This window comes from Podarcis muralis, chromosome 8, assembly GCF_964188315.1.
Source record: "Podarcis muralis chromosome 8, rPodMur119.hap1.1, whole genome shotgun sequence".
In the NCBI taxonomy this organism is placed as follows: Eukaryota; Metazoa; Chordata; class Lepidosauria; order Squamata; family Lacertidae; genus Podarcis; species Podarcis muralis.
Window position 1 is genome coordinate 86,147,026 of NC_135662.1, and position 117,453 is coordinate 86,264,478.

The 117,453-nt window shown below is 47.4% G+C and overlaps 3 protein-coding genes across 11 annotated transcripts; 2 read left to right on the forward strand and 1 right to left on the reverse strand.

Moving 5' to 3' along the window:
* Window positions 1–47,341: 47,341 nt before the first annotated feature.
* On the forward strand, window positions 47,342–60,269 carry LOC114601097 (START domain-containing protein 10-like). The gene is made up of 6 exons (XM_028738158.2): window positions 47,342–48,142; window positions 54,094–54,241; window positions 55,406–55,509; window positions 56,299–56,416; window positions 57,049–57,101; window positions 59,048–60,269. Exons 1-6 carry the CDS (start codon window positions 47,978–47,980, stop codon window positions 59,258–59,260), a joined length of 801 nt encoding a protein of 266 aa, XP_028593991.1. The 5' UTR covers window positions 47,342–47,977; the 3' UTR covers window positions 59,261–60,269.
* A 3,646-nt stretch (window positions 60,270–63,915) lies between these two features.
* ARAP3 (ArfGAP with RhoGAP domain, ankyrin repeat and PH domain 3) lies at window positions 63,916–103,182 on the forward strand. 6 transcript variants are annotated; one of them, XM_028738162.2, is made up of 34 exons: window positions 63,916–64,236; window positions 69,810–70,883; window positions 73,359–73,414; window positions 74,126–74,196; window positions 75,170–75,246; window positions 76,028–76,279; window positions 77,144–77,213; window positions 77,579–77,699; window positions 79,094–79,281; window positions 79,780–79,886; window positions 80,969–81,168; window positions 81,634–81,719; window positions 82,323–82,505; window positions 82,745–82,898; window positions 83,716–83,847; window positions 83,935–84,088; window positions 86,416–86,518; window positions 87,047–87,245; window positions 87,475–87,538; window positions 89,208–89,371; window positions 89,784–89,996; window positions 91,092–91,197; window positions 92,164–92,311; window positions 92,415–92,483; window positions 93,043–93,117; window positions 93,491–93,605; window positions 93,920–94,048; window positions 94,627–94,760; window positions 95,368–95,450; window positions 95,721–95,756; window positions 96,585–96,648; window positions 99,718–99,855; window positions 100,629–100,667; window positions 101,966–103,182. In XM_028738162.2, the coding sequence occupies exons 2-34, from the start codon at window positions 69,853–69,855 to the stop codon at window positions 102,578–102,580; spliced, it is 5,376 nt and encodes a 1,791-aa protein (XP_028593995.2). In that variant the 5' UTR covers window positions 63,916–64,236; window positions 69,810–69,852; the 3' UTR covers window positions 102,581–103,182. The 6 variants fall into 6 exon arrangements, with proteins under 6 accessions (XP_028593995.2, XP_028593994.2, XP_028593997.2 ...); XM_028738161.2 differs by lacking the exon at window positions 63,916–64,236 and adding an exon at window positions 66,722–66,871; XM_028738163.2 differs by lacking the exon at window positions 63,916–64,236 and adding an exon at window positions 69,288–69,633.
* Window positions 93,695–112,070, reverse strand: LOC114601104 (protein diaphanous homolog 1-like). 4 transcript variants are annotated; one of them, XM_077933464.1, is made up of 6 exons: window positions 111,513–112,070; window positions 109,029–109,168; window positions 108,427–108,535; window positions 107,940–108,050; window positions 105,312–107,450; window positions 93,695–94,745 (listed from the first exon to the last, which is right to left on the reverse strand). In XM_077933464.1, the coding sequence occupies exons 1-5, from the start codon at window positions 111,549–111,551 to the stop codon at window positions 107,313–107,315; spliced, it is 537 nt and encodes a 178-aa protein (XP_077789590.1). In that variant the 5' UTR covers window positions 111,552–112,070; the 3' UTR covers window positions 93,695–94,745; window positions 105,312–107,312. The 4 variants fall into 4 exon arrangements, with proteins under 4 accessions (XP_077789590.1, XP_077789592.1, XP_077789593.1 ...); XM_077933466.1 differs by lacking the exon at window positions 111,513–112,070 and adding an exon at window positions 110,929–111,455; XM_077933467.1 differs by lacking the exon at window positions 111,513–112,070 and adding an exon at window positions 111,226–111,454.
* Between the last annotated feature and the right edge of the window lie 5,383 nt (window positions 112,071–117,453).

Sequence of the window (117,453 nt, forward strand, 5' to 3'; positions counted from 1 at the left end):
CCCGTTCATTCTGAATATGGGAAATCCAGCAAAACCAACTTTTCCGAAATACAGACAGGGCTGGGAAAGAAGGATACCGATAGTATGGGAGAGAGAATGAATTCCTTTACATCCTCCTCAGTATTGCTACTGCACTCCTCCCATGGCTGGAAGCTCCAGGGTCAGCCTTTATCAGGGTCATTTCCCTTGTGAGGAGACAGCACCAGAGACATATGCTTATTTATAAAGGTACAAGTTGAGCCTGGGGGAAGGAGGAGGCAAGCACAGAGCGCTGATCTTTAATTCAGCAACAACTTCCTCAAGAGCAAACAGCATTTCTTGGGAGATCCAGGCCCGGCCTCTTCTGCCTTGCTGCTGCAGTCCATCTACTGAGTTGTCTTCATTTTTATTTTACTGTTACCCAAGCTGTCCCACCAATCACCACAAGCTAAATCATTTTAGGTAAAGGTAAAGGTACCCCTGCCCGTACGGGCCAGTCTTGACAGACTCTAGGGTTGTGCGCTCATCTCACTCTAGAGGCCGGGGGCCAGCGCTGTCCGGAGACACTTCCGGGTCACGTGGCCAGCGTGACATCGCTGCTCTGGCGAGCCAGAGCCGCACACGGAAACACTGTTTACCTTCCCGCTAGTAAGCGGTTCCTATTTATCTACTTGCACCCGGGGGTGCTTTCGAACTGCTAGGTTGGCAGGCGCTGGGACCGAGCAACGGGAGCGCACCCCGCTGCGGGGATTCGAACCACCGACCTTTCGATCGGCAAGCCCTAGGCGCTGAGGCTTTTACCCACAGCGCCACCCGCGTCCAAAAACCTACATCACCTTAACCCTGGTGGTACCTTCCTGATCTGTGGTATACATAGGAATCATAGAATCATGGAGTTCAAAGGAACCCCAGGGGTTATCTGGTCCAACCCCCTGCAATGTAACAATCTCAACTAAAGCATCCTTGACAGATGGCCATCCAATCTCTGCTTAAAAACCACCAAGGAAGGTGAGTGCACCACCTTCCAAGGAAGTCCATTCCACGGTTGAACAGCTCTTACTGTCAGAAAGTTCTTCCTGATGTTTACTTGGAATTTGAAGCCATTGGTTCGAGTCCTGCCCTCCAGAGCAGGAGAAAACAATCTTGCTCCATCTTCCATGGGACAGCTCTTGAGATATTTGAAGATGGCTATCCTATTTCCTCTCAGTCTCCTTTTTTCCAGACTAAACACACCCAGTTCCTTCACCGTTCTTTGTAAGGCTTGGTTTCCAGACCCTTGATCATTTTGGTTGCCAGATTTCCATACCACCCAACAATCTCACTTGGAGTGGGACATCATGGAATCACTTGACTCTGCTGCCACTACTGTACTCTGGGAAGTGTTATTTTTATAAACTGCTTCGTTCTAATCTCAAGCACTATATAAATATGTGAAATAGAATTTCTTACTTGCTCTGGCATTTTGTCACACTGACCTTGGCACAGAAAGCTCCTGCCCAGTGCTCTTTTCTTTAAAAAATGTTTAGGGATACTCTCATTTTCCTACTCATATTGAAATACTGCCCCTCAATGAGGCCAAACTTAGATTCACAAAATGTTTAGGGGTATGCATACCCCTGCGTACCCCCAGAAAAAGCACTGCCCACATTTCCTTTGCTACCCATTTCAGATGAAAGTGAAGATTTTCTCTTTTTGCAGAGGGACCCTCCCGCGTACAGTCACGTTTCGGCACTGCATCACCGGGAAACTGCTATGCAGACGCTTCCTTAGATAACACTGGGGCGCAAATAGGACACAATCTCTCTGAGTGACCCATAATGGCAGGACATGGCAGAGTTCAATCTCTTCTCTTTCTTTTGAAAATTTTTGAAAAATAGGATTAGTGAAATTTGAGAAACATGATTAGTGAAACTTTAGCTTTCTACCTCCCGCACTCCAACTTTTAAGCATTTCCTTGAAAGTTGCAGGAAACTAGGAGTTGAACATGTTAAATACCAATAAAGTGAATCTATGAATAATACTGCTTAATCTACACATGACAGCCTAGCAGTAGGCAACTTTGCCTGATGGCAAGATCACATACGTTCCGGAGCCCCGTTCGCAACCTGAGCAGAATGCAACCCACATCTGTGCATGCGCGGGTCCTGAACTGCCACTTCTGCACATGCGTGTGACTTCATTTTCAGCATCTGCGCATGTGCGAGCGGCAAAACCCAGAAGTAACCCGTTCCGTTACTTCCGGGTCGCCACGGTACGTATCCTGAAAGAACATAACCTGAACCTAACATAACAAGAGGTATGACCGTATACCATCTAGTCTCTTCCAACAGATTTGCCTCTGGCGACAGTTCGGAAACTTCAGCTGGAGCGGAATTCAGCGGGCAGGTTGCTCAGGGGGCAAGGCAGTTTGAGCATATTACACCAATCCTGGTCCAATTGCACCGGCTAACAATTTCTGGGCCCAATTCAAAGTGCTGGTTTTGACCTATAAAGCAACACCTCAAGGACCGCCTCTCCCCATATAAACTGACCCGGATCCTGAGCTCATCTTCGTTTGCTTCCTCCAGGAGAGATCCGGAGGCTGGCAACACAAGAACAGACCTTGTCTGCGATGGCTCCCCATTTGTGGAATGCTCTCCCCAGGGAGGCTCGCCTGACACCTTTGTGAAATATCTTTAGGTTCCAGGCAAAAGCATTCCTCTTATCCAGGGCTCAGCAAACTTTCTCAACAGGGGGCTGGTCCACTGCCCCTCAGACCTTGTGGGGGGGCGGACTATATTTTTTGGGGGGTGAACGAATTCCTATGCCCCACAAATAACCCAGAGATGCATTTGAAATAAAAGGACACATTCTACTCATGTAAAAACACGCTGATTCCCGGACTGTCCGCGGGCCGGATTGAGAAGGCGATTGGGCCGGATCCGGCCCCTGGGCCTTAGTTTGCCTACCCATGCGTATAAGACCTTTGACTGATTAAACAATCTGTGGCCCTTTAAATGTGTCAGGGAATGTTTTTGTTGCTGCTGTTGTTATGTCCTGTATGTTATGCTTTTATTTTGTAAGCCACCCTGTGGGCAGTTGGTTGGTAGGTAGGTAGGTACATACATACAGTGGTACCTCGGGATGCGAACAGGATCCGTTGCGGAGCCCCGTTCGCATCCTGAACAGAACGTAAGACTCGACTGTGCATCTGCGTGTGTCGCATTTCACCGCTTCCGCGCATGCGCGTGACATCATTTTGACCATCTGCACATGCCCGAGCAGTGAAACCCAGAAGTAACACGCTCTGTTACTTCCTGGTCACCACGGAGCGCAACCCGAAAATACTTATCCTGAAGCGTATTTATCCCAAGGTATGACTGTACATACATACATACATACATACTAAAGTGGAAATTGATATTCATTTCTTCACAGACTCTGCGTTGGATTGCACCGACAACACTGGTGCGGATGCCGTTGTTAGGAAGAGGGGACTAGCTAAGTCTCTGGCCACGAAGCCAGGGGTAGCTCACACTGGCAGGTGGTGGGACTCTAGAAAGTGAGCCATTTTGCTTCTCCTCAGCTGGCTGGCACAGGCCACGGGCAGCAGCTCAGTGTTTAATTACTGGTACTGACTGCGAGTGATTTGAGATGGAAAATGTCAGGTGCCGCAGACCGTTTCCCTTCTTCATGGCCATATAAACAAGCTTTGTAGGAGGCAGTCCAGAGTGAGGACAGCACATGAATGGTGATAGCGCAGAATGCCAGCAACAAGTTTGATGCGCAGATGCCCCCGGGCTTGCAAAGATCATATCACGTGTCGCGAAGATACGGGCACAATTCTACAGTTGCTCATTTGTAACACAGAGTACAACAGCTCTCTTCTGGAGTCTTCTTTAGAAGACAAGAATCCGGACCACATTCCTGGAGTTTGTCTCTTGCCTTACTGAAACTGCATCTCTCTGCACTTCCTAGCTCTGTCAACAGCTTGAAAAAGATGAGAATCAGCCACAATGAGTGAGGAAGTTAAATATAACTCAGTGTGCTGGGAGTGTGTGTGTGTTTGTGCAGTGGCACACTGCTCAGCCCACGCAACTGCAAATTTTGCACCTCGGTGCTCAGCTATGTGGACACTGCATGGTCACACATCTCAGTGAGGGATGAAATTCAGCACCGCTGGTGCTGCTTAAAAGAGGACCTACCAGGGATCAGCCTTGGGACTTGTTAAAAAAAAATACCAATGTATTTGGACAGAGATCTCTCCCGAATGATATTCCAGCCCCAGACACTAACACATCAATTCATTCCAATCTACAGGAATGTAAAAGAATACAAATTTGAATCTGTACTATGATCCCAGATCCAAGTGGCTGTAACAGGCCCTCCTGTTATACCCCAATGTGGCTGGATCACTTTCAATACTAGAAGCAGCAAACCAGCCCCACTGTTCAGTGTGAAGCTTGAAGGCAGAAGCTTCTGTTTGGCCCTGAACGTTTGATGGCCCTGAATATTTCGTGCATTGCTGAAGAGTGCTGTTGAGCATGTGCAGAGTGCCCTTTGCTCCCCAGAGCCACAGTCAGGGACAGGATTGCTGTTTGTTTTGGGGCCTCTGTGGTTTCTGCTTACAATTTATCATTAACCTGCATCTTCTCTCCATGTAAGGTATTGAGAGATGCACAATAAAGAGCAGGCATCTCCCCACCCCCCAAAAAAATATTTTAAAAAAGAAAGAGAGGCTGGAAGCAAGAGGGGTACGAAAGGGATGCTCAGCCCCAGAGCCAATGTGCTGCTTCTTATGGGGCTGCTGACATGTGTGTACAAAACCTATCCCACATATGTGGATCTCTGCACCCACACACTACAAATCCTCGCCCACAGCGCCTCCTTGCCCTGGGAGCAAGCAGATCAATGGATGCGTTTCATTTCTTCTTTCATGGGGAATGGCAATAGGGACCAGGCTGCTCTTCTCCTGATCACCTCCTCCACCTTCAGACTTGATTTCTGCCTCCTGGGATTCAGCCTCCCAGGTCTTGGCTCCTTGGCACCTTCTCCTGCACCACGCAGGAAGGAAGCCTCCCTCCCTCAAGGGCTGGCCTCCTACCACACACCTGCACCTTTCCCTTTGGGAAGGCCTCTCCTTCTCCCAGAGGGGAGGGGTTGTGAGCGGAAGCTGACCAATAGGGCTGGCTGGTGGGTGGGGCTAGCTGCATTTAAACAGCATTGGCAGCGCTCAATTCCCAGTCTGTTCTTGCTTGCTTCAGATCTCCCGCCCTCCCTCTCTCTTAGGTCAGCTTCTTTAGCATATTGACCTTGCTATGGACTTCGGTTGGTTGCCTTGGTTGCCCAAGGGGCCTGGTAGGCCTTTTTTTATCCATTTGGCAAATTGGCACCAGCCTCTTGGTTTTTTCGCCTACCTCGTAGCAATTCGTCACAACTTTCTGGTATTGGAGGTTAGGCATTGGAATATGTGTGCTGTGTTGGAGGATTGGGTACAGGCCATCATCTACCCCTCCTCTTTTGGGTATTCCATTAAAGAAATCCGGCGGTTGTGGATCCTGTCCGATGCCCTGCTGGTGGCTAGGGCCATGGCACGACCCTGGTGACATCATGGGGGAGCTTCCAGTTGTATTTGCATCAACAAGCTCCTCCCATTGGTTGTTAACCCTGATATGACTCCTGTGGAGTCTTGTATTGCTGTTTTATCCAATGCCTAAGCCAATACAGCGATACCTCGGGTTAAGTACTTAATTCGTTCTGGAGGTCCGTACTTAACCTGAAACTGTTCTTAACCTGAAGCACCACTTTAGCTAATGGGGCCTCCTGCTGCTGCTGCACCGCCGGAGCACGATTCCTGTTCTCATCCTGAAGCAAAGTTCTTAACCCGAGGTACTATTTCTGGGTTAGCGGAGTCTGTAACCTGAAGTGTATGTAACCTGAAGTGTATGTAACCAGAGGCATCACTGTACTACTCACATGTTGTAACCAATAAAAGTTGTGGCCTATTTTGCCCATTAACCTAAAATAATGTGTCTTTGTGTCTTACTATAATCCTATATGGGTGGCGGGTCCTCAACTCACAACTGCCGCAGAAACTGTCTCTCCAATGGGACTTTTGGGTGGCAGCCACTCACCACAGATGGCCAGTGGGAAATGCTATGTTAATACGCATTGTGTAGGAAACTTAGTGGAGGTTTGCATTTGCACAGTGTCTCTTTTGCAGAGAACTGCAGCAAGTGTGAAAAGAGGTGCTTTTGCAGCTAAAGCTGCAACAAGGGGGTTCAAGCCTTTGCTTCCATGTTTCTGTGAATTGGTGACTCATCCCTGAGAACCTGGGTCTCTTGCAGAAGCTGCCAGCATGTTGGGGAAGCAAATTGCTTATCTGAGTCTCTCTCTGGAACCAAAAAAGAAAACTGGATGGCATTGCTAGCTGTTCAAGAGCGAAGTGTTGATTTGTATTTACATTTGAATTTGGGTTTTGTGCGTGTATGTGGTAAGTTTAAAGACAGTTTGCAGCAAAATTTTGGAACTCCTTTCTTGGTGTGAGAGTTTATTGATTCATATCCTGCATATGGTCCAGATCAGGAGATACCACTCACATATAACTAACAGCAGGCTCTTCTTCAGTCACTTTCCCTTGTTGCTTTTGTTTTAACTTTGAAAATCACAATTTCTCCAAAATACTGAGCTGTAGTTACCATATGGTTGAGCCTAGCAACTGCCTTCCTTGACTTTTTTTTATCTGTAGCAGTTTCTATCTTTTGCTAAGCATTTATTATTATTATTTTAGAATATCCATTTTTAAAATGGATTTAAAAATAATAAAGAAACGTTCTAAACAAAAAAAGGCATCCAGTTGACCTGTTAGAGATTTATTTTATTTATATAGTGCTTATAGTATTTCAAGTGCTAAATGTTTGGTAACATTGCCTCAAAGGAAAGCTGTGTTGCACTCCTATTTACCCACCACAAATGACATCAAAGTGAAAACTGAGGGGGAAAACAAGTACTTTAAAGCTAACTGAAGGAGGATCATTTTTTGTAGCCAGAAACAACTTGGGGGGAAACGGTTGCAGACATTTTATTTTTCCAATGCTACCACACTGCAGACGGTACATTCAAAAGAAAAGGGGAGCGAGGGGGAGCCCCACAGACTCTGAGTTCAGACCAGTGGCGTAGCGTGGGGGTGCAGGGGGGGCAGCCGCACCGGGCGCAACATCTGGGGGGGCGCGCTCCACAGGTTAGGGGGCGCAAAATCCACGGGTTAGGGGGTGCAAATTGTGGGAATGTTCTGGGGTGCAGGAGAGGATATATTGACTAATTATATCCTTATCCAACTTGTGCTAACAAGTTCCCAAAATATCAGCAGAGTTTATAAACATTCCCCTTTAAGTGCGCAACGGTAACGTGTGCACAGGTTCGCTAGAACCTCTATAATAATTACCCTGGTAATTTCCCCTTTTGTTCCCTCTTAAAATACAAGACACGACACAGTCTTTATAAAAGTATAAAAGAGTTTACTCACGTTCTGTTCACAATGTGATCCCAGAAGGCACAGCTTAAAAAGGTTACATACATTTAGGATCTATCTTATAGCAAGATAGGCCTTATCTCCTCTCTTGGCTGGGAGCCAAGAGAGCATCCTTAGATGTTTCCTCATCGAAGTAAAATGGCAGAGAGAGAGAGAGTGTCTGCCTGCCCTGTGCTTTTGTTATTACCTGCACAGGTGAGGCCACACCCACCTCTGGTCACATGCGGAGGAAGTCCGTCCCCAGGAAGTTCACCTGCTTGCTGGACAGACATCCCCCCCATGTTCTAGCATGTACACTCTAGGAATGTTGTCATTGACTGCTCCTGTGTTTACATCCCACACAAATTACTTGCCTTGCCCCGGGTGCTGACAACCCACGCTACGGCACTGGTTCAGACACTGCCCAGCTCTCTCGCCCCGAAGGCTGGCCCAGCTTAACACTCACTTCCTGCCATTTGTCTGCTTCAGATTATACCCAAAGGTGCTTTTCTGGCACATAAACCCTGTATTCCTTTGCACTGTTGGGGGAAAAGCAGGTTGGGAGTGAGCTTGAGTAGACCAAACAATAGGAAAGAACAAGGTTTTTCTAGCACCTCGCTTTCTCAGCTGCTTTTCATCACACACACACACACACAGAGTTGAGAGGCAGAATCACAGATAAGGGCATTGTTCCCAGGGTGGTGATAAAGGAATGGCAACAGAACCATTGTGTTCCATAATGGCCACAATCATTTTGTTTGTCCTAGTATTTCACAGGACTACAAAACCCCGGCAAGATCTGTTTGATCAGACGCAGAAGTGGAATGATGAATGTCTACTGCACAGCATGGACAATAATGCCTCTATCAAACTATCTCCAGCATGACTCAACAGTTAAATTTCGGAGGACATCACTGTGGCTCCTGCTCAGAGCATTATTGGGCGGTGCATATTATTTGGTCCAGAAAAGCTACCCTGGGGGCTCATCCAGACTTCCTGTTGTGCTGTGCTTCTAGGCACAGCTTCACACTTGAAAGCTGCGTGTCTGAGCACTTTCCCTTTTTTGCCCTGGTGCTTTCCTTGCAAAGACCTGCTTCTCACCCCTGAATTGGAGCAAACGACAATCCACAGAAAACCCAAATTGCCATTTGTTCCGATTAAGGGCTTATCCACACTTACCTTTCCTCCATGCTTTCAAGGCACAGTCCGCACTTTAATGTTCCATGTCCAAGCGCTCTTTTTTCTGCTCCAGAGCTTTCCCTGTGAAAACCCACCCTTTAAAGCTGAATCGGAGCAAACAGCAATCCATGAAAAGGTGAATTGCCATTCTTGTGCTTCAGCTTTAAAGAGCAGACTTTCGCGGGGAAAGCTCCAGGGCAAAAAAAGGGGGGGGGGAGAAAGAGGGTTCAGACATAGAGCTTTAAAGTGCAGACCTGTTCCTGGAAAGTACAGAGTAAAAGAATTTAAGGCATGAGCCCTAAATTCCACAAGTCCACCTAGACCAATGTGTGACTACCCAGGTTAAATAATTCTAAATGCATCATTAGAAATGATATCAGTTTTTTCAAAAATTTAAAAAATAATAAACTTGGGCACCCTCCATTTTCAAAGAGCATGATGTAGTTTCTAATGATGCATTTAACATCACATCTAAAGGTAAAGGTAAAGGTACCCCTGCCCATACGGGCCAATCTTGACGGAGTCTAGGGTTGTGTGCTCATCTCACTCAAGAGGCCGGGGGCCAGTGCTGTCCGGAGACACTTCCGGGTCACATGGAGAGCGTGACATCGCTGCTCTGGCGAGCCAGAGCCACACACGGAAACGCCGTTTACCTTCCCGCTAGTAAGTGGTCCCTATTTATCTACTTGCACTCGGAGGTGCTTTCGAACTGCTAGGTTGGCAGGCGCTGGGACCGAGCAACGGGAGCGCACCCTGCCATGGGGATTCGAACCGCCGACCTTTCGATCGGCAAGCCCTAGGCACTGAGGCTTTTACCCACAGCGCCACCCGCGTCAACATCACATCTAGTTTGACCCTAATTTTAATATCATCCAGTGGCGTAGCATGGGTTGCCAGTGCCCGGGGCCACATGGAGGGGTGGGGATGGGTAGGAGGGAAACAGACGGAGTACACATGTGCATTCAAGTGCCTCACGGCACCTGTGTCACCCAGGAGATCATAAAAGAAGAATCATTCCTTTGTCTGGAGAAGTCGCTTCCTGGTTCACATGGAAAAGCCATTTTCAATGGAGGCCAGTGATGGAAGTGCACAGCTGTATTGAGGGTGTTGAAAACCTGTGGCAACTGCCCTTGTACCCTGCCACGCTATGCCACTGATCCCATCCACCAGCTACGTGCATGAAATTTTGGTACAATATCCTAAAGTGCCATATTCCTGAAAGGATCGTTCAACAAGAAGAAGAGTGCAAAAGTCTCAGACTTGCTGAGCATTGATGGATGGATGTTGCCACTTCCTACTCACTTCTCTCACACACTAATAGCTGTTCTTGGACAGTTTGAGCTACACAGCAATAACCAGGGGGAGAGACACTGAGCTGTCCACTGCAGTCGAAAATATTTTTAAGAATACATATTAGAATGCTCACTCATTTCACTGTGCGAAGACAGTGGGCCTTACTCTTGAATAAACAAGCTTAGGACCATGGTGCACTGTAGATGCTCTGTTGAGTGGGCTGCAGGGGGGAGCACATGCTTGTGATGGGGGGGAGTGTATATTCAGCCCTGTTGCAGGTGCTGATTTTTCACCCACACCTCTATGTGGCTCAGGGCAAAACCTAGCATGGCATTAGTGCTCTGACCTCACACATTGTTCAGTGGGAAAGGGCTCAAGCAGCAAAAGGAAAGCCAAATGCAAAAACAGACCAAGCGTGTCATTGCAGAGGACCTTTCCCCATTTCCAGCTAAACCAACAGGAGTCCGGAAATGCCCCCTTCTTAATCTCTATGCAAACCACAGCACAACGCCCCCTCGAAGCTCCTGCATCCAAAATAATTGCTTTCTCAATACATCCACTCTAATCACCTAAGAATCTTCAGGCCCTAAAACAGCCAAGTGGTTCTGTGAAGAGATTTAGCCCAGATTGCATCCAATTTGTCAGAATTTTTTATTTAAAAAAATAGATATATGCATATAAAGATGATTTGAAAAATACTAAATGAAATCCTTACAAACCCTGCCGCCTCCCAGCCCCATGCAGCCCTGTCGGGTGAGCTTCCCCCTGGCCGGCCAGCTCCTGCATTGTTCGGTTTGGGGTCGTTCCATCTGCGCCTTTTACCTGATTCTCTCCGCCTTCAGATCTGCCTGTAATTATATAGCAAGAAGGCAGCCAGCTGCACACCCAGCCAAAGCCGCTTGCCTAAGCCGCTTCCAGATCCCCATTGTTCTGCCGGCTTTATCCATGAATGTGTTTCACAATGCATGTGGCACGAGCCACTGCCATTAATCCGAAGCAGCGCGCAGCCGAGGGATTGAAAGCGCCCCCCCCCGTCCTCGTCCCCACCGCCGCTCCCTTCAGAGGGAGGGGGCGGCCAAGCCAGGGGCTGGAAATTCTCACGAAGGCTTTTTACGATTTGGCCAGAAAGGGGTGGATGGAGGTGGGAGGCTGCTGTGCGCTCCCATATTCCTACAGTGGGTGATGTGACAACTGTCTCCCGTTTCCCCCGTCTCCTTTTGCTTCCTATTCTCATGTGATTTTAATATGTCCCTCTTCTATCCTCCGCGGGAGTGTGGTTAGCAGCCAAAGTGCATGCAATCAGTCAGAGCCAGCAATTAAGCGGCAGCTGCAGAAGCAGGGCCCCTGGTACTGCCGCGTCAATATCCCATTAGCCAGGAGACCCATCCATTATTTGCAATTGGACAGAGCCCAGAAAGTGGGGTGGCACCCTCCCCCCCACTCCATGAGTCAACTGGAAATTCAATTGCAGAGCTGAGGCCCCCATCCGTCTTCTCCTGCACAGGAGGCAGAGTGTGCTGGTCCCATTCAGCCTCATTAGCACAGCTCCCTCCGCGGGCTCTCTCTGCCCTACACATGCAGCCCACACTATGAACTGCGGGAGCACCACATAGGCACACTCGGCGCATGGCTCAGTGCCGAGGACAAGCAAAACCGTCAGTTGGTAACTGTTGCAGGAAAAATCCGAGGGCTCTCTTGGACAAAAACAAAGACACCAACCAGGATAACTTGGAGCAAAACAGCAGCCTGTAGGCTTGGCCTTTATTGAACTGATGCATCAGGGTGTTCCCCTCACTTCCAGGAGAGAGGAAAGACCCAGAAAAATAGTGTGCAAGGTCTTAAAAAAACTTTTGAAATTCCCCTCCTCTAGGTCAAGCCCACCCCCAGAAACATCATGCATACATTACAGAAAGGAGGGGTTGAGGGAGGAGTTGGTGGTAACCTGAGTATCTTGTCACCTGGCTGGTTCCTCCTCTCCCCCCTCCCCATGAGTCACTTCCAGGAGACAAAGGGGAGTTTGCAGTTTCCTGCCCCCTGAGGGAAGATCTGATCATTGTCCTTTGTTTAATCCACTCCCATATGCAAGTTCTTTGTGGTCTTGATTGTCTTCTGTCTGGGATCATCTGGGCAGGGCTCCTGCAGATGTGCTGAGACAGTGAAGGGATTTTGGCTGACCAGGGTCAAACCCCCCCTCCCCTTTTGTTAGTTCTTGTCATATGGAGTAAAATAAAAATGGAACAATGCAAATCCAATGTATGGTTGATTTTCTATGAATTTATAACAGAAATGTGGCGTATGTAGTGTGTGAGTGTGTGTGTGTGTGAAGTTTGTACAAGCAGAATGATTGGGGTGGGGGGGTTCCTGCTACAGTAACAGGGTGGGTTTTTCACAGTTGCCTACTGATCAGGCCACAAAGGTGTAGCTTGTCCCTCCTGCTATCTCGGCAGACGTCAGCTGGTAAAGTTCGTGCAGTCAGAGAATAAGCCTTCCCACTTGGGTATACTCTTCCCATACTTAAGCCCTCCTCTGCTTCTATTTTCCCAAACAGGCTTTCTGGGGAGGGCAAGTAAACAAACGACTTCCCCAAATACTGAGAAAAGAACTGAGGAAGCTATGCTAATGGGTCATGGGTCCCTTGGGCTTGGCCATTAACAAGCAGAAAAATGACCACAGAAACAGAAACCTCGTTTTCATAAAGTTGTAAACAATGCCCTCTTAACTGTCCCTGTTTATGAGTGTCCCCCGCCCTATTTTTAAAGCCCCGGTACCTGATTTTGGGGGGCACCTGGTTAAAATGATGTGGTGTTAGCTGTTAGATTTGTTGCTCTTTTGGGTTCAGCTTTCTCCCCAGGAACGCTGCAAGTTAAATTGCTAACACCTTGTGTTTAAATTGTCTGCGCCTTGTGTTTACTGCATCTTGTCTTTAGTGCACTTCCATGTAAATGATGATAGCGTTATCATCCAAGGCACACGAATGAGCAGTTCCTCCAGTGTAGCATCCGTGAAGCTGAGTTAGGACCCTGTGCACTCCCAGGGATCCGAAAGAGGAAGGGCGTCAGGGAAGCGGCACAAATTACAGAGAGCCTAGCAACTCTGACAACCACGGTGACCATGGCAACACCATCTGCACACACCAATCAGAGCACAGCCAGCTGATGGCCCGCCCATTGTTGCCATGTAGGGATTAAGCGAATCCACACATGGTGACAGGGAGATGCCTCGGTAGCATCACTTTGCATGCACTTAAGGCACAACCCGCCAGGCATGGGGACACCTCGGCACGTTCCTCTGCATGTGCTACTGCTGCAAAGGCGCCCAAAACGCTGCAAGCAAATGCTCCTAACCAGAGGTTTAAATCACCTCAGGCCACTCACACAAGGGCTGTGCACATACTGTACATTTAAAGCACACCCCTTCCCAAGAATCCTGGGAACTGTGGTTTACCCCTCAAAGAACTATAGCTCCCAGAGCCCTTAACTAAGTACAGTTTGCAGAATTTAAGAAGGGCGGTGTGCTTTAAATATATGGTGTGCATGCAGCCACCACAGTCTGCTACTAGCCACCCAGGGAAGGAGGAAGGGACAGGAAGTCCAAATAGCAATTTGGGGAGGAAGCCTGCAGAACAACCGCTAAGGTGTCTCACTGGGACAAGCTTTCAAGATGCGCACGCACACACACACACGCAGAGAGAGAGAGAGAGAGAGAGAGAGAGAGAGAGAGAGAGAGAGAGAGAATTGGGAGCAAAACCCATTTGGGGGAATGAAGGACCCTTTTGTCAGGCAGGGAAACGATGGCACTCCGTCAAGCAACAAGAGAGCTCAAGATTTGTTGAGTGCTGTTGAGCAACAGGATGGGAAACAAAAACAGCAGGTTTGAGCCCCACCAGGGGAATGGTAGAATTAAGGCCCAACTCACCTTCTGCATGCCTGTTCAGTTATGTCAGAGACTAAAGAGAAGGAGTAGGAAGGCTCTCCAGCTATGCTGCCTCCACAAGAGACAGAAGGAGAGCACATGATAGGACATTTCTCACCCACCAGCCTACAGAGCCAGCTCTATGTGCCTGGACCAAGGAAGCATACCCTCCAACATTTATCTGATGAAAAATAGGGATGTCCCATTCTATGCCGGTAATTTTACTATTTATACACCACACATCTTATTGGATTACCCCAGCACTCTGGGTAGCTTCCAACATATATAAAAAATAAGAAAACATTAAACATTTTTTTTTTAAAAAGGAAACTTCCCTATACTGTACAGGGTTGCCTTCAACGGTTTAGGGGGTCAGATAACTCCACCCCCTTCAACATTTCTCCAATGAAAATAGGGACATCCTAAGGAAAAGTGGGACTTTCCAGGATCAAATCAGAAAATGGAATGATTCTCTAAATCAGGGACATCCCTGGAAAATAGGGACACCTAGAGGGTCTGAGAAGGTCATATGAGGAACCCTAGGCCTGTGGAACAGCACATGTTTCACAAGCAGAAGATCCAGGGTTCAAACCTTGGATGTGATCTCTCACTAGCAGAGGTTGGGTGGAGTTAGGCAAGCCTGAGAGGATCCTATGCCAAGAGTCCAGTGGAAAGAGTACAACATAAGCCAATGGTCTGGCTCCTGGGCATCAGGTACCCCTCTAGGCTAGCTGCTTAGCTGCTCCTTGCTTGATTGCCAATTGCCCCAGAAGAACTTGTTCTCCGTGCACATGGGTCAGTTGCAGGTGGTTGTTAGTTCAGCACGCAAGCAATAAGCAGGAGACTGTGCACCGGCTAGAGCAGAGTTTCCCAAACTTAGGTCTCCAGCTGTGGTTGGACTACAACTCCTATCATCCCTAGCTAGCAAGACCAGTCATAGGTGCTAACTCCCTGAGGCCCTGGGTGCCTGAGCACCCACAAAATTCTCCATGGAGGGGCCAGGCACCCACAAATTTCAGTGCCAGGGCCATGCACATTGCATGGCACCCATGGCCCTGGGCACCCACAGTCGTGGGGCCAGGCTTGCTCTCCAGTGGTCAGGGATGATGGGAGCTGTAGCTCAAGAGCTGCTGGAACCTGAAGTTTGGGGAACCCTGGGTTAGAGGACAGTCCCCCTTACCCCTGCTGCCCCTCATATATCCAGAGGAGAAGCTGCAGGTCCTGAGCCCTGGTATCAGAGAAGTACCTGACCCCCCCCCCCCAGTCACAATCCCATCTTAGCACCAGCTTCCGTGAGTCAAAACCTGTGGGGAAAGACAGGGATCCTTATATGATAGGCCCTATCAGCAAAGAAGCAACAGCACTTGCAAAGTGAAAACTTGCACTGAGTAGCATCAGATGGAGTGGCTTCTGGAAGGCGGAGGTGGATGAAGAGTGTGCAACATGTCCCATCAGGTCTCATGTGCCTTTCCTGCAGGACACACAGCAGAGGGGCAGGTGCACTCCCTCCCCAGTCTCAGGGTGGCTTCACCAGGCAGTACATAACTATCTGCCCAGCACTTGCAAGGGTATAACAACATTGGCAAGGGAAGGCTGGCAGCCCCGCAGGGGAACAGCAGGGATCGCACTCATCACAGCTGCTAATCTTGTGGTTTGTGCTGCACTGGGACTGGGGTTCCCCTGCTGAGAAGCTAGTGGAGTTGTGCAGGGGGTGGGGGGGGGAGAACACCAGGGGTAGGCAACCTAAGGCCCGGGGGCCAGATGCTGCCCAATCACCTTCTTAATCCAGCCTGCAGATGGTCTGGGAATCAGCATGTTTTTACATGAGTAGAATGTGTCCTTTTCTTTCAAATGCATCTCTGGGTTATTTGTGGGGCATAGGAATTCGTTCATCCCCCCCCCCCAAAAAAAAAAGTCTGGCCCACCACATGGTCTGAGGGATGGTGGACTGGCCCACGGCTGAAAAAGGTTGCTGACCCCTGGAATAAGCAATGGTCAGCAGCTGCAAGAGACAAGCCCCGAATGTTGGTGCTGGATAGGTATGTGAGCACAAGTGACTATGAGAGTGCATGTGAGAGAAGGGCTCTCCTAGTGTCCTCCCCTCAGACTCCTTTCCCCTGTTGGGGGAGAACATAGAGCAACGGAGAAAACTGTGTGGGAGGTTGCTATGGCACTCCCTGTGCAGTGGTGGTTTGTGCTGCTCAGACTGTCTTCCTGCAATACCAAAAGCACCATGACTGTGTCCTCCGTGCCAGGCCACTTGCTCTGCTGGTCTCCTGTACCTTTTTTAAGCTGCAGGGTGCAAATCAACTAACATTTTGCTTGCTTTCCGATTCACTCTCTCTGTAGCTCATCTCAGCCATCTTCCAGGTAGGCTTCTCCATGAATGACTTGTCCACTACCTCATCCCAGCAGGGCTCAGGGTCTGCTCTCAGCCCCTCTGAGCTTCCGCAAGGGCAGATGCCAGCCTCCCTCACACTGCAGGCATAATGGACACACACCATCCCAACCTCCAAGCAGGGCAAGATTCCAGGAGTTCCAGGGACATAACCAGGGTTTGCGTTCCCCTTGGAATTGGGGACAGTGGAGACTGTGGCGTATTTATGATATATGGCTTATCTACAACCTGAGCCTACTATGGAGGGGTTTACAGCATTAACTTATCCACCCCAAGAGGGCTTTGCTTCCCTCATAGATGAAGTCTTGAATTCAAACAGAAATCGAACATCGCTCTGACTCTCCAGCTTCCCCACTTCTAGCTTTTAGCTCTCCTCACTCAACACTGTCTGCTCTCAACTCTGCCTTGTTGTTGTTTAGTCGTTTAGTCGTGTCCGACTCTTCGTGACTCCATGGACCAGAGCACGCCAGGCACTCCTGCCTTCCACCGCCTCCCGCAGTTTGGTCAGGCTCATGTTTGTAGCTTCGAGAACACTATCCAACCATCTCATCCTCTGTCGTCCCCTTCTCCTTGTGCCCTCCATCTTTCCCAACATCAGGGTCTTTTCCAGGGAGTCTTCTCTTCTCATGAGGTGGCCAAAGTATTGGAGCCTCAACTTCACGATCTGTCCTTCCAGTGAGCACTCAGGGCTCATTTCCTTAAGAATGGATGCGTTTGATCTTCTTGCAGTCCATGGGACTCTCAAGAGTCTTCTCCAGCACCATAATTCAAAAGCATCAATTCTTCAGTGATCAGCCTTCTTTATGGTCCAGCTCTCACTTCCATACATCACTACTGGGAAAACCATGGCTTTAACTATACGGACCTTTGTTGGTAAGGTGATGTCTCTACTTTTTAAGATGTTGTCTAGATTTGCCATCGCCTTTCTCCCAAGGAGCAGGCGTCTTTTAATTTCGTGACTGCTGTCACCATCTGCAGTGATCATGGAGCCCAAGAACATAAAACCTCTCACTGCCTCCATTTCTTCCCCTTCTATTTGCCAGGAGGTGATGAGACCAGTGGCCATGATCTTCGTTTTTTTGACGTTGAGCTTCAGACCATATCAACTCTGCCTTAGTCCTCTGAATTACCTGTGAGTTAAGGGAGGGCCCCCCACCCATTTGCCCCTTCTTTTGTTCCCTGAATGGCCTATCACCCAAGTAATCACCTCACCAGAAAAGCAGCCTGCCTTATATTCCAACAAGATGGATCCAGGAGCTCAAAGAGTCTTGATACAGCCTTCTTCCCTCCCCCATCAACTCATAACACTATATAGCTGGAAGGGGAGGGTGATGGTGCATGGATAGAGAAATGGCTTCTGGAAGAATAGCAAGCAGGTAGTGATAACCTGGTAAATCACATGTTGGGGGATGCTGAAATTGGCAAAGATTGGGTAATCCAAAAGGCAACCTCAGAGAGCCAGGCAATTGGCTTATGCAGCACTCCTTCTGATTGGTTCTGGAGTCACACTCTCTCACATGTGCCTCCCAGCCAATTCTAGTGAGAGATCATACCCAGAGACTGAACTAGAGGTGTTATTTGCCTAAAGATAAATCAAGACTTTTGGGTGTCCCAACTGATCACTACCAAAGCCTTGAGAGGCGTTTTTGAGTGTTTGATATGAGCACTCAAAAATCCCAGGTTAATTGCCAGAGTGCTAGAAATCCAAATTCCTCTCTGGACCCCAGTTGGGAATCTTTAGACATCAATGGAAGAAAGATTTTGACAAGCAAAACTCAAGTTCAAACATGGATACTTTATTGTCCTTATCACACACACAGCAGATGTTGTAGCAGTTGCTTTTGGCTTGCAAATCTCCTTGTCTTCAGCAACAGCTAGCACACAGCAGTGTGAAACCCACTGCAGCAAATTATGTAAAGCCTATTCCAAAATCACCACTCTAAAGTTCAAGCAGATCAAGCCATGAGCCTCACCTGGGGAAGCTGCAGAGACCAGGGAGAGGGAGGGAGGAGTGCTTCGTTATCCATATTAGGGGCTACTTACTTCCACCCAATTTTCTGGAACTGCAACTATGTTTTCCTGTACCTTGAGAATCCTCTTTCCCCACATGTGCCTGTCTGTACACTAAGATCTTCTCAGAGTTTCCTGTGCCATTCAAGGTCCAGGAAGCTACCAGAGAAAGGGCCTTCTCAGTGTTGGTGCTCCAGCAATGGGAGAATGGTAGAAGGCTCCCCCAGCATAAAGGACCTTTCCTTGGTCTAGGGTGCAGTAGGCAGCAGAGGAAAATCACCAATAGAGGAGAGATCCCTGGGACATCCTTCCCTGGAGCATAGAGCATCGTTTCCCCCTGGGGATCCCTTGGAGAGAAGCACACAACACACCTCTGTGTTAATGGGAGTCCTCTGCCCTCTGCCCTCTCCAAAGCTGGACTGTTTACTGCTGAATCAGTACAAACGCCAGTCGGGTTTTCTGCAGACTGGTATTGGTTCAGATTCAGCAGTAAACAGTAGTTTTCCCAGGCAAACGGCAGGACCAAACCGCCCCCCCCCCAAAAAAAAAACTAAACCCCTCTCAGACCAATGACTTAAAATCACTTGAAATCACAGGACAAATAAACTTGTGGCTGGGCCTGGGTGTCGGTGGAGCTGCCCTTTTAAAAAAGATATCCAACTTCAGGCTTCTCTTGCTCTGTGAGTGCTGCCAAAAGGGGCCTCTGGAGCTCTGCCAGAAACTGATGAGTGGTGGGTTGTTTGTTTTTTGCCATAGTGGACAGACATGGAGGAGAAGAAAGCAAATAGCTTTGCTTGCAGGCACTGGCACCTTTCCCTTCTACTTGCTGAGCGCCCAGGAAGGTTCCTCGTGAGAGATGCACATAGTCATCAGAGCCATCTCCTCTCTCCGTGCCAGGTGACTCCACTCCCCCAAGCCCAGCCTGTAAACTGCTGACCTCTCTCTAGCCCATGCTTCCAGCAACTCCATTTATTCCCTGATTTATCTGCTCCTCAGGAGAGACAATCTCTCCTCCACATACACCCACCCACACCCCCTTAAGGAGCGGGTGGTCCAATGTATTGTGGGCAGGCAGAACTGTGGGGTCTGAGAAAGCCCAGTTGTTTCTAATTTATGGTGCTGCCACACACTGCAGCAGCCAATAGCTTTGCAATGATGTATACAGATTTGCAGTCAAGGCCTCTCATAAAGAGATTTAGGAGGGCCAGAGACATAATTAAAGCTCCCTTCCTTGAGTATTGACTTCCAGATGAACACAGAGAAATAACTACATTTCTCACAGTCCAGCTGAATAACTGCAGTGCCTCACCTTTCGGCGGACAAAACCCGCGCATGTCCTCTCTTGCCATGGCATGGTTAGGGTGCTGCTGATCAAGAAGGACTTCCCAAGTTAGTGTGCGGAGTTGTGGCTCCTCCTGGATTTGTCCTCACATACTTGGGCAGGGTCAACCTGATGAGGATCTGTGAGCCTCACAAATTAAAGGTAAATGCCCCACCAATGATGAACCTGTTTGTATTTAACAGGGTGATTCCACAAGTCAGTTCCACACTCAGCCAGGAAGCTCACTGGGTGACCTTGGGACAGTCACTGCTTTCTATTCTAGGCAGAGATATATCTGTTAGATACATTCTAGCAGATATCAGGATAGTTGAAGTCTCCCATGACTACTATATCTCTCCTTTTTGAATATTTCGTAGGGTTGCCATACATCCAGAATTTCCCGGACATATCCGGAATACTGCAACCGCAAGCAGTGTCTGGATGGAAACGTCCAGGAATATCCGAATGTATGGCAGCCCATGGCAGCAGTGTTATTTTTGCTGATTAATTTTTTTTTAATATGGCAACCCTAATATTTGATAATCGGCTGTAGAAAAGCATCACCCAAGTCTTCAGTCTGGCTTGGCAGTCTATAGCAGACACCCACAGTAAAGTCATGGTTATTTCCTTTCTCCTACAATTTTTACCCATATACTTTCATTTTTTTTAAATATAATTTTTATTAACAAACCAATCAAATCACATTAATTCCAAATTACACAGCCAAATTTTTGCTGGGGGTACCCATACTTCGAGCTCAGAAAGGGATCCAAACATCTCTCTTGCTGCTGCTTTAATATTCACGGTTCTGTCCAAATAGTATTCACAGTTCTGTCCAATCTTCTCTTTATTATTTTCCTCATCTTCTTCTTGTTGTTATCATATATTCCTTTCTTTGTGACCTCTGGTAGTCTCCACAAGTGGGTTAAAAACAAATGTTGTTATATCCTGTGTGGATTTTCCATTCCTCCAAGAGCAATATTCAAACAGACAGACGTCATTTCAACACTTCCGTACAAAACATTCTTAAAGTCTGCCCATTAATTTACCCATATACTTTCAATCTGCTTTCCATGCTCCAGGTTATGGATTTCTTCACAAGCATACACTGCCTTTACATATAATGCTACTCTTCCCCCTTCCTGTTTTGTCTATTCCTTTTGAACATGTTATAACCCTCAGTTTCTACAGTCCAGTCATGAGTCTTATCCTACCAGGTTCTGGCAATGCCCTTTAGGGGATATTTGCCATCCTGTATTAACAGCTCAAATTCATCCAGCTTGTTTCCCATACTCTGTCCATTAGTATAGAGACAACTAAATCAACAAGGCTCTCAGCATAACCTACCTCACAGGGTTGTTGTGGAGCTTACATAAGGAGGGAGAGAGCTATTTTTATGCAGTATAAAAAAGGAATAAAAGGGGGGGGGTGAATGAATATGAGCAGCACATTTTACAGTCACCGCAGCAGAATGGCCTACTGTGATTCCATGGAGCACATAATATAGAGCTATGTTCTCCACATCAGTCCCATCATACTCATGCTTGCAGGAAATATCACAAGTATGTTTACCCAGGAGTAAGTCCCATTTGGTTGTAGAAAGTCTTCACAGAACCATAGCCTTCAGTCAGGAAAGAGCTCCATGTTTGGTGTGTTCTTCCTTCTCTCGGTCACCAGCATGACTGAAATAGACCCTTTAATTATTCATTTCTTGTTCCCTCCTGCCCAGAACTGGCCCTCTTAATTAGTCCCTTCCACTGTGCAATCACAGCAATCCCATCGTTTGCTCATTAATATGTTGAAAAAATTATCTGTGCACTTGTACTGTAGAACAAAAATGAGCCCAGCACATAGCAGGACATGGTAATACCTGATTAACCCTGAAATGCATGGCAAAAAGGTTACCAGTCATAGAATCATATAATTGCAGAGTTGGAAGGGACTCTGAGGGTGACCTAATCCAACCCCTTGCAATGCAGAAATCTCAACTAAAGCAGCCATGACAGATGGCCATCCAACCTCTGTTAAAAAACCTCCAGTGCAGAGGAGTCCACCACCTTCTGAAGCAGATCATTCACCAACTCTTACCATCAGAAGGTTCTTCCATATGTTTAGTCAGAAACATTTTTCTTTTAACTCAAATCATCATAAGAATATAAGAGCCCTGCTGGATAGTCCAGCATCGCTTCTTCACATGGTCAACTAGATGAAGGAGAAGCAGGATGAGGAGGAGAGTTTGGATTTGATATCACTACCCTAAGGAGTCTCAAAGTGGCTAACAATCTCATATCCCTTCCTCCCCAACAACAAACACTCTGTGAGGTGAGTGAGGCTGAGAGACTTCAGAGAAGTGTGACTGGCCCAAGGTCACCCAGCAGCTGCATGTGGAGGAGCGGGGAAGTGAACCCGGTTCACCAGATTACGAGTCCACCGCTCTTAACCACTACACCACACTGGCTCTGGAAAGTCCATAAACCGCATTCCCACTACTCCTGTTCCCTGTATTGTCTCTGATAATTGAGGTGGCATACAGAGCAATCCTAGCTGTATCGTCCTTCTATTTCTCCAACCCCCTTTAAAGCCATGCAAGTTGGCAGCCATCACTACATTTTGCAGTCGCAAATTCCACTATGTGATGTTTAAAAAGATACTTCCTTTTGTTTAGCCTTTATCTTCCAGCCTTCGGATTCATTGGGTGGCCCTGGTGCTTAGGGGTATACTGCCTCTGACCATGGAGTCTCCTTTTAGTAATAATGGTTACTGATGGACCTATCCTCCGCAACTCTTTCAAGTAGCCAAGGAACTGTGCACAAGGGCAGAATCACCCATCTCGTTCAGTATTGCACAGTTGTAGCTGCACAGAGAAGTCAAATCAGCCTGGAGAGGGTGGCAAGGGGTGAATACAGCAGTGCTTGCCAGGTCCACCCACAATCACGTTGGGTTTGAGGGCTGGCTCTGGTTGCTTTTGAAGCTCTCCTTATTGCTGTCTCTCAAGATGACATAGCAAGGCGGCCTTTAGCAATGTCACTTTCCTTGGGAGTGAGAGGCCATGGGAGACTGAGCTCCTATAGCATACTGTTTATTCACCTGCACACAGGGGCGTGTGAATCTGTCAGTTACACCATTCAGTTTCTCAAGTTTCCAGTCTTCAGTTCCATTCATAACATTTCTATATCAGTTTGCAAAAAAAAAAATAAAAAAAGCCCTTTGGAAAATTCATCAGCATTTCGGCTTGAACTTCTCCTAACACGCACATGTTGTATGCAATTTTGCCCGATACAGACATTTTTGCAAAGTAATTTCCCCTAACACCATATGTTTTGTTTTTATGTTGTTTTCGCTGCTATATGCATTTGTGCACATTACCTGGCTGCAGAACTGCATTGCAAAATTCAGAGAAATGTCAGCTTCAAAGGATGACTGTGTTTGGGGTCACATATTGTTTTTGAAAGTGTGAATTGTGTAGGTTCACTTTTGAATGAATGAATTAGATCTAATTGATACCTTATAGGCTATAATTAATTAATTAATTAATCCCCTTCCACACACTTCTCAAGGCAATGCCAAAAAAAAAATCAAGAAAAACAGCTGAAGAACAGTTAAAAACAGCACAGAAAATAACATCAGATAAAATAAAAAACCATACAAAGTGGACACCTGTGGCAGAGACACCGTATCCATCCACCTGAGAAAGCTTGTCAGAACAGAAATATCTTCAGATGTTTCCAGAAAGTGCAGCTAGTGGGTGACTGCAATATCTCAGCAGGAACACTGCTCCTCAAAACAGGGGCCACCACACTAAAAGCCCTGCTCTAAGTTACTTCCGAGCAGGCTTCTGATATCTTTGCGGCTTGACGGAGAAGCTCTCCTTACTCCCACTGGGTAAGGCTGTCTCTCAAGTGAGTTGGTCATTGGGATGTGAGCCCCAGCCCAGTAGGAGTGTCACTTTCCCTTATGAAACTTGTCCTGGTAGCAGATTAGAAGCCAGTGTGAATTCAGAAAATACAGTGTTGCATGCTGTCGGCCACTGGATCCTACAAGCAACCCAGCTGCCATGTTCTGCACTAGCTGCAGCCTCTGGGCTAACCTCAAAGTTGTTGTTGTTTAGTCGTTTAGTCGTGTCCGACTCTTCGTGACCCCATGGACCAGAGCACGCCAGGCACTCCTGTCTTCCACCGCCTCCCGCAGTTTGGTCAAACTCATGTTTGTAGCTTCGAGAACACTATCCAGCCATCTCATCCTCTGTCGTCCCCTTCTCCTTGTGCCCTCCATCTTTCCCAACATCAGGGTCTTTTCCAGGGAGTCTTCTCTTCTCATGAGGTGGCCAAAGTATTGGAGCCTCAGCTTCACGATCTGTCCTTCCAGTGAGCACTCAGGTCTGATTTCCTTAAGAATGGATGCGTTTGATCTTCTTGCAGTCCATGGGACTCTCAAGAGTCTCCTCCAGCACCATAATTCAAAAGCATCAATTCTTCGGCAATCAGCCTTCTTTATGGTCCAGCTCTCACTTCCATACATCACTACTGGGAAAACCATGGCTTTAACTATACGGACCTTTGTTGGTAAGGTGATGTCTCTACTTTTTAAGATGTTGTCTAGATTTGCCATCGCCTTTCTCCCAAGGAGCAGGCGTCTTTTAATTTCGTGGCTGCTGTCACCATCTGCAGTGATCATGGAGCCCAAGAAAATAAAATCTCTCACTGCCTCCATTTCTTCCCCTTCTATTTGCCAGGAGGTGATGGGACCAGTGGCCATGATCTTCGTTTTTTTGATGTTGAGCTTCAGACCATATTTTGCGCTCTCCTCTTTCACCCTCATTAAAAGGTTCTTTAATTCCTCCTCACTTTCTGCCATCAAGGTTGTGTCATCTGCATATCTGAGGTTGTTGATATTTCTTCCGGCGATCTTAATTCCGGCTTGGGATTCATCCAGCCCAGCCTTTCGCATGATGAATTCTGCATATAAGTTAAATAAGCAGGGGGACAATATACAGCCTTGTCGTACTCCTTTCCCAATTTTGAACCAATCAGTTGTTCCATATCCAGTTCTAACTGTAGCTTCTTGTCCCACATAGAGATTTCTCAGGAGACAGATGAGGTGATCAGGCACTCCCATTTCTTTAAGAACTTGCCATAGTTTGCTGTGGTCAACACAGTCAAAGGCTTTTGCATAGTCAATGAAGCAGAAGTAGATGTCTTTCTGGAACTCTCTAGCTTTCTCCATAATCCAGTGCATGTTTGCAATTTGGTCTCTGGTTCCTCTGCCTCTTCTAAATCCAGCTTGCACTTCTGGGAGTTCTCGGTCCACATACTGCTTAAGCCTGCCTTGTAGAATTTTAAGCATAACCTTGCTAGCGTGTGAAATAAGTGCAATTGTGCGGTAGTTGGAGCATTCTTTGGCACTGCCCTTCTTTGGGATTGGGACGTAGACTGATCTTCTCCAATCTTCTGGCCACTGCTGAGTTTTCCAAATTTGCTGGCATATTGAGTGTAGCACCTTAACAGCATCATCTTTTAAAATTTTAAATAATTCAGCTGGAATATCATCACTTCCACTGGCCTTGTTATTAGCGATGCTTTCTAAGGCCCATTTGACTTCACTTTCCAGGATGTCTGGCTCAAGGTCAGCAACCACACTACCTGGGGTATACGAGACATCAATTTCTTTCTGGTACAGTTCCTCTGTGTATTCTTGCCACCTCTTCTTGATGTCTTCTGCTTCTGTTAGGTCCTTTCCACTTTTGTCTTTTATTATGGAAATCTTTGTACAAAATGTTCCTTTCATATCTCCAATTTTCTTGAACAGATCTCTGGTTCTTCCCATTCTATTGTTTTCCTCTATTTCTTTGCATTGCTCGTTTAAGAAGGCCTTCTTGTCTCTCCTTGCTATTTTTTGGAAATCTGCATTCAATTTCCTGTATCTTTCACTATCTCCCTCGCATTTTGCTTGCCTTCTCTCCCCGCTATTTGTAAGGCCTCGTTGGACAGCCACTTTGCTTTCTTGCATTTCCTTTTCATTGGGATGGTTTTAGTTGCTGCCTCTTGTATAATGTTATGAGCCTCCATCCAAAGTTCTTCAGGCACTCTGTCCACCAAATCTAAATCCTTAAACCTGTTCCTCACTTCCACTGTGTATTCATAAGGGATTTGACTTAGATTGTATCTTACCGGCCCAGTGGTTTTTCCTACTTTCTTCAGTTTAAGCTTGAATTTTGCTATAAGAAGCTGTTGATCTGAGCCACAGTCAGCTCCAGGTCTTGTTTTTGCTGACTGTATAGAGCTTCTCCATCTTTGGCTGCAGAGAATATAATCAATCTGATTTCGATGCTGCCCATCTGGTGATGTCCATGTGTAGAGTCGTCTCTTGTGTTGTTGGAAAAGCGTGTTTGTGATGACCAGCTTGTTCTCTTGACAGAACTCTATTAGCCTTTGCCCTGCTTCGTTTTGAACTCCAAGGCCAAACTTGCCAGTTGTTCCTTTTATCTCTTGATTCCCTACTTTAGCATTCCAATCCCCTATTATGAGCAGAACATCCTTCTTTGGTGTCATTTCTATAAGGTCTTGTAAGTCTTCATAGAATTGGTCAATTTCAGTTTCTTCAGCACCAGTAGTTGGTGCATAAACTTGGATTACTGTGATGTTAAAAGGTCTGCCTTGGATTCGTATCAAGATCATTCTATCATTTTTGAGATTGCATCCCAGTACAGCTTTCACCACTCTTTTGTTGACTATGAGGGCCACTCCATTTCTTTTACGGGTTTCTTGTCCACAGTAGTAGATATGATAGTCATCCGAACTGAATTCGCCCATTCCCGTCCATTTTAGTTCACTGATGCCCAAGATGTCAATATTTATTCTTGCCATCTCATTTTTGACCACATCCAACTTACCCAGATTCATGGTTCTTACATTCCAGGTTCCTATGCAATATTTTTCTTTACAGCATTGGACTTTCCTTTCGCTTCCATGCATATCCGCAACTGAGCGTCCTTTCGGCTTTGGCCCAGCCGCTTCATCAGCTCTGGATCTACTTGTACTTGTCCTCCGCTCTTCCCCAGTAGCATGTTGGACACCTTCCGACCTGAGGGGCTCATCTTCCAGCGTCATAACTTTTATATGCCTGTTGTCTTTGTCCATGGAGTTTTCTTGGCAGGGATACTGGAGTGGCTTGCCAGTTCCTGCTCCAGGTGGATCACGTTTGGTCAAAACTCTCCACTATGACCTGTCCATCTTGGGTGGCCCTGCACGGCATAGCTCATAGCTTCTCTGAGTTATTCAAGCCCCTTCGCCACGGCAAGGCAGTGATCCATGAAGGAGAACCTCAAAGTAACCCCACATAAAGCACCTTGCAGTAATCTCCCCCTTGAGCTTGACAATGCATGGATGACTGTAGGCACACAGTAATACTTTGTGTGTGTGTGTGTGTACGAAAGCACTGGCTTTGCTGGTCCTCAGGCTTTAGTAAGCCTCCTGGTGCTCCTGTAAGCAGGGCCGACCCAAGATATTTTGGCCCCTGAGGTAAACCACAAAATGGTGGCCCCGCTCCCCATGAAGGAAGAACGGGTGAATGAAGATGTACATCTGGAACAGGGGGTGGGGAGAGAGACCAGTAGTGTCTCCTTTTCACTAAGAGGTTGCTGTAGAGGCAGCACGGGGGCAAGCTGCTGGGGAGACAGCAGGTGTGGCCTCCAAGGAGTGTGCCACAGCAGACACTGTCACCATGCTGGCAGCTGCAGGTGATGCTTCCCTTGGTGGCCGAATCTGCTGCCCCTGTGGAGGCTGCCACCTGTGGCCACGGCCTCACCTTGCCTCATGGGAGGGCCGGCCCTGCCCGCAAGCCAGCTCAAAATTGCCAGTTTCAAACTGAAATATACTCAGGGTCAAGAAAGAAGAAGAAGAGGAGGAGGAGGAGGAGGAGGAGGAGGAGGAGGAGGAGGAGGAGGAGGAGGAGTTTGGATTTGATATCCCGCTTTATCACTACCCTAGGGAGTGTCAAAGCGGCTAACATTCTCCTTTCCCTTCCTCCCCCACAACAAACACTCTGAGAAGTGTGACTAGCCCAAGGTCACCCAGCAGCTGCATGTGGAGGAGCAGGGAAGCGAACCCGGTTCCCCAGATTACGAGTCTATCGCTCTTAACCACTACACCACACTGGCTCTCAAGAGTGGATTTCATGCTCTTTATTCAGCTCATAGTGGTGAGGAGAAATGGAAGTTCCCCCAGAATGTCTGCCTTATATACATTATTTACACAATGGGCCCCACGTGATTGGCTAATTCCGGGATTCTCCTGTAGGCCAATCAGGTTGCGGATTCCCTTCCATCTGGAGCTGGATTGGGTGGCTCCTGTGGACCAATCAGACTGCTGCCTTTTGGATCCTATTCAACTCAGTACATAACACAAACCGTCTCCTTTTCAGGCTCTTGGCTCGCACCCCGCCTTCCAGCTAGGCAAACCAATTTCTTCCTGCTTTATAGGAGATGCCAGAGCTGTGTTGTGGGAGCAGCAGCCACACCTTCCTTCTTGCAGTCAGTAACATGGGTGGGTGAGACCTTGGGGCCGTTGCTCACTTAGGGTGCAGGGGGGGAGGGAGGGGCAGAGCAGAGCAAGAGGAGGAGTAGGGAGGCAAAGAAAGGCCAGGTGTGGGTTGCAGAGAGGAGAGGGGAGCAAGGCCTGAGCTCCCCACGCAGCACAATGAGGTGGCAGAATGCTAAAGCGGAAGAGTGGGCTGTACCACTAAAAGCTGCAGGTGGGGAGAGGGAAATGTCCTTTCCAAAGCCTTCTCAGAAAAGAAATAATAATCCTGCAAAGAGGAAACTAGCACACCACTAGGAAGGATTCTCATTTTCCTGTGCACTGCAGGGGAGCAACCAAATATGTGGTATCCCACCTGCCGTCTGCATAGTCCAGTCCGTTATATTAGTTCAGGGCTCCCCACCATCTCATTTTGCTGCATTTGCCTGCTTTTGACAAAGGACCAAACTAGATGTGGCGCTGGAGACCCATGATTAGGATCTCCCACCGGTGAGGGTGTTTTGTTTTGTTTTTAACTAATTAGCAGCACCATATGGCTGCTTTGAAGATATTGCTGTGGGAGAGAGTGCTTAATTCTTTCCTCCTGTGCCCTTCCTATGATCTGTATCCTGCCTACGCCCCCCGCCCCCCAAAAAACCCTGCTACGAGCTGGGTGGGGCCAAAAGTGGCTTCAGGGGAGAGGGATCTCTGTGGGGGGAGAGAAAGGGAAAGTGATGGTGGGAGCTAAGCTGCTTCTCCCGGGGCTGCACTTTTCTGAACTTCAAAGCAGCTATGTGGGGTTCCTAATTAACCCCCACAGGGCTAAGCAGACAGACACCCCCAGGCACGGGAGAGCCTGACTGCATGGATGTCTCAAGCATCATGCATGACCTTTGTGGCTCCTAGGGTGTTTTTCTCCAGAATCTCTCTGGGCACACCTCCTTCCAATGCCATTCTGTGGAACAGGAGCGAGGCCAGAGGACAAGAGGGACATAGAGGGGGTCCAGAGAGAGGGAAATGGGGGTGGGGGACACAGAAAGAAAAGGAAAACCAGAGGGAAAGGGGGGAACTGAGCTCTATCAGCAGGAGGCATTGGCTAGGGGTAAGGCTGGAGAAAGGAGAAGATCTGAGGAGTTAAATGGCAATTTAGTCAGAGGGCTTGAAAAGCAGAAATGCCATTTGTTTGTTCCTAGGCCATGTAGCACCCATTTAGCTGACTGCGTGCCGCTCTCCAAGGCCAGATGGGTGATTAACGGGGGACCATTAGATGGGACTTCTGTCATCTCTGTCAGGCTTCAGTGGGCACAGGTCAGAACAATATTACTGACTTAACATTTCAAAAGCACTTTGTGGCGATTCATATTCTGTATTTCATATGCTCGGCTTCCGAGACGTTTACAACAGGGGTAGATGAACTGTAGCCCCCTCAAATGTTGTTGGAGCCCAGTCTGGGCGGTGGTTTCCAATTCCAGTTGGCCTGGTTCAGATGCCACAGCAATCTGTGGTTACTGCAGACAAAGTGAGAGAGGAAAATGAAACGGGCATGTAGGTGAGAGGGAGGGGGAACATGCAAACCAAAGGCCTGAGCACAAATGGCGAGCGAGCCACCATTTGCCATGATGTGTGAACCAAACGATGGTCTGTTCTGACCAAGAGAGACGTCAGTCCAGCTCAACCCGCCTTCCTTGCTACGTGTTGTGGAGAGGAGAGGGTTGGGTGGGTCTATCTAGGGCACCTGCTTGCCACAAGCCTGGAGCCTGTATGCCTTCCCAGGCAGCAAAGCTCAAGATAGCGTATTCTCTCTGAGCAGTAGGATATTTGCAAGTGCTTCCTTGCAAAATCACAGCTAGCTCCCAGCAAGAGATGCTGCGTGCTGCACAGAGATGGCTCTGGACCAGGAACCAGCAAGCTGCAGATCACACAGAGGGGGGAGGGAGTGCTGTGGAGCAGTGGGGGGGGGCATGGAGGGAGGTTTCTCAGTTCGGACAAGCACAGCTGCACTGTAGAAAGGAGTGCATCCCCTGCCCTATTTGTCTTGTACTTGTGTGCAAGTGGTAGAAAATGCAATGGGGAAAGGATGGAGCCAGTGTCTGCATATGATCAGGTCAGGCTGTCTGTGGGGTTGTGAAGCAAGTCACTCGTCTGCCCTTTAACTACAGTGTTACCTCAGGTTAAGAACTTAATTTGTTCTGGAGGTCTGTTCTTAACCTGAAACTGCTCTTAACCTGAGGTACCGCTTTAGCTAATGGGGCCTCCTGCTGCCGCTGTGCCGCCGGAGCACGATTTCTGTTCTCATCCTGAAGCAAAGTTCTTAACCTGAGGTAATATTTCTGGGTTAGCGGAGTCTGTAACCTGAAGCGTCTGTAACCTGAAGCGTATGTAACCCGAGGTGCCACTGTACTTTGTTCTTCCTCCTTCGGTCTTTTTGTCCACAAGCTCGACTCCATGACCTCCCTCATCCCTATTTTGGGATCTCAGCCCACTGCCAGGAACCCTCAGTGTCTGGGGGCTAGAAACATCCTATGAATCCATGTTTTCCAGCGCAATCCTTCATTTTAAAAATCTTTATACTTAACTGTCACTATTGATTTACACACTCTGACAGAAATTCAGTAGTAGTCCAGCTCTGTTACACTTGCAGTCAGACCTTTTTCTGGCCCAATTATGCCAGGGTGCAAGGCTGCAAGCACCCCTAGATAATTTGAAAAGAATCATTTCAGCTCTGCATGGTGTTACTGTGTGTCCTTGTTTCCACGTGTACATGCATTCACATGTACCAGTGTACCCAACTGACATTTGCAATTTGCAGACTTAAGTTCAGAAATGCAGCAAACCAGACTCTGTTCCTATGTTCTTATGAGCAGATGAGAGAAAACAAAAGCCAAACAAAACCCAGAAGTAAACTCCAAGCTCCTAAAAATTATTCTTAATGTGGAAAAATATGGGGAGGGGAACCCACTCCAAATAATTTTCCTTAATGCATTCTGACTGAAAACAGTCTTCAATAAGAAGCACTGATAAAGGCCTCTCTGGATACATTTTCTGATTTTTCCTTTTCCCTCCTTGACTAAAGATCTGCTCTCTGATACGAACATTTGCTCCCCAAGGAGACACGAATCCTTGTTCCTCAGAAGCCCACATTTTCCTATAAGTACTTTCTGCTAAGTCAGTCACAGAACTTGTTGGATGGCCTGCTTTGCCTGTGAGCTCTGTGGCTGGAGTGATTTTGTGAAGCCTGTGTATGAGGGGTCTCAGGGGGATTCAAATGGGGAGCCCTGGGACTCTTCAGTTCCCCTGCTCTGACTGCCTCCATCACAAAGGCTGCCACACCTGAGCCCCTGAGGCATTCTCCTTGTGTACCTTAGGGATGGAAGGATCTGTCATTTGGGGTATGCTCACTTTCTCATTTTTCCTGTCTTACTTTCAGTTCTCCATGTTGTTGTTGTTGTTGTTGTTGTTGTTGTTGTTGTTGTTACTATTACTATTATTAAGTGAATTTATATACCGCCCTATACCCGGGGGTCTCAGGGCGGTTCACATAATGCAGTTTTGCCTGATACAATATTGAAATTAGCCATTCACTACACACTTCCATTTTCATTCTATAGTTTCTCTGACAGCAGCAGATTCTTATTTAAAAAAACAAAAACCTTATGAAAATTCATCAGCATTTCAGTGCAAACGCCTTCTAACAAACATTTTTTTTTTGCCTTTTTGACAAATGTGCAAGCAACTTCCCCCAATATAATGCACTTTTCTTTGTTATTTTCGCTATTATCTTTACTTTTATGCACACCTCCTAACACACATGTTTTTGTAAACATTACTTTGTTGAAAAACTGCATCGCAAAATTCAGATACGTGTGGCTTTTGAAGGATGGCAGTGTTTCAGTTCACATATAGTTTTGCAAAGTGCGAATTTGGCATTAAATGTGTACTGAAACAATTTTCTCCCCCTATTCCTACCTGGAGTTACACCTTGTGTGTGTATAGAGGAAGGGCAATACCATGGTGCCATTTAGCCAGGGCCACGACTGGGTTGGCTCCTTCCATTCCTAGATGCTTTTTTGCAGGGGAGAGGTTGTGAATTTAACCCCTTTGTGATGGTGTGTGCCAGCTCGGTTGCCATGGACCCCAGGGGACTGGTTGTTGCTGTTGCTCTCTGCCTTGCTGTTTCTTGCCCTCTGCTCCTCCGCTGGGAGTACACGGGATCTGATAAACCTTTATGGAAGCCACACTAGCATTAGTAGCGGGGTCCCTGGTGGATGGTGGAGCACTGGCTTGCTCTGTGATCTTTCTTGCATTGGGTGACAGTCCTGCTTCAAAGAATCCTTTCGGATGGAATAGCTTCTCAACTGGTACAGAAGGCAACAGTTTCCCAGAGCCAGCAAACATACTTCGTTCCTAGCTCCGCATAAACTCTTGGGCGAGGCCAGAAACCACTCTAAGCTCACCATTGCGCCATAATGAAATCTCTTGCAAATCAGAGCAGCCACGGCCAAGATTCACCAGAAGCAAAAATGGGAGCTGGCACCGAGGCCTCTCTCTCGGTCTCACAGTGCCACCTAGCAGCACTTCCTCAGCCCAGTCAGAGGTTTCGCAGATTCTGTTTCATAAGAGCAGAGCTGGCTGGGTGAAAATGTGTATCATGTGTCTGTCTGCATCTCTCAACATGAGGATATAAGGTTGTGTGCACATATATTTGTGTGCGAATATACTTTGGAAGTGTCTGCTTCCAAAGGTAATGGATTGCATCTCATGTTGTTGTTGTTGTTTAGTCGTTTAGTCGTGTCCAACTCCTCGTGACCCCATGGACCAGAGCACGCCAGGCACTCCTGTCTTCCACTGCCTCCCGCAGTTTGGTCAGACTCATGTTTGTAGCTTGGAGAACACTGTCCAACCATCTCGTCCTCTGTCGTCCCCTTCTTCTTGTGCCCCCAGTCTTTCCCAACATCAGGGTCTTTTCCAGGGAGTCTTCTCTTCTCATGAAGTGGCCAAAGTATTGGAGCCTCAGCTTCTCTATTGCATCTCATAGAATCATAAAATTGTATGTTGGAAGGGACCACGAGTGTCATCTAATCTAACCCCCTGCAATGCAGGAATCTTTTTGCCTAACGTGGGGCTCGAACCCACAACCTTGAGAGTAACAGTCTCATGCTCTACTGACTGAGCTTTCCCGGGTTTGTGTGTTTGCTGTACAGGCTCTTGCTGGCACTTACAAGTATATGAAAAGGGGTCTGTGCAAGTGTGTTGTATCAATAGCCGGCGCCACTGAAGCATGCATTAGTGCAGAGGCCTACCGTCTCCTTTTAAGAAAAAAAACCCCACAGTGCTTCCTTAGAAATCTGCCTTCTTTAAGTGAACAAACAGAAAGATGCAGTGACAGACTTGCCTTCTTTTATGTATCTATATTTCTACCTATGCCCTACGCCAGGGGTAGGCAACCTAAGGCCCGTGGGCTGGATGTGGCCCAATCGCCTTCTCAATCCGGCCCACAGACAGTCCGGGAATCAGCGTGTTTTTACATGAGTAGAATGTGTCCTTTTATTTAAAATGGAGCTCTGGGTTATGTGTAGGGCATAGGAATTCGTTCACCCCCCCCCCAAAAAAAAAAAATATAGTCCAGCCTACCAGATGGTCTGAGGGACGGTGGACCGCCCCCTGCTGAAAAAGGTTGCTGACCCCTGCCCTACAACATAGTAAGGAAATATGTTGTTGTAAATAAGACACCTTGATGCTTGAAATTATAAAATTATTTATTAAAACCCATGGGGTGGACCAGAGTGAAGCCTGCCGGCTCAGTGTGATCTGCCCCAGGGGTGGGGCTGGCACCGCAGCCTGCCGCCCTTTGGCCAAATAGGCAGGCAAGCTGTGATCCATTTTCCTGGCCTGGGTGAAGCCAAAAAGGGTTCACCCAATCCCAGGGAAAACCCTCGCCTCCAGCACTACCACCAGATCCAGGGGAAGCGTTTTTGCAGTAAGCATCATTACGCAACAGATGAAACATGTACAAACTGTGTTTTAATTTTTTCTTCTTGTTTTTCTTTATGCTTCTACCTCCCCCTTGGTTTTATTCAATGCCCCTCACAGCTGCACCCAAGGCTACTACCGCCCCCCATCATTCCAGTGCCCCCCAGGGAGTGGTATTGCCTACTTTGGGAAACACTGAATTAGTTCCTATGAGCTGCTGCAGTTGGGCTGGTATGTTTTGCCCTCTGTGGCTTATAGTTTCAGAGTGGGGAGGTGTTAAATTGAGGGATGGTCATGGAAGCAAAGAGTTAACCCTCGCTCCTAATCCAAAGGCCTGTCAGGGGAAAAGGCAGGTTATTAAAAAAAGAAAAAAAGAAAGAATACTATAGTAATAAGTAACAAGATGCCGCTTGCTGCATTTTGAAGAGGAAAATTAAATTGGGAGTTTCTAAAAATGAATTCCAACATAACCACCCGAGTAGTGCTAGACTACTGGTTTTGAAATTTCTGTACAGTATTAGTCTTCAAGTAGATATTGCAGATGTTAATATTGCACAGTTTGAAGTGACTAGATGCATAAAAACTGACTCATTTTGGAAATAGAACATGGTCGAGGCCCATAAGTTTAATTTAAACTTTACTTGCAGAACTTTCTTCAAAACAAAACAAAAACACCCAAGATACATCTCTAGACACTTTCATAAGACAAGGCGTAGGCTCAACATCTTAGAAAATATGGAATACTCCAAACAGACCTAGAAGCAGAAGAAGAGAAGAGTTTGGATTTGATATCCCGCCTTTCACTCTCCTTCAGGAGTCTCAAAGCGGCTAACATTCTCCTTTCCCTTCCTCCCCCACAACAAACACTCTGTGAGGTGAGTGGGGCTGAGAGACTTCAGAGAAGTGTGACTGGCCCAAGGTCACCCAGCAGCTGCATGTGGAGGAGCGGAGACGCGAACCCGGTTCCCCAGATTACGAGACTACCGCTCTTAACCACTACACCACACTGGCAGAGGAATGTCTCTTCCCACAGCCTGCATTCGAGCCTGAAGCTGTGGTTTCCTGGAGAGCTTCATTTACATACATACTCTCACAGTGTCTGAGAAGAACTAAGGGCAACTCCCTTCAAAGTGCTGATTTGCAATCCAATACCTTAATCACCTGATCTAAGGTTAAACACTCGTGTTAGCTAGCAGCAAACAGCAACAGTTAATTATCAACTCAGTTAAAGCTCAGAGTTGCTCAGAATACTGCAGTGGAATTTCCCCAACATTAGCAATAAACATTTATGTATTTTTTATTTCAGTGTCAATTAACCAATTATACTTAATCGTAAGGAGTCCTGCTCCAAATCCACAACAGATTGTGATTTGATTATGCCACCTACCCCCACCCCCCCGGGCATGGGGGAAAGGATGGGAGAGAAAAGGTAAGAGTAGGGGAGAGTAGGAAAAAATCGGCAAAGGAGAAGCAGGGAAAATGGCAAGAGAGTATGACATGTAGGCCCAATTCAGATGTGGAAAATCCTCTCTTCGGATGTCAAGGAAACAAACAACTATCTGGCTTTTAGAAGACACCTGAAAACAGCCCTGTGTAGGGAAGTTTTTAATGTTTGATGTTTTATCGCGTTTTTATTATTCTGCTGGGAGCCGCCCGGAGTGGCTGGGGAAACCCAGCCAGCTGAGCAGGGTATAAACAACAACAACAACAATGATGTAGCCATAAACCATGGGCCTGGTTTGATATCCTGATTTCTTCACAAGCTATGGTGTGCTGCAAATTGTAAGTAGAAAGTTGAGGTCTCCTCCCCTCATCTTCGGAGGTGGGAAGAAAAAGAGTGAGGGTATCACAACAAAAGCCAAAGATTATTGTTGTGTTTGAAGTAAGCCATAGAATCACAAGTGAAAACCTAGGATGGCTTTCCTGCAGCTCTCTGGATGTGGCAGGACTCCAGCTCCCATCATTCCAGAGCACTGGCCATAGCGGCTGGGGCTTATGGGAGCTGGAATGCAATGACATCTGGAAGGCCACTCCTAATACACAGCCGACTTCATGAGGCCATGGGCATAGAAAGAGCCCAGTGTTGTTCCTACTGAAGCAGAAAGGTTTCCCCATTCCCTTTTCTCAGCTGAGCAAGCACACATTTACCGACTCTACATTTACACCAAGATGTTTTCATACGAACACATTTCTCTTAATGGCATGTTAATATTATGGGAGAAATAATTTTGCATAAATATGTAGAGTGTCTCGCAAGGCAGTTATCCAAGGTAATTATTAGTTGTCGCCATGCTAATTGCTCAAAGAAAATGTTTAATTGTATGTTAAATGGATCCAGTATGGTTTTCATTTCATGTAATGTCTGCACCTTTTCAATATGCTACTCCCCCAATTTCAAGTAGATGGATGAGTAGGAGCTCTCCACAACTCGCCCAGACCGGGGAAGAAACTGGATGCTTGAGACCAATTTTCTTAACGTTTGCAGAGTAGGGCTCTACAGAAGGTTGTCGCAGTGAGGAAATTTATTGTAGACACAACGCTGGCCTTAATGGAAATCTGACCCCGCTCTGGGCTTCCTTTGATGGTAGGGCGAGGGCTAGGCCTCGGGAAGCCAACATTCAAATGACCACTTAGCCATACAGCTCCCTGGGTGTCTTTGGGCAAGAAGTCAACATTTTCCCACCTAATGTACCTCACAGAGTTGTTGCGAGGATAAAATGGCAGGGCAGTGGGGAGGGCATATTTGCTGCTTCTTAGAGGAAGAATAAAATACGAACATCTTAAAATAATGTGTATGCAACTACCTCAGCCCCCTCCACGTACCAGTCCCTAATATAGCAGGGTGTATGGATGCTGCCATGATATGGTTTAGTCATTAAAGGTAAGGTAAAGGTACCCCTGCCCGTACGGGCCAGTCTTGACAGACTCTGGGGTTGTGCGCCCATCTCACTTAAGAGGCCAGGGGCCAGCGCTGTCCGGAGACACTTCCGGGTCACGTGGCCAGCGTGACATCGCTGCTCTGGCTAGCCAGAGCCGCACACGGAAACGCCGTTTACCTTCCCGCTAGTAAGCGGTCCCTATTTATCTACTTGCACCTGGGGGTGCTTTCGAACTGCTAGGTTGGCAGGCGCTGGGACCGAGCAACGGGAGCGCACCCCGCCGCGGGGATTCGAACCGCCGACCTTTCGATCGGCAAGCCCTAGGTGCTGAGGCTTTTACCCACAGCGCCACCCGCATCCCCCGGTTTAGTCATTAGATGGCACTAAACCTGGTTATATCTGCATACCCTCAAACATTTCTCACATGAAAATAGGGATGTCCTATTCAATACTACTACTACTAATAATAATAATAATAAATTTATTATTTATACCCCACCCATCTGACTGGTTTTCCCCAGCCACTCTGGGTGGCTTCCAACATATATAAAAGCATTACAAAACATTTAACATAAAAAAAATTCTAAAGGTTGTGTAGTTACTTATCTCCTTGGCATAACTCCATACCCTCCGACATTTCTCCAATAAAAACATGGACATCCTAAGGCAGCCTTTCTCAACCTGTGGGTCCCCAGATGTTGTTGAACTACAACTCCCATCACCCCTAGGTAGCAAGGCCAGAGCTCAGGGATGATGGGAGTTGTAGTCCAACAACATCTGGGGACCCAAAGGTTGAGAACCGCTGTCCTAAGATAAAGTGGTACATTCCGGGATCAAATCAGAAACCAAGATGGCTTCTGTAAATCTGGAACTGTCCCTGGAAAATAGGGAGTGGAGGCAGGAGTTTCCGGTCATTGCTCTGCTCCTGTTTAACAAAGACAACAAAGTTCTTGCCTAGCTTCCTGACTAGCTTCCATGACACAGACCAGAGAGAAAGGGCAAATTGCAGTAAAGAGTGGGATTTCCCTGGGAAGAGAGCAGGGCGCCACAATTTAAGAAGGATGTTGACAAGGTGGAACGTGTACAGAGGAGGGCAACCAAGATGATCCAGGGTCTGGAAAGCAAGCCTTATGAGTAATGGTTGAGGGACTTGAGTTTGTTTAGCCAGAAGGGAAGAGATATGATAGCCATCTTCAAATATATAAAGGGCTGTCACATGGAAGATGGACCAAGCTTGTACTCTCCCATTATGGAGGGTAGGACTCAGACCGGTGGATTCCCGTTGCAAGAAAGGAGACTTTGACTAAACACCAGGAATAATTTTCTGATGGTAAGTGCTGTTTGACAGTGGAATGGTCTCCCTTGGGAGGTTGTCAACTCTCATTCCTTGGAGGTTTTTAAGCAGAGCTTGGAAGACCATCTGCCATGGATGCTTTAGCTGAGATTCCTGCATTGCGGGGGTTGAGCTAGACGACCCCTGGGGTCCCTTCCAATTCTACAATTCTGTGATTCCATGATTGCATGGCAGTGACTCATCAACAGGCGTGAAATAATGCATTATTTATAAAATGTAAGAATAGCATTTATTTTTAGATGTCTTGCCACTTAGAAATTTCACAGTTGCACGAAATAAAGCCGTCTGACAATGTATGTAATAAAAACAACAGCTAATTGATATTTAAAGTTTTGGGGGCTGTTGAGTCATTTTTGAAAAAGGCAACTGAGAACTGTAATTAATAAGTAAAAGGAAGTAACTGATTAGTTATTAAATGATAAGTAATATGCCATAATCCTTAAATGAGCAGCTTTTCCAATCCAGTTTTTGCAGTGTGGTGAGTAAGTCCACCGCAATGACCTGTCTGAAGTTCAGTTCCCTCCTTTGAATGGCCTTTTGCCGCCAGTCAGTGCTTAGCTGATGAAACTCACAAATGGGTCCCTGGTTTCAGTCTGCCACCCTCTCTGGCGAAAGAAGGCAGCGGCATCTATGGGGGAAGCAAAGCTCTGCTTGCTTGGCGTGAAAGCCTTGACCAGGGGAGAAACCGTTGAATATGAGGAGCCTGAAAGCTTGGAGGATGGCAGAGATGGCAGGGCTGCTGAGAGGATGTGGTAACAGACAAGAGCTGAGGGAAAGAAGGAAGAAAGGTGGCAGGAAATGAGAAACCCTTGGGAGCAGTGACTTTCACACATTGGCTTGAACCAAACAGCCAGATCTCTGAAATCCTTGTCTCAGCTAATGAAACTGCACAATTCAAATTAGCCGTAAGAGCCTAGGACTTGCCGATCAGCGATGGGGTGAGCTCCCGTTGCTCAGCCCCAGCTCCTGCCAACCTAGCAGTTCAAAAGCACATCAAAGTGCAAGTAGATAAATAGGTACCACTCTGGCGGGAAGGTAAATGGCGTTTCCGTGCGCTGCTCTGGTTCGCCAGAAGCAGCTTAGTCATGCTGGCCACATGACCCGGAAGCTGTACCCCGGCTCCCTCGGCCAATAAAGCGAGATGAGCGCCGGACCCCAGAGTCAGTCACGACTGGACCTAATAGTCAGGGGTCCCTTTACCTTTACTTAATTTGTGGTGGGGGGTGATGGTGGGAAGTTCAAGCCATTGCTGTCGTAGGAGATTGTATTTTTCTTGTCCATACAGAGCCAAGAAACGGTATTTCTCAGAATGATACAGATAGGATATGTGCCGTTCTGGACATTAAGATCTATTTTCCTCTTGTTCCAAGTGCCACTATGATGTTTCTTACCCAAAGCCATGCTGGAAACGTGCCTTAGGGGTTGGGGCTAAATGAGGATCCTCACATCCTCTTTCATCATGGTTGTAGACTACACAAGTAACCCTCTACTTAGAGGGCTTAGATGTCTGCTACGGTAACCAGCACCACCACCCCTGGAAGATATTGGGCTACACCGTGTTGGCATTGTAACGGTTCTTGGTTCAAATAAACAAACACAGGGGCGCATGTGGGCGTCTTTAGGGATGGCCTGAGAAAGGAAATAAGCGATGAAATTATCTCCCTGAAGCTGAGATAACATGATGGAGGGAAGACGAGCTGTTCATTGGCCATCCACACAAACTGAGCAGGACATAAATTGAATGAGATACATGCCAGGCTGGAGTGCGCTCCAATATCCTGTTTTCTTTTATTTTGCTTTGGACTCTGATTCAGAAACCATGAGCTCAGCTTGTGCGGGAAATGAAGCGTGAAACAAAGACGATGAGACTCATTTACAAAGACTAGATATTTACAGTGGCTTTCCCCCATCTAGACACTGTCAGTGGGCTTGTGAGGTACAGTGTGCTTCAGGCAAAGCTATTAGATTGATTCACAATATTGAATCAGCCGCGGCTACACAGCCTGTTTTCAGACTGCTGCTTTGAGAAGCATCCAGTGGGAAGGAGAGGCATGTGCTGTGGAAGCAAAGGAAGGTTTATTGCAACCAGTTAGCTTTAATTTTCAGTTCAAGGATTCATAATTGGTCTGAGAAGCAAAGCGCACATAGCAAACTTGAAGGGAGATGACCAACATGCTTAAGTCATGGGTTACAAGGTGGAGATGATGACGGATGCCAGCTAGCCAGGAAAGGATGTTTCGTGTTCTTTCTGCGAGGTTTGAAATTCACAGCCCACAGTCTTTTTAGTTTTCAGAAAAGGGACTCCATTTTGTTCTCCTTCATGGCACTTGGGCGACACCAAGTGGCCAAATATAAATTGCAAAAATTGCCATCTTTGAAGAAAAAGAGCTTTCCAAATATTTAATATTTCTCCAAGAGAAAAGTACTAATTTTATATCGGTGGGGAAACTATACAGGCTTATTTATATTTCAGGTTCTGGTATATGTGACACTGAAAGAGGCATCAGCAAGCCATTGCCATAGCCAAGCAACATAACATTAATTTGATGCCACTAGAGAGCTAACTAGGAATTCTGCAAAACGTAAAAGTGATCTGGCTCAGCTAAAGGTTTGAGGGGTCCCAGGGCAGAGGGATACCCTGTGGGCCCATGCCTCTGTTAGGTGGGCTGCTCTGGCAAAGGCAGACAATAGACATTTTTGTCTGGTTATTTGTTTTAATATTCTCTTGCAAAGAAAGATCCCAGTTTGTGGGGTCACATTTGCCCTGGCGTCCTTGCATTCCCTTTTGCAGAGAAAGATTCCTGAACTGTGTGTCTCAGGCCTGATCAATTTGGCATACACAGCAAGGCTGTTGTTTAAAGTTCACTAACCAGTTCCATCCCCAAACTGGTACATGACACTACCTCCTGAGAAAAGTCATGAAGAAGCAATGTGCGGGCATGGTCTGGAAGGAGAAGGAGAAGGAGAAGGAGGTGCTCTTGGGTGACATAACATAATGGCTAAGCACATGAGCTGTTAAGTCAAGGTGTCTCCAGTTCCAAAGCTGGTGAATTGTTGCTATGGGAATGGGTCAGGTTCAGCACCATGTGAACATATACCAGGCAAGTTTCTCATGGGAACGATGCAGCTTGCCTCCTACACAGGGCTATCCTAGGTGGGTGCAGTATAGGAATGTGCTGGAGTCTGCCTCTTGCAATAATACTGTGGTTTTTAATTGGCATTATGAAACACTGATTTGGTTCCCTAAAAGATTGTGGCAGGCTTTTTAAGTGCATGCATGCAGTATGTCGAGTTATGTAAATCAGGGCTGTCTTCCTAGACATACATAGCTCATGAATGCCAGCTTGGCCATACCTTTGGTTAGGCAGATGACTCATAGTCCAGGAGAGGCAGGGAAACAGCTGGAGAATTCCCTGACATGCCGTCAGTTATGAGAAGGAGGTGACTTGAGGCCTCTGTGTGAATAAATTGCACTTTGAGGCTCGAGCTGTGGGAGAAATGTCTCTTGACCAATCGTTTGGGTGGAAATGACAAAACGAAGCCCCTTTGAAAAGTTATGGGGCAGGAGAAGAGAGAAATGGCTCTGGGCTTTTCGGAAGAGGAGGTGGCCAAAGGAGTTCCATTTTTCCCCTTTGCCTTTTTAACTTTAAAAGGCTTCCTACCAGCTCAGGCGTGATGACAAATCATATCACACTGAGTCACTTCCAAGACATTCCAGGAAGTGGGGCTACCTGGAAATTATGGACAATGTTTTCCCTGCCCCAGAAAACAGCTGTCCTGCCGGGCCCTGACCTGGTGCCAGGCACGGAGTCCTCAGGGGTCAAACCAGACACGCCACTCCAGATCGTGAGAAGTAATTGTTCAACTTCATTCTGGGCTGGTCAAGCTTCATCCGGAGCACTGCATCAAGCTTTAAGACTTGCATTTTAAAGACCATTGACAAACTGGAGCATGTCCAGAGGAGGGAGGTCAAGATGGTCAATGTTTTGGAAGTGCTATGAGGAACGATTGAAAGCATTGGGCATGCTTAAGCCAGGAGACGAGACTTTTAAGGAGTGCTATGATTGTGGCCTTCAAATATCTTTTCCCCCCCAATATAATTTTTATTGAACTTTCACTTTAAACAATAAACAATAATTTCCAATATACGCCTACCAATCTCATTCCCTACTGCTCTGCCGAGCTTATGACTTCCCTCCATCCCGCCAACAAGCTTTCCCTTTTCAAATCTATATCTCACAGTTTAATCTTATAGTGGCCTTCAAATATCTTGAAGGGCTGTCATTCAGCAGGTGGAGCAGGCATGTTCCACAGGGCAGGACTAGAGCTGATGGAGGAAAACCACAATGAAGTAGACTTCAACTGAACAGAAGAAGAAACTTCCTACAGCTCAGCAGTGGCAGAGACCTGCTTTGGAAAGTGCTCACCTCACCTTCACTGGAGATACTCAGAAGTTGCATCTACATTGCCCTCCTATATTTGGCAAGGGATGGGACTTGATTGGCATCATGGCCTTTTCCCATTCTGATTCTATCCTTTTATGCTGCCTTTATCTCCAGAGTTTTGTTCATGGTGATTCTGCTTTTAAAAAGTTAGATTTTGGGGGTGCAGGGGGGGCCAGCCGCACCGGGCGCAACATCTGGGGTTAGGGCAAATCCACGGGTTAGGGGGCGCAAATCCACGGGTTAGGGGGCGCAAATCCACGGGTTAGGGGGCGCAAATTACTTGCCTTGCCCCGGGTGCTGACAACCCACGCTACGCCACTGGGCGTGGGGAGGGGTATCAGGCTGAAAAGCAGTATATAAATGTTTTTGTTTTCCTCCCTCTGATCTCTTAACCTCTTTTCTTCTTCTTCTTTTGGTTGTAAGCCTGAGGAGAGCAGCTGCCTTATTACTGATGTTTGTAAGCTGCTTGCAGAGCTTTTTTCAGATGTGAATTGCTGTGCAGGAGAGCCATGAGTAGATCTCCTGGATTTCTTTATTTCTCTTCTCCGGACCAAAAACAGAGATGACTGTGATATATAATCATGGACACCCCATGCTTCCATTGTTTGGCCTTCATCCTTGGATGAGATTTGTCAGCCACTTTCCAAAATATTTGGTAAACGCTGTGGCATAAACTAACTGTGACTTAGCCACTAGATGGCAGTGCCATTTGCCTAGAATAGATGATGGTTTCAATTTTATTTAAGCATTTAAGCAATAAAGATTACGACTGCCAGTGTTCTCCTAAGCCTTCCGTAATACAGTGTGTGTGTGTGTGTTTATTCCATTCCATTTATGAATAATCTCAAAGCAATTTATCAATAAAAGAACATATAAAACAATTTAATATTTAAAAATGATCTCAAATTCAATGCAGTTTCAGGGATAATGTGAAACTGCCTTCTATTAAGTCAGAATATTGGTCCATCTAACCCAGAACTGTCTACTCCAAGGGACAGCAGTTATCAAGGATCTAGGGCAGAAAATATGCCTGGAGTCCCATGTCCAGTTCTGGGTGCTACAATTTAAGAAGGATGTTGACGAGCTGGAATGTGTGCAGAGGAGGGCAACCAAGATGATCAAGAGTCTGGAAGCTAAGCCTTAGGAGGAGCACTTGAAGGAATTGGGTATGTTTAGCCTGGAGAAGAGGAGACAGAAAAGAGACATGATAGCCATCTTCAAATATCTTCAGGGCTGACAGATGGAAGATGAAGCAAGCTTGTTTTCACCTGCTCTGGAGGGTAGGACTTGAACCAATGGCTTCAAGTTACAAGAAAGGAGATTCCAACTAAACATCAGGAACAACTTTCTGACATTAAGAGCTGTCCGACAGTGGAATGGTCTCCCTTGGGAGGTTGTGGACTCTCCTTCCTTGGAGGTTTTTCAGCAAAGGTTGGGTGGCCACCTGTCAGGGATGCTTTGTCTCAGTTTCCTGCATTGCAGGGGGTTGGACTAGATGACCCTCAGGTTCTCTTCCAGCTCTACAATTATATGATCCTAAGAAAGCCACATAGGGATGTGGGTGGTGCTGTGGTCTAAACCACTGAGCCTAGGGCTTGCCCTGAGTTTGCAGGATTAGTCTGTATGATACCTGAGCCCCTTCTAATTTCTGGGGTCCTAGATCCAGCAAGGGTTAAAATCTAAATTGAGGATTCCATTGTTGAACTAATCAGAGTTTCTTTGTGAGAGACTGTCCATAGTTGCCACCTAAGGACCACCTTAGGACGCAGGTGGCGCTGTCGTCTAAACCACTGAGCCTCTTGGGCTTGCCGATCAGAAGGTCGGCAGTTCAAATCCCCGCGACAGGGTGAGCTCCCGTTGTTTGGTCCCTGCTCCTGCCCACTTAGCAGTTCAAAAGCACGTCAAAGTGCAAGTAGATAAATAGGTATCTCTCCAGCGGGGAGGTAAACGGTGTTTCCGTGTGCTGCTCTGGTTTCGCCAGAAGCGGCTTAGTCATTTTGGCCACATGACCCAGAAAAACTGTCTGTGGACAAACATCGGCTCCCTCGGCCAGTAAAGCGAGATGAGTGCCGCAACCCCAGAGTCGTTCACGACTGGACTTAACTGTCAGGGGTCCTTTACCTTTACGAATACCACATGTAGTCCTTGGAAGGTAGCTCATGGAGAAATGTGGCCCTCAGACTGCAAAAGATTCCCCCAACCTTAAATACTTAATTTAGGTTTGGAAAATCATGTCTTAAAACATAGAGCAGCATATGGTTTCTCGTCTTCTGGTTTGTGGATTGTATAGTATACTAGAAGGGCTGTCTAGTTAATTACAGAAACCCCAGGCAAACAATGTGGCAATTAGAAGCAGAACAAGCAGATGGAAAAGTTCTCCTCCTCCTTTGAATTTTTCCGGTATTACTATTTCTCACAAGGTTTAAAACAGGTTTAAGCTGGGAAGCTGTATTATTTGAAAAAAACAGGTCCAATTAATCATCTTGGATGTGTGTATTGGTGTGATTTTTTAATGTTTTTATTTTTTGCAATGAGCTCCAAGTCTTTTGTGAAATGTGAGTTTTGTTCTTCCACAGCCTACGAGCAATCTGTGCAAAGCACTTGGCTTGGACATTCATTAAGCAATTTGTCATCCCGATAAAAGCAGCGCTTGCAGGCAATATCCTCACCAAATCTGTGCCTCGTGGCGGCTGCATTGAGCATCTTTTGTGTTTCTCTGGAGTCTGCACTCAGCACAGGTGCCACCTGCAGGAGATATCCTAGAATTAGCAACAGCATTACCGAAGCCTTTGGCACAGAAAGTGAATATTTTATTATCTTCAGTTGCTTCCATATTAGCCCTTTTCTCTGAAAGTAATCTTTTTTTAAAAAAAAGGAAAAAAAAGAAAGAAAAATAGCAAGTAATGAGCCTGCTGCCAGGGCCTAAGAAATGCCTGCTTTGTGATGCAGTTAGCAGTCTTAGGGAAGCCAAAGCAGTTTTAGGCTTCTGAGCAGGTGCGTTTGAGAGAATTTAACCCTTTCTCCCCTTGCCCATGGTTCACCCTCTTCCCGAGCTGCACTGCAAAGGAAGCCTCTACGCTGGTGCAATCACAGGCTTCCCTTGAAAGCAGCTTCAGATGTAGTCCTGTGGACACATGCCTGGGAATCAGCCCCCTTGAACATGGTGGAGTTTAGGCTGTGTCCACAGCAGGGTGCAATTGCATACCTGGGCTGTTTCCATGTGTGCATTCATGCATCTTTGTCCACACGTGAGTGCTTTGAAGTTTATCCAGGCTACTGGATGACGCACTGCGCTGCCCCTCCACTCAATCACTGCTTCCCTGCTCACCATAACTTCCAGAAACCTGAGCTCTGTTGTGGATATGCACCTTAAATATATATATACTACTATTGAAATATTTCTCAAAATACTCGTATCACCACCTAAGCGAGTTTGCTAATCATTGGATATCCCTACTTCTGCTTGTTGTGATTTCTCAGTGTGATAAGTATTGTGATATTGTGAATATTGTGATTAATATTGTGACAAGCAAAACTTGTCTTGCTGGGCTGTTAGCAGGGAAACCTTGATTCAAGGGTCTTTTGAGATGGGGGTTCCTTTCTGCCTCCTGCTGCATCTGCCTTCTTACACTCAGATCTAGAGTAGGGGAGCTCCTCTTCCTGGGTCGGGTGCATCCCTAACTGTGCTGGTCCCGTGGGTTACCTAAGAGGCAAGGTCCAAGTCTGGTCCGTGGTCAAAGATGCAACACGGAGGCAGACCGTAGTAGATGAAGCTGGGTGCAGGGCAAGGAGTCGGGTGAAGTCAGGAACAGGCATGCAAGCAAGGAGCCAGGGTGGGTCAGGAGCTCTGGCAGAAAAGCAGGACAGGGTTCAGGCAGGAACCGGCAACCAATAACGTTGCTCCCGCAACTTGGGACTGGGGCTGGCCAGCCTTTATCTGCCCTGAGGCATAGAGCAGCCCCGATCCTCTGGTGACTTGCCTCTCCTGGCCTGGAGGCGAGTACTCCTCCTGCGGGAACTTAGTTCCCTCCGCCTCTCTGCCCTGAGCCTCTGCAGCTCAGGAGAGGCTGGAGGGTCACCGGACCCAGAGGCAAACTCAGCTTTCTCTGATGGGGCTGAGAGTGGAGCACCTGCAGGCAATGGGCCCTCCATCGCCTCAGGGGCCAGAGCAGACTCAGCTGATGCCTGCACCTGAGGATCCAGCACAGGTGAGGACCCTTCAGGCTCATGCCTCAGCCCCGGCTCAGCTGGTTCTGGAGGCGGGGGATCCTGTGCAGGCTGGGATCCCTCAGGTTCAGCATCCGAGTCCGAATCCCAGGCCATCACACTATCTCTAACGAGGCCACAGCATTTTGAAAGCTCTGAACACAACATTCTAGCTTCGTCACAGCTGAAGGAGTTACAATCTGAAAACCCCTCCCTTTATGCTCCGGTACATCTGGAATGTCCTTTTTGCCTCAGAATGTAATGCCAGGAGAATGGCCAATGTGAGGCAATCCCCACAACCTTCTCCCTGTTCCAGAATCCCTATTCCACAATCTAGAATTTTCTCTAGCTCCCCCACAACAGTTCCATTGCAGGGTAAGTAGACTAGACTGCATCCTGCATTAACAAGGCCATTAACCATCTGCAGGACTGAACCCAGCGGCTGCTGCTGCTGCTGCTGCTGCTGCTGCTGGCAAGTGCCCAGCTGGTTCTGCAACTCAGTGCGGCAAAGTCAGAGGCAGGTTAAGAGAAGCAGAAATTAGGAGAGGGATAGGAAAGAGGCATGGGAGGAGGCACTGGAGAACGCTGGGGATAGAACACCGAAATGGGCTCTGTGTGTATTTGTGCACTTACAGATTATCCACATAAATAGCAGAAGCTTCCCAGGGGGGGCTGGTGCCCTTTGGCAGGACCGAGAAGGCATCCACACTGCCAGCAGCAGCAGCCGTGACTCTTCTGCAGGAGAGGAGCGCCTAGGCTCTGAAGAGCCCACGCCATGCAGTTGATGGAGGCACTGAATGTAGCAGCCGCCGCCGTTCCTTCTCTCCCAGAGTCAGGGCTGGGGGCCCAGAGAGGCCCCTGACAGATCTGGGGAGGGAGAGTTATGAAGGAAGAGAGGGAAGTGACCAGGGCAGCGCTGAGCCCAGCCTAGCTTCCCCAGTAGCCAGCCAGGAACCTCTCTTGCCTGGGTGGGTATTTGCACAGCTCCTTCTCTCAGGCAGCCTGGCGGCCCTGGAGGAAACTGCACCTATGTCTGGGGAAGGAGAGAGAGCCTACATCCCAGATGATTCCGACTTCAGCACTTTCCGGGACCAGTGTGAAAGCCAGGAAGGCTGGAGCAGCCGGTATAACAAGGGAGGAGTGGCAGTGTGGACCCAAATGCAGCAGGAGAGCAAGACTGTCCAGAAAATCAAGGTAAGGGGGTGGCATTCAGCTATGGCTTACTCAGAGTAGACCCATTGGAATTAATGAACACGACATTCATCCCAGAGGCTCTGCTCTGAGTAAAACTTACTTGAATGCCACCCAGGGACCCCTGTCTGGGCTTGGGAATCATGGGTGATGATGCAGCACTGCCCACCCACCCCCTTCTGCCCCCTCTGATTTGCCCAGGAGCCTCTTCTCCTACTCCTGCCCCAGAATGCTGGACTCCAAAACAAAGGTTTGCTCCAAAACAAGCATCCCTCTTGCTGCGCTCAGTTCTCAAATTAATCCAGGCTGCAGAATGTGCAATGCTGCAATTCAGCTAGAATGTTAGAGGTCCCGGAAGATCCTTTGGGCTCACATTCCCTTTTCCTCATCCTCTTCTCCCCTTTCTTTTTTTCTGTGAGGGATCTCTGCTGTTTTAGCCTCCGAGCACATTTTACAGACAGAAATATCCCTGTTCAGGTATCTTGGACATGAACTGAGATAGATCTAGGGGAAGATAAGGCTGTGTTTTTGAGTGTCCTGCCCAGACGTAAGGGAATTGAACACTGTATATGGATTTGATAGCAGATAAAGACACAAGCTTTTGAGTTGTGGTTAGCCCTCAGAAAGAGGCTGATTCAGTTTTCACTCACTGGCTCCACACATCGTTTTCTTGAGCTCACATATTGACATTGAGGTGCTGCTTATTCCATATCTAAAAGGCCTGGGATCAATACAATGGAACCTGGTTTACTTGTGTACACGAAGATTCTTTATTTAACCAACGGTTAGTTGCGATTTACATGTTTACTAAAAAAAAAAAAGTCACACTGTGCTTAGCGGAGTTTATTTATTTTCAATAAGTGTGTCTAGAATTTCCAAGCAGAATGTTCAAAGGGATTCCTGTGACTTTAATGTTTGTATGGCTGAGAGAAAGTTCTGGGATAATGGCTTCTTTTCTCATGCCTTACTGGGCTGGGCAGATGGCAGGCAGGGAGATTGATGGTGAAATCAGTGCTGCTTATTCGTGGAGGTTTTCACACTGTTCACATGATGTAATGGTCATCAAAATTCCAGCCTATCAGTGGCATGTGTGTGTGCTCCAGAGGGGCCCTGGCCCCATGTGCAGAAGCAGGTGCCCCCAGCCTGGCCCAGAGCTTTTCTTCTGGCATTGGAGGAACCAGCACTCACGGAGAGGAGCACTAGGCCGCGCTGCGCTGGGGGGCGCCTGTGTAGGGCGCCTGCTTCGTGCCCACCAAGTGCTGTTAGCTGGCCAGGCTCCGCCCCCCATGTGGGTGGGCCGGCACCAACTCTCCCGGTCCAGGAATAGCCATAGCTCTCGAACCAGCCACGGTTGGTGGAAGGCCCTTCTAGATGGTATACACACATCTGAAATATTCCTCTGCTGGATTAAATAATTCCTGTGTAGAGACATTTAATCTTCAAACAAGGGAGATTGGGCATCTGGATGTCTCATTTCCAAACAGTGAAAGCCCCCAGCCCACCCCAGCCCACCGTGTGTGCGTGGATTGCCGGTGGAATAATATGAGCTCTTCTGTACATGAATACCAAGATGAAAATAAGGACAAAAAAGAGAAAAGGCAGTATAAAAAAGGGATAGCTCTTTTCATTCGGCATCTGGCTAGTATTTAATTAAAAATGAGAACAGGATAATGAGCAGCAGATACCATCTTGCTAATCTTAGTCCATTGCTTTCAACTGTGCTAAGATAGATGCAGATAGATAGATCCATGAAGTACCAACTGCCTGAGGCACTTAATCCTACAGACAGCTTTAGTTACAGGTGTCGTCATGACTTTGGTTACCACTAATCTGAGGTGGATCTAAACATAGGGGGGTAAACGCTATAAATAAGACAGATCAGAACAAAAGAAAAGAAATCTCTATGGGAAATCGTGTTTTAAAATTTCCTGCTCTCTGGCGCCATCTGGTGTTGCATGTTTATAGCACATTCAAGTGGCAGTTTCTTTAATAATGTAGCTGAGTCCTCGGTCTCTAGTTCAGGGCGGAAACCACCTGCAGACTTAAGAGATCTGGAATCGTTTTCTCAGGCTGGATCTAGACACATCAAAAAAGTGTTTCAGGAAAACGCATTGTAAACTTCATAAAGGGAAATTACAATGGCGAAAGACGGAACTCCACAGCACCATCTGTTGTCACAGTGTTAAAATGCATATAAAGCACTTTTTCTTTACTAATGTAGTTGAATGCTCAGTGGCAAGTATCTGGTTGCCTCCACCAGACATTGGGTGGAGAATTTCCATGTTTCTTTCACTCCCTTTTTGCAGGGTTTCACTACCGTGCCATCATCTAGTCATGGTCACCTTGTATTCAAAGGCCTATCCATTGAAACAGAAATTGAATTGCTTTTGAGAAGGGCTGACCCTCGTGGGTCCTTGCTCTGTATATGAAATGCTTTGAACACTCCCAAGTGTCTCAGCATTATTCTCTACCTGCAGGATTAATGGGTGGCAGAGGAGTGGGGCCCCGTCAGGACGTTGCCCCCAACCTCCGGTCACTTTCCGAGGGTGTTGTGTGCTGACTATGGAAATTTGCACCTTTTTGAGCTCCCTGATTGGTGGAGGGAATAGATGGGCTTCTTTGAATGACAACATTTAAACATGTGGAGATGAAGAGAGGGGACGGATGCCCCCCAAATTCCAATGCCTGGATGAAGTGTTCAAGATGCAGACCCTCAAAGAGCAGCTGAGGAATTTCCTCTCAGGCCAGCTGCCTCTCTCCTGGAGCATCCTTTGGGATTCTCCGTCTCCTTGGGAACTGGAAGCTCAGAGCTGCGTCATGCAAGAAAGACCTTAAGAAAGCCAGGGAGGCCCAGGCCAGGACACTTGCACCACCACCAAACAACCTGAGAGGACTATGTGGCTCTACAGTTTATACTGTTCATTTGTTTTAGTGTTTGAAACTGGTAAACCACCTTGGGATCCTAATGGGGAAGGTGGTATATACCGTAATTTTCGCTCCAAAACACGCACTTTTTTGCTCCTAGAAAGTAAGGTAAAATGCCTGTGCGTGTTAAGGAGCGAATGCACTCGACTGGATCCATGGCTGCCGTCAGTCAAGCAAAGCAAGCTTTGCTTGCTTTACAGCCAGGAGGAGGGGGAGGAGCCGAGGAGGGAGGGAGGGAAGGAGAGCCATGGCAGCAAAGCGGGCAGCAGCCGCTTACACGCGAGGAGGGACAGACGGGAGCCATAGGGAGCCGGAAAAGCGCCGCGTAGCCAGCAACAGCTGCTGCAGCCTCAGCTAGCAACGCTCTCTAAACGGAGCAATGAGGCTGCAGAGGGACGGCAGGGCACAGGAGGGCTCTGAGCCACGAGCGCAGTGAAAACCAGTAAAAAAGTTTTTAAAAAGGCTGCTGGGGACAGGAGGGCACGGGATGAGGGAGAGAGGGAAATTACGATTCTCCCAGCGTCTCAGCTGATCCGCTGAGCAGGACTTGGGTTGCAGGGGATTCGCCATTAGCTGCGTAAAGCAGCAAAGAGGGAGAGAAGGAGCAAAGTGGGAGAGGAAAGGAGCTGCTTACACTGCTGTAAGTGGCTGCTGTCTGGTTGGCTCCTTTAAAGCAACAGTGCTCTTTCCCTCCCCCCTCCCCTCTCAGCTCGCCGAAAAGCTCCTTTTCCACACACCCCACTCGAGCTCCTTCTCCCCTTAAATCCCTCTCCTGCATCATTAGCCACATCCTTCTCCACCCACCCCACGCGTGTTCCTTCTCCCCTTAAATCCCTCTCCTGCATCATTAGCCACATCCTTCTCCACCCACCCCACTCGAGCTCCTTCTCCCCTTAAATCCCTCTCCTGCATCATTAGCCACATCCTTCTCTACACACCCCACGCGTGTTCCTTCTCCCCTTAAATCCCTCTCCTGCATCATTAGCCACATCCTTCTCCACCCACCCCACTCGAGCTCCTTCTCCCCTTAAATCCCTCTCCTGCATCATTAGCCACATCCTTCTCCACCCACCCCACGCGTGTTCCTTCTCCCCTTAAATCCCTCTCCTGCATCATTAGCCACATCCTTCTCTACACACCCCACGCGTGTTCCTTCTCCCCTTTAACCGCTCGCCTGCATCATTAGCCACATCCTTCTCTACACACCCCACGCATGCTCCTTGTCCCTTGAATGCTTTTCCTTCCCTCCCTACTTAAAACGTGGTTACAAAGCACGGATCCACATGGATCCTCAGGATTTTTGCACTGGGTCACCCCAGGTTCACCATCAGATCACATAAAATGTCCATGGCTACAGCCTGCACCAAAAAAATCATGCACCCACTGTTTCATGGGGCTGCAATGGCGCAAAAACGTGGTTACAAAGCATGGATCCACATGGATCCACAGGATTTTTGCATTGGGCTACCCCAAACTCACCGTCAGATCACGTTTGTGGCCACAGCATGAACCACAAAAATCATACATCCACTGTTTTGTTTAGAATATTTTTTTCTTGCTTTCCTCCTCTAAAAACTACGTGCGTGTTATGGTCAGGTGCGTGTTATAGAGCGAAAAATACGGTAATTGCAGCAAGCAAAGACGTTGGACGCAGGGGCTATTGCATTGCACCTCACAACTGAGAGTAAAACCTTTGGGGTTGTGAGAGGTTATATGTTCAACACCAGCAGATGCTAAACAAAATACCGTATTTTTCACTCTATAAGACACACTTTTTCCCCTCCAAAAATTAAGGGGAAATGTGTGTGCGTCTTATGGAGCGAATGCAGGCTCCATGGCTTTGCATTGCTTCCGCTGAAGCCAGGAGAGGAAGACTCTCCTGGCTTCAGGGATAGCTGCCCGAAGCTTCCAGAGGCTTCGCGTTGCTTTCGCTGAAGCCTGGAGAGCAAGAGGGGTCAGTGCGCACCGATCCCTCTTGCTCTCTTGGCTTTGCTTTGCTGGAGAGGCGCTGCACAGATTTCCCTCTCTGCACAGCGCCCCTTCAGCAAAGAGGGAGGAGAAATGGAAGGGGCTTCGTTTCTCCTACCGCTTCGTTGGAGGGGCGCTGCGCAGAGAGGGAGAGAAATTTTTTTTCTTGTTCTCCCCCTTTAAAACTAGGTGCGTGTTATGGTCATGTGTGTCCTATAGAGCAAAAAATACGGTAAACGAAATCCACTTATATTAATAAATCACACAAAATATTCACATCGCTGCCATTTTATTGATTTTGCATAATCTTTAAAGTTTCAGAATCCAGGTTTTCTTGGCACATAATTGACCTCTCCCCAAGTTATCTGCTTCTGTTCCAAATGGACTGCTGCTCCACACATTTGCTTGTGATGGATTGTTTGAGCTAAGCCAACTGAAGAGAAAAGCTTGGGCTAAGTGCACTTGACCTTGTTTTGGGTTAAGGTGTCTCATTACAGAAGATCTGACTAATAACACAGTGATGGAATCTGCAGAGCCACATGATGCAGCTCTTGCTGGATTGTACCAGCTCAGACTGAAGTTTAGGTAGCACTCAACTCCCTGCATGCAGAAAATTAATGTGTAAAGTAAAAGGAAGGCTCAGTCACACTCACTTTTTGCCCCATTCTTTCCAGGAACAGATCTGTGCTTAAAAGCTCCATTCCAACATGTTTCTTTTGTTTGTTGCTACTGCTCTGGGGCTTTTCCTGTGAAAACCCGCTCCTTAATAGCCAGTCAGGACAAACATCCATTCAGGTTTTTAGTGGTTTGCTCTGATAGAGCTTTAAAGAGCAAGTTTTTGTGAGGAAAAATCTGGAGCAAATAAAGGAGCTTTAAAGTGCAGACCGTGCCTGGAAAAAAGCAGGGGATGTGAAATTTAGCTTGTTTTATTACAATTTCCCTCTCACTTGCCCAGCCTTTGCCCTACCCCTTGGTAAAATGTTTTGCCTCAGAGTCTGATGACACAGCTGCTGTGCTAGCAGGTTTTCAGTGCATGATCACACAAATTCCTTGCCACACAGATGCGTATCGTCTGCCGTGATGTGCCTCCAGAGACGCTCTATGATGTTCTACATGACACCAGTTACCGCAAGAAGTGGGACTCCAACATGATTGAGACCCATGACATTGGCCGCCTGACTGTCAACGCGGATGTTGGGTATTACTCCTGTGAGCAACCTTGCTTCTTGCACTTGACTGGCATGGAACCCCTGACAGATTATGTGGCTTCCTAGAAGAAAGCACTTCTTGTGCCTCTAAACTACGTCCCCATCTGTGCCCAGAGGGGCTCCTGGGCTTGGGGCTGGTGTATATTGAGAATGTCATTGGATTAAGTAAAGGTAAAGGGACCCCTGACCATTAGGTCCAGTCGTGGCTGACTCTGGGGTTGCGGCGCTCATCTCGCTTTATTGGCCAAGGGAGCTGGCGTACAGTTTCCGGGTCATGTGGCCAGTATGACTAAGCCGCTTCTGGTGAACCAGAGCAGCACACGGAAACACCGTTTACCTTCCTGCCAGAGCGGTACCTATTTATCTACTTGCACTTGACGTGCTTTCAGACTGCTAGGTTGGCAGGAGCAGGGACTGAGCAATGGGAGCTCACTCCGTTGCAGAGATTCGAACCACCAACTCTCTGATCGGCAAGTCCTAGGATCTGTGGTTTAACCCACAGTGCCACCCGTGTCCCATTGGATTACTCCGCTGCAATCCTAGACCCACTTATCTGAGAGTAATTCAGGACTTCTTTCTGAGCAGCCATGGGTAGCACTGCACTGAAAAACCCTTAGTTCTGAGCTTCTTGCATCCCCCAAAACAAAACAAAAAACTCAGCTGTAGCTGGATGAGCACCTACCAGGGGTGCTGTAACAGTGGGTTTCCTGAGACCCCTTCCAGCTGAATGGTTTTCTGAGCAGAACGCCACGTTCTACATTCTGCCATGCACATTAAATAAAATGAATATTTGCTCAACTAAGGTCTGCCCGAAACACGGCATGCAAACATGGCATTCCTTTTTCTTTTAATGTGGGTTTCTGAATGGGCATTGGGAAAGGAATGGCTGAGGTAGAACTAGCAGTGAATACTTTGCTGCTCAGGTCAGGAAAACATTTAGCAAGGAGGACAGGTAGATCCAGGTACACACCCGGGAGCTGCTTCATTAATGCTTGGTATTTATATAGTGCTATTCAAAACACATCTCTGTAGGCCGGTGTTATGTCCCCAGAACAGAATGGGGGTGAACCATGTTCTCTAGGCAACGTCTCTAGTGAGGCATTATTTCCTCCTGGGGGTTTTTCATTTCAGTATGTTCTTGCTAACTGTGTTTCTTCTCTTGCAGGGAGGTGTCCAAGTCCTCTGAAGAATAGGGACTTTGTTACCTTGCGCTCCTGGCTGCCCCTTGGCCACGACTACATGATCATCAACTACAGCGTCAAACATCCAGTGAGCTCCTTGCAGCTGATTCTTGGGTGGTGCTTGCGGTCCTGCCTTGCAGTTCAGAATGGGAAGCAGGGATGGGCGCCATCCCTGGCTTGGTACCCTGCTGGCAAGGAAGAGGAAGGGGTACAGAGCAAGGGCTTTCCCCCCACCCCATCCCTTCTCTTCCTTTGCTCATGCAGAGACACAGAATTCCTTCTTCCTCAACCCCCTTCTCTCAGCCATGCCAGTTTCTCAACCCCCTGGCCTCATTTGTAATCCTTTAAGCCCCCTTAAAAACACACCTTTACTCAAAGGAACCTAGGAAGTTGCCTTCTACAGAGTCAGACCATTGCTCTATCTGGCTGAGTAGCTGGCATGGGGTTTCAGAGACAGACAAGTCTCTTCCAGACCTACCTGGAGGTTGAACCTTGGGCCTCCTGAATACAAAGCAAGTGTTCTAGCACAGAGACATAGCCTTACACCAAGTCAAGGGGATCATTTCTAGCTGCCATGCAGCAAGAATATCTCACTCACCTCTTCCTGAGTTGGCCACTGTGGGGAACTGGCAGCCTCTTCAGTGGGGTTGCTGCTGCTGCTTCTCGGCTTGGCTCTCTACCAGTTTCTTCCTTTCCCTCCTTCGCTCCCTCCATGGGCCCCTGCTCCTACATCTGAGGGCCCTTAGTGCATATGCATCTGTTTCCACAAAGGGCTTATTGTGTGATTCAGTGCCTTCACGAGTTCCCCTTCAAGCGGACACTCATGTCGGTGACTGCATGTATGAACCACTCCTTAGACTGTGGGGTCTCTCTGCAGAAGTACCCGCCCCGAAAGGACTGCGTGAGGGCCGTATCCCTGCAGACAGGCTACTTGATCAAGGCAACGGACAAGAGTGGCTGCATTCTTTACTACCTCACCCAAGTAGACCCTCGAGGTGAGCATCTTTACGCCCAGGTTGTGGCTGGGAAAAGACAAAGCCTGAGAGGGGGGCGGGGAATTGTTCCAGGCAGTGCCCAAGTCAGTGTTGAGGGTTCAGGGCGATAAATAAAGGGGAGATTTCCTAAGGCACAGGTAGGAACCATTTTTGGCCAGATTGCAATCATCTGAGGTTGTTATGACATCACTCGTGAGTCGAAGCCCTTGGCACCATGTTTCCTGAGTGCCTGGCAGGGAGACAGTGTGCAGAAGGGGGGCTTTAACCCTGCTCTCTGCAGGGATTGGCTGTGTGATCGAATTCCACATGGAGGACCTGCTCACTCAGCCAATCCTGCAGGACTGAACTCGCCGTCATCGGTTGAACTTGATTGTGCAGCCAATTCAGCCACGTCTCTACCTGCACCATATCTCAGGTGTGGGGCTGGTGGGTGTGCTTTGGGGAGAGGAGCCTTGCAGGATAGCAAAGAATAGCCAAAGGGCCCACAGCGCTGGGTGACGTACCTGTCCCATGGGGCACAATAGACTGGGCTCTTCTCTGTGTAGGAATGGTGGGGAAACACAGCAGTTATCATGGCAGAGATACTTGTGTGCACCAGCTTTTGGTAACGAGTGAATCTGGTTTGCTTTTAGGTTCATTACCAAAGTGGGTGGTGAATAAAGCGTCTCAGTACGTGGCACCAAAGGTAAGTTGGAGTTGTGTGGGCTCATCCATGTGGCAGGATGGCTATGACTGAAGAAAGTTGCTAAGCAGGCTTGGGGGTGGGGGAATAACTGTCCATATTGGCACACTTGTGGGAATGTTCAGGGATGCAGGAGAGGATATATTGTCTGATAATAGCCTTTCCAACTTCTGTTAACATGTTCACAATTTAGCAGAGAAACATTCCCCTTTTAAACTCAGCGGATGCGTTTGCTCAGGCTCGCTAAAGCCTCTATAATAACTGTTCTGGTATTTTCCCCTTATTCCCTCATAAAAGATAAGACACAACACAATCTTCTATAAAAGCATAAAAAGAGTTTACTCACATTCTGTTCACAATCGGATCCCAGAAGGCAGACTTAGCTTAGAAAAGTAACATACATCTGGAAACTATCTCATAAGGAGACAGTCCCTTTGTCCTCTCTCGGCTGGAAGCCAAGAGAGCATCTTTGGCTAAGCAGATGTTGCTTCTTCGATGCATGTAGTAAAAAAGAGAGACAGATAGCTGCCCTGCCCTGTGCTTTTGTCGTTACCTGCACAGGTGAGGCCACACCCGCCTCTAGTCACATGCAGAGGAAGTCTATCCCAGCCCAGAAGGAAACAGGAAGTTTACCTGCTGGCTGGACAAACATTCCTCCCCATGTGTAAACATGTTCACTCTAGGAATGTTATACTTGACTGCTCTTGTGTTTCACATCCCACAACACTGTCAAAAAGTGTAGCTCTGCACAGCTAGAATATGGAAGAGCTGTGCTATGGGTGACACCTCTTCAGTTTTTAGGCCACAAGGGTGGCCCAGGATGTTTTGCCACTTAAGGCAACCCCCCCACACACACACACACACCCTGGGCACTCCCTGCCACTGCCATGGGCCCATCACCGCCGCCTCCTCCGCAGGCACCCCCCACTGCCACTCCCATCGCGGTGCAAGTGTGGTGGAGCCCATGGCAGCATCATGCCCACAGAGCTTATGGGAAATGTGATACAGCTGTGGAGGAGGGGGCAGCAAGAAGCCCGTTCCTCAGGCTCAGATCTGCTGCCCAAGGCCACCGCCTTACTGCATCTCATGGGCAGGCCAGCCCTTCAACCAAATTGTTTTCTCAGGGACATTAAAGGTAAAGGGACCCCTGACCATTAGGACCAGTCGTGGCCGACTCTGGGGTTGCAGCGCTCATCTCGCTTTATTGGCCGAGGGAACCGGCGTACAGCTTCCGGGTCATGTGGCCAGCATGACTAAGCTGCTTCTGGCAAACCAGAGCAGCGCACAGAAACGCCCTTTACCTTCCCACCGGAGCGGTGCCTATTTATCTACTTGCACTTTGACGTGCTTTCAAACTGCTAGGTTGGCAGGAGCTGGGACCGAGCAAAGGGAGCTCAGCCCGTCTCGGGGATTCGAACCGCCGACGTTCTGATTGGCAAGTCCTAGGCTCTGTGGTTTAACCCACAACGCCACCCACATCCCTCCTCGGGGACATTAGGGAGATTCAAAAGAACTGCTAGTGTGCCCCAATAAAGGAATTAAATACCTGGTAGCTCTTAGGAGGGGCATGGAGATTTCTTCTATCAATCAGCCTCCTCTGAGGGCAGGAAATTCTGCCGTGACTGAATTCTATTTTATTTTGATTTTATATACTGTGATCTTTTTATGTGAACCGCCCTGAGACCTCTGGGTATAGGGTGGTATATAAATTATTACTACTATTATTATTATTATTATTATTATTATTATTATTATTATTATTTATTATTATATGAGCCAAAGAGACCTGATGCTCACAGAGGTCATCTACTGTACCTCTGCCTCAGCCACAGCCCTGAGCCTGCTGCCTCTGTCTGCTCATGTAAAAGTGGGTCTTTGCTCAGTTCAGAAACACAATACACGTCAGCAACCAGATTTTTGGCTAGTACCAACTTACTCTCCTTTTACAGGCTATGAAGACGATCTATAAGGCAGGGCTGAAGTACCCAGAGTGGAAACGGAAGCATGACCCTGGCTTTAAGCCTTGGTTGTACCCAGAACAGAACACATTGCCCAGCATTAGCCTAGCTGAGCTCTCCCTGCAGCATTCTGACTCTTTGGAGAACATCGACGAGAGCGGTCTGTCTGAAGCCAAGATGAGCCTCAGTGACGATGAGGCTTGAGGCCAGGATCTGGATGCACAGCTCATCGCCGTCCTGTGGGCTGGATGAGGCTTTCCACCATCCAGAATACAGCAGTTCTCACAGAGCCACCCCATGCCCACCCACCCAACAGAAGACAAAGCTCCCTGCCCTCCAACTCCCCACTTTCCAAGAGACACAGACACACCAGGGGCGTCGTTCAGTACTACTTTTCAAGAAGCGTATATATGACCAGTGGCCACAGTTTGCTCTTGTCTCCTTCTCTGTTTGTGAATCTTGTTGGGAAGCACCACAATAGTGCATGGGATGATGGTTTTCAGGTGGCCATGACTGGTCTGCAGAATCTCAGTGCGCAGGAATGGACACCACAGGACCAACGACCTGAGGTATCCTTTCTGCGCAGACTTTCTGCGCAGATCATTGCGGATCTGCCAAGAGCTCGGCGGGGATAGGGGGTGGGGTTCTCACACTTGCTGCTTTGCATTCTAGCCTTTTAGAGCCGTTTCATGGCACTCGAGGGACAATCCCACTAGCAGTGTCCTGGACTATTCACCGAAAGTTGACATTACGTATTGTAAGTGTGGAATGCGGCAGCCTCCCCTCAGACGGCACAGGACCCAGGATGGCTGGGAGGTGGCCTTCACATTCATACATAATGCTAAGCCACAGATGTCAGTGGGATTACTTGGGCCTGGTACACTGTATGTGGATTGGGGCCCCTGCATTCCTCCCTCTGTAATCTATTAGCAAGAACTGCTAGTTATGCACATATATTAATTTAGCCTGGCCTACCTCACAGGGCTGTTGCAAATGGGAAGGACAGCATAGATGTACATGACCATGAGCTCTTGGAACGAAAAGTCACATACAAATACATAATGCCATTCACAGATTGTGTAAAGAAAAACAAACTTGTACAATCCCAGAAAAGCAGCCCCCCTTGTTTTAAATGCAACATTTTATAATTCTGTTACCTACTGCAAGATACCAAAACAATAATAATAATAATAAAGTTGGCCAACCCTGACAAATCGATAAACAACAACAAGGAAAAAATATTGTAAGTATGTGCAGTTTCAAACTTTGCTATCTGAACTACGAAACTCAGCTGAGGCTACCCCTCAGGGCTGTGGTAAATATAAAAAAACGGGGAAAGGAAGACAATTATACTCCTTGAGATCCCAGCAGTTAAAGCATGATACAAACAAAAGATAAAAAGGACCCCTGGATGGTTAAGTCCAGTGAAAGGCAACGATGGGGTGTGGAGCTCATCTCACTTTTCAGGCCCAGGGAAACGGCATTTGTCCAAAGACAGCTTTTCCGGGTCATGTGGCCAGCATGACTAAACCACTTCTGGTGCAATGGGACACCGTGATGGAAGCCAGAGTGCATGGAAATGCCTTTTACCTTCCTGCCGCACCGGTACGTATTTATCTACTTGCACTGGCGTGCTTTTGAACTGCTAGGTTGGCAGAATCTGGGGCTGAGCACCACTCTGGAAGCCCAAGAGGATCGGTGGTTTAGACCACAGCGCCACCTGCTCCATGATACAAACATACAACAGCAAGAAGCAACACTCTCAGCATGTGTAGTTTAACAGCTCTCAGCAAAACACACCAAGGCAACCTTTTGTCAACCTTGATAAGCAAAGCTTGTGTTAAAAGGAATTGTAACTTGCTGCATCCGTAAAGTGCTATAAGGTGGAATGTGACACATGAACAACATAGGAACATAGGGAGCTGCTTTGTAGTGAGTCAGACCATGGGTCCATCTTGCCCAGTATTGTCTGCACTGACTGGTTTCAGGCACAAGCTTCTCCCAGCCCTACCTGCAGGTGCCATTGGGAATTGAAACAGAGACCACCTGCTTGCAAGGTGGATGATCTACCACTTTCCTAAGGGGGGTGAGAGAGAGAGAGAAGGGGGAAAGAGAGCAGAGAGGTAGCACAACTCCAGCTGACTGAACAGCACTGGAGAAGAGTCACTACCAGGGCCACAAACAGTGGTGGTGAAGAAGGCTTTCATGCAATCTCCTCCCACACTGGCTCAGAATCATAGTCATGACTCACCAGTCTCGTAAGTAGCAAATCAGAACTGGATTTCTAGACTCAGAAACAAGGAATTATCTGTGCTTCCCCATTTAAGGGACCTTCCCAGATCAGATGCAGACAGCAAATTATGTTAGTATAAAGAATTAATATTCATTCAGTGTGAATCAGTTTCAAGTTATTCTTTAAAGGCACAGCTTCTGTATGAGGGTGAGGGGAATAGGAACATCTTTTTCCTATCCAACATTCATTCTCTGCTAGGAAATTCCTAGTCCAACATTCATTCTCTGCTAGGAAAAAATCTCACTGTATATAGAAATCTGATGTATATAGAAAGCTAAGGAAGTGAAACCAACCTCCCAACTCACTGATATGCAGAAAACTACAACAGCACAGATTTTGAGACAACTTCTTGATTTAGGATTTTGGCCCAGAGCAGAGTTCAGTTTAGTTGGTGGTTAACGGCAGCACTCTTCCAGTAGGAGCAGGGAAGGGAAGACAATCCTTTTTCAGAGACCCAGCAAAGACATCCAGGAAATGAGGTGGCTCAGGAATGGAGGAGGGGTCCCACTAAATACAGCTGGGGAGCTTTCCTGTTTGGCCTGTGACTCAGGGAGCCTCCCAGTGTCCTGAGATTGGTTGGAAAGGAAATAGGAAGTTGCTGCTAGCCCTGAGATTAGCTAAACCCATCTACCATTCGTTCAGATCCAGATCCCACTGATAGACATCGTACCAGCAAAGAGATGAGTTCCTACTCTTCCCCAACTCAAATCCAATTTCATTCCAAAAATAATAATTTTTATGAGTTTTAAAATACTTTAAAGTGCATCTGCATGGAAGGCTTTTGTGTGCAATTTAGCACTGAATTTGATCTGGATGGTGGCTGAGGGGGCAAATTATGTAGATCAGCCTTTGCTGCAACCCACAGGATGTTTTGTTTGGGGCATCCAAACCAGCCTCAGCCCCACCTCTGACCTGCAGTATTAACACTTGACTCATTGCAGGGTTGTTGCTTACTAAGCCCCGGCAATCCTAACAGTACAGAGCAGACAGCATTGCTAGGGCTATCCTATCTCAAGCCTCAATAAACCTACATAAATTTAAAACCGTAAGGACCATAATCAATTTCACCGTAAGGATTAGGTAAATCAGGGACAGATGTAACTTCTACACAACAAGGGAGTGGCCTTGCAGCTCTCGGAAGACAAGATTTCTACATCACAGCTGGAGCCTGGTCTAGAGCATGGGTAGGTGAACTAAGGCCCAGGGGCTAGATCCTGCCCAATCGCCTTCTAAATCCAGCCCATGGACAGTCCAGGAATCAGCGTGTTTTTACATGAGTAGAATGTGTCTACTCATGTTTTTACATGAGTAGAATATATATATAGACACATTCTAATATAGTCCAGCCCCCCACAAGGTCTGGGGGACAGTGGACCAGCCCCCTGCTGAAAAAGTTTGCTGACCCCTGGTCTAGAGATATGACCAGGTGATGCTTCTGAGAACATCCCCGTGATTCTGAGAGGATCTGAGCACTCCAGTACAATACAAATCTTTATTACGGTTTTAGACCAGCTTAAAAGGGTGGGATACAGTCATTTAAAATCTGGAAAGCGTTTTGGAAAGCTAAAAGGTACTAAAACAGAAGGTGAATGTAAAAGTCTATAAGAATTTAAAAGAAGCTAAAAGAATACGGTTGATATATAAAAGACTTTAACTATCAATTTACAGAGCACTCATATGTTCATTAAATCTGGGTTTTGGCGCAGGTCATCCTCCGACGAATTTTGAGCGCTGCTGTGCAGAATCTAGCAACATGGTATGTTGTTGCAAGTACTGGTATCTGAGAGCAGCAGGGAGATTCAGAATTGCCCTGTGCGCCCTGGGTACTTATGAAGTAGTGGGGAATTCAGGATAATACGAATGCCTCTGTGATAGGGTCACTGGAGAAGGACATACTCTGCCGTTTCTATTTGTCCCGAGTCACAGGGGCATTGTCTCTCCGAGTAGTCAATCTTCCTGTATGCCAAGCACTCCAGAAAGAAATCGTGGGCTGAAAGTGGGCGGAGGGCAGCCTTGGGCTTGTCCGTATGTAAGTGTGCATATAGATGGCACAGCACCATGTGAGTGGATCCATTTGCAGGCTGGACACTTGCATGCACACTTATCACTGGTGTTCTAACTCTACATAGGAATGGGCTGACTTGCAGGTTACTCCTCCTATCCAGTCCGTACGGGGCAGCTATGGCTACTTGGGGGGGGGGGGGGCATGCCTGAGAGTGACCCCTCCGGCAGAATTCAAGCCCGTGCCCTGAATTGTCAGCCTTTGTTATTATCATCATTAAACGTAACTCACTACTTTATTATTATTTTTTAAGGCATTTTTTCTTCTTCGGCCCAATTCCTCCCTAGACCGCCGGGCTCCAAGGGCCGCGGATCCCTGAGCAGGGCGAGCCCTTTCTTCCGTCGCTGCCCGCAGAGCTGCCCCTGGTTCGCCCCAATCCCGGCCACGAATGCCGGCTTCTCCCGCCGCCGCTCCGGCCACCAGGGCAGCGAAGGCGGAGGTTGGCGGGGCGGGCCGAGCGCGGGGCCAGAGCAGGGCCGGGGAGGGTTGCGTCCGGCCCGCGAGCTGCGCAGCCCCGAGGAGGCAGGCGGAGGCGCCGCCGCTGCGCTGCGCGGAGAGGGCGATCCTGCCGGCGACGGGCTGCAGGGGCAGGGGAGACGCGGCTCAAAGCAGGCGGGCGCCACCGAGGGAGGGAGCCTTGGCTCCCGGCCAGTCCAGACCCGGCGCGGGGCGCGAGGTTCAACTCCTGGTGCGGACACGGGGACTTCGGAAGCGGCGCTGCGCCACTGGCCCATCCCGCCCAGCGCTGCCCACACTGGCTGGCAGCGGCTCTGCAGGGTTTCCCCGCCCCACAGGGAGACGCTAACTTTTCTTTTAGCCAAAGAGGTAAGCGTAGGGGGGGCTGGGACCAATGTTATTTCAATTACTACTTCACACGTTCTTTCTGGCTGACTGCTGGGTTTAGATTACCTGAGGCGCTAGAGAGTTTCCAGGGAGCGAGCCCTCAGAGTTACTGTATTTCCAAGGAAGCCAACCAACATCAATGGCACTGTTAGCAATGAACCCGAATGCACATTCACCAGCCCAGTTGTAAACTTGGCAGCCGGCTGATTAAAAACCTTTGCCGTGACCTTTTTGTTAATCGAATAGGATATACTGACTGCAGAGTTTGGATTTAAGTTAAGTGCGGAATGAATACAGTGCGGATTGTGATGACTTGAGACCCTGCTTCTCCCTGGATTCCCCAACCCCCTCACTTGGGTGCAGTGAAGTACACCATGTTGCCTCCTCCTCCTTACTCCTTGGAACAACTGGACACTCAGCTTTCCCTGTCATCTTTGTTTAGACTTAGTTATGTTTCAGAGGACTCAAACCATTTGCCTTTCGACCGCGGCAAACCCTGCTTCCTCTCATTTCCTTATATACAGACTTGCACGCAATGGTGTGTGCTGACTCACATGACAGTACACCTGTATAATACCTGGTGGGAAGGATCAGGCACAGTTCTTACTAAGGTCGTAAACCTGTGTCTTAGCTCCGCTGCAGCAAATTGCAGGTGGACTTACATGATCAAATACTTTCTCCATACAAAGCATGTACTTTTCAAGTCAATGCTTTTTGTACTTTTTATTGATGGTTTTTTGTGCTACACTGGTACCTCAGGTTAAGAACTTAATTCGTTCTGGAGGTCCGTTCTTAACCTGAAACTGTTCTTAACCTCAGGTACCACTTTAGTTAATGGGGTCTCCCGCTGCCGCCGCACGATTTCTGTTCTCATCCTGAAGCAAAGTTCTTAACCCAAGGTACTATTTCTGGGTTAGCGGAGTCTGTAACCCGAGGTACCACTGTATATGCTGGCTGGTTAAACCAGGTGTGGGTAGCCGAAAACTCAAACTCTCAGTAAGTGAAGGACTTCCCCTGCATGCAAAGACAGGCTCCAGCGGATCAAGTGGGTGGGACCAAGAATGAGTCCAATGGTCCAGAAGGTGGTTTCTGCATTTTCCGTAGGCAGTGATGTCCAAACTTTTTTTCAAAGAGGGCCAGATTTGATGAAGTGAAGGGCTGTGAGGGCCGACCAAAGAGCCAACCACAATTGAAGTTGTTGAGGGTTTTTTGGGATTTTACCCCAGGAAATAAACTGCCATAGGGGCCGAATTAAATCAACCAGCAGGCCGGATTAGGCCCCCTGAAATATACTCAGAGTCGCAAAGTGATTTCATGCTCTTTATTCAGCTCATAGTGGTGAGGAGGAATGAATGAAAGTCCCCTCAAAGTATCTGCTTTATATACATTATTTACACAATGGGCTGCACATGATTGGCTAATTCCGGAATTCTACTGTAAGCCAATCAGGTTGTGGATTCACTTCTATCTGGAGCATGATTGGGTAGTTCCTGCCAACCAATCATACTGCTGCATTGTTCTAGGACCAATCAGACTGCTGCATTCTGAATCCTATTGTTCTAGGACCAATCAGACTGCTGCCTTTTGGATCCTATTGTTCTAGGACCAATCAGACTGCTGCAGTTTGGATCCTATTCAACTCAGTACATAACACCCCCGAAACAGACTTTGGACATGCCTGCCGTAGAGGGAAGTGAAGGGCAGATGGAGCCCATCAAGGTAGCCCATCTAGGAGAGGGAAACCCCCTGATCCCAAACCTCAGCTGCCTTGCAGGACATATTTGGGAGAAGAAAAGGTTAAACCATACACAAATCTGGAGTGGGGTCCCTAAGACAGCTGGATGGCATCTTGGATGCCTCCATCCGGCAACTCCGACAGCCAAGCTGGTACCAAATGTCTTGGTCTGCTTTCCTTTGGACCACATCAGCAAGGCCAAAAGTGTGGTCTTGTCAACTGGGCAGCCCACTTCACTGCTGCAATGCAGTGGTTTGACTTCACCTCTGGAGGCACACTCCACTGTCTCATCAAGGCAGATGGATGCTGACAACAACAAAAATCTCTCCGCGTCGAAAATTAGCCTGTCAATGGCTAATATCCTCCTCTCTGACTTCCAGTTTTCTATGTGCAGGGAATTTAATATCTACAAAAAGAAACATTTGGTCAGTTGAGACCCCACCTCACCCACATGCGCACGCACTCACACAATACGAAGCAGTGCAGCTCAGACACAGGTTTACCACCTCAGGACTTTGACATCTGGAGAAGTACACGCACACATTTCATGCCAAGTAGAATGAACAAGCTACCTGCATGCACAGTGCCATTGGCCTATGCACAAATATGCACTCCTAGTGCATGGCTGAAGTAATTCCTGTTTGGGGGCGGGTTGGAGAGAGCAACAGGAAGGAAGCCTGCACTGAACAATGGGAGGAAATGGGACAACTGGGGGGGGGGAGGCTCAGCGAGCGCAAAGTGGTGTAATGTGCAGCAGCTAGGTCCACGGAAAAAACATTCAGCCTGGGATGCTTTACAAGCAAGACTCCTAAGGATACCTTATAGCCCTCCTGTGGCACCAGCCGCTGCACCCACAATGAGTGAAGAGGGGGGTGAGAACAGGTAAGCCATTGCCGGAATTACAGTAGTTTAATCCAGAGTAGTTTCTGTAGCAGTTGCATGGGCGAAAACTTTCCTAACTGGGGATGGGAGTGAGTCAGGAGAGCTGCCAAAGGCGCATTGTGGAGCCGATACACAGCCATGGCTAAGAGACCACCAGAAGCTCCCAGCTTCAGATCTTGCACGTACCATGAATGTGCTGGGTAGCTCTAAGCAAGCAGCTCTGCCTCAGACCCCATCACCTGCAGCCTCCCAGAGGCACGAGACATTTCACAGCAGCGTAATGGAAGAGAAGCTCCTTGAAAGGGAAGTGCCAGGTATATAGGCCAAGTATTTTTGATATACATAATGTTGGGGAGAAATACGAGTTCTGATTAATTCTTTTCAATAATCATTTTATTTATTTCTTGAACACGAAGTGATTTGCACCCAACCAAGTGATATGGCCACATCCCTGAGAATGGCTGTGAGCAGGAGGCAGACTGTGGTCCCTCCAGCAGCTGCTGCCATTCTTACAAAGTAGAACGTGGTCTGGTTCAGTAAGACATTTGTGTTTCTTAAGCAAAAGAGCGCACCTGGGATCATTTAATGCAGATTAGATACAGATCACAAGTATGCATCCTTTCTTTGTAAATTAAGCATGTGTTGATTGACTGTTGGGAATCTTTCCTATTCCAAGATTTTTGTACAGTGCCCAGAAAGCATTTGCTATTGGGCACCTACCGTAATTTAGGAATGAGAATACCTGAGTAAATTCAGCGTGTTTTTTAAAATGCTGAAATAAGACCATCCCTGTTTTTAGAACATGGGGGTTCTCTTGCTTGATTAGATCAAGATCCAAATATTCCAGCATTCTGTTTCCAACAGTGGGCAGTAAGAATCCTTCAGCAAGCTCACAAACAAGGCATGAAGGTGACATAGACTCTCTTTGTCCCATCCCCCCTGTCCCCCACCGCCACTGCCTCCACCCACTACTACCTGGTACCCCACTACAGGGGTACACTGTTTCTGAACTTGTAAGTTCCATTTAGACATCATAGCTAATCACAGTTGACAGACCTACCCTCCGTGAATTGGCCCAAACTTCTTTAAAAGTTTCTAAATTAGGGTAGAACTACATACAGCTGCATGCATCTGCACAAATGTCTGATGGTTGCTTTTCCGAAAGAAATGCAGGTTTTCGAGTGGGATTTGGAGTTGAGAAGCCAAGGGTGTGTGGGAGATGGCATTTAACTATTTTCTACCCACCATATCTCTGCTCCGCATCTCTTTCTCTCTTTCATAAGAGTCCTAGATCAAACTAAAGGCCTATCTAGTCCAGGGTTCTGTCCTCACAATGTCCTGGTGCCTATGGGGAGGCCCACATGCAGGCAGTGCATACAACAAAACTCTCCTGCTCATGGTCTCCTGCAACTGGTTTTCAGAGGTATACCACCTCCAATCCTGAGGGCAATATAATGCACAGAGAGAGAGAGCACACACACCACAAGCCACTTTGCCTTTTGCAGTGTTTGAAACATGTTTGGAGATGCTGTCTCAAAGGTTTGGGATGAGGGTGAGGATGAAAAACCTGGTATAATAGCGGCATATAACATTTTAGAAATTAATATGGGACCCAGGGGGGAGCAGCTGGGGATGGTTTTGTGCAGGAAAAAATGTGAATGGAGACATAGGCATCCCATCCCCCACTGCTTCTGCCACTTCTCCATTCCAAATCTTCTCTTCCCACAGCTTCCCTCCTAGGGAAAAGCAGCTGTTGTGCTTTCGTTGCACCCCTTTGCATGTAACATTTGGTTAGGATCTGACTGGTTAGGATCCCCTATTGGTGCATCTTGTGGTCTGAGACATCTGCCCTTCCAGAATAAGCCATGGCAAAGCTCCCATATTTCACCTTCTACAATGCACCATGATGTGAAACTGAATTAAACAACTAAGGGAAATCAAATGAACACAAGACTTGGGAGTCAGGGAAATAAGTAAGAAATATATTATTTTAATTCATTTTGCAAGAGCGATGATTAATCAGGAGTGCAGATTGCCCAGGAGTGAGACTTGCCAGTTCCGGATTTAGACTGAATTTTTGTAAAGACCAGCACTCGCAAAGGAAAGTCATTGGTCTCCATCTATTTGCAGAAACCAGAGAGATTTCTGAGCCGATAGCAGGAAGGGCTTCTGCAAAACAGGGGGGGGGGGGACCCTCCCATCCTGAGTCTGCCTAGCAGCCTGGATGCTGTCTTAGTTGCTGGCAGACGGGCTGTGTGAAGGAGGCCCTTGCTGTGTGTGACTCACAGTTTGGTGACCTCTCTCATGCCCTTAGCTAGCAGTCAGGCAGATTACAGCAGTGCCTTTCCAGTCACAAACCCCTCCCCATATTGGTCACCCCGGCAGAATCTCACTCCAGCCACAATCCAGTTGTTTCACTCTGGGATGGGCCTCCATCTTCCTGCACAGAGGACAGGGTTCTGAATGCTCTGCTGGCACTCTCACAGAGACAGCACAGGAGCAAGCAAGGGCTGGCTTCTCAGGACTCGCAGAGACTGCATATCAGCCCAATGTCAGGACTTTGTGCAGAGCCAAGTTTTGTGTGACAGAAGTCTGTCAGCCCCATCTTCCTGAGAAAGTGGGGGGGGGGCAGGTTTTCCATGTGAGACCATTGCTGTTCTCTGGGAGCTTTTGTCTAGGCGAAACTTTAGCATGAAAGTTATGAGCACCAAGGAAGCCAGACTACAGGAAAGACAATTTTATGCTGCTGAATTAATCTCAAGGTATATGAACTCCTGAGCCTTTTTATCTGCACAAATTGAAGACAAGGATAGGGGTGCATGAGGCAAGCCAAGGATTCCCATAGACTTAGCTCTTCTCCATTCCTCCCAGTTCCAGGAGAGATGTTCTGCTGCCTTCCTGTGCCAGGTTTTTAATTGTTTTCTTTCCTTTCCCTCAGGTGGTAGCCTGGAAAAAGCTCTCTCCTCCCTTGCCAAGGGGACATGCACCACCAGTGCTCTGTGGACTCTGACATTGCAGACTGGCTGGCCTTCATCCATCTGGAGAGATACTGGGATACCTTCAAGAAACAAGGATATGGCTCCGTGAAAGATGTGATCTCTCTCAGTAAGGAGGACCTGCAGAAGCTTGGCATCACCGCTACTGGGCACCGCAAAAGGATTCTGAATTTAGTGCAACAAACTCGACTGCTTGTGAGGGACAGAAGTGGACACATGGCAGGAGATGCTCGTCACAGGTCTGGCAAGTGTGTAGATTCTCTGGATGGGACTAATGCGGCAGAGAAGAATGAAGTGGGCACAAAGAAAGAAGTCTTGGTGGAAACTATTCCCAGCCTTGGGGTTGATCTTGACTGTGAAGACAACAGTCAGCATCCACGGTTGAACAAGGAACCGACGCCTCCTGTGACCAAGCCAGTGCCCAAACCCAGGACGTTGTTTCCTCGCGCGCACCAAGCAGCCAAGCCAGAGAAAGTCTCATTGGCACAAACACCAGTCTGCAATCCCACGTCTTGCTCTGAACAACCTCTAAGAACGTTTATTATTCTGGAGGGATTTGATCCAGGGGAAAGTACCACGGATGCTGAGAGGCTTGAGTTCAGTCCAAAGCACCAGCCAGGGCCAGGAGACAAAGTCCAAGGGGTCACCCTGCCACCTCAGAGTAGACCAAAGGAGGGCCACTTGGAATATGCTCTGCAGTGTTTTGCTCCTGGGAGCGGCATGAGTGGGGAGGTCAGGAGTGTGCATGAACTCACCTGCTCATCCACCTTCAAGAGCCAGCCTGAGGACACCGGCAGTCCAACGGAGTCAAGGCCAACTGCCGGCCAAGTGCAGAAAGAGCCCTTGCTGCTTCCTTCTGCCCTCACCAAGTCAGCCTCCCCAGAGGAGCAGAAAGACTCTGTGTCAGATGTCACTGTGCCCTTGCCAGTGAAAAGCATGGAGGCGAAGGAAACTGTGAGGAGTCAGCCTTCTGACCTGGTCAAGCAAAATGGGACTGTGACCGTGGAGAATGCCAAGTGAGTATTTATGCCTTTCCTAGCAGTCCTCTTTCAGGAAACCAACAGAAAGGCCTCAGGTAAAATAGGAACGGGGTCATTTGGTTGTGGCAGTTGCAGATAATTAGTTCTGCACCCCGGTCCTTTGGAGTTGGTGACTGGATCCCTGTTGGACCTTGCAGCCAGCCAGTCAGCCTGCCTTAAGTGATGCACAAGGCTAGGGCGTATGTGGGCTGGAACAAAGGCCTTTTCATGGCTCTGAGAATGCATTTGTACATTCCTGAGGAACAGCGTCCCACAACTGCACTACCTAGTATGCCAAGGGAAGCTGGTCCCATATAGCCCTCATCTTGGGTGATAGGATGGCATGGAACCTAGGCTAATTCGCATCCTGAAAACAAAAACACTGACCTTTTGCTCCACAGTCAGTTTGAGGCATGCCAGGGCAGCTCTGGGGATCAGGGTCAGGTGGGGATGTCACAAATGTGTCCTTTAAGAGCTGCAGTGAGTTTTAGAGTTTTAGGGGTTACCTGCAAGTTCACACTGCAGGGCTTCACACTTCTCATGAACGTGGTTGCCAGGCCTGGTTCAGTGGTGCTGACTCTTGAGGACAGCTTCACTCCTAAAAATCTAAAATGAAACCCTATTACACTGTCAGCCAGATCCAGGCAAAGTCTTAAATAAAGTTAATACATAAAAAGAGAAAGAGGTCAAACTTAACAGTGACCATGACAAATCCAGAATGCGGCAGCTAGACTGGTGACTGGGAATGGCTGCCAAGAACATATAACCCCAGTCCTGAAAGACCTACATTAAATTGTGCTCGGAAACGTACTGGGAGCCAAAGTGTTGGTGCTGACCTTGAAAGCCCTAAATGGCCTCGGCCCAGTATAACTGAAGGAGATTCTCCACCCCAATCATTCTGCCCGGACACTGAGGTCCAGCGCTGAGGGCCTTCTGGCGGTTCTCTCCCTGTGAGAAGTGAGCTTACAGGAAACCAGGCAGAAGACCTTCTCAGTAGAGGCGCCTGCCCTGTGGAACGCCCTCCCATCAAATGTCAAGGAAATAAACAACCATCTGACTTTTAGAAGACAGCTGAAGGTAGCTCTGTTTAGGGAAGTTTTTAATGTTTGATGTTTTATCGCGTATATATATATATATATATATATATTCTGTTGGGAGCTGCTCAGAGTGACTGGGGAAACCCAGCCAAATGGGCGGCATATAAATAATAAAATATTATTATTATTATTATTATTATTATTATTATTATTATTATTATTATTTTCTGTATGAGAGCAGTGCACTCTGAAAGATGGAGCACACACAGACACACACATTACTGATATATTGTGTTATGCACTTTGTCTGATTACAGCAGCATAAAATTCAGGGGTGGGGAACCCCTGACCCATGGGCCCAGCTTGGGATCCAGACTTCCCCATTTGACCCTCTAGAATAGGCTTCCTCAACCTCGGCCCTCCAGATGTTTTTGGCCTACCACTCCCATGATCCCCAGCTAGCAGGGCCAGCGGTCAGAGATGATGGGAATTGTAGTCTCAAAACATCTGGAGGGCCGAGGATGAGGAAGCCTGCTCTAGGACATTTTGGAGAAGCTATGCTGCCCCACCCCCACCTTGCACCCGGCATTATACATAAATTGGGAGCTTGAAGTGGTCTCCCAATGGTTCCTCCATCGGAGCAAGCCTCACTACCACCCGCCTGTCAGAAGACGCATGGCAATAGCATGCCTTGTTCAAGGCGGGGAAAGCAGCTTCCATTACTGGTTGCTTTGGCTGCGTGTGCTTCAAAGAACAGTATTTGGAGAGAGAAGTGTTTTCATCCTCCCAGTGCTGCTCTTTGAAGCAGCCCTGCACTGTACAGCGCTAAGCATGATAGACCTCCCCCCCCCACACACACACACATTAGCTGGTGTGAATGGAGATCAACCCAGCCTGAGCTGGGTGTGTTGTGAGATCTCCCTGCAGGGCCCTCTTACCCACCCAAACATACTCAGTTTGGCTGGGCTTTAGAATTCAAAGCACCTCACAATCAGCAACACACTCCTAAAAGGGAGGTCAAAACCACACTTTTAGCCTTGCATTACTGCCTTCAAGGTGCTTTGAAGTTCTGACTCTGGGACTTCAAAGCACCAGACGTCATTTGTGATGTCACTTGATGGGCAGACCCATCCACCCTGTCACTTTTGTCCTGCGAGGCAAATCCTTACGAGGTTCTGGTACATGGAGCCAAAATGGTTGACATATCCCTGATATAAACGAATAAAACCACAAACTACATGGCTGGCTGTAGAGTAGAGGGAGTGTTGCTGTGGAGGTGGTTGGCAGGTGTGATAGTTTTGGATATGATGCCTGGCTACTTGGCTAGGATGAAAAGGATGAATTATCCAGGAGCGCCTGTGAGCAAAGTGCAAAGGAGGTCTGGAACATGGAATCTCTCCTGGATTTACCATATATCTCTGCTCCATTCTTGCAGGTCCTTGGGACAGCTCTGCCTAGATCATCCTCCACAGGGACTTGATAACAGATCAGGTGAGAGCGGCAATAGCATCCTTTGTCCACTTAGCTATTGCTGCGTGGGAAGAGCTAGAACCAGATCAGACATAGGAGCCAATGAGGGGGATGGACACTGTGAGAGTAAATGTTGGTTTGGGTTCCATATGCTCCTAAATCTGAAAGCTGTACAGGGTCTATGCACACTTCCTAGGGGAACTGGCTGTGTTTACCCTTCATGGGCACAGGAGCCTAGGAGTTCAGAGCCCACCTGATAAATGCTAAACACAAGGCCCAGAACAGACAAGACACAAGGGGCTCTGAATTTGTTTGGAACAGCAGCGGTGAAGAAGGAAGAATGTAAATCCCCATTGTCAAAGCTGCTACATGTGTGTGTTTTGCCCTGTGAGACAAACAGCAGTTGGAGGGTGGATTAAGATTGGGGGAAGGGTCCTTTTTATTCAGGGGACTCAGCTATACAGCTGCAAATAAAAACATTTTAAGTGTGTTGTAAAGTGCATTATACAAATGTGGCACTAGATGGCGTATTTTTCAAAACGTTTTTTAAAAAAGCATTTCCACGTTTTTTAATATGTGTGTAGATTCCACCCAGGTAGAAACAAACATGTGGAATCCAAAAATCTCCTGCATCTCATCTGTTTTGGCCCTCTTAAGAGACCAGAGACCAGTGAGGGCTTTTCTTGCTGCCACTTCAGCCCTCCTGACATTTCAGCTTTTGTTTCCCCACAGGACCTGTTGAGGACTCCATCAGTCCCTACTGCGAGAGCATGTTTGGGCAATGGTGGCCTGCCCAGGAGCAGGTGAGGAGATATGCAAATATGGAGTAAGGGGCAAGGAGTGTGAAAGCCAATGAGAATGCTTTGCATTGATTCCTGCTCAGGCTCAGTTCTGCTAATTCAAGAGTCCACCTTATCCCTTATACACCCAGTAGATCACAGGAGAGTTTCTCCTGCAAGTTCTAGAGATCTCAGAAGCCCACTCCACAGTAACTCTGAGCGGGGCTTTTAGTGTGGCTGCCTCTGTCCTGTGGAACAGCATTCCTGTTGTGATGCAACAGGCACCCGTGATCTGCACTTTCGAGAAGCAGTTGAATACATTTTTGTTCCAACAGGTTATTTCAGCTGGATAAATGGGCTGCAAGGTTTTAGTCTTGTTTAAAAAGTATTTGCTGCTTTGTTTTGAACTGTTTTTAATTATCCTACGTGAAAATTGCCTTGAGATGGTGGCTTAGAAGATGATTAATAACAAGCACAGCAACATCAGCCATGATCGAAGCAGCAGCTCATTACACCTCAGAAGTGGTTAGGGGGGATGCCAGAGGCCTAGTATGGCACCCCACTTTCTAAGTTCACCCCCACTTTTCTGAGCAATGAGATGCCCCAGGCACACAGCACTTAACCGGGATTTGGTTTCCCTTGGAAGGAGATTCTCTGGAGGCTCCCAAAGTTCTGTAATAATGGAGCTTATGTCCAAAAGCACATAAGGTCTAGCATAGCTGGAGGCACAGCTTAGCACTCCTGACAGACAGCCAAAGATGGCCAATACCTTCCTGCCCTGATTGTGAGCTTTCTCAAGGTGTCTGGGTAGCCACTGCTGGAAACTTAAAACTAGGTTAGATTGATCTTTTGATCTGATCCAACCTGGCAGCTTGGTGTGCATCAATTTGTACACAGGGCATAGAGTTCTGGAGCTTGTCTTTCAGCAGGCAAAGAAAAGGAAAGGAAACAAGAACTACCTTTGTCTCCTAAACATTCTATGAGAATCTTCTTCCAGGCTGCAGGATCCCCTGAGTGGCAGGAATACGAAGAGTTGCCAGAATGTGCACCAAACCAGGGAGAAGAAAGGCCCATGTAAGTGGTTTTAGCTACTATTCTCTCCCTACTTCTCAACTCCTTTTCACCAGTGTTAAAAATAAGCTGAAAGGGGGGCAGGGACACACTGGGAAATATCTCAGAAGATGGCATCTCATTGGTGCAGTCTGCAAAGAAGTTCACCAGACTAGACAGTGCAGAGTAAGTGTGGGCATGGGCTTCCACCAGGTGATGATCTGGTTTAGCACTACTAGTGGTTGCCTGTCTTTCTTGTGAAGCAGAGAGGGACTCACAGGACCGGCCATCACTCAGGGCTTGTCCACACTTCCGCTTTTCCTGTGCCTAGAAAGCAAGGCTCTGGGCAGTTTTTTGCTTGACCCACACTTTCTAGGTGCGGGTCTGAGTGGTTTTCCCCTTGCCCCACTCCTTTCCCAGGGAAAACTTGCTCTTTACCTTTGAATCGGAACAAATGGCAATCTGCAGAATATCTGGTTTCCATTTGCTCCAGTTGAGCGCTAAAGAATGGTTTTCCCCAGGGGGAAGCAGGGGGACCAAAGGAAGTGTGCATAAGCCCTAACTGTACTCTAACTCCCCCTCTGCTTGTCAGTTTCAGTGAGGAGAGCAGGACAGAGGAATGGGGCTGGCAGGGACTGGTGTTCCTGTTTCCTGATCTTCTGTCTTCATTGCTCCTCTAAAGGGCATTTTGAAAGGAACAGAATTGCCCTTCTTGCTACCAGCTGCTGTGGGAGAGAACGGAATTGGTTCTATAGCTGAAGGGCTGTCCATGCTTCAAGAAACAGGTCTGACATCTTTCTTTCAGGAGCAGAAATACCAAGATAGAAGAAAAGAGCCAGTCCCTGCAGCCAGTCCTCATTGCCCAGAATGAGGCCGAGGGATACTCCTCAGTGGAGGCTCTGTGGGCCAAAGGCTCCCCATTCAGACTCTCTGACCACCTGTATCCTGATGAGACTTCAGAGGACCTAACTATCTCCCCCTATGCCAGCTATACCTCGCTGTCAGAGCGCTCGGTCACTGTGCTCAACGGCTGGCTGGACAAGCTGTCTCCACAGGGGTAAGTGGCAAGGGAAATGCGCCAAGTTAAAACCTGTGTGGAAACAGGCTCTTTGCTTACTTGCAATCATTTATTTGCCTCTTTCCCAATAAACTGCCTAGAGCAGTGCACACAATTTAAGCATCAGAAATCACGCAAGCTGAAGTAACTACAAACACAAAAACAATAATTACATCTCTGCCAGAAAACTGATAGTTCTCTTTTGGTAAAGAGAAATGTCCTGGACAGGAAGAAGAAATGCTGAGATTTATACACGCCCAGAAGTGAAGGGCAGGAGGTCCTTCTCTAAGCCCTGGTGTGTGAGAGTAGGCTGCATCACTCTGTGAAGGAAATGCACTCTGCACATGTGCAGAGTATTTAATCAGTAAACAGATCGACATAGTCTTTGGTGGATCGATCAGCAAGGGCAAATTTTAATGAAGTTCCAATTAGGAACATAACTTGTTTGGGGTATTTGAGGCTTTTGTTGTTGTTGTTCTTACTCTTTCTCTGATTCTGTACTCCAAATTGCCCCCAGTTGATGATGACCATGGAGAGGGGTGTCACATGTGTTTCCAAACAACATGGCTTTAGGTGTTCAGATTATCTCTGAAAGGCACATATATTGAAGTTTTGGTAATAAGCACATTTATTGAACAGATGAAAGGCGTACGATTAGTCCATTAAACAGCCTTTACTCCTCAGCCTTAGCTGAGAGGCTTTCTGCCCGAGAGCTGAAAACTTTTTGCACTAAGCCTTAAACCGGGTTCTAGCACTGAGCCCTACTGGTACCAGAGTCAGGCCTTTCTTAAGCTCTAGCAGTGCAGAGAGGTGCCCCTGAGAAAGGGCCTTGGACTGAGCCGGCTCTCCTTTTATTCCCATCAGGAACTACGTCTTCCAGCGACGCTTTGTCAGATTTGACGGGAAAAGTCTCATGTATTTCAACAATGAAAAGGTGGGACCAGAAGAAGAGAAACTCTGGCTGCTAAATGCTGCACATTTGGTGGGGGGGGGGCGTGCTCAGGGAGACCCGAGTGGGAGACCGAAGGGAGAAGACAGTGGGAGGTCCTGGCTCAGTTGAGGAAGGGTGGGCCTTTCTGTGCATGGCTGTGGGAGGGGTCATTGGGAGACAACCATCCATTTAGGGCCCCAACATCCCATGCAAGAGCCTTTGACCCATCTGTTTATTTTCAAGAGCCCGGTTGCCAAGCTGGTTTTTGTTGTTTTTTTGCCTTCCGGCTGGGGAGGGAAAACCAGATCAGCCTAAGATATAACTAGACTGGGGAAATGGCAACACTGAGCTCCCTTTGTCTCTTGCAGGAGCCGTATCCTAAAGGTTTGGTTCCCCTCTCTGTCATTGATGTGGTGCGCTCCACCAAGGACAACAAATTCCAAGTTGTCACGAAACACAGGATCTTTGTCTTCAGAGCTGAAAGTGAGGGTGAGAAATCCCATCTTGAACCCCAGCAGAGAGCACCCGCTCTCTTATTTTTATCTGTTTCAAATATTCGTACACACAGAGAGAGATCCTTGTGATCCTGTTCACTGCCGAGACTTTGCCCTTTTCGCTTGTCTTGGGAGAGAGGAGAGCGGCCTGTAGCTATAGCAAGAGCTGTCTGACAATGGAAGGACACCCTCAAGAGACTCTAGTTCCTTGGAGGGTTTTAAGCAGAGGTTGGATGCTTTACATGATTCATTCGTTCAGACCCCTGGGCTCTCACTTGTGGGGTGCCTCAGGGTTCCGTCCTCTCCCCCATGCTTTTTAATATCTACATGCAGCCTCTGGGAGAGATCATCAGGGGGTTTGGGCTGGGTGTTCATCAGTATGCAGATGACATCCAGCTCTACCTCTCCTTTAAATCAGAACCAGTGAAGGCGGTGAAGGTCCTGTGTGAGTGCCTGGAGGCGGTTGGAGGATGGATGGTGGCTAACAGATTGAGGATGAATCCTGACAAGACAGAAGTACTGTTTTTGGGGGACAGGGGGTGGGCAGGTGTGGGGGACTCCCTGGTCCTGAATAGGATAACTGGGCCCTTGAAAAACCAGGTGCGTAGCCTGGGAGTCATTTTGGACTCACAGCTGTCCATGGAGTTGCAGGTCAATTCTGTGTCCAGGGCAGCTGTCTACCAGCTCCATCTGGTACACAGGCTGAGACCCTACCTGCCCGCAGACTGTCTTGCCAGAGTGGTGCATGCTCTAGTTATCTCCCTCTTGGATTACTGCAATGCGCTCTACGTGGGGCTACCTTTGAAGGTGACCCGGAAAGTACAGCTAATCCAGAATGAGGCAGCCAGACTGGTGACTGGGAGTGGCCGCCTCAACCATATTACACCAGTCCTTAAAGACCTATATTGGCTCCCAGTACATTTCCGAGCACAATTCAAAGTGCTGGTGCTGACCTTGAAAGCCCTAAACGGCTTTGGCCCAGTATACCTGAAGGAGCATCTCCACCCCCATCATTCAGCCCAGACACTGAGGTCCAGTGCTGAGGGCCTTCTGGCGGTTTCCTCAGTGCGAGAAGTGAGGTTACAGAGAACCAGACAGAGGGCCTTCTCGGTAGTGGCACCCACTCTGTGGAACGCCCTCCCATCAAATGTCAAGGAAATGAACAACTATCTGACTTTTAGAAGACATCTGAAGGCAGCCCTGTTTAGGGAAGTTTTTAAAGTTTGAAGTTTTATTCTGTTTTTAATGTTTTGTTGAAAGCCTCCCAGAGTGACTGGGGAAACCCAGCCAGATGGGCAGGGTAGAAATTGTTGCTGTTGCTGTTGTTCGTTCTGCGTGTGTCAGTTCTCACTGAAACTTTACTCTGGCCTTTGGCAATTGCCCCTGCAGCTCAGCGGAATGAGTGGTGTAGCGCCTTGCAGCAGAGAGTGGCTGAGCAGCGGCTGCTGTGTCCCCGGCCGTGCCTCAGTGGCACCACTCATCTCCAAAAATCTGGGCACCTGGAGCTCAAAGGCTACAAATCCAAGCTGTATGTGGTGCTTGTACTGGCTGAGATGTGGTTATACAAAAGTGAACAGGTGAGCACCAGAGCCTTTCAGCAGTCAGAAGCCCAGTCTAGAGAACTTTCTGAACCTCCCCAAATACTTTTGAAACAGATTTTTTGGTGCTGTGCCTAATTTAGGAGTTTGGAGGAGCAACTTGGGGCCACTCTATGTTTTTTCTGCTCCTCAGACTTGATAAACTGGGGGAAGAGGTGACCTTTTGGCTTTGAGGGCTTTCCTTGGGTGGAATTGGAAGGAGAAGGACCCTTGCTTCTCCATTAGTAGAATAAATAGTATTGTGTCTGGTAATGGGATTTGGATGATGTCATCACTGAGGATTTAACTGAAGATTTAAAGCTGTTGGAAGACCAAGTTAGCAGTCAGCATTTCTCAACAAGAAATGGAAGGAAACATGTTTTGGCTACTTTTTATGGCTTTTGCTTTTGTCAAGGATAGAGCTGTAAATCTGTAATGGGTACATCACTGTGGCTATAAGCTGAAGTCTGATTATTATTGTACCAATTTCACCCACAGTTCTTTAAAATGGGCATTGCCATCTGCCTCATTGAGATGCATGGTGCCACTATCCGAGAAGCCAAAGGCCGCACCTTTGAGCTCATCACGCCATTCAAAATCTTCAGGTAAGACACGCTGGTGTTACAAAAATCCACGTGCTGAAGAATTGCATGCTGGGTAGAAGCAGCATTAAGCACTGGTAAGGCTGAGCTACTGCCAGGCCAACAGCCCAGCAAGACCCACTGCTGATCCTAAAAGCTGGGCCAGTCTCCCATTTCTACATAGAGGTGCCTGGCAGTAGCAGAACAAACAAGAGTGCAAGAGCACCCCGCTGTCTCTTCCATGTATACCTTCCATTGAGAAATGGAAGATTGCCCCCAGAGAGCCCTGCAGCACCACAAGGCATTGAGCAATGACTCTTCCACTCTTCTTAGCCATTGGAGCACAAGGAAGTCTTGCTCCACCGCTGCCAGGTGCTCCACGCATGAGAAAATGGCAACTTGCCCCCTAGACAACATTGCTAGGGCACCTGGGCGAGCTTTCCTTCCTTGTGACACCTGGAAGGAGCACAGCAGCCAACCTCATGGGCTTCCCAGAGGGGGAGGTTTCCTGCCTCACTTCCTCCAAGGGCATAGCCAGCCCTCTAGGAAGTAGGAACTTGTTGCAGAAGCCCTCTTGGCAGGGGCCTCAGGGCAAACACAAAGGTTTCCACTGAGAGCAAGGACACGTGGAAGGAAGGATAAAAGCAGCAGCTTTCTTGTGCTCCAAGGAGCATGAGGGCATTGCTACTTTACTCTTTCCAGGAAAAATGAGCTTGCTGCAAAGTTCCCTGCCTGGAAGGTGTAGAGTACCAGCTCCATCATGCTTCACTCCCTCCATCAGAGCCCTGGAAATTTTTGTGGCAGCTGGAGATGGAGGCATGATGGAAGGTAGGCAATCCTGTGTCCAAGAGCTCCCCCAAACTTGATGCCAGCACTCCACCTGCTCAGGTATCTAAAAAGGGCAGGGCATTGTTCTCTCAGGACATGGGGAGGGTTTGACAGAAACTGCAGAGGGACTGCAGTTTATTTAATGTCATCCTTGGCTGTGTCTGGAGCAGAAGCAGCAGCCCATTTGGGCTCTGGGTGTTGCAAGCAGAATGTTTGTGGCACTGCAGGGTGTTTTATGGGAAGACAGAACCTGCAGTGTTAGATCTGTGTTCCCTTAGTTTTGGAGCAGAGTCTGAGCGAGAGAAGAGGGAGTGGATGGAGACCCTGCAGAACTCCATTGCTGAGACACTCTATGACTATGAGGTGGCTGAGAAGATCTGGTCTAACAAAGCCAACAGGTTCTGTGCCGATTGTCGCACCTTGAGCCCTGACTGGGCTTCCGTCAACTTGTGTGTGGTGATCTGCAAGCAGTGCGCAGGCAAGTGCATCTATGTGTTGTTGTGCACCTTCCCATCTGCAAGATTGTGTGGATGAGAGAGTGGATGAGGATGTCTTCGTTATATGAGGATATGCAGGAGGACAGATGGAGGAGAAGGCCACTCCATACCTTTGGTGGCAGGCCTGGACTAGGCATTCTGGAACTGGAAGCAGTACCAAAATGTGAGTCCCACAACCTAAGCTACAACAGATTTAGTGTCTCTGACCCTGTGCCTGAGGCCAGAGCAGCTTCCAATCACCCACTCAACCGAGTTTTAAGTGCTTTATACTGAAGCTAATGAGCAGCTCTGCATGAGGCTGGAGCTCAAGAGCTTCTCTCACGGCCTCGCATGCAGATGCAGCTACTTTGGGCCTGGATGTGAGACTGGCCCTCTGTGCCACCTGCAGCTGCATCGTATGTGTGTCATATGAAGTTTATGCTTTTATAGCCTCCCTGCTTCCGCAGGTCAACACCGGAGCCTGGGCTCGAGCATTTCAAAGGTGCAGAGTCTGAAGCTGGACACAAGCATCTGGAGCAATGAGATGGTTCAGGTACTAAGCCTTTCCTTGAGGGCCCAGAAACTGGAAAAATAATAATAATGGTAGGGACTAGGTAAGGTAAAGGGACCCCTGACCATTAGGTCCAGTCTTGGACGACTCTGGGGTTGCAGCACTCATCTCTCTTTACTGGCCGAGGGAGCCGGCGTACAGCTTCCGAGTCACATGGCCAGCATGACTAAGCCACTTCTGGCGAACCAGCAGTGCACGGAAGTACCATTTACCTTCCTGCCAGAGTGGTACCTATTTATCTACTTGCACTTTGATGTGCTTTTGAACTACTAGGTTGGCAGGAGGAGGGACCAAGCAATGGGAGCTCACCCCGTCGTGGGGATTCAAACCACCAACCTTGTGATTGGCAAGCCCTAGGCTCTGGTTTAACCCACAGTGCCACCCGCTAGTAGGGATCTACAGATCTAGTAGGGACTAGATCTGTAGAAATGCAGAGCACAGTTGTGGAAAGGAACGATGGACAGATCTAGTATTAACTTGAGATTCTTGACTAGCTTAAGGTGCTCTTCTTCCTTGACCCCCTCTGGGGATCTGGAGTGTGCTCTTTCTCCAAGCTGAATGTCACCCCAACCCTCTTTCTTAAAGCTATTCATCATGCTGGGGAACGAGCAAGTGAACAGGTTTTGGGCAGCGCACCTCCCACCTTCTGAGGGCTTGCACCCCAAGGCCAGTGCTGAGCAGAGGCGAGAATTCATCACTCGCAAGTACCGCTATGGGCGCTACCGCATGCCACACCCACAGTACAGCAGTCAGGAAAATATTTTGCAGGTAAGGCCATGATGTAAGTTGTTATGTATTTGGAAACCCATCCTGAGGATATGAAGGGGCTGCAATTCCCACATGTGAATTTCAGTGCACTGCCCACACAGGCAGGAGGTGGGAAGCCATTACTGTTATCCAGAGGGCTGTTGAGCTGCCTTCCCCAGAGATTCAGACTGCAGCATCTGAAGCTGCTGTAGGAAGTCGGCTACCTTGATTAGCTCCACTGACCGCTTTTATTTTCTCAGGCTCTGTGTGTGGCTGTGTCTGGGCCTGGACTTCTGAAGAAAATGTTGCAGTTCTTTGCAACCACCAAGGAAACTGAGGCAGGAGGTTGCGGGTTCGTTTCTAAAGCCAAGCCCTGGGGCAACAACGGGCAGGACCAGCAAGGCAATTGCCCAGGTAACCTCAGACATGTCTCTCTGTGTGTGTGTTTATGCAAGAGGATAAGCATTTTATCCATTTAATCGCATCACATCTTTCCCAGCGGACACTCCTAAATTTTGTTGCTATGTACTTGTTTCTTGGTATCAGCTCATAAAAAGTCCGGTAAGTGTGTTTAATTTTACATCACAACCTTCTACAAAAACATCAGTTTCCTTTACCAAAACTACTCCTTGGAATTTGAAGCAAACTATAGGAGTATGAAAGGGGATGCGGGTGGCGCTGTGGGTTAAAGCCTCAGCGCCTAGGACTTGCCGATCGAAAGGTTGGAGGTTCGAATCCCCGCGGCGGGGTGCGCTCCCGTTGCTCGGTCCCAGCGCCTGCCAACCTAGCAGTTTGAAAGCACGGGTGCAAGTAGATAAATAGGGACCGCTTACTAGCGGGAAGGTAAACGGCTCGCCAGATGCAGCTTGTCACGCTGGCCACGTGACCCGGAAGTGTCTGCGGACAGCGCTGGCTCCCGGCCTCTAGAGTGAGATGAGCGCACAACCCTAGAGTCTGGCAAGACTGGCCCGTACGGGCAGGGGTACCTTTACCTTTATAGGAGTATGAAAGCTGGTTTTGAGCAAAGACAAGCTATTATTTTTAAATGAAATTATTTGTACAGAAGGTTTCATGTTTGTCAGCTATTGAACTTCCACTCAGTTCTACATAAGTTCTTTGCACTTCCTGCTTGCTTGCCTCATTTGTAGAATACTCTGTAGATGTGTGTTCAGCGACAATGTATGGGCATTCCTCAAACAGGATACACAAATGAATTTTGTGCATTTGATAGGCAATGTCAGTGTGGAGGAATTGAGCACAGAAGGAGTCTACAATGAGATTACACAACCTGTGGTACACCAAGGCTACTTGTACAAGGCCCCAGTTGTGACAAAAATGGCTGCCACCAAGAAGAGCAGAGAGGGTAAGTGTGAGGAAAGGGTGGGCCCTACAACCTGTGGGTCAAATGGAGTAAGGCCCTTGGCCAACGCTCTCTCTCTCTCTCATGTAGACTTTCAGAGAGTCTGGTGCTCACTGGAGAAGTTTTTCCTCTTCTATGAGACAGACAGGAGCTCCGAGCCCGTGGGGAAGATAGAAATGGCTGATGTGCTTTCACTGGGTGTGAACAGAACAGATGGGCTGGTTAGTCCTATCTCCTCAGAAAGGTATGTGAGAATATGACATATTCAGCTCTTGTCCCCTTCCATCTAAAAGTTATCCCTAAAATGAATCATGACAGAAGTCAGGTCACATCTGTGTGGTGTGTTGCTAGTGGTGATGCCACACAGTTGCTCTCCCTGGCAGCCACCGGATGTTTCGTGCTACTTCTTGTCATTCATGTGCTACCAGAGCCGTCTTTCCCACTGGTCTTAGGCGCTGGCCTCTCAGGGGTGCCCTAGCGAGTGGGGGAGCTGCGTGGCTTTGTCGGCAGCCTCCCCTTTCCCTGCACGCCCGCCAGCTGCGCCCTGCCAACTATATGGCTGGCGGGCGTGCAGCTTCCTTCCCAAGCCTCTTTAGAAGGAGAGCGATCCCTGCAGAGGCTTAGGATGGAAGCTGTGCAGCTTCCCCCCCCAAGTCTCTGCATCTGCTAAAGATGGCGCTGCTCCCGGTTGTTGTTGTTGTTCTCCTACTGCTTCCTGGCAAAAGGCGGCGCGCAGCCTTCTGGGGCTGCCTTCTAGGGCACCCCGACACCAGAGAGCATGTCCGCCAGCACGTTTTCCTGTTTGATCACCGCTGCCACGCAGGGGATCGGGGTGGTGGGGGAGGCAGAGGACATTTTCCACCGCCCTCTCCCTTGTTTTCGAGTTGTGGGGGGCGGCGGCACTGGAGGGATCTTTGCACCATGGCGCTGGACATGCTTAAGATGGCCCTGTGTGCTACTGTTGGTTTTCACAGTGCTTTGCCCTCTTCATAGTGGCTGCTCTTGCAGCAACTACAATGAAATAAGTTACTATCATTCATGTCTCAGATGTATATGGCCAAATAATTACTCCATATGTCAGAGGAAACCATGTACAACATTTGTACAGCACTGGAACCATTTAAACCTACCCTTCACGTAGACTCCTGTAGAAGTTAGCAAGCATCTAATGTAACCACCTTACTGGAAAAAATATACAGGAGAGGGTTACCAAAAAAACCACACCACTCCCTTAAATAGACTTAACTATTCATTGCAGAGAATGCGGAAGGGGGCATTTTAAACATGGCAACAGTTGGTATCTCTTTTTTCAATATGAAAGAAATATTGGTGTCTAACCCAATGTTTTCAAGTGAGATCATGGGAAAGAAATGTCAAAAAGCAGTACACCTGCCTGATATCTTCTTTTACCGGGGCTAGGAATTTGCAGGGAAAGCGGGAGCAGAGTGGCTTATTTAAGAAAAGTTACATCGCATAAAGACCCATCTGGTAAGGTCACATAAAGTATCAGAAAGTGAGGACAAGTCAAGGAAAGTCAGATTCAGAGGACTGTAGCTTGGCAGGGCTTTGGCAGGACAGCCCCCCATGAGCTCTGCTGGCCGTCCCTGTCACTCACCTCTTCTGGGATGATGTTGCTTCAGCAGATATCTGAAGCCTTACAAAGGTTGGCAGTGCCTCTTCTGCTGTCCCCCCCCCCCCAATAAAAACAACCTGGTTGTGCTCTTTGGAGGGCCTTGGTCCAGTTCTGTCACCACTTGCTTCTGTGAGGTGAATGAGAAGGAGCCACTGCTGGGAACTGACCCTTGGAGTCTGAGGAAGGCAGAATCACACCAGTTTCCTCCTCATGTGAGCAGCCTGTGACACATTCTCATGTGAGGCATGTCCAGGGTGCAGCTGAGCACTGATCTCCTGCAAGATGGAGGAGATCCAGAACTGTATTTCTCAAAATTTTTGTTTTATTCTTTTTTAAAAGTGCCTAAATGGGATTGAGGCCACGATGCTCTGGGACAGGAGTTCAAACTTCTGTCTGCACCGTTTTCCCAATCTAAATTGTCCTCAAAACTGCTATTTTCCTTGCTGGGGAGAATCATAGAATTGTAAAGTTGGAAGGGAACTTGAGGGTCATCTACTCCAACCCCCCTGCAAGGCAGGAATCTCAGCTAAAGCACCCATGACAGATGGCCATCCAATGTCTGCTCAAAAACCTCCAGTGAAGGAGAGTCCAGTACATCCCCACTAGCAGTTCTGTGAGGCTGGGGAAGAATTTGTGTTGGGAAAACGACCAGAGGCGAAAGCACTAAGATGTCTCTATTTTAGCACAGAATCATAGAACTGTAGAGCTGGAAGGGATCACGAGGGTCATCTAGTCCAACCCCCTACAATGCAGGAATCTTTTGCCCAACATGGGGCTCGAACCCATGACCCACGGTTCTGAGATATTAAGAGCTTCGTGCTCTAAGCTATCCCATGCTTTATGGCCTCGTGTCTTGCCTGTTCTGGCTCTGAGGAAAAGTGGAGGAATTGCTTCCCCAGCCAGCCATTCTCCATGACCCTGTCATTTGCTTCAAACAGGTTCCACTTCACACTGGAACTGTATCTGAGCAGCGAGCGAGTGCAGCAGCTGGGGACTGATGGGCCAGACAGTTTGCAGTCGTGGGCCAGTGCCCTTGGCAAGGTAATGGTGTGGAGCAGTAGCATCCCATGAAAAGTGTCAAAACACTGGATTATTCATGCACCTCCAAAGCACAGCCACCACCTTCTCCTAAGACAGCCAGTCAAACTATCCTTCATTAGGGCAATCTAAGCCAGAACGTGATCTCTCTTTTGTCTACCTTTGTCCCCTTTATTGTTGTTGCTGTTGTTGTCATTCTTTATTTCAATATTAGTCACTTGGCACTTAGGAGTCCCGAAGTGTCTCACACAGTTTTAAAAGCATAAAGCTTGTCATTGGAGAAAGGAACAATTGCTATGTGGTAGATTCCTCTGCTCTGATTTCATGCCAGACTCATCTGCACACAGCCCTGTGCCCCGTCCGTCTTCCAGTGAGGCTGTATCCTTCTGACCTGACTATATACCATTCCTGTCCTCAAAGAGGAGGTTGATGGGCCAATATCCAGCTTGCATGCTCTGGCCAACCTTTACAGGGCCTGTGCATTATCCTTTTGGCTTGCCTCTCCAGGTCTGCTTTCTTATTCCTTTGCAGTGGTTCACCCCTCTCAGCTGCCACTGCCTGCTGGGCTACGAGTTCCAGAAGGTGGGCAGACTCTGCTACAAGTCCATGTTGAATCCCAATCAGTGGCTGCAAGGTTTCTTCATCCTCCAGAAATCTCATCTCTTCATCTGCCCTGGAGAAGAGGGGGCAGCTGAGGACAGCATCAACCTGCGGCAGCTTCAGGAGCTCAGTGAGTAGACCCTGCCCTAGGAAACGAGAGAGCAGTCCCCAACTTTCAGAGCAGCCCAGATGCCAACACTAGCCTTTGAATGTTATAAACTTATTGCTTTTATTATTAGTAGTTTTCCTGGCATGGAATGGAAGGCTCATTCAGGCTTAGCTGAAGGCATAGGGCTGCACCCTTCTGCATGGAGCTCTTCTCTGATTTCCCTATCCACTGCTTTTTCCCTCCCTTGTAGGTGTTGTTCCCCTTGCTGATGGTCCAGAGAAGAAAGAGATGCTGATCCTGGTGGAGATGGGGCGGTGAGATGTGTGAGGAGGAAGGGCCCTCAGATAATTCAACAGAGCAAAACCCAGCTTTCCTTGGGAAGATGTAGTTAGCAGCAGCAGGGACTGGCTGACGGAAACAAGAAAAGAGCATGTTAGGAGTTGAGCCTGCCCTGAAAGCCAGAGTCAGTCTGCAGCCTTCTCTTCCCCTTCAGCAACTTCCTGGTGGAGAAAGCCAACTGGCTGCATTCTAGATGCAGAGTGTGCCCTTCTCCCTTCAACCCACCCTCAGGGGTTGTTATCCTGTCCCTGTCTGCAGGTAGACCTTCCAGTGCTACAGAGTGATTAGAAGAGCTGACAGCAGCAAGACAATCCAGTTACCAATCTGCCTTGGTTTTGCCCACCTTGCTTGGCTCCTATTTCAGAGCCAATGAGGAGGAAGATAGCTTGCAAAACCTCCACAGGCAAGGAAGTGCCTAAAAACTACTGATTCTGGAGCAAATGTCACCAGTAACTGGTGTCGTCAGTAAGTGATGACATGACACTTCTTGGGGAAGAAGCAGGCCCTGAGCTATGAGTCCTCACTTTCATCTTCCTCCTGCTCTTCCTACAAATCCACCACTCCTACAAAATGGAGACAGCTGCCAGTCGCTGCTGATCCAGCAGCAGTTCCAGTCCAGTTCAAGCTAGACCTAAGCAGTGAGTGGTTCAAACACCTTCATAAGGTCAGGTAGAAGGCCTGTGATCCCTTGTATTGCCTGAGGGCTTTCCCACACTTACTTTTCCTCCACACTGTCCAGGCATGGCCTGCACTTTTAAGTTCCATGTCCAAGTGCCCCCCGTTTTTGCACCAAAGTTTCCCTGTGAAAACCCGCTCTTTAAAGCTGAATTGGAGCAAACAGCAATCTGCAGAAAACTCAAATTGACATCCACTCCAATTCAGCTTTAAAGAGCGGGTTTTTGCAAGGAAAGCTCAGGCTCCCCCCCCCCCCAAAAAAACCCCATGCTCAGACATGGAGCATTAAACTGCATGTCCTGTGCCTGGAAAGAGCAGGGTGAAAGGTAAGTGTGTCCCCAGTGTTCCTGACAACTGATACAGAGCTCACTGCCTTGGCTGTCCCCACTTCAGCATCCATGCCTGGGAACAGCTTTGCCCTTTTCCCTGTTATTCTGCCAGTTTCCCTGCATCCAGCAAGCAGAGAGGAGCAAGATATAGGATATGTCTGGTTTTAAAACAACTATACTCTGCGCCAAAAAGAAGAGTTAGTGGCAAGCAGGGGAGTGGGGAGGAAACAGTGTTAAATTATTGTGCTGAAGAGGATAGTATTAAAGGAGTGTTAGTAATAAGGGGGTGGGAGTAATATCCAGAAAATAGAGGGTTGTGATGGAGCCAATGAATTGGGCTTGAGTGTGGCAGGGGGACGGGTATGTAGTTCTGAGAACAGTGGACTTGAAGGAAGAAAACCCCAAGTTAGAAAGAGTGGCGTCGTGCTGGACATGGAGAGAACTATTGCACTCATGTCCTGCCTGTGGACTTCCTTAGAGGCATCTGGTTGGCTGCTGCGAGAACAGGGTGCTGGACTGAAATGGGCCTTTGGTCTGGTCCAGGAGGGCTCTTCTTGCACTCCTAGGTCTGGCCCAAACTCTAGAGACAGGTGCCAGCCTCCTCGCCTACCAGTCGCACTCATTCTGTGTTCTGTTTTAGGACGTTCTGTCTCCAAGGAGCATCGCGGCTGGACTTCTCCGCATGGTGCGCAGCTATTCAGGCTTCAGCAGGGGGGCAAGGGAATGCTCTGCGTGACCAGCAGCTCAGCAGGAGTGGCATCCCCATCATCGTGAACAGCTGCATTGCCTTCATCACCCAGTATGGTGAGTCCCTCAGGGGCTCTTCCCATCGGCCAAAAGTCAATATTCTACTGTGAGCCGACACATCAGTGGCCACCCACCACCAAAAACAACATGGGGAATTTTACCTGAAAATGGTTGAAGGAGGTTTGAAGGAGTGAAAGGGTCATACAGTCTCCATTATCTTCTCTTTGCTGGTCTTCTACTCAATATTGCAGCATCTGTGGCTGCTTTGTGTAAAAGAAAACTGAGCATTGTGTATAACATGAGTCCCACTCTCGCGCAATGCATATAAATCAGTTGCAACTTTTCCTTCCCATTTCCTGCCTGGGATCTCCTTGCTGATTTTTCATATAACAACTGCAAAGACACAGCCCTTAGGTGCCATTTTTTTCACTGGACTACCTTTCCCTCATTTCTCCTTCTCCTCCATCAGGGCTACAACATGAAGGCATTTATCGGAAGAATGGAGCTAAGTCTCGAATCAAGACTTTGATGGAGGAGTTCCGAAGGGATGCTCGAAACGTCAAACTGCGCATCAGTGACAATTTCATTGAGGATGTGACAGACGTGCTGAAGAGGTTTTTCCGGGAGCTGGAGGATCCTGTTTTCACCACATACCTGCACCCTCAGTGGAAGGAGGCAGCAGGTACCATCCTTCCTGTGCTGCTCCTTTATATGCCAGCCAGCAGCGGAAGCCTCCTTTCACTCCTTAGGTCCCAACTGCAGTGGGACGACTTTTGGAGTTACATACAAAAAGCTTTGCTCACTGCAGGGATACATTCGAGGCACAAAAGAAGTTGTCTTCCAGTGCCATATCCCGTGAATTCTATGATGTTAAGAAAAACAAAACTGAGAGTCTGCCTACATGTGACCCTAACAAACTGATGTGCTTTTAAAAATTAAATGCCAACTTTTTCAGGGCATGGGGGTGTCAAAATTGTAACAGGCGGGGAGAAGGGGAGCTTTAAGTCTTTGCCCTTGGCTGCAGTCTCCATGAAATTCACCTCTTTCACACACAGAGAGCAAGAAAGCTTAGGGGAAAAGCTTCATTTGGTTCTAAAGGGAACTTTCCCCCTAATGCTACTTGCCATGCTGGGCAGGTGGCTTTCACAGAGATTGTGGCTACAGCTGGAAACCTTTCCTCCCTGCATGCTGTGATCTGGATAACAATCCCCACACAACAGAATTGCTAATCCCATTGTTAATATCACCTGCAGTTGGGCTTGTCACCCAAGAAAGCCAGTGCCAATCAGAATAGTTGATACTGAACTAGATTGGCCAAATAGACAACCTGATTTGGAAAACAGAGTAAACTTTTTTTAAAAAAAATCACAGCCAAGCATTCCTTGTACCAAGTTGCTCTGGAAGACAAGCTCTGTTGCATACTAAATATCTCCCCAATTACCAGAAAAGGCTCCCTTCTTTTTTGGTGTTCTTCTTGCTTGTATACAGCCCAGTATGTATTGATATAATTAAAGCAGAAGAGTGTATCATAAACCATCTGAAGCAGCACATGTTGACCTGGGAGGTTCAAATCTCCACTCAGCCATGAAGTTTTCTGCCTCTGTGGCTCTGCCTCTTAGAGTTGTTTGGAGGATTAAACGGGGAGGGATAGAACCACATATGCTTTTTGGAGGGAAGGTGGGATATCAATGTAATAAGTAAAGTAATAAAACAGAACATAATATAATATTTACAGTGTATGTTTACCAAAGTTTAATTCTATGCTGCTTCCTTTCAGCAATCTCCCAGAAGTCCCAAAGATTGGAGCGATACAAGGAGCTGATAAGCCGCTTGCCCCGCCTCAATGGCCGGACCCTGGCTGCTCTGATTGGCCACCTGTACCGGTCAGTCTACACTCGCCCTCAGTGGCCTCCGCAAAAATATCACTCTTTGCTTCCCAGAGCTCCTGTGGAAGGTGTTCTGTTTAGAACAGAAAACACCTTTCAGACCCTGGATTTAAAATCAGGGAAATGGTGCCAGGAAGGATTAAGTCCCCCTCCTGTAGTTCCACAGTCCCAGGCTAAATTCCTTCCCCCTTCACCACTCTGGTTGCTTTTAAGTCCTAAGAAAAGATGGATGGCACAACGCACAATGGTGATGTGCATGAGGAGAGATCTGAGGCTGCTAGGATTTCCCTGGCTGGAAGAGTGGTGGACATGGAAACTCCTTCTAGTTGAGTTCCCTCTTCCAAGGTTAGCAAACCAATCCAGTGCGCAGTTCTTCTGCAGGCTGCTCTTCTTTGACAGCCCAGCTTCTGCTTACCAACTTCAGTGAATGCTGTGCTGTGGCACTGGTCTGTTGATATCAGGACACGGAGAACCACCTAAAAGTTGCTTAACGAAATCCATGCAGTTCTTCCCACTCTCCTTTCCAACATACTCATTCAGTCCATAATGGGGTGGGGGGAATGTGCATGGACTGAAAAATACCCCCCCCCAAAAAAAATATGTTTGTGTCCTATCAAGTGGTTAACCTTTTGAGTAACATCCCCTGCTTCCCCCACCCGTTTGACTCACATGTTGGAAGTGGAGAAATTGAGAAAGTTATGCTCCATTCCATACTGTTCTCCAGACTTCAAGTAAAGAAGATACTGCATGCAGCCTTCTGATCCACCTGTGGAGGAAGGGCATCAGAGATATAGGAGATAGAAGGGAAGCAGCAGAGGGGGCCACGTCTGCACATGGGGGAGATTGGTGGATATATGCAAACATGGCTACCAGAATGCCCCTTGCTTGGAAGTGTGCCAGCCATGGAAGCGCCTCCGCTCACTCCTGCAGGTACTCACGGCCTTCTCTCATTTGATATCGCAGGGTTCAGAAATGTGCTGACCTCAACCAGATGACCACCAAAAACCTAGCTCTGCTCTTTGCACCCAGCCTTTTCCAAACGGATGGAACGGGGGAACATGAAGTCAAGGTGATGGAGGAACTGATTGACAACTATGTTCCTATCTTCAATGTGAGTTGCCTGCCTCTTCACCCAACTGCTCTCCCTGTTACTTCACAGTAGGCCTCTGCCTTTTTGCATCCATGCTAACTGCATTACTTCTCCTGCCCTGTAGATAGAGGAAGACCAGGTGTTGCAGATGGACCTGGAGAACAGTTTGATTACTACCTGGAGGGATGTCCAGGTATTGCAGTTTCGCTTGCCCATCCTTTTGGCATGTTGCCCAGCAGATATGTAGGCAACCACAGCAGCCCAAGAGACATTATGCGAGGGCTTGGATCCATGAGGATTCATGAAGGCTCCCGATTCTGTGTGGTTAGCATCCCCTGCAGACAAATCTTCACTGTAGCCTAGTAAAAATAATACTTAATGTTTGTGGGTGGTCTGAAATGCTGAACATTAAGATCTTGTCACAGAAAAGTCCCACATGCTCACACAACAACCCACACACATTGGCTGTACCACTAGAAGGGTCTCCTCCACAGACTCTGCAAATCTTGGGAAAGGCACTCCTTCAGGTATTTAGGCCCCAAGTCATTTAGGGAATTCTAGTCCAAAGTTTACACCTTGAATTGGGCAAGGTAGCAAACCAGCAGCCAGTGCAATTTCTGCAGGACTGGTGTTGCGTGGTTAGCTCTGGGTGTACCTCTCAGAACCCTCACATCTGCATTCTGCACTATCTTCAAGGGTATCCCTTTACAAGTAGCCTAAACAGAATTATCCCCTCACCTTACTCTCAACAGCTCTCACAGGCTGGTGATATCATCCTTGAGGTTTACCTAGAGCAGAAGAACCCTGACTGCTGTGTCACACTTAAGGTGAGCAACAGTCCTCTCAACAGCCACTGTCCCTTGGTGTCATTGGGTAATATGGGGCTCAGGTCACTGGCTTTTTTCACAGAGGTGGAGAGATCAGCCCATGAAAGGCTGCTTGTGTGAGGAAATCCACTGGAGTGGCCAGAACCACGGAGCTGCCCCTGGGCAGGATGGAGGGGCTCTCAGCTCTAACAGAGGCATAGAAATGCCCTTGTACTTCATGGCCAATTTCCAACTCTATGCTGAAATGCATTAACTGATTGCAAGATTTGTGTATAATGTTCTAATGTCAGACTCTGCACCTTTACTTGACCACATGCTGACATTCCTGCCTCTGGGTTGGCTGACTGAACTGTGCTTGCTCATCACCTCACAGGTGTCTCCCATAATGAGAGCAGAAGAGCTGTCCAATCAGGTGCTGGAGATGCGAAATGTGGCACCCAGCCTGGACATCTGGCTTACCTTTGAAGTCTTAGAGAATGGAGAACTAGGTAAGCAGATGATACCTTTCTATTAGGTCTGTGTGCCAGGAGAGCTGTAGAGGTTTTTCAGAGTTTCACAGATGTGTCCAAGACATTCTTTTATTTATTAAAATAATTACATTAAAAAGGCCCACCACTTGCTTAACAATAATTACACTAAAATACAGCTTTAGAATATGTTCCTAGGGTTTTCATGCCACACACATGAAACTTGCACAAAATCCTTGACCCTCTGGTAACAATCATTTTTGTGAATGCTCTTCTGGCTCCCTGAATCTGGTCTCTGGACATGCATTGGACTCTTTCTGGCCCTTGTTTTTCAGAGCGCCCCCTGCATCCCAAGGAGAAGGTCTTAGAGCAGGCCCTGCAGTGGTGTAAGCTGACCAAACCCAGCTCTGCTTATTTGCTGGTGAAGAAGGTTCCCATTAGGGAAGGCAGCTGCCTCTTCACAGGTGAGTGAGCATGCCCTTCTCACATAACCCAGCATGTTGGTGCCCTGGAAACAAGCAAGTCAGCCCCTGCTCACTTTTGCGATATAGCGGTAGAGTCTGGGGCTCTTAGCCAGGGTAGCAGGACTGAGAAATTCTGCTTGAAATTCTGCAGAGTTGTGGCCAATCAGAGACAAAAAATGCTGGTCTCAAGGGGTCAGATATTTGTACAAAGTTATTTTATGGAGGGACTGTAGCTCAGAAGTAGAGCATATGCTTTTCACCCAGAGTCCCCAGGTTCAATCTTCACTTTCTCCAGTTAAAGGATCTCAGGTAGCAAATGATGAGAACGATCTCTGTGCAAGACCCTGGAGAGTTTATGCCAAAGTGGAGCACTGTGCTTGGTGGGCCACTAGTTTGACTCGGTGTAAGGCTGCTTCGTTCAGATTCATCACAGAATCTCAAAGCTGAAAGGAGCCACGACTTGTCTGTTATTTGGCCTCTGAGTGCTGGCTCCATAATTCCACCGCCCTGAACATTGTTAGGCAGCAGTGCCTTGCCTGGGTGTAAACCTCTCCGCCAATGTTCCTGTTTCCTTGCAGGTGCTAAACGCGAGAGCCCCAAATGTGGTCTGCTGAAGTGCCGTGAGGAGTTGCCCAAACTCCTGGGCAACAAGTTTCAGGAGCGCTACTTTGTCATCAGGGACCGCAAGTTGCTTTTACTGAAAGAGAAACGGGTATAGCAACCCAACTAATACATTTGTTTATTTTAAAATGTCACATCCTGCCTTAGCTTGTAAAAAGCAGCCCAAGACAACTTCCAAAAAACAACCATTAAAGCAAACCAGCAATAATCACTCTTAAGGTTTGGTTGTAAGTTGCTTTGTGACCAACAAATTTAATAGTAATTGAGGGCTACTGGTTTTTTGGCTGCCATTATCTTGGTATACTTGGTACCCTCTCATTAGCTAAAAAGCACCATGTATTCCACAAGGACTAAATGATCCTCTGTACTAATCCTTCCTTCATCCCAAGGGTAGACTCTCGTTATTACAGATTTCAAGGAGTGGTCCTTCCATCCTTTTGCCCCAAAACACAAAACTGTAGGATACCCATAGGGCCCTGAAGATCTGTTTTAGTAGAAGAGAGTCCCTTTGTCTTTCCAACTTCTTTTGTCTCTTTCCATCCAACCTCTCAAAAAGGCAGCATCTCCCCCTTCCATTGCCCAGTTAATTAACCCCAAATAGCAGATAAGAGTTCTGCCCTTTCTTTATATTTTGGGAAAGCTAATAATGCCTTATGCCTTTGGAATGATGATTGCACCTTCCGGTTCTCTATCCTCAGAGTGCTAAGCCAGAGCGGGAATGGATGCTAGACATGGCCAAGGTTTACATGGGGATTCGAAAAAAGCTGAAGCCCCCTTCACAGTAAGTGACTACGGGATCCCATTGAATTTACAGTAGTGGGGTTGTGGGGGAGACGCCTGCCTGCAGGGCCAGACTTGAACCACCAGACCTCCTTGTCTGGCCTACGAGGCCATTTTGGCCAGCAGTTGCACTTGTTGTCCTATATGACATGGGAGCTTGGGAAGCGCTGCCCCCTTTGATCTTTGACAGGTGTCAGTCGCCTGATGTAATTATGACATCAGATGAATGACAGCAGGTGATTGTCTCACTCTGTATCCATCTCTGCTACAGGTGGGGTTTCACTTTGGTTCTAGAAAAGCAGCAACTGTGAGTATCCTTTCTATGTTGCTTTGTTCTTTCAGTGTGAGGAGACGAGCTTTTCCTCCCACTTTCCCTCCCTCCCTTCCTCTGCCCCAGGGCTTTTCTCATCTCAAGCACTGCGTGGGAAAGGGTGGAAAGAGCCTGTCACAATGGGATGCATGAATGATGCATGAATGTGAATATAGTCCACAAATGCCATCCCATGTCCGTATTAAAATGGCAGGTGGTGTACCACCCGGGGACACACCAAAGGGCTGCTTCCATCACTCATGAGGGCAGTTCACTGGCTAAGACCAGCCGTGTTTGGCTACTGCTCACAGCTCCCATGCCCATCAGGCAGCGCTAGGGAAGAAGAGAAACATGAATCCAAGAAGGTGACGGTGTCCTGTTCACTGCCTCCTTTTGGAATCTGTTGTAGCATAACTGGGCAAACTTGGAGAGATTAGGTGCACGCCTTTCCCTCACTGGTTACAAGTGGGAATTACAAATCCTCCAATCCTAATCTCGGTGGCTGTGAGTTGCAACGGCTGAATGAAACTTCCATAGTCAGAGACAGCAAAGCCCCATAGATTCTGGGGACAAAAGAACGGTGGGTGGTCCATGCCCTATCATTGAACTTAGGAAGGCATCTGTCTGGCCATTGGTGGAAATAGAATGCAGGTCTTTGGTCCAATCCAACAGGGCAGTTTTGATGTTCTTTTGAGTCCTTTCTCTGGATAAACTTCACCAGCCACCTTTAGCTGCTCCAGGGAATGCACCACTGCCTGTTGAGCTAGGGAGTAGGGTGGGACAAGTCACCAATGTTGGCAGTAACAGGGAGTGTTTGTTCCACAGGTATTTAGCATGCATGGGGCAATCCGATCTGTGGGACTGGACCACCAGCATCCTGAAAGCCCAGGTGTGTAAGAAAAGCCCTCAGCCAGGAACATGCAGTGTTCCCTTCAGTCCAAGTTATGCATAGGGAATTGCTTTCAAGTAGTTTGCTAATGAAATATCTGACTGACCATAACACTGATGTGATAGTTTTGTTCTGATTTGTGATGTCATCTCCACAAAAGACGTTTCCTGGATTGTTCTTCCTTTTATCTGGCAACGACCTGCCCTGGTGGTGACAACACCCAAGAGAGTCTTACCTGAAAATATATTCAGATGGGAGATCTGCCATGGGTCACCCTCAGGAAAAAGCTCAACTATTCCTTCTTCAGGTGAAACTCACCTGTTTTCACTCCAAGGACAAGTTGTTTCAGATTTTCAGTGCATTTGTTGGAGAAAATGGTTAGAATCCAATATGCAAGCATTTATGCTTGCATGACAGGACTTCCATCTCTCCTCTCCTCCTGCCCCAATGCATACCTAGCACCCTCCCCAAATTTGCTCCAGAGGTTTGGGGGAAGTTCTGAAACAGATATGAGGGGGCCACAGGAAGAAGAGAGGAGGGAAAGTTCCTTTGGGCAAGTGTGAATCTTTCGTCCAACAGAGTGGTAGGAGGAGTCCTTCAATCACAGTAACCCTATAGCAAGTTTAATTTATGACATGAGAGGGCCAGAAAATGAATGCTTCCCTTCTTCGCTATATGGCTACTTCTGTTTTGCAAATGTGAAGGTGGGCAAGAAAAATTGTGGCTCTTTCACCCAGCAAAGACAGAATGCTTTCCTTTCCTACAAGGCACAGTGAAATGGGGCAAATTGTGTGTGTCTGTACCCACACTCTTGTGCAACATAGCAATAATGTTGTTGAAAAGCCAGAAAATTAAAAGGGAAAAGGAGAGGATGATGTTGCCCCTTTTCTATTCTTTTTTTCAACCATAGCCTTTTTAGTGTTGGGGGGGGTACATTGGCTGTGCTTCCTTTTACTAAATATTTTGCAGCCGCTGCCTCCTCCAGATGCAACTCTTTCATTACTAATGTGAAGCTCCCTAAAGGGTTAATGATGAAACCCAGATAGAAATAATCAGAAGTGCCATAAATAGTCCACTGCTTTATAACAGGTTTTTGCTTTGCAGCCATTTTCTGCCTGAAACGATAAAAGGGAAAATCTTTGAACTCCGTTCCAAATAAAAAACCATTAACGGAGCTGCAAACTTTGCACGCTAAGCTTTCTACCAAACATCATCTTTGCCTCTGACAGCAGGTGCATGTGTGATTGTGGTGGGTGCTGGGCTTATTGTGCATTTTAAATATTCCATATAAGTTAATGCTGCATTTCCATGTCCTGTACACAGACAGACTGCATTTGTGACCAACTTATGGTGGAAGACATCACTCATTCTCTGTTAGCCTGCCCCTTACCTAGAGACCCAAGATATCACTTTCTGAAACCTTTGTTCACACAAGCAACCAAGTACACCCCAGCAGAAAGAGTTTGTTTTCTTTTAAGTGACAATAATAGCTTTGTAACACAGAGAGTGGTCCTCTATGCACTGGCTGCAAAAAAGAGAGGAAAAAGGAGATATGGTGATTTTATCTAAGTTACAGATAGGTAGCCGTGTTGGTCTGCCATAGTCAAAACAAAACAAATTCCTTCCAGTAGCACCTTAAAGACCAACTAAGTTAGTTCTTGGTATGAGCTTTCGTGTGCATGCACACTTCTTCAGATACACCAGATACACTTCTTCAGATACACCATGTGTATCTGAAGAAGTGTGCATGCACACGAAAGCTCATACCAAGAACTAACTTAGTTGGTCTTTAAGGTGCTACTGGAAGGATTTTTTTTTTTGTTTTATCTAAGTTGTTTTGGTGATTCAGTGGTTTAATATGAAATCAAGGTACACTGGTACCTCTAGATACGAACGGGATCCTTTCTGGAGCCCCGTTCACATCTAGAGGTAAACGTATCTAGCGACGGCACGTCTGCGCACACGCACATTGCTTTTCTGCGATGCGCGTGACATCATTTTAAGCGTCTGCGCATGCGCAAGCAGCGAAACCCGGAAGTAACGCGCTCCGTTACTTCCTGGTTGCCGTGAGCGCAACTCGAACGTGCTCAACTTGAAGCAAATTTAACCCAGAGGTATGACTGTATAGTGGTACCTCGGGTTAAGAACTTAATTCGTTCTGGAGGTCCATTCTTAACCTGAAACTGTTCTTAACCTGAAGCATCACATTAGCTAATGGGGCCTCCCGCTGTCGCCACACCACCACGGCGCAATTTCTGTTCTCATCCTGAAGCAAAGCTCTTAACCCGAGGTACTATTTCTGGGTTAGCAGAGTCTGTAACCTGAAGCATCCGTAACCTGAAGCGTCTGTAAACTGAGGTACCACTGTAGATTTAAGTGTGTTGGTGTCTCTGGTATCTTCTCTCATCATGGATGCCAGCTTATATTATGGATGTATGTCCTGTAATATTTTATTCATACTATTGCTGCAGGTTGGTCATGACCTTTGGCTTGAACAATAAACTTCTGAACATAATAATAATAGTAGTAGTAGTAGTAGTAGTAGTAGTAGTAGTAGCCTGCCTCTTCTGAAGGAAGCATGTTGGTTCAACAGGTAGTCACTGCTAGTGGTTAGTATCTATTACTAAGAACACACTTATAGAGTAACAAAAAAAATATCCATTGCATCTTCTACTCAAAGGGGCAAAATAACCTTGCAAGCCTGAAACAAGAGATATCAAAGGTTGGCTCTCTCCTAAAATCAGTCTCAAAATGTAGCAACCGGCCAGATGAAATGTGGAAGGGGCAGCCATGTTTCGATGTATTTCTCCACAACTCGGCTCACTTCCAGTGTCAGACCTGGGCTGGGAGAAAGTATCTGAAGCAATGGCACAGATTAAGGCAGAGTATCAGCTGCCCTCATGCACATCTTTTGTTGTATACATTAGAGCCCCATACCTAGGAGTAGGGAATGTCTGACCCAATGACCAGACGCAAGCCCCCGCTGATTTGGGTGTGTGTGGCATAACGTCAGTGAACGTGTTGTGACTGGTAATATAAAGAAATAGTTGTTGACTTCCCTTCCTTTAGCATGACAGCCTCCGCCCGGTCATCCTACGTCGGCGCTCGTCTTCTGACCTATCCAAGCAGAAGTTTGGCACCATGCCCCTGATCCCTCTACGGGGAGACAGCACCAATCCCACCATGCTCTCTGCTAACCAGACCCTGGTAAGGCTGCATGACCTGGCTCCTGCTGAAGCCCTGCTCTTCCATGAAACAAGAGCAAGCTGCAAAGCATGCACAGCTTTACAATCCCTGTGCTCAAATGTAAAGCATTTCCTTCTGCTGGTTGTATGCCTTAAGAAAGTGGTACAGTTCGTGCCAGAGCCTGGGAAGAGTAATTGGTGGGTGATCTATTTCTGTGTTTAGCTGCAGTTATGGGAGAGTCACTTCCTCATTACAAGAGGAATTAATTCCCACATGATGTCTGAATGTGCTTTATTGAGGACACTGTCTTTGCTCATGAGTAAACCTCCCCAGCCTCGTCCATGAAGCCAGGGCCTCTGTCTTAGAAGAACAATTGGCAATGACGCAACCAACATATTGCTTCTAAGAAAGCTCTTCTCAGCCAATAAATCTGAACTGGTGTTCACCTTGAGCAGATCTCTTAACTGGTTGAGGAGCCACCAGCCCCTTCACCTTGTGGGCTGAAGGGCCTCCTCATGACTTATTCTGGTGCCCTGGATTGTAGGAGGAAACTGCATGCCCAGAAAGAGCAACAGCAGAACCTTCTGAGAAGAGGATGAGGCATACTTTGCCCCTCTCGCTTTTTCTCCAAAGGAAAAACGAGGTGGTACAAAAATAAAACCCAGCGACCCCAACCTCTGGATCTCTGCTAAGCTTTCCAAGTTATAACCAAGACTGATTAATCTGCTCTTCCTTCTTGTCTGCTTATGGTGTGAATTGCATCATCTGACCACTTTTATTCCTCTTGTTTGCAGCACCGCCTGCACACACGAAGGACATTGTCCATGTTTTTTGTAAGTACCTATGCATTTACAGTATTACATACTTATCCTGTATCCCTTAGACTGTTAATAGCAGGGGGGGAAACAAAGCTTTCTCTCAGAGGTAGATCTTGAACCCTTGTCACACACAGAACAGGGTGAACCCTCCCAGCTCTCACCTGGGAGCTTCCCTTTCTTCTTCTCCCAGCCTCCCACCCTGGGAGACCTTCCCTTCTCTGCCTCTCGCACAGGGTCTTTCATCAGCCAGCCATCACCTTCCTGTGGGTACCCTCATTAACCCAGAGAAGAGGACATCAAACAAAAAACAAAGCAAAAGCGTAGTAGATAAAAGTAAAAAAGAGAAAAAGCAAAAGCAGGAAGCAAACGATAATGAAAAAGAGGTCCCCTCCATTTCATCATCTGTTGCCTCCCGCTTTACTATTCCACTCTCACGTTCTGGCAGACCTTGATCGGTATTTTCCTTCAGAGGTTCTGCTCATTCTTTGGTTTGATCTTCCTCTGATCCATTTTCATTCACCGTTTTATGCATCTCGGCTCCAAGCCAAGGAGGAATCCAGGCCGTGGTGCTGCAGAATGTCTGTGGAGTGGGCAAGCGCTCCCTCTTTCAAACCCGGTTGGATCTGGGCCATCCCAGAATGGAGAATAGCCAAGCTGTCTCCCCTGAGCCTTTTCAGAAAACTTGAACATTGCCCATGCATGCCAAACAAAGTGTGAGCCACTGACAAGCTTAGTTGCCTCTAGCCTCACCCAGGACTGCCATCTGCTATGGCAAGGAGAAGGAACGGTGGCAGCCTGGGCCTTGACTTGTAGGTGAGGCCTATTAGACACTCACACCTGCAGTGTCAGAGCCAAACCAGGGCAGGAGGCCAGACTTCTCGGATTTGTGTGAGTGCACACATAGTCCTGGGTAGCTTACTAGACTAGGCCTGAGCCTCAGGCAATTAGGTTATTGGTCCAGGCTGCAGAGACCTAAAATTGCAGAACCAGGGCCAGCCCAACCTTGAGGCAGACTGAGGCAGCCACCTCAGTGGCAGAATCCCATGAGGCAGTGTCCCCATGGGTGTCCCACCTGCTCCTGCTGCCACTGCAGAAGCAACAGTGGCTTCCAGTGAGATTTTGCTGGAAACCGCTGCACAACCCCAGTAAATGAGGCTCAGCGGTGGTGGAGATGGAACCTTCCTGTTTTGCCTCAGGCGGAGAAACAGGACAGGCAACCCCTGCCCAGAACAATTGTGGAATGTTTCTTTCTGCCTCGAGCCCAAGCAATGGCAAATCCATTAATGGCCTCCTTTTGCCTTGACTCCTCACAGCCAATGAAAATGCATCAGGATTCACTAGAGGAGCAGCAGGAGGCGGCTGAGTCTGAGCCTGTCTATGAGGAGGTGGGAAACTTTGCCGACATGGGCTTTCTGGAGCTCCAACAGTCCCTGCTGCCTCCCGTGGACCGAACCAAGAAGCCAGTTCCATGTTCAGAGCAGGCAGTATCCAGCTCACTGCCCCCCTGCCCAGCCCCCAGGACATCTGGAATCAACGTGGCAAAAGGATGCTGCTTTGAGAGGACCCTCAGGCTGGAGGAGGGGAAGGACCTCCTCCCAGACAAGCTCCCAGGACACAGTGTGGCCCCAAGTGCCGCTGTAGAGAGAATGACTGAGTTGCCTCAAGACTGGGAACAGGGGCAGTCAACAGAGGCACCTGCCTCCCCTCCAGAACCTCCAATGGGAGAGGAGCCTCAAGTTGGTGCCCCCAGGAAGAAAAGCTTCCAGTCAGACTTGTCCATCAGTGACAAACTCATGCAGGAGCTGAGTTCTGCCATCCTCCGGAAGAACGAGTGCCAGGCACCTGCCACAGTGGGGAAGCAGAACCCCCAGGATGGGGCCCAGGCACAGCTGGAAGGGTCACGGGATCTGAGGACTGAGATCCCTTAAACTGGAACTAGGCTCAGCGCAGTCCTGAGCATGACATGAGTCACGGGAGGCTGCTGGTCTGCATCACGTCTCTGCCTGTGATGGGTAGAACCAAATACCCTGCCTGGAAGTGTTGCATTAAGAAATCCTCTCCTCCTCTCGAACTATTTTATCCTTAGAGTTCCCAGCCACTTCTAGAGAGGAAGCGTGGTGGAAAGCAAGGTGGGGTGATATTTACTAAGGCAAGGGTGGTGCCCCCCTCAGCTCCAGCTCATATCCACGTGCAGAATGTGGTGCTGCGTGGAGGATTCAGGTTCCTGGGAACCTCGGCTTTCATTTTTACAAGTTTCTAGCCCTCATGCTAAGAATATACTCTTGCCTGCCTATGTGCAATGCCTGAATGAAATCATAGAAGTCAAATAGGTGGCTGAGTATGACCTGTGATAATCTGAACATGTCACAGACTTCAGCTGTTCATGGTGCAAAATTTGGATGGCGTGGCCATATATTTCTGTTTAGACAGGCCTGCACAGGGAATAAATGTTCTTGAAAAGGTAAGGAAATCCTGAGCATTTCCAGCAATATTCATACTGCCACTTGGAATAAATGAATTTTGTACAACAGAGAGCAAGAGAGTTTGTTTATGCTGAGTTATCTGGAACAGAACTGATTAATGTGCACGGTAGATATGGGAGCCAAAGGTTTGTTCATACCATATTGGAAACAAGTAAATTAGCCACAACTGCTTGAAGATTGGTGAAGGGAATGCGGTAAACCACTTCTGAGGTGGTGATGGTGACTGGGTGAAACTCTGAGGAAATGTCTCAAGACTGCACATTCCAGTTGGCCCTCAGGATCCTGAGGCAGTTAAGAACACACTTCACTCTTCTCAGTTGGACATCTGAACTTCATAGAATCATAGAATTGGTCATCTAGTCCAACCCCCTGCTATGCAGGAATCTCAATTAAAGCATCTAATTATTAACGCATTTAATTATTTTTTTGGTTGTGGCTTTCCCAATGGTAACATCAAATCTGACTCTCAGATTCATTTATGAGCCAGGCAGTGAACTTGAAATCATTGGAATCAAACCTAAATATTTATGAAAGTGAAGCAAAAAACAGAGCCAGCTATTCATCTCTGTTCAATAAACAATTTAATTCCCAATATAAAGTAGGAAAGAAGTGTATTAAGGGAAGTAACAGGGTAATTTGAGAGAGGACAAAGTTTGAAAGAAACACACGTGGGCTACATATAGCAAGTGTTAAAAAATAGCATAACATTTAGTTTATACTCAACACATCCTTTCCAACATTCAACAAAAGGAGGACTCTCATCTGCCAGCTGAAGTCAACATGGCACAAAATTCAAAATCCAGCCAGGTGAGAGCTTGTTTCCAAAGAGGCAAGCTGGACATCCTGAACAGCAGATGCCATATTATGGGTAGGAAAGAGATAAGAGCTATGAGGCATTCAACTCTGCTCTTAGGACCTGGCCACTTAACAATTAATATACAGTGGTACCTCGGGTTACATACGGTTCAGGTTACAGACACTTCAGGTTACAGACTCCACTAACCTAGAAATAGTACCTCGGGTTAAGAACTTTGCTTCAGGATGAGAACAGAAATTGTGCTCTGGCGGCGCAGCAGCAGCAGGAGGCCCCATTAGCTAAAGTGGTGCTTCAGGTTAAGAACAGTTTCAGGTTAAGAACAGACCTCCGGAACGAATTAAGTACTTAACCCGAGGTATCACTGTATATACATATTCCCCAAAGCGAACAATTGATCAGAGGTGAATAAATAAATGCACAGGGAGCATATGTTTACCCTGTTTTCGTATTTTTAAAGGGCTGCTGTGGCATTCGTACGGAGCCCCCGGTTGTCTCACGGACTATTGACCCGTACACCACTAATCTGCTGCCACCAACCAGGTCCTCCCCAGTAAATCACTTAGTCTCAGTCAGGTTCTCAAGTTAACAAAGAAGAGTATAGTTTATTGCAGACACAAACTTTAACTGCATTCCAAACGTTGTTACTCTTTACCTTCTTAGTCTTATTTTATCCTGTCTCTATCTCTACTACTTCCCCTCACACAAGAACCAACTGCACTGTCTATTTCCAACTCTCTGCCAACTGCTTTTCCAACTGCCTTTCCCAACCAACCAACATACTAAAACGAACCAACTACCCACTAAAACCAACCAACTACCCACACCCAAACCTCAGGCTAAGCACTTTTATAAACAGGTAGGCTCCACCTCCGGCTTTCCTATTGGTCTACATATTAACCCTTTGTCTCCCCCTGTACAGACATTTTCAAACGAACGGGCAAGCACCACATCCCTCCCCCCTTAAAGAAGTTTGATCAGGAGGGATAACTGAACAGAGTTACACTCCTGATCAAACTGCATTAGACATCTAAAACAACTCAGTTATCTACAGGAAAAATTATTAACTGTCCATGGTTAACCTTCACCATCGGGTCTCTTGATAAAGCATCGGCCACAATGTTCAGGGACCCTTTCACGCCTCTTATGGTGAAATTGAAGTCCTGCAGGAACAGGGCCCGCCTCATCAGTTTGCTATTAGTTCTCAACATCCAAAGCAAGGGTGAATGATCGGTGCACAGTATAAATTTCTGGCCCCAGATGTATGGTTTTAACTTCTGTAGGGACTAGACAATAGCAAAACATTCATTTTCTATCATGAAAAGGTGTTTCTCTCTGGGTAGCTATTTCTTGCCGACATACCTGATCGGATGCAGGTTGTCTTCCTCTCCCGGTTAACATAGCACGGCTCCAATCCCAGCATTCAACGCATCTGTAAAGATGGTGAACTCTAGGTCATAGTTTGTTGCGACGAGGACTGATCTGGTAGTCAAGGCATTCTTTAGCGCTTCAAATGACTGCTGGCACACTGATGTCCACTCAACATGCTCCGGTTTTTTCTTGCGAGTCAAGTCGGTCAGTGGTACAGCTAGTTCACTGAACTTAGGGATAAATTTTCGATAATACCCTGCGAAACCTAAAAATGCTCTTTCTTTTTTGACATAGGAGTAGGGCAGTTCGTAATTGCCTCCACCTTGGTCTCTAAAGGCTTTATTATTCCTCCACCCACCATATGTCCAAGGTACTTGATTTCTGAGTCCCCAATCTGACATTTACTAGCCTTAATGGTCAAGTCCGCCTTTTTAATTCTTTGCAGCACTATCTCTAGGTGCTCTTTGTGTTCGGACCAGGTTTGACTAAAAATTGCAATATCATCCAGGTAAGCTACTGTAAACTCCCTTAATCCATGCAGGATCTTATCCACTAACCTTTGAAAGGTCGCTGACGCATTTTTTAGTCCAAAGGCCATCACTTTAAACTCATATAATCCTAGGGGACTTCTAAAGGCAGTTTTTCCTGGTCCCCAGGACATTCTTACTTGATAATAGTCTTCTGTCAAGTCTAGACAGGTAATGAAATTGCACCTGCCTATGGTCTCAATTAGGTGATCTAAGCAGGGCATTAGATAGGCATCCGCCCTAGTGACGTGATTCAACTTTCGGTAGTCAACACAAAATCTTATAAAGCCATCAGGTTTGTCTACCAGCACTACCAGTGCTGCCCAGGGATTCTCTTATGATCCCTGCCTTCAGCATCTCCTGCACCTCGTTGCGGATTTTATCCATGTATGTCCCAGTTATCAGATAAGGGGTCACAGCAATGGGTTTAGCATCCCCAGTGTCTATGCAATGGACTTCGCTATTCCCGGAACATTACTAAAGACGGCTTTATATTTTTGTAGGATACTTCCTACCTCCTCCCGCTGTGACTGGGTTAATGAAGGGGCTAGATTCACTTCTCTCTGATTACAACGTTGCTCCCCTCTCCCTTCCCAGCACAGTATGTCGTCTGTTTCTTCCGAGTCCTCTCTTATAGCATATAGAGCCCAGCTGTCTGTTCTATGGTAGGGTTTTAGCATGTTCACGTGAACCACTTTGCGCCCTTCGTCCCCCTGCTGGATAATGTAGTTCACGTTATTCATTTTGGACACAATCTTGTACGATCTCTCCCAGGCTAATTGCAATTTATTTCCCTTTATTGGCCTTAGCAGCAACAATTCATCTTCTGGCGCAAAGGTTCTCTCTCTGGCCTTTTTATCATACCAGATTTTTTGCTTTGAATGGGCAGCTTTTAAATTTTCTCCTGATATTTCTAAGGAATGGCATAAAGTGTTTTGCAGTTTGTACAGATATTCCATCTCTGAATCTGAATCACTATCTGGGTGATCCTCCCAATTCATTCGGAGTAGATCTAAAGGTCCACTGACCTTGCGCCCTAGTAAAAGTTCAAATGGACTATACCAGGTACTCTCTTGTGGAATGTCTCGGGATGCATACAAGAAGAGTTGTAATTAGCAGTCCCAGTCAGTAGGGTTTTCTCCTACGTAGGCTTTGATCATACGGATTAAACGTCCATTAAACTTCTCAACCAATCCGTTAGTCTCTGGATGGTATGGTGTGGAAGTTATATGTCAAAGGCTTCATCTTAACCTGAACAGAGAGTGGATGCAGGTTTGGGGCACAATGCCATATTGATTAGCTGTTCTGACGAAACATGGAAGCAGGCCAGAACAAAATGTTAAAAGTTAAATGCTTGTAATATGTATGAAATGCTTGTAATATGTATGGCACTTCACAAAGTATAAGTGGATAGATCCCTGCCCCAAGAAGCTTATAATCTAAAATTAGCACATCTCTCTTCTAGCTACTCAGAAGAAGGATATTCCATTTCAATGCGAATCTCCTCAAAGCGGTTTTTGAGTTCTGCAGAATCTTCTTCAGCATATTCTTCAAATAGCAACAGGTGCACCAGCAGTTCCTCATTGTCCTGAGTATGCAGCTCCTACAGAGGATACAACATTAAAGTCATCACCATCCTCATTTCTGGAGTTCCAGTTCTGTACTCTATGAGGATATCCTATTGCTGGCCAACTACTGGTTCTTTCCCTCATTCAAACACATGGTCAGTGATTAAGTGGAACTATCCAAGAACAGACACAAATGAATTAATACAGTACCATGCTCCACAATGGTCCTCTTCACATCTGCCTCCACGCATACAATGAACGTGTAGAGGAAGGCAAGACTACATCTCACTGAGCCCTGGAACTGCTGAAGCAAACTCAGTTGGGAGACTGTAAACAAGGTAGTGTTAAAAATTCTTACAAATCCTGGCCATTTGGGGAAACTGCTGGTCCAGTTCAGATCTTCAGCATATTCAAGACAACCCACAGCTACTCTCACTTCTTTCACACTTCAAACAAAGCACTTAGAGATCAGATGTCCCTAAAAACAGCAACACCTGGCAGCAGAAAAGAAAGATGCGCCTCACCTTGAGAATCTGCTGGAGTCCAGAACGCATGAGCTCACTGCGGATGTGAACTCTGAAGTCAAGTTCATCTCCTGGAATGATTAGAGCATTGATCAACTGTAGGCAGGCAACCTAAGAAAATAATGAAGAGAGGTTCCATGTCAGATCTAGCCAAGCATTCTCGGAAATAGCAGGCAAAGCCCTTGAAGCAAACCTGTCAAAGAAGTTTTAAGGAGTTTGAGAGTTAAGACTGTCTGCAGTGTGTGTGTGTGTGTGTGTGTGTGTGTGTGTGTGTGTGTACACAAACACACTCACTCACTCTTAACTCATACCAAAGCAGCCCAAAAAAGTCCAAGATGCTGGTATAAGAAGTAGCAAATTCAAGACATAAGTACCAGTGGCTATATGGACAAAATGAGGACTGAGAAATAATAAAGATGTATCAGCAGAAGCTTGAGGCCTGAAGAAGTACAGAAAATTCTTTTTTGCTGCAGGCCCTTCTTGTTACCTTTAAGGCCACTGAGGTGTCACTCTTCAGGCCATCCAAGATGGGTTTGAATCGTTCCACTTCATCCATTTCTGCTCGTTGTGTCAGTGCCACCAGAACGTGCTCATGCCTATGTAAGAGTAAGGAAAACAAATCAGTAACAGATTATCTGACAGTGCAATGCTAGCCATGCCTACTTGCTAGTCCCAATGAGTTCAATGAGATGCACTCCCAGGTGCTTTAAAGATGGCAGCCTGGCTTTCATACGCTCACAACAGGAAACTATGTAAGAGTTTGATAAATTGTGCATCTACTATATTAAAATTTCTAAAAACTGTTAAGAACCAATGTTGCCTTGGATCCAGGGGACCAAAAACCCTCCTAAGCAATATGGAGTAAGATGTGGAGCTTCAAAGTGGGGGTGACCCCAAACCTTACACAAGCTTTGTTCAGCCTGTGCTTCTTAGGCTTCAGGCCGTTGTGCAGATTACATGCACATTAAAACTTGCAATTCAGATGTAGCCTTCCAGTTTTTAATGTATTTTGAAAAGGATCCCAAGTGCTAGACTGCCCACCTATGAAATACAACTAAACCAAAAGATAAATCACCCATAGTCACTTACATATCCACAGGCTGAGGCAGAATGCAGAGGGCAGACAGTAGCGTGATAGCATCAATCATCATGGATGGGACTTTGGGGTCAACGGCTCTTGCCAAAAGCAGGATCCCCTCCTCCGTTTCAAGCATCGTCTTAATTCCAAACTAAAAAAGGGGGGACACCCATTGAGTGCATGCACATACAGAAAGGTTGCCAATGCCACAGGAGGAGAGTAAGGCAACTGTCCAACCTGGGAAATAGGTGCAAGGGGGGAGGGAGGAGGGGCAAGCCCCCCAAAGCTGACATGTGCAAAAGTGATGTGGGGAAGATCCCATAAGTGTGCAAATTTAAGAAGGGGAGCATCTCAACTGAGAATAATCACACCGGAGGTTTCTCACTCTTAATCTAGAAGTTCATTTACAATTCATCTCTCCTCAAAGTTTTGATGTGCTCAGCATGAGTTTGAACAAACTGTGGGAGGCAGTGGAAGACAGGAGTGCCTGGCGTGCTCTGGTCCATGGGGTCACGAAGAGTCGGACACGACTAAACGACTAAACAACAACAACAACAAACCTATATACATTTTAGATTAGATTCCTCACACTATTTCCCTCTTATCTTCAATTCTGCTCCTTGTTTAATTTACACTGCCTCTTCGTTCTGATCAAGTTTCTCCTTTTTTCTTCTCCCCTTTGCGTCATCTTGCTACTACCTTCCTTCCAAAACAATATGGTTCCTATTTTCAAATAGCTCTACTCCCTTGCTTCTCTTACTTTCTTATTGCTTTCTTCTCCCCTCTTTACCTCCATGCTGCTGCTGTGTGTTGGCTGGAAGGAAGCTGTGGCTGCGCTCTGCTCCAGGTGACTGCTATCAGCCTGAGACCCTGCAATATCATCTGCCTTTCCATCAGGTATATAGAAGGGGAAGGCTTCTTGAGGCGAAGCACCATGTGCAACAGTACTTGGCATGGCACTTGGTGTCGCCATGGAGCCCCTCTGTTTCTCTGCCCAGCACCAGATTTCTCAGTGGTGACCCAGGTCTTGGAGCCTGAGCTTCCACAGCAGTAGTCGCCTGCCATGAACCAGCTTGAGCAGCAACAGCAGCAGCAGCAGCAATGTTTAATGTTTAAGGTAGTATTTTATTTATTTGACAATGATGCAGTTTCAAATGTGTCTTTTATATTTGATCTCCTTTAGTAGTGTTTTATTTTGAAATGTTTAAGTTTTTTGTTTGTGTGTTTGTTAACTTTGTTCTGTTAATCGTGCATTCTATATTTGAAATCTTTAAGATAATATTTTAGTTTCCTGCTAGCATTGTTGCTTTGAAAGTACACTTTATATTTGATTTTCTTCTACAAATATTCTATTTTGGATTGTTTTATTTGTTTTAAAAAGGATAAAATGGTATAGTAACTGTGGAGTTTGTACAGAGCCCCCGGTCGTCTCACAGACTATTGACCCGTACACCACTATTCCGCTGCCACCAACCAGGTCCTCCCCGGTAAATCACTTAGTCTCAGTCAGGTTCTTAAGTTAACAAAGAGTGTAGTTTATTGCAGACACAAATAAACTTTAACTGCATTCCAAACGTTGTTACTCTTTACCTTCTTAGTCTTATTTTATCCTGTCTCTATCTCTTCTACCTCCCCTCACACAAGAACCAACTGCACTAACTGTCTATTTCCAACTGTCTGCCAACTGCTTTTCCAACTGCCTTTCCCAACCAACCCACTAAAACCAACCAAATACCCACAACCCAAACCTCGGACTAAGCACTTTTATAAACAGGTAGGCTCTGCCTCTGGCTTTCCAACTGGTCTACATATTAACCCTTTCTCTCCCCCTGTACAGACATTTTCAAACGAACAGGCAAACGCCACAGTAACAAAAATATTATTATTATTATTAATAGTAATAATACCAACTTGTTTCTAATCTGAAGAGCTCTCTCTCTCTCTCTCTTTCATCTCCCTTCCCCTATTCCCAGCTACTGGAAAATTCTTGCACCATATATTCGTTGGGCTGGCTCAAGTCTCAATCAAAACATTTATCCCATGACTTCCCATAGCCACCTCCATTCCTATTCCATTTTCTTCCCTTTTTGTGTCTGTTCTCAACTGCAAACTGAAGAATGGTCTGGCTTCTTGAGCTACAGAGCTGAGTTACACTGTGTTCTTAACCACCACCCTCATTTTTCACTTGACTTTCTGAAGTTTGCCTACTGATTCTAAAAAAGTAAGAAATGGCAGTTCACGCCTCCTCCTCCGGGGTCTCTTTTTTTTAAAAAAAAAAAATTATTAAAGTTTTTAAGGCATAACAAAAATAAAATAAAAAAGAAACATACAAAATAAAAGAAACATACAAAAAATAAAAAGAAACATACAAAATAAAAACAGCTAAAAGCACATTAATTTTCATAACATATCTTCCTTACGCTTATTTCCCCAGACCTCCTCGTACCTCCCTTTTTTGTATTCCAGTTTAGTTTGTTAGTTCAGCAAATCCTTACCATTAAACTTTTACCCATTTGTAAACCTTTTTTCTTCATATCTCTTAAAGCATTACAGCTGGAAACCACTTATTTTCTATCCAACATCCTTCTAACATTCATTAATTTTACAATATTTCTGTAAATAGTCTTTAAATTTCTTCCAATCTTCTTTCACCGACTCTTCTCCCTGGTCTCGGAATCTGCCAGTCTCCGGGGTCTCCTCCAGGCAGGGCCGTGGCGGGGGCCTCGTCGGCGGGGACCTTGCTCTTCTTCCTCTCGCGGCCGGTCCCGCGCGAGGGTCCCCCGCTGCCGCCGCCGGCGCCCTCCATGGCGGGGCGCGAAGTCCGCCCCTCGCCGCTGCCGCCGCGACCAGGACGGGGGCCGCTGGGCTCTCCTCTCCCGGCGTAGTCAGTCAGTCAGTCAGTCAGTCAAGGAGCGAGCGGGCGAGCGGCAGAGCGAGGCGGGCGAGCGGCTCCTGACAGCAACGGCGCTCGACGCCCACCCGACGGGACCGCTCAACGGCCGGGCAGCCGCGCCTGCCGAGCTCCGCCTCCGCCGGGCTCCGCCCTCCGTCACAGTGGCCCGCCTCCCAGGAAACAGGGCCACGCCCACCGCAGCGGCGACGTCGCACGTGAGACGCAGCCACGCCCCCTCGGCTCCCTCGCCCGCAGCAGCGGGAGGAAAAGGCGGTTGGTTGGAAACCAGGAGAGCGCAGAGATAGGAAAATAGGGTAGAAGGGTGCATGTGAGCTCGGAGAAACAACTTTCAAGATCCTTTCGGCGCTCTCTTTCTCTCTCTCCTTGCCTGCCAGCCGTTCTCTGCGACTTGGAGAAAGACGCAGACAAATAGCTCTCTCTCTCTCTTAAGGCAGTATCAGGCACGTGGCCCCTTTGAATTCCTTTCCTGGGAGGTTTACCTGTCTCAGAACATAGAGCCACACACTTCCCTCCCCTTTGCAGGCACATCGGAATGTCTATCTTCCAAGACAGAACGAGGTCAAGGAACAAAGATTACTCTTAGTATGTATGCAGACTCTCTGGAATGTGTTAAATTCCAAATAAAGTGCTCTTGCTGGTGCCAGGGTGTCAGGATGATCTGACTTTAAGGATCTGAAAGATTCTGTTGGTGAATTAGAGATTAACCAACCCCAACCCCCGACAAATCATGCTGGAAAATTTGGATGAGGTGGAGATATCCCTGCACCCAGCCCAACCCAGAGACACTCCCTCTGTTGGCAGGGCAGTTCCACCAGCAAGAGGTTCCCCACTGTATCTGCCCTAACAAGGGGCACACACTACCACTGGCAGCGTTGTTAGCAGCAGTCAATAGCAACCCCCAAAATGGAGTGTTTCAGGGTAGAGGTGGGATAGAACTCAAATCAGCCAGGCTGTTGCCACGTGATAACAATGGGCCCAACCAGGTATAGTGAGCTGACATTTTCCTCCACACACCACACCTGCCCTGGCCAGCACATGCAACAAGGTTCTACAGGTGGCAGCGGCTACTCCATGAAGCCTTGTAATTGCTTTTGAACTATCCCCTTAAGTTATCTAGATACTAATAACTTGGGGAAACTAAATATGCTACAAGTGACATCAGTGACGTTTGAACATGTAGGTCCTCAACTTACCACTATATGGAAGCTCCTCACTTATTGCTTCATCTACAAGTAATGATGTTTCATAAGTCCTAAAATGGATAATTTCAATCCAGGGTACAGTGAAGTCTTCCCATGACACAAATCTGTGCCATTTTATATCCAAGGAAGGTGAAGCCCCAACGCATTATCAACAAAAGTTTCCAGAAGACTCACCAGCACATTGTGAACTATGTAGCCACCTCCTCCTAACACCAGGAGGGGTATGTTGAAACTCTTTACATATTCTACGTATTCCTTAGGATTCAAAGTTATAAAATTCAGAAATGAATTCTTAAACTTGCTTACATAAAAGGTTTTGGAAGATTTACAAATAACTAACAACACAGGCTCTATGTTGCGCGATAAAAGTGGGAGGTTTATTTCAGACTGTGGTCAAAAGTCCAGAAAAATATATGCAGCACAAAGGGTCAGTGTGAACTCTCTAAAGTCCTAAATATTGAAAAGGTTGAGTAATGTGTATTATGTATAAATACACACAATATAGTGTGTAAATACACACAATAACTTATTCTGAGCTAAATACTGATCTTCACTATTGGCTTCAAAGGTGAAGATTGAAAGCAAGTAACGAGAGCCTAGGTAGGTATGTACTATTAACCCATCTGTACCACCTCAAGGTAATTCTTAGTATAACTGTGGGAGGCATACACAATTAATCAAGAACAACCAAAACCTGTAAACTTTCTGCTTATCTTGTCTTTGTGAGAAAGCAGATAATTGTGCAGGTGTGCCTTATAGAACACACCTGCCTACAGAGGGGGACAACTGATCCAAACATGTTAACAAAAGTGGAACAACAATACCATCACTACTACAAAGCACCAAATCAACAAAGTTTGACATAACACTACATTATTGCTCAGAAAATCAGAAACCAATCATCATGTGCCAGGATGAGAATCAATTCTCAGAAGGGGAAGAGGGAGAGACAGGGTTTCAGACTGCTAACTACCAAGGACCAAAAAAGATGTGACACAGAGATACATTAATGCAGGGGTCGCCTTAAAGTTTTTGGAGCAGTGGGCACATTTTGAATTTGAGGAAAGTGCCTGTCACAAATTGACTGCTGTTGGGGCAAAGCACAATTAGAGCAAGTACACGCACTGCTGTTTCCCCCTTCCAGATCTCATGCGTATTGTAGGAAATAAGCTATGTCCTGCTTGTGGAGATCACATGGCAATTATTTCACACTATTAGGAAAAATAAACAAGGTGGCCACACCCCTCTCTCACATCCATACACACAAAAAGAACCATCTCTCACACTTCACAAATGCCTCTCCCTCTCCGCCCAAGTGCATCTTTCCCTCTCTCAAAGCACACATTCATCCGTACCTCTTGCTCACATACGTGTCTGTCTCTCACAGACCATATGCATGACTCTCCCCCTTCCAGCTCTCTCTCATACAAACACAACACTATACATGCATTTCTCATCCCTCTCCTCAAGTGCATCTCTCCCAATTCCACGCAGAACCCCTTCAAGGGGTGAAGCAAGTGGACGCCACCAGCTCCACATTAACTGGCAGGCAACAAGCAAGCAAAAAGAATGGACCACTAGATGAGCAGAGAAGCAATCCCTGCCACTTCTCCCCCCTCCAAAAGCAACCCCTCAAAAGCAACCAGAATGCAAGAACAACCCTTCCAGCTTTGCTTTATTTTTAACTGAAGCAACCACAAAGGCTCTGATTTTTATCAGACCAGCAGCACTGTTTTTGCGATATAGTTCATTCACCATAGCAAGCAGCTATTTAGCCTATATCAGGAAATATAGTACACCTGCATTTTTTCACGGGGGGGTGGGGTGGGGGGCAATAGCAAGTTCATCAGAAAGCACATTTTACTGAAGTAGAACAGGTGGGGGTGTTAAACTTTTTCTCATACTGTTTTTGAATCACATACACACCAATTAGTTCCACTGTGTTTTTCTGCTGCAGGGCTAATAGTCGCTTTGTGGGAGGGGTCAACCTCTCCCTCCCCCCTCCAGCACCACTAGTCCAAACAAATGTGAAGCTCCCACAGCTGCACTAAAGGGTAAAAAAGGTGGGAGATCCAATCACATCCGTTTCAGTTCCAATGTGCCCTTTTACTCAACTCATTAACGTGACTCACCCATGTCCTCTTATGCTGAGGTTAAAGCCGGGGTAGGCAACCTAAGGCCCGGGGGCCGGATCTGGCCCAATCACCTTCTCAATCTGGCCCGCAGATGGTCTGGGAATCAGCATGTTTTTACATGAGTAGAATGTGTCCTTTTATTTAAAATGCATCTCTGGGTTATTTGTGGGGCATAGGAATTTGTTCTCTCCCCCCCCCCCCAAAATATAGTCCAGCCAGCCTCCCACAAGGTCTGAGGGACGGTGGACCTGGCCTTGTTAAATCAAAGACTGGAGTTCTGGGGAACTCAAAAGCTTTCCACAATTTTACACCACTTTGCTTGGTTCTAATAAAGGTTTTGCCTGGCCGGATTATGAAATGCTTTCTTATGGTCGCTGAAGGCAAATACTTCCCGCACCTCCTTTGACAGCTGGTCAGCCCTTGCTAGGTCAAAACGCAAAGCAACTCAGATGTATTGCAACCTGTGGAAACTTTACCAAAATGCCAGCAGATAACTCAGGCTGAAGCTCTTGCAAGTAGACACTGCAAAATGTAAGATTTGCACTATGATTAGAAAGCTCCTCCCTTGCCAGCGACCTAAATGAAAGAGGAGCATTTGTACAAAGAACATCTGTCCACGAGGTGGTGCTAAACTGCCACAAGTGGCAAGGCTGGGCATGAATCATTTTCTCATATAAAAAGGAGGACAATGCCATTTTGGCTATTATTGCCAGCCCACACAGTACAGCCTGGGGTGTGTGTTTGTGGGTGTAAGGGCAGTTACTTAGGAAACAATGAATCTGACAACTGGTCTCTAGTTGTTTGCCAGATATGGCCCAAAATTATTTGGAAACCTCTTCAAAGCCATAGTGTGCTTTTTAAAAAGTAATACAACGGCAGAAAAGAAGCTTTGGGAGATGCAGTTTGGGAGAGATCAAAAGAACAGGCAGAGAACATTGGAACTGGCAGGACCAGTGAGGTCGGAGGTGGCCAATGCAAATATTTAGCACAAAGCATCTTCCTTTGGTTCAGGAGTGCCTGTTGTCACAGTTGCTTCTCTGCTGGAAGAAAGGCTGTGTGGCCTCCGTTCTCTCCTTACCGTCCTCCTTTATGAAGAACAGCCAACATTGCAGTTCACACCGGTTTTATCACATTTCAGAGCTGCTGTCACAATCTCTAGTGTGGGTTCATATCACAATAACTACTCAGCAGTAAACCTGATTGCATTCCCTGGGGATTGCTCCTTCGTAAGTGTACCTTGACTTGATTAGCCTTTAATGTGCTTCGCAGGACTGTTCACAAAGGACCCCCCCCCCAAATTCCAGACATATGCCTCTCTCCCCCCCCCCCCCGCTTATTCTCTTCTCTGTCTTCTTTCCAGGATGTGGAATAAGGTAGAGGAATATTAAGTGGACCAGCAGCCTGTTCTCAGTGCCTCCCCTCTCTAACAAGGGGACTTGCCAGAAGTCAAACCAAGGAGGCAGCAGCCAGAACAGGGTCCGCGGTCAACAGCTCTTAGGGCCTGGCTGTGTAGGTGTCACTTCCCAATCACAACACAGATTCGTGATTCGAAATATCCACCAGGCCAAGGGTGGTATATAAATTTGATAAATAAATTAAATAAATAAATGGAATGTCTTGGCCATAGCAATATTTTGGGGTTGGGATTAGCTGAGCAGCACGTAGAACTGGTCAGCCACAGGTTGACAGGTACGACTCCAGGAGCCCCTCTAAGTTTAAACAGAAGTACAATGGGGGGGGGCAGGAAATATAGTTTAAAGGTTTTTGGTGAATTTTTTTTTTTGGGGGGGGGAACATTTTTGTTTGTTTGTTTTTGCTTGTAACTTCCCCTTTGTAAGGCAAATGCCCTGCTTTGCTCCAATGAGCCCAGCCTTGATTCCCTTCCTCTCACCTGTCTGCTCCAACTCTTCCCCATCCTGAAAGAAGCGCAGAGAAGCACCGTTTTTCAGGACATCCCCCTGCTTTGGAGTGAGGCAGCTGCGTATGATGCTATGTTATAATATTATATATTAATTTATAGCCCGCCGCCGCCCGCCCCCCAGACAAGGGCTCAGTGAGGCTTACAGATAAGAACCGCTAAAAACCTAGGGGTGGGGGGTAAACAATCATTAGAACAACTAAACATCAACAACATAGGCGCCGACTCCATGGGGCTTGAGGGGGCCCGAGCCCCCTCAAAAATTCG

What these genes read in the sequence shown, in the direction of transcription:
- LOC114601104 (XM_077933464.1), bottom strand. Translation starts at nt 111,551, where the DNA reads ATGAAGAAAAAAGGTTTACAAATGGGTAAAAGTTTAATG. An exon ending in AAATGGGTAAAAGTTTAATG is followed by an intron (nt 109,169 to 111,512) that starts GTAAGGATTTGC and finishes CCCCTTTTTTAG; the next exon opens with TTTGGAATTAAGACGATGCT. An exon ending in GACTCCAGCAGATTCTCAAG is followed by an intron (nt 107,451 to 107,939) that starts GTGAGGCGCATC and finishes TATCCTCTGTAG; the next exon opens with GAGCTGCATACTCAGGACAA.
- LOC114601097 (XM_028738158.2), top strand. Translation starts at nt 47,978, where the DNA reads ATGTCTGGGGAAGGAGAGAGAGCCTACATCCCAGATGATTCCGACTTC. An exon ending in AGACTGTCCAGAAAATCAAG is followed by an intron (nt 48,143 to 54,093) that starts GTAAGGGGGTGG and finishes CTTGCCACACAG; the next exon opens with ATGCGTATCGTCTGCCGTGA. An exon ending in GGATGTTGGGTATTACTCCT is followed by an intron (nt 54,242 to 55,405) that starts GTGAGCAACCTT and finishes CTTCTCTTGCAG; the next exon opens with GGAGGTGTCCAAGTCCTCTG.
- ARAP3 (XM_028738162.2), top strand. Translation starts at nt 69,853, where the DNA reads ATGCACCACCAGTGCTCTGTGGACTCTGACATTGCAGACTGGCTGGCC. An exon ending in ACTGCTGTGTCACACTTAAG is followed by an intron (nt 93,118 to 93,490) that starts GTGAGCAACAGT and finishes ATCACCTCACAG; the next exon opens with GTGTCTCCCATAATGAGAGC. An exon ending in GGACATTGTCCATGTTTTTT is followed by an intron (nt 100,668 to 101,965) that starts GTAAGTACCTAT and finishes GACTCCTCACAG; the next exon opens with CCAATGAAAATGCATCAGGA.